This window comes from Cibotium barometz, chromosome 56 (assembly GCF_041138505.1).
Source record: "Cibotium barometz isolate CiBa-2024 chromosome 56, ASM4113850v1, whole genome shotgun sequence".
Lineage (NCBI taxonomy): Eukaryota > Viridiplantae > Streptophyta > Polypodiopsida > Cyatheales > Cibotiaceae > Cibotium > Cibotium barometz.
The window spans coordinates 36698946-36843124 of NC_141101.1; the positions used below are offsets into that span (position 1 = coordinate 36698946).

The window sequence follows — 144179 nt, forward strand, 5'->3', positions numbered from 1 at the left end:
CATGAACAACAAAAAATAGATTCCAAAGGTGAGAGGTACTCCTCTCCACTAGATTATTCAACTATGCACAAGCATATGCTCTAGAACCTCGTTGGGTTTTCAATTTGATAGCCATCAATCTACAAATGGTTGACCTCACTCTTACTTAGAGTGAGATTTAACCTTTGAAGATTTTCCTTCAAAGATGATGATCAAACTTTCTATCTCTACCCAACACTATATCTGCAAAGCAGGCAGGTCATATAGTTTGTAGAGATGCTTGATAAAGAGCCTTTCAAACTTAGATGTTTTCACATCCTATTAGCTGGTCAAATTTGACCTATTTACACCTCCCTTCAAAAGACTTTTCATCCACAAAAATAATTTTAAAAACCATATACCAGTGTTTATATGCAGAATATATGATCCTCTATGCGTATACCTTCCCTAAGTAGTACGATTAGAGGAATAGAACACATGACACATGCTCTCCTTAGGTACTACCAGCAAGGAGACATACAAAAGTAGTGCTATATTAGAAGCACTAAAGCATTAGAACAATGAAATTTATATCAATAAAATACATTCACAATCAAGGCCTCGAATGATAGATTTCCCTTAACGTGTCCCAAGTTTTAAAATCATTAACAACCTTTCAAGTTTTTAGTAAATTGTAATATACTATATATAGTCTAAGGAAAGGTACACTTCTCAAGATTTTTATTCTAAGAACTATTATGCGCTCTTGTGTTCTTCCAAGAATTACTCACACATCTTACAAAGATGATGACCACATAGCCATTGTCTATGATATATATAGTGTCTATGCACTAATAGAAAAGTCAAGAGTATCGTGAAGTAATGAGAATACAAATCCCAAGCCCGCAAGCCATGTACATGCTTATCCACACGTCTACTATGGCAATCACTTTGAGCTTGTTAGCAATACATATGTATATATCTACCATTCTAGCTTCTTGGCAATACATATGCATGTGTCTATGGCCAACCATATAAGGGCTATGTATGCTCACATATAAATATTAGGAGCACCGTCCATACACAACTCTACGAGTGTGGCCTCCCTAGACACCTCTAATGAGTCCAACAATAGACAAACCAATCGTAAATGACTCTCAACTATAGACACTAAGGTATAAATCATTTTTAAACATGAAGAATGGTTTTTTACAAAGTAATAAACAAGAAGATATTTCTCGTTTAACCAAGTTAATTAACATACGCTATGATATACGGTTCAGGTATGCCTCCAACACACCTAACATTGATAGATATATGGTTCAAGTATGCCTCCAACACACCTAACATTGATAGATGAATAACCAAATCTTTGTACCTCAAGATTGCTATGTCAAAAACACCACTCATCCAATTTGTGTTTAGCACCAATATGAAGTATAGCATACAACATTTCCTCGTTGTCTACTCGTTACAATGGCAATGCACTACATACTCGTAGGTGGCAATATACTACCAAAATGTAATCGATGTGGCAAACAAGGAGTAATGGGTCCTCGTATAGACTTGATAAACTTACTACCAACACAAATTTGTACAAGTGAATCCTCTTATGACTTTTGGTAAAGTTGGACTTCACTGCTTATCTTATCTATCCTAAATAATAAATTCTTTCTCAATTTGGCTGAGTAACTCCGTACTCTTTACAAGCAACTCCGTACTCATGGATACACCCTTCTCGAGTTGGAATATCCCACAAAGCCATCTTTAACAAGACACTCGAGCCACTTATTGGAAAGTGCTCATCTAGATTGACTCGAAACCTTTGGCCCTACACCACAAACTATGGGGCATTCTAACACCCAATTGTTGTTGATTCAAAGACATTCACTCAACAACTATGTCAATCTCTAAACTCTACGGTTAGCATCTAACCATGAGTCTTACTAGGCCATGATAGTAGCCTTAAACTTTAACTTTCAGTGTGAATATAAACATCAAAGTCCCTAAAGAAGTTGCTCAAAACTTTGTGGTACCACCTCATGGCCATCTACCATGCCTAAGCATAGCGTGAAAACAATTTCACGTAGACTCAACTACACACTGAACACTCTTGCCAATTTGATTTAGCACTAAATTGAAAAGGTTAGGGCTTTATCTAGAATAACAAGCACCTAAGGTTTGTGACTTTCTATAAAATTTTGTTTAGCACTAAATTGAAAAGGTTAGGGCTTTATCTAGAATAACAAGCACCTAAGGTTTGTGACTTTTTATAAAATTTGAGCTCTACCTATATCGGTTAAATGAATCTATCATTTTCTTTCGATAAATTTATCACCCCCATTTGACACAAGGTCAAGTAGGCATGAAGGATCCACCCTTGAGTGCTCCATCCCAATACATAACCCAAGATATTTATCTAATCGCTCCATATCAGTGCTCATTCTTCTTCTCGTAGAAACCTTGACTAATCACTCCAGTTTAGAACACCTTTCTAATAAGGAAGGTGATGATTGCTGGAAAGTGTGCGCACATATAACAATACCATGCCAAAGTATAAAAAATGATCAAGATAACTGCTGGGCATTTCATACTAGCATCAAGATCAAGATTTGTGCTCACTCCGGATTAATGCTAAATCTAGTGCGGTTTGCCTCTAATATCTCCGAATTAGCTTCAAACCTTAAGTTTACTTCTGAACCACTGTGTTTAATCCTAAACTCACCAAACATGTTAGAATACTTTTCTAAGCCTTCTAGCTTAGAATTATTTCTAACAAACACAATCATGGTTTATAAAACTATGTTAGATCCAATGATAATAAATAACCATGCTCGTCTAGAGTGAAGTACTTCTCAACCAGGTAGTAACCCCATTACATACTAGTAATGATCCACTTATTTCAACTGGTAGGTTCTACAAGGACATGAACTTTGCAAAACTAAATAGCCCAAGAAAACTAAGAATTTAATTTTGAACAAGACCTCTTAGGAATACTCTCATTTAAAACAAAAGGAGCAATGGCATGCTCCCTAGGTAGGTAAAGTAGCTGCGTACTTTTTATAAGTCACGTGAACCACAATTCAAGTCATCAACACCTAGGTTTCTCTATGTTCAGTAAACTCCGAACTCAAGGATCACTATGGACCTACCTCTAAGATTACTACGAATCTTAGAACAATTGATCTCTATGGACCATACACAAGTGCTTGCATCTATAAGGACCAAGCTAGCAATACTCTAGTTGTTAAATAGCACAATACTAAGATTACTACGAATCTTAGAAATAACACAATTCTAAGATTACTATACGAATCTTAAAACAATTGATCTCTATGGACATACACAAGTGCTTGCATCTGTAAGGACCAAGCTAGCAATACTCTAGTTGTTAAATAACACAATACTACGGTTGTTAAACAGTCGGCTCAGTTTGGTCTCATTCTCATCTCTAAGGACCAAGATAGCAATACTTTAGTTGTTAAATATCACAATACTACGGTTGTCAAACAGTCGACTCAATTTGGTCTCATTCACACTATAGTGAAAATTAGAATCAAATGGGGCATTTCCTCGGTCCATTAAATAAAACCGGCAGAAAAGAGACCAAACTCCAAAAGGGTTGATATCCACTAACCCAACAACGGAAACTAACGTCCCTGTGTACCACATATAAAGTTGGTGGAGTTCTCCAAACCCCTGCAACTTATAAAAATATAGATTTATGTATTAGTGAGACGAGCAACGTTAATTCCAAAACCACAATGTCCATCAAAGGTGTCTAGCATTATGGTGGATGTTTCAGGACCAAGGAAACATTTTAACGGTGGCACAGCTCATCGACTATTTCGATCACACCTTGAAATCCATCAAAGATCTCCAAATCATGCATACTCATTGCCAATGGACACCAAACCAAGTATACATTTGTGAACTATGCACGTGCATAGGTACTTTAAATTTTCTTGTACCCTTGTTGTGATGCTAGCTATAAATTATGTGTATGTCCACACCTCTATACCAAGGTACCGAATGTCCACACCTCTATACCAAGGTACCGAATGCTATTAAGTCCAAAATATATATAAAGACATCACAAGATGTTTGTTGAACAAGTTTCCCTTTGTATGAAGGATCATAAATCTAGATCTCATGCCTCGCTACGCATGCATTAATTGTGGCCCACATGTTGATGCATGTCTATGCATGCACAAATTGTGACCAAAACTTGCGAGAACGGCCTTTTTTGGCTTTAAAGTTATAGTTTTGAAAACCTTTTCTTTGTAATCTAGATGCACTTGTTGTGGCAACCTGCACAACTGGAGGATTAGAACACCACTCTCATAAATTCCATGCAAATTTGGAATTATACCAAAACAAGGAGAATATTACCACAAAAGTTTGCCCACATGTGGCTACGCACACTTGGGAAACTTGCATCATGTATTTGCGGCTACACACTCCCCATTGCACAGCATAAAAGTTACATGGTCAATCATGCGTGTGACGATGCTCAAAAGAATGGTCGTGCTAGCTCATCTCCACACCATCCGTACCAACCAACACACACACACACACACACACACACACACACACACACACACGGACCAAAAATTCTGCTACCCTTAGCCTCTCCAAAAGAAAAATGCCATGTTTTTTCCAATAGCTATACACCTTTAGACAAAAAATATATTATTCCATCCTCACAATACAGCTAACTAGAGAGAGAGAGAGAGAGAGAGAGAGAGAGAGAGCTCCATTGCTCCCTCTTAAAAAGCTTTTCTCTGCACACTCACATAGCAATTCTTGCCTTTCTGTGCACACTCACATAGCAATTCTTGCCTTTTGTCCTTAATTGAAATACGTCCTCTATTTCTCAAGTGTTGAAGCATACACACCTTGAATGGTTGTGTGCTGTAACACACACTTGCACACTCTAAATAGCACACATTGAATTAATGCAAACTGCTCTCTCTCTCTCTCTCTCTCTCTCTCTCTCTCTCTCTCTCACACACACACACACACACACACACACACACACACACACACACAAAAGAAATCACATGTGCTTCCCATACTTTTAATTAAAACTTGCAAAACAAAATAGCGTTGATTTTCCACCTTACACACATAAGCAGTGATGCAAACTCTATTCTTTTTTGGTTGTTCTTTAAACCAAAAAGAACTCTTCTTCTTCTTCTTCAATATCACGCACAAAGAGAGATTATCCTTCACATTCATGTAGAATGCAAAAAATCAAGAGAGATTAAACCTTTCAAGAAAGGATAAGGCAACATAAGGCTTATCTCTTTCAAAGCTCGTTCACGTGCGAGGAATTGTGAGAGAAGCGAATGAGAGATAGGATCGATTCTCTGCTCTAATACCAATGTTATGTCGCTTCGTACGCTGCCATAGCCAAGGAGGGCTCGAAGCTTGTGGTCACCACCCAACCATAGAGGAATGTGGATAAGTGTCCACATTGTCAAGCTTATATAGTGGTATGCCTGCCCACATTAGCCCGATCTCCCATGGTCCTCCGACCTGAGTGCCTCACCCGTGAACCCTAGACACACTCGCGCCACACGTGCTTTGGCGGTGGACTGTGTGTCCGATCAAGCTCTACCGCCATACGGGCGACTCATGCATGCCATTACAGGCTACGTGACATCTCTCTACTAAAGAAGATACATTGTCTTTGAAGAGATTGATCCAATTTATCCATACTTATACAATGTAGCTTTTTAGGTTAAGTCTAGGGGCTTGGCCTAACCTTGGGCTTAATCTTGCCCATCATATTAAACTCTCTCTCTTTCTCTCTCTCTCTCTCTCTCTCTCTCTCTCTCTCTCTCTCTCTCTCTCTCTCTCTCTCTCTCTCGCATCCTTGGCTATCCTTACACCAATAATTTTCCCAAAAAGAAGTTCTAATTTGAAGCTTAATAATTCGTAATTTTCTTCCATTAAACTAGGGTAATATCTCATCTTGCTACTGTCTTTCTCTCTCTACATCTTTGACCCTAAGTTCTCTCTCTAGGCATGGGGATATCCTTAAATTCATAATTTGAGTCTTATTTCCTAACTACACCTTCATCCATAAACTAATACAAAGAACTTGCCTAAACTTGGATTCACCTCAATTAAGGCATCTAATTTGTCTTCTCTCTCTAAAATTTTATTTAACCTAAAACTTAGTCATAACTATTAAATGTTCAATTTTTTATAGGTTTACGAGTAAACTATCTCAATCCTTAATTTTCCTATAACTCTAAGCATATGGCTCTAAACAACAAGAAGGTTCCCTTAGTTTAGTAAGGCTTCTACAAAGGTTATGTATTAAATTGAGGATAACGGGTCAAAATTGGACCTTAGAGATCCCTAGTTTTAAGCAATGTATACACATTGGAAAATTATTATTCTAATTTGATTTAAACTAAAATTACCATGGAATAGACAAATAAATTATAAAATAAGAGGAGAAATGAAATTTTTGAGCAAAGGGTTTAATTGTACCTTTGAAAATTGACTTAAAGGGAGCTTGTTGTACCTCATGCATAAGAAAATGAGCTTCCCACCTCTTCAATAATCCATGAGTTGTATGTGGATCTCTAGGTGCTTGTATGAGTCCAATGATCACTCTCTTGCATTCAAATGATTGTTTATAGCCTAGGTAAAGCTAACATATAACCAAGGGACATGTGCAACATTGAAAAACAATGTAGAAAGTACTCTGTTCTCAAGGAAAAAATTCATGGATTTCTCATGATAAGGGGGATCTTTTTATAGGTGAAAATGGTGGGTGCACACTCTACATGCACCATTAATTCACTCAAGGTCGGTAGCCCAAAATATCTCCCTTAGACTTCATGCATCCATGCACTCAACCACGTCTACATGCATCCACATATACATCTAGTTATCTCTCACATTTATGCATAGCTAGAGTTATCTATTATATAGTTATCTCTCATAGTTATGCATAGCTAAAGTTATCTAGTAGTTCACCATACTTATCTCACATTAATAATTATTTTTCTTTCCAAAAATTGCCCCTAAGGTCTTTGCACTCCACCTTCCAACCTTTGACTTTAGTCTACTCTTTGTAATTTTTGACAAGGCTAATGCACACATATTAATTATTAGCATTCAATTTTTTTAAGAAATAATTGATTTATTTCTTTTTAGAAAATTTATGATATTATTATATTATTTTTTTTCTCTTTCTAACGCCAATGTGGAGGGGGATGCTCATGTGCACATGGGTATATGGGAAACCCCTAATTAATTTATGCAACTTGGCTATTAGTCTTAAATTTTATTTTCCAATTTCTCAATTACTCAGCATTCTAGTTTTCTCATTAGAATGCACATCTTATTAAAATTTCACATTCTCTCACTAGAATATACATCTTGAAAGTAATATCTCGACTACATTAGGATAAGGGAAGAGGGGTCTTCTTACATTCTCCCTCACTTGAAGACCTAAGATGTCCTTAGCTTTGCAAACTAGGGATAATCTTTCCTCAACTCTTCCTCTTTCTCCCAAAAAGTAGCATCCTTAGTCGCGAAGAATTTTCACTTAATTAAATATTCTTTTAAGATCATATTCTTAAGGGGCTTATCTTTGACATCTAAAACTGCTTCAAGTTCCAATTTCATTTGACCTTGGGCAAGAAAGGTAACCTACTCATCATCCAATTTATGAATTAGATCTGGGATATATTTCTTCAATAAACTCACATGAAAGACTATGTATTTTCAAGTGCTCAGGAAGTAAAAGTTCATAAGCTTGATCTTTGACTCTCCACATAATTATGTACAGTCCATAATATCTAGGTGAGAGTTTCTTGTACCTTCCCAAGGACAGTGAGCTTCTCTTGTATTATACATGAAGAAAAACCATATCACCTTCATCAAACTCTCTAGTAGTCTGCTTTAGATCAACATATTGCTTTGTCTATCTTGGACATCTTTGATGTCCTTCTTTATAGTGCGCATTTGATGATCCATTTCATCTAGCATTTGCTTCAACACTTCCACTCTAATCAATGGATTGGTCTAATTTAATGGTGTAATAAAATCTTGTCCATAAAGTGTCTTAAATGGACTCATCCCTATGCTTTTATGATAAGATACATTTTAAGAAAAGTTTACCAAATGTAGATAATTCATCCATCTCTTGGGTTCTTGTCCATAGAACACTTGAAGAATATATTCGATCACCTGGTTTACTCTCTCTATCTAGCCACATCGATCTCTCGTTGCTTGGCAGTAGAGGTACCCACACAGCTTTAAAGAAAGTGGTCTAAAAGAGGGATGTGAATTTAGCATCTCGATCACTAACTATCCTTCTGTGCAATCCATGGAGTCTGAATATTTCCTTCAAAAGACTTTAGCAGCATCAAGAGGAGTATAAGTATTTTTTTACTGGAATCAAATGAGCGACTTTTGTCAAATGATTTACCACAACAAGGATGGAATCATATCCTACATTAACTAAAGGTAACCCACCCAATAATGAAATCCATGCTTATACACTTCCATTTCATATGTATGATGTCTAAAGGATGCAACTTTTTTGGCATTTTAATTCTTTTAGCCTTGATCTTTTTGCAGACTAAGCACTCAACATGGTGTAGTAAAAAAGAGTTGATAAGATTATTCTCACTACTATAAATGATGGGACAATCACTCTCTCAAAAGTCTTGTTTATGATAGGCATTAAAAAGAACTTGTTGTCAGTCTCTGCCATTGCTAGGGCAAGCCTAATGGTTAGATTTGTGGATGACAAGTGTACAGTTCATGACTAACGTGATGGAGACATCATTGTGGTATCCAATACTTTAAACCATGGGCTTTATAGCCTGGACATGTATAAGAGATTGGCACATAATGCTTATTTAGTTACTATCACACACATGCTATGAGTGATGAAGGAGCTATGGCATGCCCACTTCGACATTATTAAGTTGTTCCATTTACATTTCTCAAACACACCAAATATTATGTTGCTAGATTGAAATTTAGTAAAGCAATACACGTATAGATATGCTAACACAGTGATTTAATAAAATCTTGGTGATTGTGTTTGTGAATGCAAGGTCTATATAGCTAATCATTTTAACGTGAAACTTGAGACTAGATCTCAAAATACTTTATATTGTATCATTTTATTCACTCTTTATTATAAAAACTTTATATTGTATCATTTTATTCACTCTTTATTATAAAAACTTTATATTCTAGATTTTAATTTACTCTTTACCATAAAACATAATGAATGTGTTTATATTTGATAGGTATGCTATGTTTTTGCTGATAGGTATGTTATGTATTAGATAGTATGCTAAGAGTATCATGTGGTTTGTTATGTGTTTGTTGATAGGTATTTTCTATATTGTATACATATGCTAAGAGTATTATGTATGCTTGCTTGGTATTTGATAGGTATGCTAAGAGTAACATGTATGCTTGCTACCAAAATAGCCTAAATTAGGTGTAAAGACACCATGTTAAAAATAGATAAGTGACTTCTTGAAATTTGAGATAGAAAAGAAATTTGATATCAAAAAATTAATCCTTCTCAAAATCCATGTCAAAAGCGTAGAACTATACTTCAAGTTTCCTAAACTATTAAAGCAACTAATTTTAGAAAGTGATTTGGAATATTGTGTGCAATGAGTACCTCATATGTTATGATTTTATAAAGTCTAATTTTCATAGTGCCTAGCTTTTTCACAATGTTATTATTTTATAAAGTGAGTACTTTGTATGTAATGATGGAGTATCATAGCGAGATTGCATGCTATTGTTTTATTATACAGAGATATATTAACATACGCCCTCTATGGCTAATTGGAGATGTCTAAGAAACCATTGTGTCACACTAACTTATTGGTATCATGAGTGATTTCACCAATAAAATACTGATATGTTAGTGTTATTGACATATGTGTAGCAAGGCCATGCTAGTGATTATGTATTATGGGTGCTATTTTTCATGTTAATACTATGATAGTGAATTTTGGTGTATTTTGATTGTGCCTTATCACGTGACATGATTTGATTGTTATTATGGATTTAGGTAATATGTGCCAAGATACCAACAGGGGTATTACACATGTGCGAGGTTACACCGACTAAGGTGTTGGATGGGTTATGAGTAGTTCGAGGGTCACCGAATCGAGGTGTCGCACTGTAAGAGGGTCACCAATTGAAGTGTCATATGGATTTTGTTGGTGTAAGTATTTTTTTCCTGTGAACATTATTATTTTTGGTTCGCCTTGAGCCACCTGATTGTACATATTATTTATCTACACTTGTGCACAAGTTTGCTATTTTTAGTGCATGTAATAGTGGATTTTTAATTTTGTACTTTGTGTGTGAGTAAGCTCTTAGTGCTTGTTATTTTTGTTAAAGTGGAAAACCAAACCCTAATTTTCGATGAATTATCTATTATTAGCTCTAGGGCTAATTTTTGGAATACAATATTAAAATACTCATGTCATAAAGGGAGCTACACTTATGAGGGGGAAGATTTTACCCAATTAGTGTCGAAAGTGATGTTTATCTATTATTAGCTCCAGGGCTAATTTTTGGAATATAATATTAAAATACTCATGTCATAAAGGGAGCTACACTTATGAGGAGGAAGATTTTACCCAATTAGTGTCGAAAGTGATGTTTATCTTTTCTTCTTGCAATTTGTTTATGCTATGCTTGCCTTGTTAATTTGTGGAAAGTTTAAGCTTCTATTCAACTAATATAGGTGAGCAAATTAATTTATTCTCTTGAGTGTACAAGAGGTCATGACATTGGTATCAGAGCAAGGGTACATGTATTTGGAGAAAGGGGAAAGCTCACTAATACCCGAAGGTTAAAGAAGTCAAAGAGATGAAAACCTTGAGACAAAGGGCTTTGGTGAATTTTTTGCACCATTGAATCAAGGAAAATCTTATTTGTGCTTGGATTATGTGGAGAATCTGATTGCAGTCTCGGTAGCAAACACAGCATAGATCAATGCTTGGAAAGTTTGATGCTTTACACATTAAATTATTGACTATGATATATTAAGGCTAAGCTTCATTCAACTAATGTAACAACTTCAATCCTTAAGAGCTTCACCGTCCCGACGTCGAATTCGAGTAGTGTTGATTTCCTTCTATTTCTAGTCGGTGACCAAAAATTCCAGGCATCATCAGTTGTCTATTTTAAGTTTAAAGTTTAAAGCTTTATAAGCTAAAATGTTTTTAAAAACAAGACCAAAAAAAAAGATTACAAGGTCTATGAAGACTTTTTAACCCTTAAAATTTTATACATTTGTACTCGGGCCAACAAGTATTTATCACAAAGAGTGGTTCTATATCCTTCAACTTCAGTGATATGAGGTACCCAAACTTTTGATACTACTTAATGAATTCTTGATGCTTGGGGATTATTTATACTACTACACAATTCTTGATGCTTGGGGATTATTTATACTACTCAATTAAATAAATTTCTGACTTTCTACAAATTGCGAGTGAAGCGATAAGTATTATTATTTTCGTCAACATTTTCTTTCTATTTATCTGTAAATAAAATTTATTATCTTTATTCATTTACATATCCTTCTTCACCATGAGTCTTCAACCCCAGAGCAAATTTAGGTTCTTCAATAGATCTTGGTTGAAAAGGCATTGAGAAGGAGTTAGAAGATATACTATCCCGCAAGAAGAGGCGTAGAGAAGAGCCAATAGCAAAGAGAGCTCAAATTTCGAAGGTGGCCATATTTAAAAAACCGTGGAAGCTACCCTAAGAGCAAAAGAGTCTAAAAAAGAGAAGAAGATTAGTCAAAAAGCAATCTGGTTTCAAAATTATGATGTCAAAAAGATGCTAAGGTGGTATTCTCATGGTGGTTAAGTCAGCTTGATGATCACTTTTCGGGGGAAAAAATCTCCAAAAGGGATAAAATCAACTGCTCTGCAGACTATCTAATTGATAGTGCTACGTTATGGTGGAACACTACTAGGACGGGACATCACAAACCCCGTACTTGGAAAGAGTTCCAAAAGGCAATAAAGATTTTTTTTTTTTGCCACTGCAATATAAAGCTAGAAGTTGATAACAATGGGATATCATTCGACAGCTAGAGAAGGAGATTGTAAACTGCATGTAGACAAGTTTTAACAAACCATAGAGAAAGTTCATGAGAAATCTCAAAAAAGGAATTTATAGTTGGATTAAGACCGCATAATAGAGCCGAAGTACAGATGTTTCATCCTCATTCTTTGAGCTTTCTACTATTTCCCTAGCCCTTAATTGTGTCCCTTAATTGTGAAAGGAAGAATGGTGTCCCTTAATTGTGAAAGGAAGAATGGTGTACCAGAGGAAGCTAGGACTACCCAAGATCCTTGATCCTCTAAATTTCAAAAGTATGTTCCTACTTCTAAATCTTTTGACAAGTTTCAAGGTTCAAAACATACTTTCAAATGGTTCAATAATAAGAAGAGCAGTGATCCAAATACCAAGACTGAAGATAATACTTCCAAGGTGAACAAAGACAACAAAAAGTCGCGAATTAAATTTAAGTGCAACAAGGAAGTGTTATGGGCTACCGCACCTCCCAAGGGATAACTCTACCCATTCACAATCGGAATAAGCAATAGACAACAACTATCATTGGGTACTTACCAATGCTTTGAGCTCACGTCCCTTGAGGCTCTCCAAGCTCCCTTTGGGAAGCTCCACTCCTCCAATCTCCACCTCCACATTGTCACTATGGAGTCGCTCGCACCACAATGCAAGACAATCTACCTCTCACTCTCCCATACACATGCATAGAAGAGGAACAAGCACTAGAGGACTCTCTCTCTCTCTCTCTCTCTCACACACACACACACAAGACAAGGCAAGAGCTCTCATAACACAAAGGGAGAAATTGCCTTTTATACATATGGCTTTTATTCACACTAGTGTTTGACCCAAAATTGACACTTTAATGGGTTTAAGGATATACTATATAATCGACATCTCTCAAACACCTTCCTTAAACAACCAAGTGGTTGATCTAGCGTGAGTGTGCACATAGATTGTTAATGAATACCTCCAACCACTTTTGTAAGTAGTTCTTTTGAAGTCCATGCACATCAATCGTTCGAAAGTTGATGGGGCATTGGTAAGGCCAAAAGGCATAAACTTGTAAGCATAGGTCCCCCACATTGTGTTGAAGGTCGTCTTGTGTTGGTCTTCTAGTGTTATGGACACCTAATTGTAGTGTGAAAACCCATCTAAGAAGCTGTAGGCTTTCTAGTGTTGTGAAGGTCGTCTTGTGTTGGTCTTCTAGTGTTATGGACACCTAATTGTAGTGTGAAAACCCATCTAAGAAGCTGTAGGCTTTCTTGCTTGCTACCCGTTCTAATACATGTTCCATATATGGGAGTGGATAGTGGTCTTTCCTGGTGGCTACATTGACCTTTTTGAGATCAACACAGACTCTTAGCTTTCCATTCTTCTTTAGCACAATCACGACTGGTGAAAGCCAATTTGTGTGCTCAATCTCATAGATGAAATCTACAACGAGTTTATCAATTTCCTCTTTTATAATCGCCGCATATTTCCGATTCATCTAATACGGTTTTTGCTTGGATGGTTTCGATCCTTCCATGATCGGAATGGTGTGTTGAACTACCTTGCCCTTCATTTCTGTGTATTTCGAAGCAAAAAAATCCTTGAACTCTTTGAGGAGAGCAATGAGTTCTTCTTCTTCAGCAGTATTTAAGTCTTTAGCAATGTACACAAGTTTGGTATCGTCCCCTAGCTCTGTAATGTCTACCTCCTTAACTTCCACTGGTCCATCCTAAGACATGGATTGGCCATTTTCCTTCACTCTTTTGGCCTTTAATTAGACCACTTTTCGTTCATCAATGGTGTAGGTTTTGAAATGGTGTAGGTTTTGAAATGGTCTGGCACTAAGAGCAGGCCTGGCTTGTCGTCCTCATCATCTTCTATCCTAGCCATCGCCTTCTTTGCCTCTTGCTTGGCTTTAGCCAGAGCCTTATTTCATTTTCTTCTTCATGACTTGGTGAGTTTAGGCATATCAGACTCTTGAGGCGTGGCTTTCTCCTCTTGTTTTTCAGCCAAGGTTATCTTACTTAATTCCTCACCCTAGTTCTTAGAAAACTCCTCGTGCACCTTAGTGACTTCGAGATATCTTAGCCACTGGGCGTCCGTGGGTTTACTACGTAACATGCATTTTGTTAAGTGATATACCTCTTTTGTTTTTGCCACTTCCTAAGGCGTTGGGTGCTCTGCGACCTTGCGAGTCCTGACCCTTATGTGCTAGAGGCTTCATCCTTTGTTTCCTCTTCTCTTGGTTGCACATCTACCATGCACACTGAGGTGCTGGGAATGATTCCCAATTCAACATATTTGGTTCCTCTAGGGGGAAACACATCTATAGTGGTGAGCACATGCATCTAGTTTTCACTAAAGTCCAGAGGTGAGAGCGACGCATACATTTCGGCCTCTTCCTCTTCCCATGAATTCTCTCTAACTGGTCGGCAGACTTGTAAGGATGTGGTCGTTCTGTGGTGACCAAATCATCTCCAAACAATTTCCCTTCCATGGGGTGTGCCTTCCACGTAGTATGGAGATCGATTTTTAGAATTTGTGAATTCCTTCAAATATACACTTGGTCTAATGCCCAATCGTACACCACCTTGGTTTCCCTCATGAAGGCTCTACCTAAGATAATATCGTAAGAATCTAGCTGGCACAGAAATTCCATCACAATAAACGTATGATGGTAAACGAAACAAAAAGACCTTAAGCCAAACATTTTTCAATAGCCCCCTAGGTCTTGAGGATGTTCCATCTGCCATCTTGACAATTAGATCCGCCCTTTCTAATTCCGCTTTTCCCCAGTTTTCCCAACATCTCTTGGCGATGATGCTCACACTCGCACCTCCATCCAGGATAGCAAGTGTTTGGTACTCGTTATGGTGGATTGGAATTGTGGTATTGGTTTCATCACTCTCATAATACCGGCCCAATCGGTTAACAAGTATTTTGATGTATATGGGTGCTTCCCCTTCCTCAGGTGCTAGGTTTTTCTTTGCTAGAGGTGATTAATTCTCCTCTATATTGGACATTGGGTTCATTCTTCCTTCTACCCATAGTCCTTGACATCTGCTACAATGCCGACGTGTTGCGTAGAAATGGTCCAAGTGGCATTTTGACAGTTGTGGATAGTATTGTTGTGAGATTGCATATGTCTCTAGGTTCTCTGGCAAGTGAGGGCTCCTTCCACATGTTTGTCGTATATTCAACCCCAGGGAATGAATGGATCAACAAATCTTGATCTGCCTCCTCAAGCATTCTTGCCCATGAGGTTACTATGAGTACCTTCTCGAACTCTTCTGGAATTGGAGTAGGCACATCCAACTTCCTTTCTTTAAACATCTCATTTCATGGATACACTATATTCTTAGCCTTGTTAGTCCTTAATTTGGCTTCATGGCTGCATTGACATTCCTCAACAAGGGCCTTAGCTTTATCAAGCTTCCTTATTTCTTCTTCAACATTAGGATATTCTCCAAGGTCATCCTTATAAACATGGTTTATCTCTATCAATGATGCCCCTATGTGACCTACATCCCATGACAAATCTATCTCTAGCAATAATATAGGATCTAAGGAGATGTCTAAATCAAAGGCATATCTCTCAGAATCTATGTCATATGATCTACTATGGATATGATCAATATACATAATAATTCTACTATGATGTCTCACCTCAATAAAAGCATTACTACTCTCGTGCACTATCCCTGACTACTCAAATACATGGACTCTATCCGAACTCTACCAAGAATGCTATGAATACTAGAAGTAGTGGTCATATCAACGATATCTCCACAAACAGAAAACCTAGAAGAATAGCCTGATGCATCTAATACTAGGAACTTAGGTCTATGCTCATAGCTGTCTCTATCACTCGTATACGGAGTATCACTAACCTCAGGTGTGCTAATGGATGTATCACTAATTAAATGCACACTATCCTCTAGAATGTCACTATGATCAACTAGAATATCCACATGATCCATAGGAAAGAAGATAGACATAGAAGTGTCGATGCAGCTTGGTGTGCTTGCTGCCATCTCTGCCCTCGAGATCATGCCCGCATGATCTGACTTATACATCACTATCACATACATCATCATCATTTGCATATGTGTCAGTGGCATCATATGCACGTATATCACTGTGATCATGTGCATGTGTGCGCGATACATAAATGGCATCATGTGTATGTGTGTACTATCATCATCATAAGTATCCATGTTGTTAGGAGGCTTTTAAAGAAGAAGTTTAAGATGAAGGATTTGGGTGAGCTACAATATTTCTCGAGTATAGAGGTGTTGTTACAAAGGCAATATGGCTTGGACATGTTGTCTAAAGATGTATGACAAGTTGTAAGCCTATTTTAGTGTCATTAGAGTGGAACACAAAGTTTTTTGCAGATACAAGTGAGCTTTTGGAGGACTCCATTATATACAGGTGCATAGTGAATAGCTTTATTTATATGACCACCATTACTAGGCCAAACTTGAGCTATGATGTTTGACTTGTGAGTCAATTTATGCAAGCCCCTAGGAAGCCACACTTGGATGTGGCTAGATGGATTCTCAGGTATATAAAGTCTATAGTTAATTATGGACTTTTCTACGAGGCTGGCTGTTGGCAACCGGATAGCAACAACCGGATCAACGTCGCTGGATTTTAGAGCCGATGGAACGACACACTTTATTATAGAGTCAGTGTGCTAGAGTTAGGTGTGCCCACCTACCTTATGTGGTTGGGCATTGGGATCATTCACGAGAGGTTGTGTGTGTATTGATGTATGAGCATTGACGACTATGGATGGGAAAGACAAGAAGGCCACTAACACTTTGGGGACCACAATATAAGAGTCCTTGACTCTCTTACCCACACCTTTCTGAATGATGGACGTCTCGCAATGTCTTTTTGGTGCTGCTGGCGTCTCCTCACAGAACCTTCTAGGGCGTTGATATCAACCGTAGCTTTATCAATCTCGCAATGATCTAATCTAGCTCAAAAGCACCCTTGTTTCGACCGTTTTTGGGAGCTCGGGGGGCTTTGACTTTCTGCGCCTTTATCTTAATCTTCTTCGTGGGGGGAAGGAGGGCTTCAAAGAAGGGAAGTCCCCATGGAAGCTTGGAACCTCAGGAACCCTAGCACGCTTAGCGACAATCTTTGCCTTCCACGCTTAGGTAGCCAAACTCCGGCACATAAAAAGTTCACCTGAGTGACTACTGTGAAGCGCTCGACCACATGCCGTTTTGGGTTACACCGCATCATCCGCCACACAAGAGGCAGAGGAGAGCTGCATCTGCAGCGGGAAGCGGGCCACCCGACTATTGCAATCCGGGACAAGCCGCACTCCGGATCCCGCCAGCCAATGTCCACATTCGCAGCGGTTGATAATTTCGCCGACCCGGATTCCAAGTCCGCATGGCTTCCGGATTCCAAACTTCTCTGCCACCTAGCTGACATTCCGCACGCAGCCACCCGACGTTCAGACTCCGGATGACCCAGATACTGATTCCGGGGATTTTGGACTGCGCACTCCCCTGCAAAATCCAGAAAGCGGATAATTATTCCGCTTGATGACCTGGACGGCACTTAGGTCTTCCCCTTGGAGACTTCGGAAGGCAAATCCGGGAAGACTGCTGTTGAAGCTGCATTCCGACTTTTCATTCCGGACATCTGTTTCCGACATCCCCGAGCAAGCCTCGAGTATGGTGACACAAGTAATAGCGTAGGATATACAGAATCATCCTACTGAATTCTCTCGTAATGGGAGAGGACATGGCCGAGTTCACCGTGTATAACAACCTAATTGTAAAACAGCTATTGTTGTGGGTTAGTGCTTCATGTGCTTTGTTCTTAAAGGGTTTATGTAGAAGATCATGTGCCTTTCGAATTGTTTGTAGCACTCAGACGACAGCAGAGATTCACTCTATTTCTCTTCACAAATGAGAGGCAATGGGGCACTCACTTACCTTGCTCTTACCTTCGGAGGGATCATTCCATCGCCGGTCTGTACGTGCTCTCGCTTGTCTCACCGCTACTTGAGCTGGCTTTGCTGATGGATTATCCGGGAGCCATCATGTCCAGTACTGAGAATGCATAACTCACACCGAAGTATCCCTAGGGGCTAAACTAGCAACCAAGGTGGACAACTCGATTCCACCGGATCCAAATGCAAGAATGATGTCGAGTTTCTGCCCGAGTTGTCGAATAATGGTGATTTGTTCAGAGTCTACTTCGGCATCCAACCCACATTTTGTGAATTCAGCATGTGCTACAATCAGTATGCTAGAGCCGGGTAGACTTGGCTGATGGGTCAGAGGGTATGCAAGCATTGCGGCAGCTGGCAACATCTGTCTAATGACTGTGTAACCTGCAAGTAGTTTGGCCAACATGACCATGGAACCAATGATTGCTTATACCATGTATGTGGCCAATGTGAAGTCCAACGTCACAGCCTCGGGTGTGCCGCAATACATTGTTAAAGAAGTTTGAGACTGTGCAGCAGCATCGATGGCTCAAGTCGCAGAATGCATGTGATACTGCCCACCTTCTGAAGAGTAAAATTTCTCAAAGATGTTTCCTCAGCCATGGAATGGCATTCCCAACACCCTCGAAGAGGAGACTCCTTGTTGCAAGATATGGCGTGGACGATAATTGCAACCGAAAACCTCTTGTCTTATGTCAAGCATGCAATTGCAAAGCTCGAGGATGAAGACAGTAGTTCGGACAACAGTCCGGAGAGTGACTCTGAAGCTTCTAATGCTGATCTAGAAGCTGACTATGGTTGCCATGATAATGCAGCAGATATGGCTACGATTGACCATCCAAATGTGGATCATTTAGCTGCCCAGAATGTCCTTAAAGAGCATGGTGGTGATCAACAACAGCACATTGATTATATCCCCCATGTTAGTGATGGTGCATGGCATAAGCTGAATGAGCAGCCTGCCTCTCTTCCCGATGAGGATGATGCCGTATCACTTTCGGAACAAGCCCATACCAATGATGAAGCAGATGCATGACACATGTTCTCGCCAAGCATGGCAATAGAGTTCATGAACACTCATGCTAAAATGTTTCCAAATTCTGGTTTTGTACCTCCTACATACCGAGATGGATCCAGATTGGGTTTTGGCCAAGTGTGGACGGATGGGAAATGTTCCAATGTGTCGGAGGACAATCATGTATATGAGGATGCCCATCCTATGCCCGACAATCCGGAGAAGCAAGATTTTGATGAGTCTCCATCATATGTACAATTGATGGTGGAATTCTTGGATGATCCGGAAGAGAAGGCTTTTCTTGCAGATGATGTATGTGGGAAAGACTTGACATGGGACCTTTTGTCTTTGGTTGATAATAACCCAAATGCATAGGCAGCCCACACGGAGATGCCCTAGTGGCATGCAACAGTGGTAGATGCCCATGATATGGTTCATGGTGATTCCGCTGACCTGGTGGTCCATCCGGAAGATGTGGTGACCAGACAAAACAAAGCGAAATTAGTACAAGAGCCGAACCAAATCTGAATATACAGTAAAAGTTGCTTAGAATCCTGGTGGATGTGGTAGGGATCTTGCCTATATCGTTGCCAAGCGGAAAACTCTATGTGATATGCATTCCATAAGAGTCATGGTCATTAGATACATGGAAGGGGGAGAAGGACAGAGATGTCCATACCACTTTCTTGAATTTGCATTGCTTTGAACCCCCATATTCTCATGTTCAGGCTGCTATGGATGAGGATGATCTAGTTTCCAGTGATGAGAAGGTTCTCATTATTTCTTGCTGAAGCACAAGAGGTGTTTGATACACTGTTAGTCCGAGAGGCATTCTCACGGAATGCTTTAATCTCTGAATATGTTGATAAAGGGCTCAATAAGCAAGCATTGGATTGCTTCGAACAAGAGCAATGTGCCATGATGGCGGAAGGAGGAGCAAAAGACAAAGACAACCTACAGGGAAATTTCCCAGATGCTTTGGCTGCCTTGGAGCAGCATAATAGGGCTGAATTATCTGTATGCAATCTTAAACTTGTTGAGAAGCAGCAAGTTCTTTTTGAGATCGAAGATGATGCCGATCTAGATGAACAAAGGTGGCTGGACAGCTCCATGACACCTAAGATGAAACTCGAGGAGCAGCATGTTTGCCTCATGGATGCTCAAACGAAGGAGCAGGATACATATATGGTGGCTGCTCACATGAATGAGCAAGATGGATGCCTTGTGGATACTCAGATGGATGAGCAGAACGGGTTGCAGTATGAACCCATGGATGAGTTAAAGCACAAGGCAATGGAGGAGCTGTGTGGCCGAGAGAGCCCGGGAATTCCCTCACATGACGAGACCCCTTAGACGGATATGCCGGTGAGCATGGAGGACGATCTCCAGGACGCTTCGATGTATCAGAACAAGGGTAAGACTGGGGAGGAGTAGAGTGGCTGCGAGAGCCCAGAGAATGTCACAGAGAGGATCCAAATGGTATTTCTAGTCCTAATGATGGGATGGTAATGTTGAAGGTTGAGAGAGCCCGGAAGGAGCATGAAGGCCAGAAGAGCCAAGTGATGCGCTTGGATGTCTCTAACCTTGCATCAGGTTTTCCTCATGGTGTAGATAGTCTGGAAAATCCTGTTTCCAATTTTGGTCAAGATGATGACATAGACTGGTTTGACATGTTTATCAATGACGGTGTGCCTGTCCATGGTGATAGCCTTACAGAGGTTGATGCAGCTTGGTTTGACACCTTGTTGTAAGAGGATGTAGATCATGTAGATTATGCTTGTATACTGGATGCAGTGGAGCATGGATTAAGTGCTCTTGTTGAGCCTACACAACATCATGAAGATGTGGATAGAGTGCTTAATTGGCTACTTATGCACACACTCTTGTGCTACTTAGTAGATTTCTTCGGAGATAATGTGCCATGTTTATCGAGTCGAGCTTGTGGTGTTGTGCCATTTGGGGTACGTCGGCATGTAGCAGATGCTGGAGCTTCATCGACATATCTTTTTGATGGGCAGCATTATGCCTACCTCGTGTCTACTCCATGCCAGTGGAGTATGCACATACTTGTGATGACCTGGTTTTATGTTTTCATTTTGTACGATCATGGCTGGATGGCCTTGTATCTGATCGGTTCCTAGCCCTGGCATGTTGCCATGAAATGGTTGCACTGTACTTGCACTAGCTACATATCACGTGCACGATGCTGGCATGATCCTACGATGGTGGGTTTGAGTCATGAGATTGGGAATTCGACCCATCGGGTGTGCCAAGTGTTGGTGGCCGGACAGCCACAGCCGGATCAGCGCCACTGGATGTTAGAGCCGACAAAATGACACATTTTATTATAGAGCCGGTGTGCCAGAGTTAGGTGTGCCCACATACCTTATGTGGTTGGGCATTGGAATCATTCACGATGAGAGGTTGTGTGTGTGTGGTTGTATGAGCATTCACGACTATGGATGGGAGAGCTGCAATGGATATTTTCTTTATTTTTCTCTGTGTTCTCTTTTCTTTGTTTTCTCTATTAGGGCAAGAAGGTCCTAACACTGGCACAGAGACACTACATGGGTACACATATGCTGATTGGGCTGGTAGTGTGACAGACAGAAGATCTACAAGTGGCTTTATGTTTTCCTTTGGGGGTGTTGTGAGTTAGAGCAGCAAGAAACAGTTGACACACGCCTTGTTGAGTACAAAGGCAAAGTACATGGGCACTGCAATGGGACAACTTGTGATGTAGCTTGGTTTTAGAAGCTACTTGGTGATATGGGTGAGCTTATGGATAGAGAAAATTTCATTTATTATGACAACATGAATAGCATTCAATAACCCAATCTATCATGCTAGGAGGAAGCACATTGAGGTGCATTATCACTTTATGAAAGAGAAGGTTCTATAGCAGGTGACGGAGATTTAGTATATATCAGTATATGACATCTTTACGAAGGCACTTAGTACCAGAAGCTCCATAGGTTTGGGAGCTTACTTGGAGTGCAATGTGTGCAGTTGAGCTCGAGGGGGAGTTGTTGAAATATTAAGCTCAACTAGTGCTGCAGACATTGACGACCCACCTGGGTGGGTCGTCAATTGGCATGGTTAGTGAGATTATGATGGATATGCCGCCAATGGATGATGTGATAACCATATTTGGATTACTAAAGTATGGCATAGTTATAGCGCTAGCTCATATAGTCGAGTTCACACTATGGACCGACCATTGTATGCTATAGTAGGGGAGTAATTTCCCTTATAGTATGTACTCTTATATCTTTAGTTAATGGTTGTAGAGAAGAGAAGAAGATATAAGAAAAATTAGCCATCCACATCTCTCTCTTGTGTCTTGCTCTCTCTTGTGTGTGTGTGTGTTTATGTGTTAGCTTGCAAGGAACTCAAGCTCTCTCTCTCCCTCGCATTCTCTATAGCCTAGTCGATGGGTATGTTTCATATAATATTAACCAAGTATGTGGAAGTCAACATAGACACACCCACTAAATAATGCATGTCAACTCACTATACTCTAGGAGGGCATAGAGGACATGTTGCACAATCAATCACTTTTACATTATTTAGTAAACATGGTTGTGTTTGGTCTTAAATATAAACCTCTCTCTCTCTCTCAAACATGCCTTCCCCTTAGCTTTTGATTCTTATTAAGATTTTGTGATTCTTGAATACATTTTCCCTCTCCTTTCTTTGTATGATTATAGTGTTCTTTCTTACGTCAAGATATGCATGTAGTGCATTAGCATAGCATGGGGTATTGATTAGCCCATTGTGTCATCTCTCCATGGATTCGCAAAGTTGTTATGTGGCTTTTTTTAGTTTAATATTTCTCAATCAATCCCTCTATTTGTTGGATGTGGCCATAATATCAACAACAATGATCATTTAGATGAAAAGACATAACTAGGAATAACAATTCACATCAGCAACATACGTGCAAGTAATGTGGAAAAAATCTTATTGTTGTTTCTCTATCATTTTCTAAGATTAAAGTAATTCCTCCATCGTTGTGTCATGGCATTGCATTCTAAGTAATGTAACAAAAAGCTATCCAATTTGGGCATGCTTCCTTGTCTCTCTTGTTGCTTTCATATTTGCTTTACCTTCATGTCTATGGTCTGATAGAAAGACAGAATGAGAAGCACTTTTCTTCTCCATCTTCACATGGGCTAGTGTTGTCATAGAATGAATTTGCCCAAAATTTTAGATACATAATGATAGGTTTTTTAGTTTAAAAAGCATCAAGTCAATGGCCTTCATAAAGGTCTTTACAAGTTCTGAAGATGGTATCGAAAGGAGAAGCAGCCAGTGTATACATTTTTGGATTTGATTGAGAATCCTCTTGGCATAAGACCAAATGTGAAAATTTGGACTAAGGAAGACTTTATGCACCACTGACTCTTTGCTTGTGGCATGTATGCAATTGGGCTATCATGTATCTGGGGAACATTTATCTTTTGTTTGGGAGGAGGTGAGATGGGATCAAATACGTAATCTTCTTAATAGAGAGTGGGGGTAGGGTGGCTGATGTAAAAAGAGATACTTTGTAAATGCCTGCTCTTATCTTATAAATATAACTATCTTTTGTTCCCAAAAAAAGAAAAAAGAAAAAGGTCTATACAAATTCTGGTTCTCCACTTCTTTGTGATGTTAGTAAGACTAATCCCTAAATTACGATGGACTAAAGGAAACATCAAATCAAAATATTCTTATTTACCATAAGAGCTATCATTGAGATTCAATCAAGAAAGCAACAATTTAGAAGTAATGCTTTTGAAAAATTAAGGATATATCGAGAGCAAGGTGCAAGATATTGATGTGTTTGATAAGTAATGAGATGACTTAAATAAGACTTAATGACAACACATGGGAGTACATGCGTTTGTACGCAGGTGGGTGGCCGTCGTATCTCTTGCACATGCAAGTGGGGGGTGGCGACACTTGAAAGATGGCAGGCGCTTGGGAACAAATCGATGAGACTAGCGATGGAGATTGGGGGGATTGGGAGCCAGACGAAGAGATGAAGAGGAATCGTGAGGGAGAAGGAGGGGAGAGAGAAGCAAAGAAGCTTCATCCTGACTGCGAGACTGAATGCATAGGCTCAGAAAAGGATCATTGGCGAAGGAAAGGTATGTACAACTATCTCCTCTAAGTTGGTGAGGAGACTGATTGGATTATTCTCTAAGTGCATCGTCATTTTGTTCTATCCAGGGAGACTGTTGAGTAAGGCAAAATTAGGAAAATGGTTGCAAGATGATGTTTTTCGTGAGAAGGTGGTCTCACACATCTTTTATCTTGGGAAAGGCTTCTTTAATGTTTTGTTCACAAAAGGGCAAACCGTGTTTGATTTATTCGCGAGGGATCTGCTCTTCATGGGAAAAATGCTGGTGCATACACTGCCCTTCGACTCGATCTTTGATGTAAATAGAAGCCTCGAAGAGGCTTGCCCGATATGGGTGGAGATTATGGGACTTCCACTGTGGTTAAGACCAATGTTGGGGGATCTCGCTGAAGGCTAGGCCCTGTTCTATTTATCGTAAGCGAAGAAGACAGTGATCGACAAATCGTACAAAGTCTGTATTACATGGAATACCCTGGTGGAGACACCTAAAACTCTGGAAGTGGACTTGTGCGAGTTAGGGAAGATGGAACTTAAACTCAAGCTCAGTGTCTTTCCTGGGGCATGTTTCAGGTGTGGCGGTTTTGGTCACATAGCTAGACACTGTGGAGCAATGAAGCACATTGAGTCGGGTGGTGATGTGAGGAAGGAAGACGAATCAAGTGGGGGGATTAAAGCAGGTTTCAGGGAGAAGCCTGATGGAAATAAGGGGAAAGATGAAAGAGAAGGAGATTCTCGTACCATAGGGAAGGGGGGGTATGCGAAAATGGGCTAGACCAAAGTTAGTGATAGAGCTAAGGGGAGGCTAGCCTTAGGCAAGTCAAGGAGGAAGCTAAAAGAAATCAAAACAAACCTTCACAGAAAGAAGTAGGGGGTAGCAAATCCCTGAATAGTCCGGGCCCATTTCTGTATTCTAATCCTTTCAATCCATTAGGAGGAGACGACAACGATACATCCTCTATATGGGAAGATTTAATTGGCAAATGGAGACAGCGTGGAGGGACATCCAATGTGGGAATGGGGGCATGAGGATGCTCTGGTGGTTGAGGACACATATGTGGATAGGTGTGGAGGGATAAATATTTTTATGGGGCAAGAGAAAAGGAAGTGGGAAAATCTCAAAGGCAAGTTGCCTTGGATGATGGGTGGAGTTTGAGGGCTTTGGGTTCTGAACCTGGTCATGCCTATTTTAGCCTCCAGTATTTTGGGTCTTCCTCAAGAATTGATAGGGTCTTCTTTAGTCAATAGGCCACATGGATTCCTCATACCCTGAATGTTAAACTTGATCCTTGTTCAGCTCTATCTGATCATATGCCATTGAAATGGGGATGACATGTTGATTGGGGGGAAGATAAACTTAGACATGTGATAAATACTCCCACCATGTACAATGCTTTTATAGTGCTTTTATAGGCACACCAAGGCCTTATATTTTGACCTAATCTTTAATGAGGGGCATTCACACCTAAGAGGGATTGACATCGGTAGGGACGAGAAAAAGGAGTCATATGGAAATCCAGTAACATCAAGAGAAAACCTGGCAGATATCTTTTTGGCTTAGCTAAAGAGAAAAGGAATATGGAAGTCATTGGACATGTTAGAGATGAGAATGGCTAGGAACTGGGTGGTATTGACCAAGTTGCCATAAAATGGGTAGAATTCCTCGGCATTGAGAATGGCTAGGAATTGGGTGGTATTGACCAAGTTGCCATAAAATGGGTAGAATTCCTCGGCATTGAGTCTGAAGGAGGATTGCTCTCAAAGGAGATTTCAAGCAGAGAACATGCTTTTAGGTATGGTTAGTAAGAGGGTGGAGGTTGACAGGGCTAACTGGTTGGAAAGAGAAATGGAAATGGATGAATATTGGCCGGCCTTATGGAAGCTTGGGAAGGAGAAATCTCCTGGACGGGACGGGTTATCTTTGAGAGTTCTTCATTGCCTTTTGGCCCTCCATCAAAGATGTAGTATGGAACATATGTAAGGTTAGTTTTGACACATGAAGCTTGGATAAGGATTTGAAGGAAGGTGTTGTGAAGTTAATTCCCAAATAGGCTGCCTGTCATAGATTTAGCCATTGGAGAACAATTACTTTAGTCACTGTGGTATACAAGGTATTAACTAAGGTCATTGCTTTGAGGATCACTCCAATTCTACAGGAGGTGATAGAAAACAGTATGGGTGTTATGCTGGGTAGAGAAGTGGCTTTAAAAACCAGATCAAAAGTGTATTATGCTTCAGCTTAATCTAGAGAAAGCCTATGTGACACAGTCCATTGGTCCTTTGTGGCTAGGGTGATGGAAAGGCTAGGACTTGGTAATAGGATGGCTACTTGTATATATACTCTTAGCTGGTGGACAGTCCAGGCTGTTATTAAATGGAAGATTAGTTGGGGGGTTTGAGATTAGAAGGTATGTGAGGCAAGGATGCTCCCCTGGCTCCTCTATTATTCGCTATTACTTCCCATCCTTTGATTGTGGCTTTAGAAGATGCATGTGATAAGGGGGTGATAACTGGGTTAAAATTGAGGGGTGGGATCACCTAGTGATACAATGCCTTGCAGATGATTCACTACTATTTTTGAAGGCTGATAATGATAATTTGAGACTTGCCTTACTGATAGTGCAAGAGTTTGGAGAGGCCTTAGGCTCTAGGTGCAACATTCATAAATTTAGGATCATTAGTTTGACAGAGGAAGATGACTTTAACTTGGAGAGACGGGGATGTGATGTAATAAGGAAGGGGTAGATTGTTAGACACATGGGTGTTCCTTTTAAAGTGGGGGTGTCAAATAAATAGCTGACTAATTGGGCAATTGAAAGATTTTTAAATAAGTTGAAGAAATGGGAGGGTATTAGGGTCCCATTTCATGATAGGGTGGCCATCTTTAATGTGGTGTTAAATGATTACAGTAAACTTCTCTGTCTTGTGTTGGATTTTAGAAAATGCCACTGGAAGAGGATTGCAGCCCCAATTAGGAATTTCTTATTGGAAAATGGTGAAAATGACAGAAAAGCCTCAACATGGTTAGCTTGGGAGAAAATGAGCTTGCCTAAAAAGGTGGGAGGCATAGGGATCTTGCATCTACCCACCTATGCTAAAGGAAGGGTAGTTACAAGTCTACCTAAATTTCTTCAGCAAATAAATTTGGACTGGGTTGGTAAAAGAGGTTGTTGAAGATTCCAATGGTCAATACAAAGGCAATTGAATGGGACTGGACTGGAAAGAGAAGCTTCTATCTTATGCCCCCTTGAAAATTACAAAGGCAATTGAATGGGACTGGACTGGAAAGAGAAGCTTCTATCTTATGCCCCCTTGGAAATTACACTTTTGCAAGTTCTTATGTGCTAACTAGAAGGAAGTGTTGGGGTTTGGTGAAATGGGAGGATGGTTGTATTAGAGCCACATGAAACTCTTTCTTTAGTCTTGGATTATGGTGGACCCACAAATTTACTCCTCCTTTGGCGCATCTGGATGTCAGGATAGCCAGGAAATTGAATAATAGAGGATTGAGAAGGTTGGCTGATTGTTGGAACTAGATTTAGGTTGGGTAGAAGGAGATGGGATAGTTAAAGGAAGAGTTTAGGCTTTAACAAATTGAGCTACAACTGGTAAATCATGTTCCGGTGGAAGTAGAGAAGGGTTGGGTATCTATTGCATTTGATGAAACCTGTTGGCTAAAAGATTAGCCATGGTTTAATGGAGTTAAACCAAATAAGGTGGTTACCATGGTCTTGTATAAAGAGTTGTGCAGGAGTGAGGTGAATGTGCTATACTGCCATAAAATCTGGAAGGTCAGATGGAACTCTAGCACTTGGATGAAGAGATGGAAGCTTCTATGGGAAGTAGATATTCCTGTGAAGGCCCCATTTTTCTTGTGAAGGGTCTGTACGTGGGCTTTGCCTATTGGGTACAAACTGTTATAGAGAGGAACTTCACTTCAGGGTTAGGCCCTAGATGCAAATCAGTATTGGAGGATGGAAGACATGCCTTTTGGGATTGTCCTGCCCATTAGAGGGGCCTGGGGGCAGGATTGGTAAATGGGTCTCAAGTTGTAGGATTGGTAAATGGGTCTCAAGTTGTATAGGGTTACAAGGGTAGTGAGGGGATTGGTTGTTGGAAAGATTGTCTTAAACTAATGGGGTTGCTAATTTGGTCTTCTGCCTTATTAGATACTATTGTTTGGGGAGATATGGAACTTTAAGAATAGTAAAATATTTCAGAATGGACCAAGCCAGGGGATACAGTTGATGCATAGATACGCGTATAAATGTTGGTTTGTATATGTTAATAAAATGAGTGATTGTATTTTGTTCAGCTGGTTTAGGCCCTTTAGATAGGGATTAAATGAGCTGCTCTTTCGCAGAGGAGACACTTATACATACTAGGGTGTCCTAACAAATCTTGTTGTGTGGCAGGGTTATACAGGGAAGGATTTGAAGGCAAGACCTCCCAAGTTTGAGCCAAAAATCAAGAGATGGTATTTGAAGGAAAAGCAACTGGTATACACCTTTGTAGCCTTCATTGAGAATCCCTTGGGCAGGAGACCCGTGGTGAAGGTATGGACTAAAGAAGATTGTATGGAGGAACAAATTTCAAAAGGTTGTACTTCTGAGTCTATGCTTTCAGCGTGTATACAATTTGGCTACCATGTCTCTTGTGAGCACTCTTCTTTTATTTGAGAGATAAAGCTTGTTGAATAGTGAAAAGGTGGAATGAGATTCATGGAAGTCACTCTTGTATATAGCTGCTCTTCAGTTTTTTATATAAATATTTTATGTTCCCAAAAAAGGAGTAATGCTTTTGAAAAGCACCTTTAATTAAGGTACATATATGGCGGATGATAATAAAATTTTTTTAAAAATGATTGCACTAGTGTTTTTTTTCGTAAGAAAATTAGGAACGACCACCAAACGGCGGTCGGCATGCATTGACCAACCAAAATGGGGCAAGCACTCCTTTCAACATATCAAGCAAAATCTAGACGGTGCCCTTTTGAAGATTCATCGAAATTCTGCCGTGGGTGTGATGGATCAGGCGGGACTCTGAGCTACTTTTGAGCGCAGGAAGGCGTGCGTATATTGGAGCAGGCAGCCCATCCAGAGTGTTCCAAAACAGCACACAGAGAAAGCTGCAGGAAATGCGGAAATGGGTTCTTGCGCAGAAGGAGGCGATAGATAAGAGGGCTATGGCAATGGAGAGGATGCGTAGCTGACGTCCGCTCTAATCGCTTTTTCTTTGGACCCCCCAACCCCGGTTTTGCCACACACCGCCCTGGTAGAGGCCGATCCACGCATGCTGATCTCCGAAAATGTCAGATGTTGCCTCCCTCATCCCCGCCGCCGTCTTTAGGAACCTCTCCGATAAGCTGTACGAGAAGCGGAAGAATGCGGCATTAGAGGTAGACTCTGAGAGAGAGAGAGAGAGAGAGAGAGAGCGAGGTGGTCTCATAAAGAAGTCTTCTTTTACTGTTCTCATAACGAGTTCCCGCTCTACTGTTGCTGTTGAATTGGGTGGGTCTTTTCTTAAAAAGACTGCCATGTAGTCAGTTTAGAAAACACGAACATGAAAAAGTCCATCCACTGCCGACATAATTGTAAAATTCCATGCCGTAATCAACCATGCGCCCTTGAAAAATCATGAATAAATCTACACATGTATTAAAATGTATCATAATCTATTGAGGAACCATAGAGTTAACGTCTGTACATATGTTGATGCGGACAACAAGAACTGAATCTAGGCTAAAGTCATGGAAGAACTTTTTGCACTCTTTTTGTGCTTCCTACATGGTTAGTTTGTTAATAAATAAAGCTTTTAAACGATGCTTTTTTCCCTGATTGCTCGTTTAGAAAAAGGTGCATCACCTTGTGTGTGGCATCCAGCTTATTGAGGCCTGGCCATTTATCTTCACTTGGACTGCTGGTTATGGAGATAACATTTCTTGGTTTAATGCCCGAGTACGCTTGAATCAACGCCATGCATGCATCCCACATTTTTATATGAGCTATACACATTCCATAAAGCTGCGGGTATTAGTATAACAGCCACATAAGATAAGGACAACTACTATATCACGACAATGCAACCACGACAAGTGTGCTCTTGTCCTCCAGGAGTGTCCACAAGCCTTAGGATCCTCGTCCTAGAAGAGCAAACCCAAGCGCTTTGAAGAGATCCCTCTTGTACACACCAACTGCCCTGCAGTAGATTGGTATCTCTCGAAGGAAGTGTTACCCACTGCACAGACCAACCCTAGATCTCCAAATTCCCGCAATAGAAATCTCACACATGTAGAAGACCTGCACAGCTAGAAGCCTAGCGGGGTGTGCCATGATAGATTCCACTAGGTATCCAAGAGATAGAAAAAAATAAAATAAAAATAAAATATATATATATATATATATATATATATATATATATAGAGAGAGAGAGAGAGAGAGAGAGAGAGAGAGAGAGAGAAGGGTTAGGGAACTTTGCAGAGTACACACACTAAGCGGGAACAGGTCCTGTCCCCTTTCAGGAATTTATTCAGGAACAATCCATGGGCTCGCAAGCTAGGATCAATATAACAATGAATACAGAAGCAAACAAATATGCCGATGTAGAATATCCAAGTCGAAGTCGATGTCGAGACACGAGATCTTGGTGTCGAGGACACCATGGGGATGACCCACAAGAATCTCTCACTGGGCTAGTACCGGTTCCAAATCTTGTTAAGATTTTACAAGAAGCTATTTAGTGTAATGACACATGATTAACTTAAACCTACGGTGGATGATGCCTAAGCATGATCATGATGAGAGTATGTGAAACAAAGTGATGATCACAAGCTAATTAGGTTGCACGATAGATTAACTTGCACTCATAGAGAAGCTTGAGATGTGCTTGTACTTTCTTTGCTTGAAAATGACCTCTTTTATATAGGTAGAGTACATCTTTGCTTGGTCCATGCATGTGGGATAATCCACTTTTCCATATGGCTTCATTCTCACCACCCACTCTTGCTTCTATAGGTACTCTAGAGTCTATGGCACTACACTTCTCAACCATAGTCACATGGGTCGGGGGACGGGAACGGGGACGGGGAAGGGTTTGGGGATGGGGAACGCCTGGAGGCAGAGAACGGGGACGAGGGGTGGGACGGTACACAAAAAATGCATCAATATATCCATAAAATGTTAAGTATTTATATTACATTTGAGTACTTTGAAAGAAAGCACACAAAATGACACAATTCATGATTCATATTACAAAAATAGTGTATTGCTAACTGTGTACACAAAACACAACACAACTATCGAGACTCACGGCGAAAGCATAGTGTCATAGTCTACTGTCTCTAGAATGCAGATACTAGAAAATAAACCATGTCTACATAAATATAGCTTGGGTAGACGGCCCTAAAGGCTGAGCTGCACATGTGACATCCAAGGTTGAAGGCTGAAGCCTATGGTGTTGCGCTAATCAATCAGAATCCCTACTGAAGGAAACACTGGCCTCATTGTCATGAGCATCAGTCTCTGTGACCTCAACCTGCTCATTCTCCTTCTCTTGTTGTTGCTCCCACTCCACAAAAGGATCAGCTTTTGCAATCACCCCCTTGCCCAACATACACAAGTTGGCACTTACAAAAACCAAATCACTGGCTTTTTCTACGCCAAGGCAGTTTCTCTTCTTTGATGCAATGTGACTATAGGAGCTCTAGAGTTGCTCCAAACAAGAGGAGGTCACAGCCTGGCTGAGAATGCGAATAGCCAATTGTTGCAACTCTGGTCCATCTAATCCAAAATTCTCCCACCACAAAGCTGCCCCAACCCGAGTCTGATCCTCCTGTGCATCAGGGCAGCCATACATGCCACGAAAAGATCTATACTCTGCCAGTGACTCATGAGTCTCTTATTTTGCGCCTTGCACTAGGCTCTGGCACCAATCTCTCTTAAGATAATCCGCCAACCACTATTCACCTCTTGATCATTTTCTTGACCCTTGCCTTGAAACTCGGGGTCCAAAATGTATGCTGTTGCATGCAAAGGAGAATGATATGCATTCCATCTTTTGACACAAAGATCCTGAACCATCTCATACTCGCTCTCAAGAGTGTCCTCCTCATCCTCGTCATCATGATCAAATTGCCGTTGCTCTTTAATGAGCTCTTTTAATTTCTCAATCATCCTATCCATGGCCTCATACAATTTCCCAATGCATGGCTTCATGCCATCCACAAGCCTCAACAAATGCATTATGGGCTGCACCATTGCATCAATGCGACGCACATGCTCCCAAAACTCAAGATCTTCAGCATCATCTTTGCATTTCCACCCTCCAGTAGTAGAGGCTAACGGAGATGTAGTGAACTCATCACTAATGAAAACCTGCCTCGATGCGGCACTACATGTACTCAGCCGGCCCAACATTAGAAAGTTATACGCAAACCGTGTCTCCGAGTACTTCAAGAGCTGCTTGCTTGATTTCTTATGAAACTCATGTAGTAAGAATTGATGATTCAACACAAAAGTGACCATGTGACTTGCCCTCTCAATGATGGGGGGAATCCAAGGCAACTTCCCTATATCCTTCAGCAAATTATTGAGGCAATGTGCCATGCAAAATGACACGGTCACATGTGGATACATCCCTTCAACAATGGCACCTGCTTCCCTGTGGCGGCCTCGCCATCCACAACAAATCCCATAACAAGGTCACTACCATAGTCAATGTCTTCTGGATGTCCAGAAAAAAAAAGGACAAAATGAACATGAAATAAAGTATGAAAGTAGTGAGCTAGTGGGGGGGTGTGATGGATGGAGCACTACTGCTAGAGGCTCAATATGCAACCTATATGCGTAGGCCCTAGGGTATACAAGAATGCAATGCAGATCTGTCTAGCTCCAACCAGTACCATAATGGGGGTGTAATATGTGATACATAGGCGATGGTGAGGCAAAAATACCTCGGAGCATGATCTCCGGGTGCGAGTGTAAGTGAGCTAGCCGCTCCTGGATATGGTGTTGATGTCGAGCCCGTATCTCTATGATCTCCCTCTGATGTAGTCTGGGAGTCTGGTAGCTTGGTGCTCTCGGTCTCCGTCTGGCTCGGAGGTCCGCAACGTGCTGAAGTGTAACCCCCTCCTATGTCAGGGTAGGCACTGGGATAGATCTCTGGAAGAAATCAGTGAGCTGGAGCTGTCGCCCACCTCTCCCTGTGGTATGAGTCCGTATCAGTGTCTCTCTGTGGCGCTGTGTCTCTAACAAGAGCACTCCAAATCTGCGCTAGTCTGCGGACTCCATGATCTGGCGGAGTGAGGGATGTCCACTGAAGATGGTGGTGTATCTCTCTCTAATGACACTATATGCTTTGCATCTGCATACATAATGTTCCTCACTCTCAACCTCCTCCTGGCATAGTCTGCATATCCTCTCTGCTGTGGGGATCTGTGCTGCCCTACCTGCATCAATCTCAAGCTGGTGTGATGACACTTTGAGCTGGCCAATCGCCACTCAGGCACCGTGAGGCATGTACACATCCATGTATCTAGGTCTCTGTATGAATCCATCCGCTGAGATATGAATAAACTGATCTCTGTAGTATAGCATCTTCGGCGGTAGAGGCTGGCTGGGTGTAATCCAAGTCTCTTGAGTGTATCGCTGCCATAAATCTTGCCGAAGGACTCTGTTCCTCTCACTGTGAGAGAGCTGGATGTGTGGTGCATGTATATCATACTGGAAAGGTGGCAGGTGATCTATGTCGAGACCATGCTGAGTGAGCCACTGTATCATTTGTGAATACCATGATCTCCTATCTCCACTCTCTACGAGCTGTCTGGACGCCTCAAAAGCTCTAGCATGAGAATCTGAGGCCTCTCTATCTGAGATCATGTGGAGGTGGCGAGCCGAGGTGCCCATACTGTTGCAGCATACATCAAAGCAGGGGTGACTAGTGTGTCAAACAACCACCCCTTCGTGTGGGGCTCCTGGAAGTGTGCCTGGTGACACTGTCTCTCTAGCATGGCTAGAGCTGCATACCCTTGTGTGAGTCTATCCCTGGCTGCCTGTGCCATAGTAAATCTTCCTGGCGGAGTCGTAAATGTAATCCCCAAGTACACATATGAGTCTACCACCTCTACCTGTCCTCCTGCTAGTGTGAAGATGGCCTGTCGTCGAACTGGCCCTGAGGTGTGAGAGAGAGAGAGTTGCATGACTGAATGATAATTAGATTGATTGATGTGTTAAAGCTTCACCAACTACAATATTTTTATAGCCTTAGAGACTCATTTGAATGACATCACTGCTTTGCTTATGTCAAACAAGCATCCTATCGACATATTCATTCTTACCACTCTAAGAGTGGGTTCACACATAATCACCCACCTACACACATAAGTGAGTGTTCACACACCGATACACAAACAGGGATTCGCACACACATGAGACTCCGAATCCCAATAAAGTACTGACTACTAGCCACCATGGCAAGGGGTATGACTCGTGAGTCTTTGGTCTAAAACTATGGAGTTCCCCGTGTGGACCTGCTACCATTATTGACTGAAATGCACATCGGTCTGAACCAAGCTCTTAGTCGCACGGCTAGCTAGCGTGCTGGTTCTCCACAAGCAGGCACTAATGGCCACCCCCGAGCACAGTCCTAGGCAACAAAACGGAGTAGTTAAATTTTATGGAGTGCTTTAGCAGTAGTAGGTTCTTTACAAGCGCTCATAGACACATATAGGCACCAAAGACTCAACTCCAAACTAGAATTTGCAGCATTACAGGCAAAAGACCAACCCCTGGGACACTTTTAGTGCTATCCAAAGAGTCATACAGTGGGCAGCTGATGATGTGGCAACCAAATTAGGGTTTCAGTAGAACATCAAGAAAAGCAGGAATTGATAGCGTGAATAGGACTTTTCATTGCTTTATTAATTTGGATGTGAGATACAACTGGGATGGAATACCCCTCATGGCCAGCATCTATGACATGCATACCTCTATGCATAAATGTAATCTTGTTTGTCTTGTACTCTTTGCCTTTGCATGGCTCTAAGCGGTGATGCCACGGTTTCCTAAGTAATACATCACATCCGTTCAAAGGTGCAACTATGAAGTTCTCATATCCAAATAACCTTGGATATGCACACAAACTTTCCAATTATCGGGGTTACTTGCACCTCTTTGCATAATCGTCAAACATAAAGAGAGCGGACTGATCCCCGAGCTTTACATACCACTCTCTCTTTGTTGTTATGCTCCATATTCCCTTGCACATCGGGAATGTCATGCACATTGACCTTTGGTTGCTTTTCATTGTCCTTTTTCTTGCATTTTAGCATTCTCTAAACATGTGTTCTTGGCTTTCACAAGAAAAGCACTTTCCTTCCTTGAGAGAATAGTTGAAGGCAGTAAGCGGAAGTAGAGGAGAGACTTGGAGCAATGAGCAATGATCCAACACTTGAGCAAAAATGATGAATGAATTATATAGCACAAAGCTTGTTCTTATATACATCATGAAGGGGCTGGTTGGCCAGCATAAACACCCAGCATAAACACCCAAGATTGAGGACAAAGTCCATGACTAGGAAAAAGTGTTGGGTTTTATGCTGTGTATGCACCTAGGGGAGTGCTAGTGATCATCAGTAGGTTACTGGGGCACTTTTTACTTCAGTTAGTGGAGGTTTTTTCCCCCAGTTTAGATTAGTTTCACTTACAGTGGTTTATAAGTGATTTGGTCCACCTGGCACAGTTTATGGCCGGACCATGTGAACACACTTTAGGTCACATCTTTTATATGTGGTTATTGTACTCCTTTTTATCATTATCAATACATGAGCAAACGTGTTCCTCTCTCTCTCTCACGCTTCTTGTTGGTGTGCCTTCCAAAACCCTAACCCTAACAACTTTTTCCTACACTTTGGTATCAGAGCAAGGTTCACTTGCCGTGTCCGTACAGCTCGCCATCAGCTACCCGTACAGGCCCTCGCCATCAGTTGCAGCCACTCACCTGCCCAATCTCCAGCCCACGTACGGTCTTGCACAGACAGCCGTACAGTCTGTGTACAGGCCCGTTGTCTGTCCATACAGGCGCTGGCTGTTCTGTATAGCAGACAGCAGATGAGCAGCACCTGCTGCGTATACCCGCAGCAATACAGTCGCCGCTTCTCCTCCGTACACTGCTCCGGACAGCTGTTCCGTACAGCCTACAGCCGACCAGTACCTGCAAAATCACATGGGTAAAATTTAAAGCTTTACATGTTTTGAAATTTGGGCGTTTTTTCTGTGAAAGCTTTTCTGGCAGATACAGGGAGGTTTTCTTGCAAAGAAACCTCTACAGGCTTTTGCAAGGCTTTGGGTGTAGAAATTTTGGGCATTTTTGGGCATTTTGGCACTGTGTGAGCCACTTTTGTTGCTCTACTCAATCAGCGGTGCATTGTTTTGCACATTCAGAGGATTGAGAGTGCAAGCATATTTGGGTCAGTTGTACTCAGTGGAGTACAGTTGCTTTCAGGGTTGTTGTTTTTGGGTTTTTTGATACACAGGTACAACATTGTGCACTGGCATAATGGCAAATCGACAGCAGAGTGATGTGTTCACGTACTTGTCTAAGGAAGACAAGCTGGATGGCATGAATTACTCCTTGTGGAGTTTCATGCTGAGAAATGTGCTCGTGGCAAAAGGTATTTGGGATTTTGTTAGTGGTGATGAACCACGTCTAGGTCCATTGGCTCCAGAGACTCCTCCTCAAGGGGGTGCTCGTGGAAGAGGACAACAGGCACAGGCACCGGTTAAGCCACAGCTTGTTCAAAGAACAAATGCCCAGAAGACATGGGATGCCAAAGATGCACAAGCCTTATCACTTATTGCATTGTCAGTACAGAGGTCTATTATACCTCATATTCGTTCAGCTGGCTCTTCACGGAATGCATGGGTGACTTTGGAGCAGATGTATGCTGCTCGTAATGAGGCACGGATCTCATTTTTGAAAAGAGAGCTGGAAAACCAGAAGATGCAGAGATGATATGTCTAGCCATTTGAACAAGCTGCAGGATTTGAGAGAGCAACTCATCAATGTGGATGAGATTATTCCTGAGACACAGCTTGTATCCACCATCTTAAACTCTTTGCCAAGATCCTACTTGGCTTTTCATACCTCTTTGAACCTTAGCATGAGGAATGCTATTGAGCCCCTAAAGTATCAGGAACTTGTTGCTCTCTTGTTACAGGAAGAGCAAATCAGGAAGAACATGAACATGAACACAAGTGCTGAACAAGCATTTGTGACAGGTCAAAAAGGGAAAGGCAAGTTTCAGCCAAAGAGTTCAAATCAGAATTCAGGTGATGGTGGTTCATCTCAGGATACCAAGAAAGGTGATGGACAGCCCAAGAAGAAGGGCAAATGCCATTACTGTAAGAAGCCAGGTCACTACATCACAGAGTGTAGGAAGAGGATTGCCAAAGAGGAGGAGAAGGAGTCTAGGATGTCTATAAACGATGCCTCTAAAGCTCCTTCGGAGATTGCTTCCTTTGTTGTAGACAGGGATTACTGTTTCTACACATGCAGTTATGATGCCTCTTGGTCTTCACAGGCACTCAGTGTGACTGAGCATGCATTCACTTGGTATTTTGATAGTGGTGCTTCAAAGCATATTACATCTCGCAGGGATTTGTTTTGTAATGTATGCCCTGCCCTTGTTGGCAAGTCCGTTCAGTGTGCCAATAATGCTTCATATCCAGTTCGTGGCATTGGGGAGATTCAGCTCACAGCCATTGATGGCTCTATTCTTCGCCTTACAGATGCCTTATATGTACCAGGGATAAAGAAGAATCTGTTGTCCATTTCTTCTTTAGCACAGTGTGGTATGCAAGTCAACTTTGATGATGACAAATGCATGGTCAGAGACAAAGCTAATGCTTTGACCTTGATGCTTACTGGTACATTATGTCATGGACTCTATCAGTTGGATGCATTTCAGCCAGTGGATCAGTTTGCTTATCATGCATTCACTCTTACTCCAGCTATGGTTGATGCGGAGTTATGGCATGCTCTCATGGGGCATGTAAATTTTGGTAGTCTTATGCTTATGCAGCGACATAACATGTTGACAGACCTACTCTTATGGAGAAGCCTCCAGATCACATATGTGAAGGATGTATTTTGGGAAAAATGCATCGGTTTTCCTTTCCACATGATCAGGCTCTACGAGCAACTGCAAAGTTGCAGCTTATACACAGTGATCTTTGTGGTCCCATGCAGACGAAGTCATTAGGAGGCTGCTTCTATTTTGCTACATTTATTGATGACTTCTCTCGTATATGCTGGGTCTATCCGTTGACATGGAAATCACAGGTATATGATGCATTTTTGGCCTTTGTAGCACTTGCTGAAACAGAGTCAGGATGCAAGGTTAAGACCCTCCGTTCTGACCGAGGGGGAGAATATGTGTCACACATGTTGAATTCCTTTCTTGAGAGTCGAGGTATGCCGTATCTTAGTTGAGCAGATTCATGCACAGCCCGCGATTGTCACATTGGCAAGCTGTGAAGCGTGTATTTCGGTATTTGCAGGGTACCTTGTCTCTTGGATTGCTTTATCCTGAGGGGGGTGACATGCAGCTATATGCTTACAGCGATTCAGATTGGGCTGGTGATTTCGATACCAGACATTCCACTAGTGGAAATTGTTTCTTTCTTGGCTCTTCATGTATTTCTTGGCTAAGCAAGAAACAGATCACAGTGGCCACTTCGGCTTGTGAGGTAGAGTACAGAGCAGCCTACACTACTACCGTTGAGTGTGTATGGCTGCGTCGTCTTATGATTGATATGGATATTTCAGTGGAGGAGCCTACACCTATCTATACTGATAGTCAGAGTGCCATTGCCGTGGCCAGGAATCCTATGTTTCATGCTCGCACGAAACACATTGAGATTCACTATCACTTTGTTCGGGAGAGACTCCAGGCAGGTGATATCCGTCTGATTTACTGCCCTATAGGTCAGAATGTGGTAGACATCTTCACCAAGGCACTACCACGTCCGAAATTCGAAGCATTCCGCACTGCTTTGAATTTGTTTCCTTTTGGTGGATGATTTACAGTGATCACGTATCACTTCAGGGGGGTTTGTTGGGTTTTATGCTGTTAACGCACCCAGGGGAGTGCTAGTGATCATCAGTAGGTTACTGGGGCACTTTTTACTTCAGTTAGTGGAGGTTTTTTCCCCCAGTTTAGCTTAGTTTCACTTATAGTGGTTTATAAGTGGTTTGGTCCACCTGGCACAGTTTATGGCCGGACCATGTGAACACACTTTAGGTCACATCTTTTATATGTGGTTATTGTACTCCTTTTTATCATTATCAATACATGAGCAAACGTGTTCCTCTCTCTCTCTCTCACGCTTCCTGTTGGTGTGCCTTCCAAAACCCTAACCCTAACAACTTTTTCCTACAAAAAGCCTGATATAAGGTGGGAAAAATACCCAAAAATATCAAATAAATATGATGAATAAAAGGTGACATAAAATGGATCAAACGGGTTGGAGATATCATTCCAACTCCTCCTCTCAGCTCCAACATGGTGGTCCGACTCCCATACGGGTAAGGAGCTGATCAATAGTATCTCGAGGAAGTGGCTTGGTGAAGAGATTAGCTAGGTTGTCTTGAGAGGGACAATACTCTAGAGAAATGATGCTGTCAGCGACCAACTCACGAACAAAGTGAAAATGAACTTGGTCCTGCCATGAAAAGATGAAGTACATGCCAATGTCAAGGCACTTTGGCTGTCTATAAGAATGTGAATGGGAGAGTTCGAAAGAACATCAAGATTACTTAGCATCTGCAGCAATAGCTCGCAACAAGTATCCAAATAAGCATGGTACTCAGCCCCAATGGAAGAGGAATTGTAGTTTGCTTCTTGGATCTCCAAGAAATGAGGCCGGAACCTAAAGTGAAGTAGTAACTAGAAGTGGAACGCCTGGTTTCCTGATTAGCTGCCCAATTAGTGTGAGAGTATCCAAGAAGCTCAGTGCTTCCTCTGAAAGAGAGACCATAGTCCAAGGTACCAGATAAGTATCGAAGAGCCGCCTGCCAATGAGAATGTCCAGGAGTGGAAGAGAATTGTCTGATGATACTGACACTATAAGAAATGTCGGACCTGTGAGGATAAGTGGAGAGAGCAAGAACGGTCCGGATAGTGGTGTATCTGGTTGTAGGGGCAAAAGTTTCCTCATAGTCAATACCCTCAATTTGAGAATACCCCTTTGCAACCAATTTGGCTTTGTGTTTGTCCAGAGAACCATCGGCATGAAACTTGGTTTTAAAACCCACTTGACCCAATGACCTGCCTATTGAATGGCCAGTCCACAAGCTCCCATGTACCATTCCTTTCAATGGAATCAATTTCGGCCTCCATGGCTGCCCACCAGTCAAGAAGAGCAAGAGCCTCTTTAGTTGTAGTAGGCTCATGTGACTGCACCACTTTACTCATCAAGGCGAGAATACAAGAATGACGAAGCTGCTGTAATCTCTGTGCCCATGTCAAAGGTGCTGCCAAGGAGTCAGCAAGCTGATGAAGATCAACATCTGAGAGGTGAGAGTCATGAATAGTTTGTTCCTATGTATTCCACCTTATTAGAAATGTATGTGAGCATCATGTAGAAACACGTTTCAATGCTAGGTATCTCCCAAATCTCGGGAGCTCACTGTACATGCTTTCCACTTGACACTTGAGCTCTAGTGTCCATTTTTGTGTCTAAGAAACCATCTCGGGTGCCTAGACCAAGCTTTACGCGCTTCATCTTTTGTAACACGCTAGGCTATCAGGGTTAGGGTTTAGCAAGTGAACTGAGCCATATCTTATAAATGAACAAAAGAGACTGTTAATGTGAGGCAAGGGCCTAGAAAGGGCATCATTAGAGTGTTCATTGAAGTGTGAATGCAATCAATGCAAGAGCACTTATTAAGGCATCTAAGGCATATCAAAGCAAGTTAGCCTACATTTGGGAGCTCTATATATAGAACCTCCTTGTCATTTTATACTACTTGTGCAAGCCTTGTGAAGTAGCAAGCCAAGGGAGAAGACCAAACTTGCAATGAACGAGAGTTCGGGCTTATGAACATCCTAAGGGCCTAGAAAGGGCATCATTAGAGTGTTCATTGAAGTGTGAATGCAATCAATGCAAGAGTACTTATTAAGGCATCTAAGGCATATCAAAGCAAGTTAGCCTACATTTGGGAGCTCTATATATAGAACCTCCTTCTTGTCATTTTATACTTCTTGTGCAAGCCTTGTGAAGTAGCAAGCCAAGGGAGAAGACCAAACTTGCAATGAACGAGAGTTCGGGCTTATGAACATCCTAAAACCTCACATGAAGGAGCTGAAAATTCAGATTCTGTTATGACATGACAAGGAATATAATCTTATGAGTGAAGTGAAGAAACTGATTGTGGTACACATACTTAAGTGTAACTATTTGGCCCTCCTAGCTCTATTTCACACAATGAAATCCATCCTCGGACACCAGACAGGTGGAAGAAGACACGAGGACAGGGTACATGGTACATGGTCCATAAGGATTGATTAAGAAAAAGCACCATTCTTGGTCAAAAAGCAGGCAAAAAAAGTCAAACAGGGTTGACCATGAGCCAAGGGCACCATTGGAAAGAGGAGACTAAGCCGGTCTAAAAAGCTAAAAGCTGCTTTCTCAAAAAGCAGCTCTAGGGCCAAAAAGCAAGGCCCTGAAGTTGTAAAAGCACAAATTAGGAACTTTGGCTATTATTAATAATATTTAATAAAAAGGCAAAAGCAAAGCAAAAGCATCACTTTTGGCAAAAAGCAAGGCTTCCCAAGTATAAAAGAAGCACGAGCCTCTCTTGAGCATCAAGTTGAAGAAGAACCTCTTCATCGCGTTGCCATCTTCGTTCAAGCGCGGAGATTATCTTTATCATCATCATCTATGAACCAAATCATGGAGTTTTTCATCGTTACTTGCTGATTTCAGAGTGCCTCCAGCAACTGCAGTGCCACGTCACCATCTTTCCGTGCGACTGCTGTATAGACTGTACAGACAGAAGATTTCAGGAACCCCAAAAATTCCAAAAACCCTAAAATTGCTCAAAAAACCCTAAAAACTACTTTTTGGAGGTTTTATCGCCTGAAAACCATTAATGGTTTTATCGCCCGAAAACCATTAAAACAGGTTCTATATTAGTTTTCTTGCCATTCTCTAGGGTTTTCATCGTCAACAAGGCTATAGGAATTGTGGAGATTATTCATGGGATGAGCAAGTGGATTTAGAGCATGGACATGGAACTTGGCCATAGAGCTTGGACATGGAAGCTTGAACTTGAGCATACAGTCTGTACTGCTGTACGGACAGAAGATTTTAGGAACCCTAAAAATTCCAAAAACCCTAAAACTGCTCAAAAAATCCTAAAAACTGCTTTTTGGAGGTTTTATCGCCTGAAAACCATGAAAACAGGTTTTATCTGAGTTTTCTTGCCAGAAAGAGCTTCTCTAGGGTTTTCATCATCGACAAGGCTATAGGAATTGTGGAGATTATTCATGGGATGAGCAAGTGGATTTAGAGCTTGGACTTGGAACTTGGGCATAGAGCTTGGACATGGAGCATGAAGCTTGGACATGGAAGCTTGAACTTGAGTAGACATGAAGAACTTGGACATAGAGCTTGGGCATGAAGCCTGGACATGAACATGGAACATAGAGCTTAGACATGGAGCTTGGATTTTGGACTGGGATTTGGATTCATTGGACTTGGGATCCATTGGATTTGGATATTGGATCTGGTACTAGCCCGGTGAGAGATACTTATGGGTCATCCTCGTGGTGTGCTCAGCATCAGAGATCTTGTGCGTCAACATCGACATCGGCTTGGATATCCTACATCGGCATATTTGTTTGTTTTGTATTCATTTGTTGTATTGATCTTGCCAGCGTGCCCGTGGACATAGTTTTTTCAATACTCGTATGGAAAATAAGTTTTTTCAATACTCGTATGGAAAATATTCCATACTTCCATACTCGTATGCGTATGGTCACGTATGGAAAAACTTTTCATACTCGAGCCAAAAAAGAAAATGTTTTGCATCTTTTCTAGACATAGAGATTAATTGTCAATGTGTGAAAGTCATGACGGATGAAACATGGTCAGTTTGTGAGAACCATGATAGACCATCTATCATGGCTTTCACATATTTTAAGTCTCTCATGGTTCACTTCTTTGAAAATGGCATGTCTACCCTTTAATTTAAGAATCAAGTATGAAATCTCGCGTATGGAATTTCTCCAAGGTTTGAACCATACTTATTTCATAGTTCCAGACTCATACACGTATGTCGTATGGTTGCTGTATGAAAAAACTATGCCTACAGGTGATAGGTTTTGGCATTTGCCCACTCCACACTCCCTAGTCCTTACTTATGTAACATGTTCCATACATGTATCATACATGTATGATGTAAACAAGTTACATTAATATAAAGTACGGAGTTTGGATTATGGCTCTACATCATTTATGTTTTTTCTAATCGCAAAATCTTTGCAGTTTCAAGTTTCTTTGTTTTTTTGTGTCATATGTAGCATGTTTTTCCTTAAATTTAGGGTGCCGTATGGAATTTCTTGGGGGTGTGAACCGTACTTTTTTCGTACTTCCATACCTGTATGCGTTTGCCGTATGGAAAAACTATGCCCGTGGATTGTTCCTGAATAAATTCCTGAAAGGGGGCGGGGCCTGTTCCCCGCTCAATGTGGTGTACTGTGCAAGATCCCCATTCCCTTTTCTCTCTCCCCTCTCTCTCTTTATATTTTTATCTCTTGGACATGTGGTTTGAGTCTCTCGCTGCATGCCCCGCTGGGCTTACATAAAGTACACTTTTAATGAGAATAGGAGGTCTCAAATGTGTTTTATTACCATTAGTGGTCCCACCAAACTTTGTGACTGACCCTAAGCGTGCAGACTTGTCATGAAAGCTTATTTTGTTACTGAGTGGTGTTCTTTTTATAGAACGACTTTTTCCCCACATGTGCACCGTCCTGCTCGCATCAAAGCACATGCTCCCGAATGCATTGGGACACAATTTAATTGGCCCCAGCAACTAAGGTTAAAGAACGTTAAAAGCTACCTTTTGTCTTAGAAAGCTAGCTGCTAAGTGCACACGAATAAAGGTGCTGCAAGTCATCCCGGTCTGGTGTGCGCATGCGTAGAGTTGCTGCTATCAAGCAGATGATGGCCATGCCCTTGCGCAGGACTTGAATGCACACATTAGATACGCTTCTGCTACAAAACATAGTGAAGCTTACACAGATTTTTGTGGAGCAATTATATGCAATCACAAAGCTCCTACCTTAATGAAATTTGGAGAATAACACATTATTTCTAATTATCTGGTTTTGAACTCATATATGGATTTTGATGAGGTGTTCCTCTGCTCTTGCTGCTTCATTGGGTGCTTTTTTCCTTTATTGTGCTTCCTGTGAACATGCTGTTACTCCTTTAACATGTTAGTTTTCCTCTGGACTTGTTGAGCTTAAAGAGACCTTTTGTGCTGATGTACCAGGTTGAAGGTGTCATAAAGCAGCTTACATCCGCTGGTGATCATGAGAGAATATCAGCCATCATCAATGTGCTGACAAACGACTTTGCATTCTCTCCTCAGGCAAATCATCGGAAGGTGTTTTTTGGGAGATTAACCGTGTTCTTAAGATTATGTGCCAGCAAATTGTTAGAAACGGAAGGCTTGAATTATTGTGCTATTGGGGGAACCATGTTTGCATAGGAAATTTCAAGCCTGCCAGTGGGTTTCAGACTATGAAAGGAGAAAGCTCAGCCATGAGTTCGCTAGTTTTTTTTTTTTCTTTCTCCAAGTTACGGAACAAACAGGGTAGAGGGTAGGGTGGTCATGTTTAATCCATTTTTGTTTTACAGGGTGGGTTGATTGGTCTAGCTGCGGCCACTGTTGGTCTAGCAGGGGAAGCTGCACAGCATCTTCAAGTATGCCTCTGTTTGGAGTAAAATTTTCAGTTCTTTGTTTTTTTCTGTTCTCATGAGCTTTGGATATTCCCATGATGTTTTTTTTTTCTATGAGCTCTGGTTGACTCATCCAATATGGGGCCTCAAAGGATGTTCTCAATTGGATGGTCATCCTGTCTATTGGCAAGTGTGATGTCAAGTTTGCAATGAGCTCATAACATATGTGAATCCAAGATTTGAAGATAGAACATGCTGCACGAAGCATCTTTTTGCCCTGGTCTCGTGACCTATATCAGGGATACAAAAGCTATCCTAACACCCTATTAAGACAATGGTTTATGAGAGATCGGGTGAATCATCATAGAGGTGGTCGTAATAACTGTCATACAACCATGGATGTCCACTCATGACCTTCACCAATTCAACTGGAGCCACCTTATGGTGTGCTTTTTTAATACGTTCAAAGGCACTTTAGTAGTATGCCTTGCAACTTCTCTACTATTTTTACTTCTTGGTGTAAGCTTCATCTTGCTTAGCATTGCAGTAGGAGTAGTTAAGCACTGGATTGCTCTGTGGGTGAAGTGTCTTGCCCTTGCCAAATTGTTTTAAGTGTGACCAGATGGTGCAGAGTTATCATCAATTGCTCCATCAATCTGCTCCTTAGTAAAAAGGCTGAGACTAGCAAATTGGTCTTGAAGACTTCCAGATCCAAAATCGTCATGATCAACCAGGCAAGGTTTGTCACTCTAGGCACCCCCAGGCTCAAGTGCAAAGTAATGGGGTGGGAGGTCCTTTTGAAGTGCTGGACCACATACTGCTGGCGGACTGGGCTGGTCGAACTGCTGCAACCCACAATCAGCGCATCACCAGATGTGGGCGCGCACAGCTGCTTGTCCCGACTCCATTAAAGAAAATCAAGAAGATTAATGTGTTTGATTGGCCCTGAAATATGGCTGTTTTGATTAGTAGAAAATGCATCCGTCTAGTGAACACAGCTGCCTAGACTTCAAGTAGGGAACAAGATCATTAATTTTCTGACAGATTTTTTTCCTACAACAGCAAATTGTTCCTCCTGTGCTCGAATCCTTGGCAGATCAAGACAGCCGGGTCCGATTCTATGCATGCGAGGCACTTTACAACATTGCAAAGGTATGTTTGGTCTTGTGTGAAAGAGTGTAGGGGTTTAAAAAACTACGTTCTATTGTATGTAATGGTCTGCGAGGCGCTTTACAACATTGCAAAGGTATGTTTGGTCTTGTGTGAAAGAGTGTAGGGGTTTAAAATACTACATTCTATTGTCTGTAACTTTTTTGGCAGGTAGCTAGAGGAGAGTTTATCTTGTTCTTCAACCAAATATTTGATGCACTTTGCAAACTTTCAGCAGATTCCGCTGCTAATGTGCAAAGTGCCGCACATCTTCTTGACAAGCTTGTTAAGGTACACTTATTTGTACGCTGCAAACCTGTGGGGTCTTGTGAATGCTATGTCTCTAAAGCAGTTGTTCATGATCCGAAGACATTTGGAGGTCTCACTTTCTGATTTCTTTGTTAAACTGGCCATTGATGCTCTTGGTGTGTGCAGGACATTGTCACAGAAAGTGATCAATTCAGGTGCGCCTCTTCTAAGAATCTTACAAAACACCATCATGGCCAATGTTAGGAGATATATTTCAAGTACATGCATCTGGAATTGATATCTTTTCCAATCAATTTTATGTACACTTATTGTCAAGCTTTCCAAAATTGTGTTTCTAGAATTTTTTAATTCATAATTTAAAATGGCTTTGCTCTTCTTGAACAGCATTGAAGAATTTATACCACTGCTGAGGGAGCGAATGAATGTCCTTAATCCTTATGTGCGACAGTTTCTGGTTGGATGGATCACCGTTTTAGATAGTGTGCCAGATATTGATATGTTAGGCTTCCTGCCAGACTTCCTTGATGGTAGGTTTGATTTCCATTTGGAAGTTGTATACATTCTTGATTGGTGCTTGTACCACTGGCACTTTTTTGTTGCTTCATATGTGTTCTTGTTTGACAAAGAGCGTGGGTTTATACACAGGCTTGTTTAACATGCTGAGTGACTCAAGCCATGAGATTCGGCAACAAGCAGACTCAGCTCTTTCTGAGTTCTTGCAAGAGATCAAGAACTCTCCGGTATTGTCAATCATGAATAAAATTTTAAAGCATGCACATTTAGATTCATAATGTTATATTCACTTCAATCATTCCTGACAAGCTGGCTTGTCTTTCTCTGTGCCCTTGCAGTCAGTGGACTATGGACGAATGGCTGAAATTCTGGTGCAAAGAGCAGATTCACCAGATGAGTTTACAAGGCTAACTGCTATTACTTGGGTAGGTTTATATGTGCGTGTGCAATGCCATATGATGCCACATGCTATGAAAGTTGTACCATTGTAAAGGTTTTTGTGGAGATATGGAGATGCATTTTATTCTCAGAAACAACTTCCTTATGATAAATGTTTCAGATCAATGAGTTTGTCAAACTAGGGGGTGAGCAACTTGTTCCGTACTATGCTGATATTCTAGGATCAATATTACCATGCATATCAGACAAGGAGGAGAAAATTAGAGTGGTAAGGTTGTGTTACTTCTCTTCATCTAATATGTCCTAAATTTTGACTGGCCTTTTGGATTTTCCAGGTGCTTTTTAGTCCATTTTGATTATTAACAACTGACTCATGTTATAAACTCAGGTTGCTAGAGAAACTAATGAGGAGCTCCGGGCAATCAAGGCAGAGCCAGACAGTTTTGACATTGAAGCTGTGCTTGGAATAGCTAAAAGGCGGGTTTATTTTTTACTCATTTTCAAAGTTCAAAGGTTATGTGAGTTGGCCACAAACTTTTAGCGTACATAGCTAGTAGCATGCTCACTAGGAGCCTCTACTTCTCAAGTTGCAGAAGTCACTATTGCAAGGCACAAGCCCTTGGAACTTAATTGCAAGGATAACAGATGACCACTGAAGATTTTTCTTGATCTCTGATTACCAATGGGATTCAGAAATTGAATTGCTAGCCAATGTCTCCATTGTGTCGTAGGACACCATAGGAGTTGGTCTTTAGATTATCAACCTAACCATAGAGCTTCCCAATGCCATCAAGATGTCAATCTTTTAGCTCACCCATGAAGCCATAGAGGATATTGGCCACGGAAAAGTTCATTTCCATGATCATGTGCATCACACATGTTTCGTGCCAGCACTAAATCTTGTGCGTCCATGCCTCACAGTTCCTCCCCAGTCTTTTGGTAACTTACCTACATGAATACCTTTTCTACTGCTCCACATCTACTGAACACACTTTGAAGTCTGTGCTAGTTCTTTAACATGGTCCCCATTATTTTGGATCCACCCCATTATAGCTTGGTTCTATTAATTCACTGTTGCTGATAAAAGCCTTACCTCAGCTTTAAAGGTAAGTTACTCCTTGGTTTATCCAACACACTATAGTAAATATACAGCGTAGCAAAATACCTCTATCTTGTAGCTTCAAAAAATGGTTATGCTCTGCGGCTCCTCTCATGGCATGAAAGCCTGAGGCCTAGATTTTTTGGCCTTCACGGCGACGAATCTCACTAGCACACTGTGGGAGGGAATCCCTAGAAGGGAACTGCTAATGTCGTCCATCGAGCACTCCGGCTCCTGTGGCGGCTCTCCTGGTGCTGAAAGAGCTCTTGAGGTCGGTATTCCACTCACACTGCCACTCAGGGGTCGGCTCCTGACACGTCCTGCTCAAGATCGTCATGTTCCTGCTGCAAGTGACGGGCAATAACTGGATTCTGAGTCGGAAGCTCCTGGTGGAAATTTCCCGTAATGAGTCTTACTCTTGCAAGTGGGCTTCTATGCGAGCTTCTTTGCGATCCATCCATTGGGTCATGGCAGCTGTTTGGCCTGCTATCGTGCGGGAAATTGTAACTTCCGTTGCTTCTGTGTCCTTGATGAACTAAGAAACACGACTCTTATTTATGGCATGTTGCACGAATATGTTCACCATTCATGACTCTTTGTACTAGTGCTTTAACTTGTTTCTAGTTTATGACAACTTCTCTAGACTTTGGATCTCTAAATGTGTATAAATATCTATTTTTCAAGTGTTTTTTAAAGTGGAATGTACTTTAATCGTTTTTATTTTTCGAACATTAGAAGTTCCGTACTGGTACCGTTTTTTCGTACCTTCGTTTCATATCTGACAACTATGCGGTCAACAACGACCCAGATTGAATCATGCCCCCTACTTGTCTGGGATAAACCAACTACAAAATCCATAAAGACACTTTGCCACTTGTTCTTAGAAATTTGCAAAGGATGTAATAATCCTCTAGCTCTAAGCCTTTCAAACAAATTAAGTTGACATTGGCTACACTTCCACACATAATCCTCAACAATGGATCTCATGCATGGCCAATGGAAATGCTGGCCAGCCAAGGCCAAGGTTCTATGCATGCTTAGGTGCCCCACACTAGGTGCATCATGGCACTCATGCAATATCAAAGTTAGGACGTCCAGATCACTGGGAACACAAACCTTGCCATCGTTGAATAGTAATCCATCTCTAATGGAATACTTTTCCAGTATCTTTCTCTTAGCAACACTCATCGGAGTGCCGAAACACTTGAATCTCCTGGGCTGCAACCGACCTGGACCAATTGCCAATCACCAGATTCAACCAAAATCGAAATCATGTTGGCAACGCCCTTTGAGAGAGAGATAGAAGTCAATCGTTATCTCAGTAAAAGAGATAGCATTGACCTTGGGGATCTGCTAAGGGCATGAACAACACGATTAGTCGCTCCCTTATGGTAACGGATCTCAAAGTCGAACTCTTGCATGAGGTCAACCCATCTCACTTCCGATCCTTCAGGTCTGGTTGATTCACAAATATACTTCAACGAGTGGTGACTTGTCCACACAGCAAATCAAGACCCATATAGATAGTGTCTCCAGATTTTCATTGCGTGGATAACAACAAGAAGTTCCTTTTTCTGGGTAGGATACTTGATTGTGCATTTGAAAGCTTCTTGCTTTCAAAGGCTATGGGTCTCCCAACCTGGAACAAGGCAATACCTATTGATCACTGGCATCCATTTCAACCACAAAAGGTTTATTAGGATCCACAATTTGCAACATAGGCGCTAAGGTGACTAGCTCCTTCAGTGCTCTAAAACAACACCGATCCAGCTTGTCACTCCAAACATCCGAGGACTTATTTTGCCCTCGTTGCTTCTCACCTCCTGTAAAAGTTGAGTCAAATCGATAGCAATGCTAGCATAAGCCTCGATGAACTTCCTCAAAAAGCTAGTGAAACCAAGAAATGATTTCACTTGCCCAATTGTCTGTCGAATCGACCATTCCAAGACCTTTCTAACCTTATCTAGATCAATCCGCACACCATTAACAGAGATGATGTGACCCAGATACAAGAGTTCTTGCTTGAAGAAATCGCACTTTGACTCCGTCACATACAACTTCTCTCGTGTGAGTAACTCTAAGATGACTCTGTGATGTTGCATGTGCTCTTCCAATGACCTATTGTAAATCAGTATGTTATCCAAGAAGACAGCAATCCACTTTCCCACGTATGGATGAAACAAATCGTTCATCATCTGCTGAGAAAAGTAGCAAGAGCATTCGTCAACCCAGAAGCTAAGACCAAAAACTCACAATGGCCATAGCGCGTCTGAAACACAATCTACGGCATGTCCTTAGGTTTAATCCTTATTTGATGATAACCCGACCATAGATCAATCTTGGTGAAATACATAGCATCCTGAAGACGATCTACCAGGTCATTCATCCTTGGCAAAGGATACATGTATTGGGCACTAAGTTTATTCAAGCCTTCGTAATCTACACAGAGGCAATCCGGTTGGCTTGGGGACGTAATGTCTACGCCTGGAATGACCACATGCTACAAGCTAAATGAAAGGGAGAATGTCCAATACATTCTTATGCATGGCATACTTGCATGCCTAGAACTGTTTTCGCATGAAATGTTTTACTGCTTGCAAGATGTGTGTGTCTATTTTACAAGCAGGGGATGCCCTCTCATGAACCGTGGGCATGAATCTCTATTCTGACCTTGCTTGTGGGTTGTAGACAAGTGGTTAAGTGTGACTAAACTCTTTATTGATGCTTATTTGTGTTTTAGCTTAGCTCACTTTGTAGCTTTGCAGGTCCACACTTCATTATAGTACGGCTGGACAACTTATAAGTGAGATGAGCATCCACTCTTCATTAAAGATTGGGCAAACATGTTATAAGTGAGATTGGGCACTTATTGGATGGTGGCCGCCAAACTCTCATAAATCACGCACACTTTTAAATAAAAGAGTGTTGACAGCTTATTGGGCACCCTCTCCACTCATGGGAGAGCTGTGGCTCCTGTTGAGGTTCGTACACATACTTTTTGGCATGGTTTCTTGCTTCTCCAACGCTTGGATCAGCCGGAAAGTGAGTGCTACACTATCGTCCAGCCCTTGGGAGTCCTTTTCAACTGTTATCTCTTGGATATGTACCTGCTGAAATTGCTTTCAAGCATTTCTATTGCCGACAATTTGATCAAAAGCTGATTTCTTCTCTCAAAATAAGTAAATTCAGCAGCAGGAGCTTCTTCAAGTTCTCTTTACCTACACTACATCCATGTGCTTGTCCATTAAGGTCTTCTATGACTCGGCCTAGCACAGACATGCTTGTGTATGGATGCCAGTGGAGCATGGATACTTGTGGCAAGACACTGCGGATTGGGGAGTGAGGTTCTTCTCAACAAAAGCTGTGGAATCAGCCCCCAACTTTGACAAAACATGTTTGCAAAATCGTTTCATTGCATGGATGTTGTTGGAAATCTGGCATGTGATGCCCATGAAGCTTGTATCTTGAGGAATCCTTGATAATACAATGATACTACAAGGGGGGTCCTCCTCCCTTTCCGGCCCTATTGCAGTGTCATTTAAATTTCAGCATTGCTATCTCATTCGATTTTGTGCCATTTCATCTTGGTTAATAGTATTAGTAGTTTAAGTGTGTGTCAAGATTGTGCTCAGCCCTTTTTGAGGCAATTATAGCAACTCAGTCCCATGGAGCATCCGACTTTCATAGCCAACCAGATGTCCATGATGCCAATGATGCCACATTGGCATTGGAGCTATGTTGACTTGTCTTCTTGTGTTTGCCTGCCATGATGTGTCACTTACTGAGCAGGGACGCCTACTAGTGAACTGTGAAGCTTGCTTGTCTTCTGAGATGTTTTGTTGCATGTGAACAGGTGGTAAGTATGGTGTATTCATTTATTTTAATGCTGTTATTCTAACCTTTGAATTTATAAGGCTTGCAAGTTCACATATGATAATAAGTGAGTGGACAATTTATTAAAAGTGACCGGGGCCCAAATTATGGAGGTGCCCATGCTTGTTCCACTTACCACCTCTATCTCATGCAAATGGAATTAGAAACTTACGTGAGGCACAAGAGCCAACCGTATCAAGAAACAAACTGTATCCATATCCTGAGTGGAGTTCTCTCTCTCTCTCTCTCTCTCTCTCTCTCTCTCTCTCTCTCTCTGGTGACCCCCGTATGCAAGCGACCCCCGTATATTCATACAGGAAGAGTCGACTTGCTCTTGAGAACCCTTTGGGACAACGGACTTGCATCCTTGCAGTTTTTGAAGAGTTGGACTGGCCCATATGTTCATACAGGAAGAGTCGACTTGCTCTTGGGAACCCTTTGGGACAGCCGACTTGCATCCTTGCAGTTTTTGTAGAGTTGGAGCAGCCCATATGTTCATATAGGAAGAGTTGACTTGCTCTTGGGAACCCTTTGGGACAGCCGACTTGCATCCTTGCTGTTTTTGAAGAGTTGGACCAGCCCATATGTTCGTACAGGAAGAGTTGACTTGCTCTTGGGATCCCTTTGGGACAGCCGACTTGCATCCTTGCTGTTTTCGAATAGTTGGACCAGCTTTTATGTTCATACAGAAGAAGTCGACTAGCTTTGGGAGTTACAAAAGGGGTCGACCAGCCTGTTGAGTTCTATAGGAGAAATCAACCAGCGCTTGTGGTTATTTGGGAAGGGTGTAGGTGAGAGTTAGTACGGGAATGCTAGTTTGTGCATGGTCCCGGAACACCTGGTGACCAACTAGCTCTATCTAGGTAAGGTGAAGATTGTTCGTGATTGGATTCTTCATCGACGGATTCTCTACTTGACAAGAATATTTGTCTGGTTTGTGATTTCATTTTGTATGGATTCTGTTATGGCAAAATCTGGCTTTGTGTAAGCCCATGTACCTTGTACTTATAAATACTCCAAGAAATACAATAGTATTGAGAGGGGGGGAGGGGGCGCTTTCTGGCCCCAGTCAACGGTGGTGTCAAGAGTACGGTTTCATTTTCAGCTTTGTGGTTGCTTATGTTGTTTACTAAAATCAGGGCTAAGTGATCTAAGATTGTGCATTTGTTTTCCGATTGTGGTTGGTTTTCCGTGGGGAGTGGTTTCATTGGTATCATAGCTTTCCTCTTGTTGTGCGGCACTCACATGATATACGGGTTTGTTAGGAGGGGAACTACTTGGCACATTCAAGGGGTCACCAACTCCTCGCACTAGATGGAGTCACCAATTCCTCTCACTGGACAGAGTTACAAACTCTTCCATGAGTTCAGTATAACATAAGATAACAATAAATCACAGGCATAGAGATCCTAGCTCTCCATAAACATGTCTGCAATAGATAGTGTTATAGGCATTTCGGGCGCCAATAGAAATCTATAGAAAAATCCTGGATCCATGAGATATCCATTAAATCCACTGCAACCACAGTATACTCATAGTCCAAAATCAGCTAGTCCATGTTAATGATAAATAATTCAGAGCTTTGTAACCGCATATTTGATATATTCTAGCATCCCATACCACTAGAATACTCCCCATATGAGATCCTTGTGTAGGCGACAATTCTAGCATTCCATATTGCTAGAAGCCTCCAGTACACAAGACCGAAACCTTAAACTATTCATCAAAACCATAGAGAAGCCTTTTCCAGAATCAGAATGGTTTCCAAGGAAAACGCCTTTCAGAAAAATAGCTTTCCTGAAACACATCTCAAGATAGACATGAGAAACACTCTCCACTTGCGTCAACAAGGGAGTTCAACATGTACAAAATTCCAGATATTGGCAAAAAGCATTAACTTGGTAAAACTCAGAGTATACTTGCTTTTCTTTGCTAGGTTCGTCATGAAGCCAAAAGAAATATCGCATAAGATATGTTGAGATATAGCTCCATATAGCTTGCTTATAAGCTTGATTTATAATCCACAATAATCCATATGGTGGAGAAAGTGCTGAGCACGGGCACATAAAATGAACTCTATACTTTGAGGATAAAACCTATGAATCCATAAATCCTTAGACCAAGCTGTCTACCTGTCACAACCTTGTGTTTTTCTTTGGACAATATGCAGGTGTGCACGGGGACATGGTGGACAGTGTGAATGGCATCAGTTTGGGGCAATAACTTCATGGACAGATTGGTACAGTTTTTGGAATCAAAGGAGACTTTAGAAAATTTTTTAAGGTTTCTTTTTATTACCCCATGTGGGGGGAGGGGACAAAAGGTTTTAAAAACCTTTAGAAACATTGTAATACCTTTTATGAAAGAAATCGTGGCCCATATGCTATTATTGGGGGCCACGTGTGTGCTTTTTCTGAAGAGGGGCTGGCGGGCTGCAAAGGGGCACCTCTCTATTGGTGAAAAGGCGGAGGGCTGAACAGCAAGAAGAGGCGGGCTGGAGTTGTGGCACATGCTCTCTCTCTCTCTCTCTCTCTCTCTCTCGGCACACGGAGGGCTGGACTGTTCATACATGCTGGCTGGCTGGACTGTAGGTGCACAGGGCTGAAACTTACAGGTTGGTTTCTTTGGACGCACAGGTGGCCAGGTGTGTGCTTTTTGGAGGACGGCGTGTTTTTGCAGAAAGGAGGGGCTGGTTTCCCTAGACTCTCAGGCAGCCAGGACTGCATACACAGCTTTTTGAAGGCAAACCTGGACTGTAGCGTACAGCTCCTTTCACTCATAGGTGGCTGCTGACAGAGGTGCACAAGTGTGCTGATCCTCCTTGCAACAGGGATGTTTTGAGACTGTTTATGGGTTGTTTTGCTTGGCTGCAAGTACACTGTGTACATGGGTTATTGGCTGCAAGTACAAGGTCACCTGGTTATGTTTCTTGGCATGGGAGCGACGCAAGCTCTCATGGGTGCATACCCATGGAGCAGATTGCTTTCTTTCTGCTTGGAAGGAACAGAGGGACCTGCAGTTTTGGGCATACCTATGTAACATAGTTGTGGGGCAGAAGTACAGCTTGTCATATTCAGTAAGAGTTCTCTCTTTTGTTTGTGTGTTGTGTTGGCACTACATTTGAGTATGTGCCGAGAATGTTTTCACGTGGAAACAAGACATGGGTTTCATGCTGGGCCAGACCAGATGTTTCATGGGGAAACAGGTCACTTGATGTTTGCCTGACCAGATGTTTCATGGGGAAACAGGTCACTTGATGTTTGCTAAAACAGGCTTTTGTTTCATATGGAAACATGTTTTTGGGTCACATGCAAGCAGTGGGTACAAGAAAGAACACATATTTGGTACAGCCTTGCTGCTGATTGGACAGGGGTATGGGAATCCATGACTGAGATGGGGCCTCTCCACAAAGCGGGAGACATGCTAGACCCCAGCAACTACAGGACTATCATGATTGGTCATACATTGGCCAAACTTTATGGCGTAGTGCTCGAGGCAGAGTTGAGCTCATATGCAGAGAAGGAGGGACTGCGAGCACCAGGGCAGGCTCGATTCCGACGAGCTTTCTCCACTATTGACCATATATTCACTCTGAGATGTCTGATTGACCAGGCTAGGACGCAGGAGAAGAGATTATACTGCTGCTTTGTGGATTTCTGCAAAGCATTTGACACGGTGCCACGAGAGAGACTCTTTCAACGCCTACAGTCATTGGGGATCCCATCATAGATGGTTTGGGGCATCTATGCTTCATATGAGCAGGTCTTCGGGTGCATACGATGCCCTGGGGGGCTATCTGATGTTATTGCTAGCACCATAGGTGTGAAGCAAGGATGCCCACTCTCTGCTACACTATTTGGGCTATACATCGATGAGGTGGCTAACTTTATTGGTCACGGTGGAGGGGACGGGGTAGACATCTCAGGTACCACAGTCCACATTATGCTATATGCAGATGATATTATTTTGGTCTCTGAGTCGCGGATGGGATTACAGCACCATCTCCATGCACTCGATGACTTCTGCACACAGAGGGGGCTTACAGTGAACCTTGGGAAAACCAAGGCCATGATTTTCCACACCTCAGGGCCGGTTCGACGACAGGCCATCTTCACACTAGCAAGAGGACAGGTAGAGGTGGTAGACTCATATGTGTACTTGGGGATTACATTTACGACTCCGCCAAGAAGATTTACTATGGCACAGGCAGCCAGGGATAGACTCACACGAGGGTATGCAGCTCTGGCCATGCTAGAGAGACAGTGTCACCAGGCACACTTCCAGGAGCCCCACACGAAGGGTGGTTGTTTGACACACTAGTCACCCCTACTTTGATGTATGCTGCAGCAGTATGGGCACCTGGGCTCGCCACCTCCACATGGTCTCAGATAGAGAGGCCTCAGATTCTCATGCTCTCACAGATGATCCACAGCAAACCCTCCGTCCCACATGACATTGTCCGGACGGAGTTTGCTGCACCTCCTAAACTAGTAGAGGCCCTCTTCCAGACGATCTGCTTCATACAGAGGATCAGAGATGTGCCATCAGATTGACTCTCACATAGAGCTTTTGAGGTGTCCAGGTAGCTCGCAGAGAGTGGAGATAGGAGATCATGGTATTCACAGATGATACAGTGGCTCACTCAGCATGGTCTTGACATAGATCACCTGCCACCTTTCCAATATGATATACATGCACCACACATCCAGCTCTCTCACAGTGAGAGAAATAGAGTCCTTCGGTAGGATTTATGGTAGCGATACACTCAAGAGACTTGGATTACACCCAGTCAGCCTCTACCGCCAGGAAGATGCTATACTACAGAGATCAGTTTATGCGTATCTCAGCGGATGGATTCATACAGAGACCTGGATACATGGATGTGTACATGCCTCACAGTGCCCGAGTGGTGATTGGCCAACTCAGAGTGTCATCACACCAGCTTGAGATTGAGTCAAGTAGGGCAGCACGGATCCCCAGAGCAGAGAGGATATGCAGACTATGCCAGGAGGAGGTTGAGAGTGAGGAACATTATGTATGCAGATGCAGAGCATATAGTGTCATTAGAGAGAGATACACCACCATCTTCAGTGGACATCCATCACACTGCCAGACCATGGAGTCCGCAGACCAGCACAGATTTGGCTAGTTCTTGCTAGAGACACAGTGCCATAGAGAGACACTGCTACGGACTCATACCACAAAGAGAGGTGGGCGACAGCTCCAGCTCACTGATTTCTTCCAAAGATCTATCCTAGTGCGTATCATGACCCAGGAGGGGGTTACACTTGAGCGCGCTGCAGACCTCCGAGCCAGACGGAGACCGAGAGCACCAGGCTACCAGACTCCCAGACTACATCAGAGGGAGATCAAAGAGATACGGGCTCGACATCAGCACCATATCCAGGAACGGCTAGCTCACTTACACTCGCACCCAGAGATCATGCTCCGAGGTATTTTTGCCTGGTCATCGCCTATGTATCACATATTACACCCCCATTATGGTACTGGTTGGAGCTAGACAGATCTCCATTGCATTCTTGTATACCCTACGTATATAGGTTGCATACTGAGCCTCTAGCAGTAGTGCTCCATCCATCACACACCCCCACTAGCTCAGTACTTTCATAGTTTATTTCCTGTTCATTTTGTCCTTTTTTTTCTGGACATCTAGAAGACATTGACAGTTGTACATTGATTTGTCTCATAGGTCGAGTTCGGACTCTTCTTCTTCTCTCTCTCTCTCTCTCTCTCTCTCTCTCTCTCTCTCTCTCGGTGGCATAAGCACCTTTGCGCCCCTCACCCCTGTTTGCGCTGCGCGCAGGTGGCCGCCTTGCTCTTCACACTGCATCCTATCCCACCCACCCTGCTCAAGCCCCGGAGGCAGTAACTAGGGGCGAATAGCCAAGATGAACCTACAGGAGCTGTAGACATACATCAAGACTGTGGAGGACAACACCAAATGGGCATCGATCAAGCAGAAGGTGTTGGACAGTACCCTAAACCAACATGGAAGGCCTCCACAAGGAGATACAAGATTGAAGAAATGAAGGCAAAGCTGAACCATCAAGAGGAGGAGATTTGAATAGGGAAAGAGACCCAGCTGCAACAACAGCCAATGCCAAAGCTGCCCCAAAGATAGGGGAACTCCAGGCAGAGCAAGTAAAGGCTGCGAGTGATAAGTTGCAAGAAAAATTGCAGACCACCAAGAAAGATTGTGTGGAGGTGGTGAAGAAGCACAAACCCCCACAAAGCATCATACATGAGACTCTCAAGGAGGAGAAACGCACGAAGGATAGGGCCCTCCATGTGCGAGTGCGGGGGCTTCCCCCAAGGCAGATGCCATGAAGCTTTGCCAAATGATAGGAGTGGACGGGAGTTGTCACCATTTGCCACCCAACCGGTCCACTTGTGCTTTCTCATTATGTATATACATTGGACTGGCATCCATGGCAATTGCATAGGCTGGGGATTGATGCCACTCATGTGATACTATGGACTTGGCTTTCCGTTGGGAATTGTGCCTGTGAGTACATGCTTGGAAGATTGGTGTTCCATTGGGTCTGGTAACTCATGTACTTGCTTGGAACACGTCTATTTTGGTATAGTCTCGTGAACGGGGATTGTCCATACCAATGCTGCGTTGCATAGCATCTTTATATGCTTGCATGCAAATTCAACTTGAATGCTATTTTCATGCCTACTTGACCATGTGTGGTTCAGGGTAACGGGACGCCCGCCCGTGAACTGTGCGTGTGAAATTGTCTGTTGACATGGTTATGTGGCATGTGACAGGTGGTAAGTATTGGTCAAAACCTAGCATTAGAATCTAGCATTAATTTATGAGTGTGTACACACTTTATTAAGTTTTGGGCAACCAAAACTCACTTATAAATTATGACCAACCCTGTGTTTGCACACACCAATGTCCCGAGGTGGACAAAGCTCAATGCCCATCGCCCAAACCTTATCCCCTTTGTTCAAAGAGAGCAACTAGCCATGTGCCCATCCCAGCTTGCACCACAAGTCACTTGCCTGACACCCAGGGTGGACATCTCATCATCCTTATCTTTCTTCTCTCTAGTAGTTGGCACCCTCCTTCATGAAGCCTTTTGGCTGTGTTTTCCACACTTTATCCAAGCTTGCTAGTGTGTTTTCCAAGCTTCCAAGAGTGTTTCTACGTTGTATTCACTCCCCCAAACACTCCCAATATCTGAAATTCAGCAAAACAACTCTTATATTTGCTGTAATTTCTAGTCTTTTCGCTCAAATCCCTAATTTCAGCCTTCCTTTCTCAAGTTGAACCATAGGGGAAGCTTTCCCAAGGTTCCCTTCATCCTCTTCATGACTTCTGTCATGAAGAATCACGCAAGATTGAAGATTTCAACATTCCATACGCTTCCATCGCGAAGACTTTTGCTGTCATCAACTCTACTTACAATTGGTAAGCTTTAATGCTTAATTATGGAAGCAAGTAGAAGGAGGGAAAAGTAGGACTACATGTTCACATACCCTGTGTAGTGTTCTCTTGTGCTACGTGCTCTCTTGCAGATTGTTACTATCATGTGTTGGTGGAACAATAGAGAGCAGATGGTAGGGAACATGGGCACTCGAGAGGGTAATGTGAGTTGCAGATCTTCACCGACAACTATATTGTTTGCAATATTGTATTCATATGCATTGGTATGGAAATCTGGTCAAAAATGCCCATGACACTATGTACTTGATTCTCCCAAGATTAATATACTCTATTTGAGGGAGCGGCCGGTCGTTCCGGCTCATTGTGGATCTCTTGTCAATTCAGCAAATTACATCTTGTATTGAGCTTGTTGTCCATTAAATCTTGGTGTATTTAAGTATATTTATTAGCATCCTGTTCAACCAAACATTCCACACTGACCGGTGGAATTACAGCACCCCCCCCGCTTTACAGATACATGGAGGGCAGGGAAGGATATGACGTGGGAGCGGCCCCTCATATCAGATTCTCTGATGCCACCAGCAGACAGAGCTTCTTATATAAATGGGCTGGCCTTAAGGGCACACAAGTGTACATGGGGTATGATCTCAACTAGGCACACGTGGCACACCCACATGAGGCCCGTAGAGTGGACAAGTGGGCTGTCTATAGAGATGGTCATTATCACTAAGTGCCGTCCCAAGTAGAGACAGAGGGTTCATCGGACCAAACACCTAAAGTTAGCATTATGGAACTACAATGGCATCCAGGAGATTTGAGCAAGACTCTCACGAGGAAGGATGACATTTTCTATACAAAGACTCATCATAGCCCTGAGAGGGGTTTACCATACATAGCCACGTTTAAGTCGAAGTTAGCTTGCCGAACCGAGACCCGCACATTAGGAGTATGTGGCTTGGGAGGGGTAGCTGTCCTTTTTAGACCCCACCTCTCAACATCGTCCGAAAGGACAAGAATGCAAGCTACAACTTACCGGTGACAGATTATCAACATTGATGTGTGCTATTTTGCACCGAGCCACTCCCCTTACACCGCACAATATGGAACTACAATGACACCCTCTGGTCGAATCCAAGAGATTTGAGCAAGACTCTCACAAGGAAGGATGACATTTTCTATACAAAGACTCATCATAGCCCCGAGAGGGGTTTACCATACATAGCCACGTTTAAGTAGGAGTTAGCTTGCCGAACCGAGACACGCACATTAGGAGTAGTATGTGGCTTGGGAGGGGTAGCTATCCTTTTTAGACCCCACCTCTAATAGATTCTCAGCATCATCCAAAAGGACAAGAAAGTAAACTACAACTTACCGGTGACAGATCTATCAACATTGATGTGTGTTATTTTGCATCGAGCCACTCCCCTTATACCGCACAGTGTAACTTGGTTGAACACAATGCTAATCAATACACTAAAATACACCAAGATTTAATGGACAACATGCTCAATACAAGAAGTAATTTGCTAAATTGACAAGAGACGCACAATGAGCTGGAACGGCCGGCCTCTCCCTCAAATAAAGTATATTGATCTTAGGGAATCAAGTATATAGTGTCATGGGCATTTCTGACCAGATTTCCATACCAATGCATATGAATACAGTATTACAAACAATGTGGCTGTCGGTGTAGACTTGCAACTCACACTACCCTCTCAAATGCCCATGTTCCCTACCATCTGCCCTCTATTGTTCCACCAACACATGGTAGCAACAATCTGTAAGAGACCACGTAGGACAAGAAAACACTACGCAAGGTATGTGAACATGGAGTCCTGCGTCTCCCTCCTATTTCTTGCTTAGTATCAAAGCTTACCAATTGCAAGTAGAGTCGATGACAATGGAAGTCTTCGCGATGAAAGCGTTCAGAATGTTGAAATCTTCAATTTGTCTCTCTCTCCCTCTAGACTCTTTCTCTCTCTAGACTCTTGCTCTCTCAAGACTCTCTCTCTCAAGATCCCTCTCTCTCTCTCTCGTCTCGACTCTCTCTCTCTCTCTCTCAGCCTTCCCTCGAGTCTCCAATGGGAACAAGGACCCGGAGGAAACGAAGAGCATGAGGCTTTTTCCTTATATACCACCACAGGCGAGAAACCTACCGACGGTTCCGGGTCATGGAAATGGACCTGTAACCTTTGCGGGAAGGGTTACACAAGTAGCATCACGAGGCTCCTTGCATGTGTGTCCAAGGTTGGGGAGGGGAGTTGTGCCGTGCAAGGAGAATCCTCAAGAAATTGTGGATGGTATAGTGAAAAAATACCTGCTTATCTGCAACCAAGGCAAATGTGGATGTGGAGGAGCTTCCATGTCTCAAGCCTCCACTTCCGTGAGTGCTTCCCCCACTGCATTGGGCATTGGCTCCGCCTGAGGCGGCTCGAACTTCCAATCAAAGAGACCAAGGGAAGAGAGCTCTTCGGCAATGAGGCAAACCGCCATCGGTGCAAACATAAACAACCTCACATATGTGAAGCTGAAGCTGAAGATGAAGATGAAAGCCACGAACGAGGAGATTGCACACACGGTCATCAATTGCAATCTCTCCTTCCATGTGCTCAAGGTCCCACAATGGCACAAGATGGTGAAGGCTATTGCGGAGGTGGGGCCATCCCATGGCGATTGGCATGGTATCACATACCATGAGAAGAGGACCAACAACAAACTCACACCCGTGCACGAAGGATGGGCGACGTATGGTTGCTCTATCCTATCCGATGGATGGAGTGATCGAAAGAAGAGAGGTATCATGAATATCCTTGTGTCATGCGCTCTCGACACATACTTCTTACGCGCCGTGGATACTGAAAAGGCGGGGCAAAGAACATCGGGCGACTTTATCTATTGTCATATCCAGCAAGCCATCATAGAGGTGAAATTTGAATGATGAGTCTATGTGCATTGTGATTTAAGTGTTATTTATGTTCAAGCTTCTAAAGAATGTCATGACTCGTCGCTCATTGCATTTGCCATTGTGTTACATGTAGGTTGGGCAAGAAAACGTCATTCAAGTCATCACGAACAATATGTCCAAATGGCTTACGTACAAAAAGTGGCTTTGAGAGTCTTGTCACAGGTGAGTGATGAGTCATGACTTGTCAATTGAATATTCAAGAATCCAGAGTCAACTTTTAAGAGAGGACTTTCAACTTTAAAGTTTATACATTCTAACTCTCTAATTTTTTAGAATTCTTCTTCGGGGACATGTGAGAGGAACTAGAGTTCCTACTCACTCATTCACACAAAGATACGCAATCGTCTGAGCACCATGCACTTAGAGTGGCTTGTATATTGCCACGCTAACATGCCCATGGTGGAGAAGATGCATGACATGGAGCTCTCCAAACAGGTAGAGATCTCCAAAGCTCAAAGTTGAATTTATGATTCAAATTTCATAGCATGTCATCAGTGATGAGTCGTGAGTCGTGACTAACAATTTATAAATATTTGCCTTTGGGTGAATGTTGACAAGTTTAAGTTGACAATGGACTCTTAAGAGTGTCCTCAACGAGCGTGATGCAGAAGAGGAGGCTATATATGCAGAGCTTACATGGAGCTAGAGGAGGTGAAACCGCTCCCTACGGAAGACCAACAACAATCGAAAAACAAATGCACAATCTTAGATCACTTAACCTTGATTTTAGTGAACAACATAAGCAACCACAAAGCTAAAAATGAAATTGTACTCTTGACACCACCACTAGGGCCAGAAAGCTCCCCCCCCCCCCCCTCTCTCAATACTATTGTATTATTTCTTGGAGTATTTATAAGTACAAGGTACATGGGCTTACACCAAGCCAGATTTTGCCATAGCAGAATCGATTCAAAATGAAATCACAAACCAGACAAATATTCTTGTTAAGTAGAGAATCCGTCGATGAAGAATCCGATCACGAACAATCTTCACCTTACCTGGATAGAGCTAGGTGGTCACCTAGTGTTCCCGGACCATGCACAAACTGGCATTCCCATACTAACTCTCACCTACACCCTTCCCGGATAACCACAAGGGCTGGTTGATTTCTCCTATAGCACTCAACAGGCTGGTCGACCCCTTTTGTTACTCCCAAAGCTAGTCGACTTCTTCTGTATGAACATAAAGGCTGGTCCAACTCTTCGAAAACAACAAGGATATAAGTTAGCTGTCCCAAAGGGGTCTCAAGAGCAAGTCAACTCTTCCTGTACGAACATATGGGCTGGTCCAACTCTTCAAAAACAGCAAGGATGCAAGTCGGCTGTCCCAAAGGTTTCCCAAGAGCAAGTCGACTCTTCCTATATGAAAATATGGGCTGCTCCAACTCTTCAAAAACTGCAAGGATGCAAGTTGGCTGTCCCAAAGGGTTCCCAAGAGCAAGTCGACTCTTCCTGTATGAACATATGGGCTGGTCCAACTCTTCAAAAACTACAAGGATGCAAGTCCGTTGTCCCAAAGGGTTCCCAAGAGCAAGTCGACTCTTCCTGTATGAACATACGGGCTGGTCGCTTGCATATGGGGGTCACCAGAGAGAGAAAACTCCACGATTCATTCCAGAAACTATTTGCTTTTCTTCCCCACGTAAGTTTCTAATTCCATTATGCCTGTGTCTGGTTATTATCAGAGTTATTGACTCAAGATATGGATACAATTTCTTTCTTGATACGGTTGGCTCTTGTGCCCATATCTGACTTGGGATCGTGGATCTGGATTTATGGTTTTAATGCCGGAATTATGAAATATTATGGATTGGCAGTGCACCTACTATTCTTGAAGGATATCTCAGTGGTATCACGTTCATACAGTTGCGGACAACTGTCTTAAGACGGAGGGGATGTCACCATTTGGTTTCCTCACCCGTCTCGACCAGTGCTTTATACACTAGGTGGAACAAAGGTGTGAACGAGAATCTTTCCACAGAAGAAAGCGGGAACATTAACTGGCAAGATTTTGGGCTGAAGATGGCATCTGGGCAAAAGTACCATGGGATAGTGTTTTCACACCCGATTAACAAAGGGATGGACATATTATTACTTTTGGACAGGTCTATATGGACAAAATAGGGCACCTAGCTTCAGCTTGGGGAGCAAGTTTGGGAAAAAGCTTCAGGATATTTTAAGCAAGCAAGGCCACTTTTGGCAAAAAGGGGATATTTTAAGCAACACCAAGGCTACTTTTGGCAAAAAGGAAAAGTATGGACCATATTTATAGAGCCGGCCAACTCCATCTTAAGGGGCATGGGCTGAATCGTGAAAGAGCACGAGGAAGGGGCTGTTTTATGGGGATGCGCACAAATATACTTAAAATAAATTCCCTCGAAATAGAAGTTCAAAAAGATTTTCAAAAGGTGCATTAGAAATCAATTATAATCTGTTCAAAAGGCTTAATTATCTCTTCTCTCTCTCGACTGGCTGCCACAGACGCTAGTAGGGCAGTAGCTCGAGTTTCTCTTCCTGCAGGCTGTTATCCACACTAAAAGGGCAGCGTCTGTCTGTTTCTCTCTCTTTCTTTTGGGCTGGCCGACAGCAGAATTCTTCCTACCCACTGTTGCCAGTCGCCTACAGGCTGGCCAAGAGCTGCTAGTTCTCTCTCTTACTCCCTTCCTCGACTAGATGCTGAGTATCTTCTTTCTCTCTCTTGTTCGATTGAGTGCTACAGAGGTGCTAGTTGTTCAACAGTACCCCCTTTGCTAGGCTGGCCAAACAGCAGCAAAATCTCTGTCTTTCTCTCGATTGTGGCTGCTCAAGAGCTGGCTGAACAATAGTGACTGTCCTTTGGGTTCCCTTGCACGGGACACGCTGGGAACAGAGAACTTGTATTGGAGCAGATTTGAAGACGGTTTTGAGAGCTGTTTTTTGGACAGTCTTTGGAAGATCTTTGATGATCATGGACTTGAGTTGCCTTGCTGAAGTACTGTGGGAAAGATACAGTGTTTTTCACCCTGGGTTCTTGTAAAAAGCTTCTATCTGAATAAACAAGATTCCTACGGGGGGCAGCTGTTCCGGCTCAGTGCAGTGTTTTTGTATTGTATATGGTTTCTTCCGTTGTGGTATCGTGCTCTGTGTTTGGTATCTGAAGTGTTTGGTCTAGTATTGTTGGTTCCAGGTCCCCTCTTTGTGACATTGGTATCAGAGCAAAGGCTTTCTCAGAAGCAAGAGGCTTCCTTCCAACAATGAGAAAGAGAAAAGGTCAGGAGTGGGGACTACACTAACCAACAGTTCTGCTTATGGAAGCAGTCATGTGTTAGAAGTATGAGCGGTAGTGTAAACCCGCCTCAGTCTTCAGACGAAAAAACAAACTTGCACACAAACACTTCAACACCTTTGAGGACCTAGAAAAAGGAAAACAAACAAGGGGAGCTAAAGTGCTCTTGAAACATTACACGGACACCGATTGGCCCCAAAACGCAGTGGCGCTCCTTGTGGTATTTCTTTAATTGATTATAAGAGAGCTGCTTCTTTTTTTTTTCTTCAAAAAGAGACTTCTATCAAGTATGAGAAAAACATACAACAATCACATCTATAAGCCGGAAAAGAATAGAATCATCCCAATATGCTCTCTTGCCCTCTTTCCGGGCCTGTAGGACTCTCGGCATGCATGTTTTCTTGTGTTCTATCTGCATCCTTGTAAGAGAGAGAGAGAGAGAGAGAGAGAGAGAGAGAGAGAGAGAGAGAGTTACTGAGCCATGGAAAACTGAAAGAAAAAGTAAAATGAAAACATCTGAGAGTACATGTGATCACCAGATGATCCTATGTAGAGTGAGATATGCTGTTATCAGCTAATGACGATACGTGCCTCAGCCAGAACCGATCTGATGGTGGAGTGAATGTCAAGCCTCTGTGATGGGAGCGTGTCATGTCGGCGGAGAACCTCACGAATCTGTCTCTGTGTGGTGGAGGGACCTGATGCTCTCGGTCAGGGAGGTCTGTCTCGTAGAATGGATCGAGCTCTCGCTGAGAACTCCTTTGGGGCGTGGAGCTGGAGTGTGGGTACGGATGGTGGGCTCTGATGTCATAGTAGAGGATTCCGATGTGGATGTGTGTACCACAAAGAAATCTTTGATGGCTCATTGAGAGAGAGAGAGAGAGAGAGAGAGAGAGAGAGAGAGAGAGAAATGAAATGAAATGTTATATTAACGTCTTCAAAAGGCCATAATGACCTATGAGACCAAAAGTTACATCATGGTGGATCTGATACAATGTCTGGATTAAAAAAAAAACCAGAAAATGAAAAATAAAGATGATACTACTGGCACCTAGAAAATGAAACTGGAAATGGAAGGTAAACAGAAACCCTTATAGGGTGTGAATATAGTGAGGGGGGGGGGGGGTATGCTATGGAGGTGAGTGGAATATAGTGAGGGGATACAATATCATGTGGGACGGAGGGGTACACTATGGAGAGAGAGAGAGAGAGTAATGAAACCTAAATTTTTATATGAAATTACATCCCCTTGCAAGTTTTCTTCCTTTCAAAGAGTAAGGATATTTTTTCCCAACCTATGTAACTGGTTCATGGTGACATGTTCAGGGATCTGGGAAGTGAGTGGGAGGAAACAAGGCTTGAAGCTTTACGATGGATCTCCGTTCTATTGCAGAGGCACAGGACAGAGGTCTCTCTTTCTCTCTCTCCCATCTTGTGCATGCACCTGTGTGTGCTTGTGTGTCCATTTGCCTCTTCCTCTTCTTCCTCGTTTCACACCCTACAGCTCATAAAAATGAAAAGGAAAACAAGTTTTGCCAATGGTATGATTTGATGTGTCGAATCCAGATGAGTTACTCTACATTTGTGAGCTGTGAACAGTTTGTGCTTCTTGTGACGACTGTTTAACTGGGAGGTCTAGTGTGTGTATCATTGCTTTTGACAAGGAAAGAAAAGTTATTTGTGCCAATTTCTGCGAGCTTGTTGCTTTCTGATCCTGCTTTGCATAAAACAAGTGAATAGTTACATTGGGATACAAGACAAGTTCTGATTCATGGCATTGGGTTGTGTGTGTGAGAGAGAGAGAGAGAGAGAGAGATTTTATTAATGTCTGCTAAAGACTCAATGGGTCTTTGAGACCAAAAAGTGTTACATAAGTTCCGTCTGAAGTTCCGTCTGTAAACTGAAGATCATAAACATAGAAGATAAAAAGTGCCAAAAGAAAAACAGACCCGTGTATTGCTTGGGTCCTCAGCCTGTGTGATCCACGTCTGTGACAATATACATGGAGGCAATGTCCACTACTTGGGGCAGAGGGATATTTTTTGTTGCTTGGAACTTGCAGGATAAGGGCATCGGGCTCTCTGAAGGGATTGTTGCCTGATTCCGGGTAACTCCATGTGTGCGAGATGATTCTGGGTCTCAAGGCACTGGTTTTTTTTTGGGGGGAGGGGGCACTCTTTTTCTGGGTGTGGGTGTCATCCCCCTTGGATGTCAACTGTGCTGAGAATCTGTCACAACCAACTGGTGGTCCAAAGAAGTCGGTGATGGATAACTGAGGGTATCTTGCTGATCTTGACGTTCTATCTATCCTCAGTAAGACCTCTCCAACGGTGCAGGCCAAACATTTCTGATCTTTTTAAAGCACTACCACCGGGTGTGTCCAAAGAAGTCGTTGATGGATGACTGAGGGTATCTTGCTGATCTTGACGTTCTGTCTATCCTCAGTAATACCTGTCGAACGGTGCAGGCCAAACATTTCTGATCTCTGTAAAGCGTGGGGGGCAAAATCCCTCCTTGAAGAGACAAGAAAACCTCCCCTATATCTCATCATACACCAAGCATCTGAGCAGCTAGTGCTTCTCCATCTAGACCTCCCCTATCATGCATAATCTTTAGATCCGTTCCTCGTGGTATGACGTGTGCCCTCCTTGTCACTAGTGGAAGGTGGTGAGAAGATACTCGCGGTTGACCAATAGCAATCCTCATGGCATGGACATGTGACTAAATTTCTTGGTTTGTGTGTGTCTGTCTGTGTGTGTGTGAGAGAGAGAGGGAGGGAGAGAGAGAGAAGAAGAAGAAGAAGAAGCAGCTTTTTTAATGTCGTAGGAACAATCCCAAGAGACCAAATATGATTTATCCGACGGAGAGAGAGAGAGAGAGAGAGAGAGAGAGAGAGAGAGAGCTCAACACTTCTATTCACAACAGGTTTTGTCATACCTTGACTCCATATTCCCCCCTTTACTTCAGTCCTTGGCAGACTCTTCAGATGAGGTATGTTTCAACATGTAATGGTGGTCCAGATTCTAAAAGAACCTTGATAATTAACTCCTTGTACTGAGCACAAATGGATACCAACGGTGCAGTTTGTCGGTGAAATTTTAGGCACCCCTTTTTAGGCGTATTTAACGACTTTTTTTGTTTGTTTGAATGTAAACCAATTTTGGTTGACAGGTTGTGTTACTAGGGCTTGAGATTCATGCTTGCATTGCGAGGGACAAGCAACATTTTCGCCAATTGATGGTTTTTCTTGTTCATCGATTTCGAACTGATCATGCACTTCTTGAAAAGTAAGCCTTGTTTGAACTGAACTGGCATGGTCTTGTTGCTTGCAATATAGAATGCATTTGGTCAGTGGGAAAGGGATGGACAGAGGGCAGGGGTCTGTACATGAATGCAATATTATGTTGTGTGATGGAGGTTTTGTGGGACAAGCAAGGTGGCATGTAAGAAGCTTTGACTTTTCTCTCGTGTCATTGTTGTCAGGGTGGAAGTTTGAGGTAGTTTACAAATGTTTTTTATTTTTGAAACACATTTCTTATGCATAGAATAAAGAGGGTTTAAAATGCCCATGCTTCATTCAATACCTTGTTTCACTCTTGGCCTGCAGGCCTCTGTCTGTGTGTGTGTGTGTGTGAAAATGCCACCAGCATGTGACCAATTTAGCATGTGCAGGTCTTAGAATAACTGAATCCTGAAGATTCATGCAGTAGCCCAGTAGCCCAGTAGCCCAGTAGTCCATGAGGCTTCCAAGAATTAAACGATATATATTTTTGAGCCCTTAAGTTGGCATCAAATCACTTAAAAATTGATGTTCACTACACCGTTTACCCATCAGAAGCCCAAGTATTTCTAAGGCATCCAAATATCATGGATGTAAGTTTCTGGAGGCATAGAATGATGGTAATTGAGCCTCAACCAGCATGAGACAAGGCATGCTTGATTCAACATTCGCAACACAGTTGATTTGAGCATCGCTCCTCTCATCCAAGGGCAGTGTCACAGCTTTCATACGTTTCTTACCTCTCAGAATCGTTTCTTGAATGTTTCATACAATGAAGGGGCTATAAAATGCCTATTTGGCATGTAACATGCATAAAAATGCTTAATTTTTTAAACAGCAACACCAACATAGATTTAAAAATGGTGCAAGTACACTATTTTGAATTAGTAGAAAACATCTTGATTTTACAAATTTAATCGACCAAATCCACCGTGCACTTCTTAGGCAACATGTGAGAGTAGTGCGCAATTGTACAGGCAGATAAGGAGAGAGAGAGAAGAAAGGAAGTTATATTAACGTCTACAAAAGGCCAAAATGACCTACGAGACCAAAATGATTACATCGTGTTCATGGAATACATCATCATGGGTACTAAAATGAAATGAAAGAAATGACAAAGCTAAAATGCTAGAGCTGATCCATGTTCAAAGAGCATAGGTTCGCATATCATCCTAAGATATCCCGCATGGGGCATTGCAACATGGCACTCAGATTGGTAAAGCTGAGCCCGTGTGAGGGGTCTGTGATGGTGTAAAATGGTGGCCCTGATCCTCCTATGGTGATGCATTCCGGCTCCTACATCAGCCTGGGTCCAGGCAGGGTGGGTGGGTCTGCCCTCGAAGCTGGAGGCTGGAAAAAATCAGTGAGCTCTCTCTGCGCTGGTCCTCAGGTAGGTGCTGCTGGTCTGGGCCGCAATAGGGTCTGCAAAGCTCTAGAAGTAAGAGCCCTAGGCATCTCTGATCCGGCAAGTCCATGATCCCGGAGAGTGGTCCAAACCTGTCTCGGAAGAGGCAGTGAAGCTTCCCCCTGATCTTATAGTATACTGGACATCGGCATATGTAGTGCTCCTCCGTCTCGGCCTCTGTATGGCAAAGATGACACATCCTATCCTTTGGGGCAGCCATCCCTCGCCCACCACTCTCAAGTGGTGGGATGAGGTGCGGATTTGGCCAATCGTGCATCTCATTCCAAACGACAGATGTGTGTCCATGTAGCATGGGCATGTGATAAAGCTATCCTCCGCCAAGTGAAGAAGGTGGTCTCTGTAGAAGGCCATCTTGGTCCTTAGGGGTTGAGTGGGTGAGCACCAGGTCCTCTAAGTATCCAGTCTAACAATGTCCTTCCTAATGACCGTGTTCAGCCCTGTGCAGCTGAGATCAAAGGAAGGTGCCTCTATGCTGTACTGAAAAGGGGGGGGGGGGGGGGGGTGCTTCCATCTGCATGCCATGTAAACTGAACCAGGTGCCCACATGCGCATACCTGCACTGTGTATCTCCATCTAGTGCCAACTGTCTGGAGGCAAGCCGGGGGTATTTGTCTGGTGGGAGCTCCCATAACGTGTGCTTAGCATGTCACTATCTTGAGTAGAGCCTCTGTTACTGTCCGTGCAGCCCCCATCTCCACCCACACAATCTCGTGTGGCACTGATGGTGGGAGCTCCCATAATGTGTGCCAGGCTCCAGCATGTCACTATCTGGAGTAGAGCCTCTGGTATTGTCCGTACAGCCCATCTGTGCCCACACAATCTCGTGTGGCACTGATGGCTTACTTCTATGGGTGAGATCATCCTCACCAAGGGCCTCTCCATTGACTTCCATCCATCATATGCTTCCTCCGTATCTGTCTCAGCTGGTCCCCCCTCCGTCTCCTCCTGTGGTATAGGCTGGCCCCCAAATGGGATCCCATACAATAGTGTAGGTGTGACTAGTGTGTCAAATAGCCATAGTTTTGTGACTTGTCCTCGGCTCCTGTAACTTTATCTGTGAGCACTACCTCAGTAGTGAGCCGAGGGCTGCATAGCCATGTGCCAATCTGGCTTGAGTTGCCTTCCTCATGGAGAACTTGGGTCCAGAAAAGGTGATCCCGAGGTATACATATGATGTGATATGCTCCACGGGCTCCCCAGTGCCCACTGTAAGTAAACTACTGCGCATATCTGCCTATCCACTGTGGGGTAGTGTTAAAGATCATAACCTTGGTCTTCTCAAGGTTCATAGTTAGGTCCAAGTCCTTGCAGAAGGCTTGTACTGCATCTAGGTGCCTTTGCAACCCCTCTGGCGAGTCAGATATAAGGACAATGTCATCTGCATACAATAGGATTGGTATCAAGACTCCTGCTAGTCATGCTCTTGGTCCTCCGTGTCTATCTATGTAGGCAAATATCTCATCAAATAGAGTGGGAGACAAGGGGCAGTCCTACTTCACCCCGATAGTGCTATGTATGACCTCTAAGTCTTCCCTTGGGTCCTGTACTCTGGCAGTGATGGATTTGTAGAGTGTGAGAATCCCCTAAACCATCTTTGCTGGTACTCCCATATCCTAGTCTCCTCATCAGTCTGGCTCGTGGGACGGTATCAAAAGCCTTTCGGAAATCCACAAAGCAGTAGTATATCTGATGCCCTTGGGCTCTCCCCTCCTCAATGATGGCCCATAGTGTGAAGATGTGGTCTAGTGTGGAGTGCCGTCTCATTAAACCTGCCTGCCCTGGGGCCTTGAGTCTGCTTATATTCCAAAATTGATCCATAGATCTTGGCCAAAGTATGACCAATCATGATAGTCCTATAGTTGCTGGGGTCCAGGGGATCACTTGCTTTCAGAATGGGCACAATGGTGTTGGAGGACTAGCTGGTGGGGAAACCCCCCTATTGAACATGTGAACCATAGAATAACTGGTATCATGGTGGTTGAGGGGGGCTTTGGTATGTGGCTGTTGTGGATGTGTGGAGGGTGTTGCGAGCTGTGTGGTGAGCTCATCAAGTGGGGTGTGGGATCAAGGTTGGAGAGGGTGCGGTAAATGTGGTTGGAGTAGATGGGAGAGGTCTCTCTGGTGAAGTGGTATCTCGGGTGGCGGTGGTGCAGCAGAACCGAGGGCTGGGTGTACTCGCATGGTCGGCTGTGACTCCAATAGGGCGAGGCGAGATGGTGAAGTCCGGGAGGAGTGGTATCAAGGAGAGAGCCCATCATGGCTCCATGTGCGAAGGGGCATCATGTGAAAAAGTTGTAGCTGGGCCATCGGGCTAAGTCATTGTAGATGGCTAGTCCTCCGCCAGGGGCCAGGAAATGCTTCCCGTAGTTGCGGGTTGCTGTGTCTTGTGATGTACGCTCGAGGTCTGTGCCCTCAGTGTCGATCTCTTGGTACATGGCGCATCTGTCTTGAAGAAGGGTATCTGTGCGATGGCAGCGCGGGCGTTGAAGTCTCCAACAAGGAGGATGTCTCCCAGGTTGGAGAACTCCATAATGTCATCATAGAGTGGCAGACTCTCCACGGGTGGCATATCCGGATGTCGCCGGAGCGAATTAGCTTATTGCTAGGTAGATGTCTTGGGGCCTTTCTGTTTTGATCCTGATCCACATGAACTGTGCTCCCGCATCTTGTCTGACCACTTGTATTATATGTTGTATCTCCTCTTTGTATAGTATGGCCACTCCTCTTGAGCCTCTGGTTCCCCCTACCGTGTGTGGCGCGCCGCTGTGGGCGGTATGTGGACTCTAATCTATATCCTCTGACCTCAGGTAGCCGGCTCCCCTAGCACTTGTGTGTCTCTGTGTATAGTACTATGCCGCACCCTTTGAGTGTCTCCTGGAATAAGCCTGCATCTGTCTCTAGAGCCCCATTGCAGTTCCAAACCGCAATTCTAACTTGGTCTCATAGGGAAGAGTGTGACACCTCCATGTGGTCCTGACCCCGGGATCAAGATAGGCCGGCTTGGTGGGGCAGCCATGAGGGAGGGCTGGTTTGGGCATGCCTAGCCATACAAGGAGTGTGGACAAGTGTGGGGAAGTCGGGCTGCAGTTGGTGGGCAGCATAAACATGTGTGAACATGTAAGGGACTCCTCCCAAGGATCACCTAATACACATGCATAAACCGGATTAGAGAAACCAAATAAAAGGGGTGCAGGCAAGCTCACCACCCAATCATAGGTTCACGTCCTCAAACCTCCCTCGAGCCAAAGGCTAAGGTTCCACTCCCACGAGTCCATGTCAGTCAACCTTGGCATCCCATACCACCAGGGTTGCCTGCCCACAAGGGCCCTCGGCAAGACTACCCGTGATCCGCCATGTCCATGGCAAGAGTAAGCCTCTTGGTCTAGGTCCAAACCACAATGAATCAATAAGAACCCAAGACTCACTTATATAGTGCTTATTGCTGCTATAACTAACAATCCAGTCATAAATAGCCAATAACCTTGGATTTATTAAATTTGAACCTTAGCCACCTGAATCCACATGCTTGTCCTAATCCTAGGGCTTCCCTAACCTTGTTGGATTAGTCCCTAATCCCAAGGTTTAGCAATAGGTATGTAACATTCTTCCCCACTTAGGACATTTATGTAAATGGAGGATAATCTAGCTCTTTGCATAAACTATCTCCAAAAGCAGGTTTATACATGTGTATCAAATCCACGTAACCACATATCAAGGAACCAACCCAATTGAAGCTCATGTTCTTATATGACCATGGGAACAAGACAGAAAAAACAGAACCTTCTCAAGTCCCTAAAGAATATAAACCATCCTTCAGTCCTCCAACTCCTCATGGAATTGGAAACTTGAAATCGTCGAGATAAATATATGTTAGCTGTAACATCATACCCAAGGATCTAGTAAATCCTCGTACCTAGGGGATATCATACCTCAGACTCCTAACTATCAGGCACCACAATTATGTCTCCTTCAATTACCAAGGTCTTGGGGAATGTGGGTTTAAACCCAACTCCTACCAAACGTATAGCTATTGCGAGAATCATATGCTAGTATTATCATCTAACTTAACCATTATTAATCACAATTAAACATTAAATGAAAGGGTACTAACAGAGTGAAACACTGCATAACAAATATACATTATATTACGAGGATTGCAAAATCACCCTTCAAATAGACTGGAGCATCTTCCATTACAAAGGACAAAACATGATCCTTCCAATCTACATAGACATAGAACTCTGAATAGATATCAGTAATTGAGACAGCGTTTGTTCCAGGTCTGTCCATGTCCTGCCACCAAGTTCACACGATACACGCGATCTTTTAGTTGCATCTTCACTTCTAGCTTCTGCACAAGTTTAGCATTAATGACTTTGTGAGTGCTATCAGGGTCAAAAAGGATGTGCATAGTCTTTTGTAACACCGACCTTAACATTTGTATGAAGTCGGTAGGACTGAAGAGTGCCATTCTGAAAGCACCTTCCATGCAAGTAGTGTGACCTAAAACAATAGTATCCACAGAAGAAATTTGAGGGTTACTTGTTACTTCGGTCAATGCGCTGCCGCCTTACTCTTTGCCGTTGGACAACTCGCCCTCATATGGCCCTTCTGACCACAAGAGAAACACCTCCACTCCCTAATGTTTTGGAGAGTCTACTGATTGGCCCTTCTGATCCTTCTTTGGATTGGGTTCACCTGAAGAGTGGGTTTGGTTCTGTGGAGCCTTCTGAGACTTAAACTTTTGTTTACGCTTGGAAGCCTGCTCAATGGTTTCTCTAGTTTGAGGTTTTTGAGAGACGTTCTCCTGAATTTGGCCAGCTATTGTCTCATAAATCCTAACATATGGGATGGCATTCTCCAGTGTGATGCTATGGTTATTCTTTACCTGAAGCTTATGTTCTCATGCCAACCCACGGATTAAAAAACCCACACAATGTTGTGGCATCCATGTGTGCCGCTTGGGATTACAACTCTCTAAATCTCTGTAAGTACGTGTCAAAAGACAGGTTCTTCATGTCCGAGTCCATAAACTTGGCCACAATATCAAACTCATCCTCTATTTGGAGGAACTCATCTCGAAACATTGTCTCAAACTCCGCCCAACTACTTGGTTTATTCTTGAGTTCTCTCCACCATGTCAGATGGTTAAGCGTGGTTTTGTATGAAAAGAGCCCCCCTACAGCAAGCTTTTTCAAATAGCCACCATCCACTTCTGCTCTCTCCCTCTCTCTGGCGGCTGTCATCTGTCCACATCTGCGCCAGCCTGCCACGTGGCATGTATACGGGCTGTGCAGGCCCTGTTACAGGCTCTGTACAGCCTGCTGCAGGTTCTGTACGGCCTGTTCCAGGTGCTGGACAGCCTGCTACGTGGCCTGTACAGCTCTTATGTGAAACACCTGCTGGCTGCACACCTGTGCAACATCTGCTGTCTATTGTTGGCGCCCCAATTCGCCCTTCTCTGCATGCCTGGCTGCAAGCCCTACAGCCCATTCTAGGTGACCACATACACCATGGAAAAAAATGCAGACACTATTTGCAGCACTGACAATTCAGAGAGAACCTAGGGTGTCTTCGAAAAAACAGGGGTTTCCGAGGACAATTTCCACCTGCACACATGCATACAGATCTCCCCTCTCTCCCCCTTCTCTTAGAATCCACAAAAACCCTATCCTGTGAGCAAAACGTAAAAAAGCACCTACTTCTGACAGATTCAAAATGCCCATGATCTGCCATGTCCATGGCAGGAGTAAGCTGTCGATCTAGGTCCAGACCACAATGAATCAATAATAACCCAAGACTCACTTATATAGTGCTTATTGGTGCTATAAATAACAGTCTAGCCATAAATAGCCAATAACCTTGGATTTATTAAATCTAAACCTTAGCCACCTGACCCCCCCCCCCCCCCCAAAAAAAAAACAAAACAAAACAAAAAAAAGAAAAGAAAATAAAGTAAAATAGCGGATAGATGTTTAGTCCATCATCTTGCATTCCTTGAAGCAAAACAGTCAAAGAGTGAATCTCTAAAGATATGGCATTGGAGGTAGAGCGTGGGCTGAGCACTGGCACCTAATAGCGTCTTCTATGCTGAGCTTCAAGGATCACATCCTTGTGTTGTATTTTGTACTTGAGAAGCATTTGTAACACATTTTCTTGTACATAAATATAAAGCTTTCTATCTTTGGCGGTGAATTTTCCCCATCAACTACTTATTTGCTATACTAATTCTTTCTATTTGTACTTCCCTTAGTGCTAGGCTTCATTATGGCTGAGTCTGCCCTGCATCTCCGGAGGTTTGTGAGTACGAAGGCCTTTGTGTGAATATATGCTCTTATGTGTGTGTGTGTGTGTGTGTGTGTGTGTGTGTGGAGTGCGTGTGTGAGAGGCTAGAGCATATCTTGATACAGAGTTCTACACCCACTATTGGGCATTGATGACGTTAGTGGGGATGTCGTAGTATCTAGTCCATACTATGCATAATGGAGTTGATAGTCATATAGTCTTGTGGGTTGACTACCACGAGTATATAACATGCACGTTCCTAAAAGGTAAATTTGGGCATGTTCCTGGATTCATCTAGGTATATAAAGTAGGAGGTACCAGTGTGTGTGTGCCATCAAAGAAGAGATCTCCAAGGAGATCACAAAGGACATGGAGGGAAAACTCGAAGCCAAGCAGTCAGGATGGGTTGAGGTGGTGAAGAAGAACATCCGTAAAGAAGTGAGGGAGGAGACTCAAAGGGAAGAACACCAAATCATTCACACCACCATTGAGGAGGAGGAGATGAGGTATGCCCGCCGCCTCAACATTTGAGTCATAGGTATAGCCGAGACACCCGACTCCACTCCCGAGAAAGATGGACAACTTCTATGCATGAAGCTCGGCTATAGGGAAGAGGACCCTCTCCCCTTCACCAAAGCATGGAGAGCCGGGAAAGACTCAACACGCAAGCGAGCCCTCATCCTACACTTTGCAGGAGAGACGGAGAGGGTCATCTTCATGAGAAAGAGGGTGATTCTACGAGGATTATAGGGAGATCCCATCTATTTGGATGACGACCTTACAAGGATGCAGATAGAACACAGGAAAACATGCATGCCGAGAGTCCTACAGGCCCGGAAAGAGGGCAAGAGAGCATTCTATCGCGATGGCCGTGTCATCATCCATGGCAAGGCCATCGATTAGCGCCAAGCGGCCTATGGGACATCGGCTATGGAGGATCCAGATTCACAGATACACATAGCAGTTTGGAACTGCAATGGAGCACTTTGGACACATCCTGGGAGGAGGGAGGAGGTCATGGAGGGACGGGACATCATACTACTTACAAAGATGCCCAGAGCCCAGAGAGGGGGCTACCCAAAGTAGAGGGCTATCAGTGGGAGTTTACATACAGGGGGACCACACGGCAGAGCACATCGAGAGGATCTGGAGGTATAGCAGTACTCTTCAAGCGAGAGCTACAGGAGCCCTACAGGTGGTAGCACGTGACCAGGAGGCTAGATACATGTGGATTAGATTGCAGCTCTCAGCAGACAAGGTGTTATACATTGCTCTATGCTACTTCTCTCCTAGAGGATCCAGATATGCCATGACAGCAAAGGATGAGAGTAGAGGCGAGGAGGAGGACACAGGGCCATTGGGAGAGTCACCATATGCAGCCCTTTAAGATGAGATCATACACTACTCCAACCTGGGGGAAGTCCTCCTTATGGGGGACTTCAATGCACGGACACAGAGCCGACAGTGCGACATTTATGATTTCGAGCACCCCGAGGTGATGCACACACTAGAGGTGGAGGAAACCGGAGCTTGTAGGGTGTCAGAGGACATGGGGCCGGATAACACCAGATATGGTCATCACTTACTTGAGCTGGGAGCGCGACACCATCTCGTTATTTATAACGGGATGAGGCAGTGGTAGGATTCAGGAGCACTGACATGCTTTCCACGATAGGGGGGGATAGCACAGTGGACTACATCATGGGGTCCATGGAGACCACACAGGCAGTGACATCTTTCACCATCCTCCCCTGTCCTATTGGTGTGCGGATCACGCGTACCTCTTACTGTCACTGGCGAGCTCCACACCAACACCCACACAGCCCACACAGGCATCGCATACAACTTTCTACTTCACCCATGACTAGGCAGACATATATGAGCATCATGTATATGACGGGCTATTCCAGATGGATTCCCTATCACCTCTAGACACACTCACCACCCAGCTGTCATCTCTACTACATACGGCGCCACCGGCAAGCTTGACCTTGTTTACTCCAACCACATCTACCGCCAACTCTAGGATGTGGAACCTACTGTCCCCCTATCCACCCTCACAACACAACTCACCACCATACTCCACACATCCGCCACAGCTTCTTTCATTTGCACGCGGCAGTCTACCGCCAAGCCACCTTGCAGTTCCATGCCCCAGAATGGTTGGTATGATGACAAATGTCAGGCCACACGCTCCCGTCTTAAGCATGAGGTACGGATTGGGCATATCACGAAGTGCCAAGCGCAACGGATTTCTCAACGGCTCACCCAACACAAGAAACGGGAGTTCTACGCTCGGAAAGAGGTTGAGTTATACCGACTTTTCTTAGGGCCGAACTGCAAAGAGGCATGGAGGAAACTCCAAGAACATCACCCTCCTACACCTATCACCTACCCGGACACATGGCACTCCTATGCACGCTCCCTCTATCATATCCCCCATCAGCCACCCCTACCCCCACCACCAGATCCCCGCCCCACCACCTCCACCTTCTTCACAAAGGGCATGGTCCTCAAGGCCATTCGTAGACGACGCAATGGGCGAGCTCAAGATCATGAGGGACTCACTGCCGAGTACATCTCGCATGCCCGTGATACCCTAGCGTCCCTACTAGCTAGCCTACATGTTCAATAGAGCCCTTTGTGAAGGATTTCCACCCTCTTGGTCCACCAACACCATCCTCAGAGCCAGAGATCCACTTGATCCTAATAACTACTGGACGATCATGATTGGCCACACATTGGCCAAACTCTATGGATCAGTGCTAGAGGCGGAGCTCAGTTCATTTGCAGAGAGCTAGGGATGCAGAGCCTCAGGACAGGCTGGCTTTCGGAGGAGCTACTCTACCCTTGACCACATCTTCACCCTCCGTGCCATCATCGAGGAGGGTAGAGCACGACACCAGAGGATTTACTGCTGCTTTGTGGATTTCCGCAAAGCTTTTGATACTGTACCCCGAGCCCGCCTCTTACACCATCTACAGGAGATCGGAGTCCCATCTGACATGGTTTGGAGCATCATCGCCCTCTATGAGTCCGTCACCGGACGAGTGAGAGCCCCAGGAGGTACTTCACATGAGATTTTCAGCACTATTGGGGTGAAACAGGGCTGCCCTCTATCACCCACTCTTTTCGGCCTCTACATTGATTAGCTCGAGCTTCATTGATGGATTAGGCGGGGCTGGTCCCACACTGGCAGGCATATTGATCCCCATACTACTTTATGCAGATGACATCGTCCTCCTCTCAAACTCAGCCGAAGGGCTTTAGAGACAGTTGGATGCCTTACGTGACTTTTGCACTCAGCGGGACCTCTCTGTTAACCTTGGTAAAACCAAGGTAATGGTCTTCAATACCTCTCGCCCCGTCACATCCAGATTGAGCTTCACATATAGAGGGGATCTTGTGGAGATTGTCTCATCCTATGTCTACCTTGGTGTCACTTTCAGTGGCCCAAGCTTTACCATGCTTCCCGCAGCACATGCCGGAGTGACGTGGGGATATGCAGCCTTGAGCTTACTTGAGCGGCAATGCTTCCAGGCACATTTCCAGGAGCCCAGGATGAAGGCTTTTTTGACACCCTCATCACACCAGCCTTGATGTATGGAGTAGCTTTCTGGGAGCCAAATTTATCCGATGAGGATGGCAGCGAGTTGAGAGGCCCCAAGTCATGATGTTCTCCCGTATGATCCGTAGCAACCCATCAGTCCCACACCAGATTATCCAGGCAGAGTTTGCTGCAGCCCCGATGGTAGTGGAGGCACTCTTCTAGACAGTCACATACCTCCATCGCATCAGTCACAAGGATCCCCACAGGTACCCGAGGCTTGCCCTGGAGTCCTCCAGACAGCTAGCACTTGAGGGGCACTCTGGAGTATGGTATGCACTAGCTTCCACTTGGTTCTCAGTATATGGGCTCTGCATGGACTGCCTTACCCCCCTTCAGTACAATTTGGACTCCCCTTTTCTCCGGTTGTCTCACGAGGATACCAACCGGGTTATCCGGTCAGATCTTCTTAGCCTCCACACACATTGCACATGGATCACGAGGATACCAACCGGGTTATCCGGTCATATCTTCTTAGCCTCTACACACACTGCACATGGATCACACCCCCGGAGCTCCCCACGAAGATGCACTTTTACAGAGACCACTTCCTCACACTCACTCAGGATGGATTCATCCAGCAGCCAGGCTACTTGAGTGTTCACATGTCTCATGCCATGCGGATTGCGATTGGCCAGATACGGGTTTCTTCCCACCGCCTCAGAGTGGAGACAGGTAGAGCTGAGCGCATCTTCAAAGCCGGGAAGCTCATACGGACACCTAGAGAGGAGAGGATCTGCCGACTATATGCCACACAGAGGTTGAGACGGAGGAGCATTACATATGCCGCTGCCCAGTATACTATGAGATGCACGGGAGGTTTCACTGTCTATTTTGTGAGGGATTCGGTCCACTCTCCAGGATCATTGACTTCCGTTGCCTGGGCCTCTTCCTGCTTGAGCTCCACAGACACACGGACACCTTGAGACACAGGCCCCAGCCACCCCGCGCCCTCCCTCGGCAGCCAACCATCACCAGTTTCTTCCGGACCCAGGAGGTGGAGGACACCGACATAGTGGATCTTGTGGACCCTCCACGAGCTACTCTGGACCTACCTCGCCCGAGAGGAGTTACCTCGGACCGAGCCTTTGGAGTGGTATACCATCTACTTGGAGCTGATGTTGCTCCCATGTTTTTATGTTCTTAGTATTCCATGATGAGTTTCCATGGACAGTTTTGTATCACCCCAGTGAGATAGCTATATTTATGTTTTCTTTCTGTTTTATTTTCCATTCCATGATGAGATATGCCATGGACATTATTGTATCACTTTGGTCTCATAGGCCCATTGGGTCTTTAGTAGACGCTTAATATATCTTTCTTTCTTCCTTTCTTTCTTTCTCGCTCTTTGCAAAACCACTTGCAAATAGGCACAAATGTATCACAACACCTCTGATGGTTGTTCAAGAGCCTTTCTTAGTTCCGTTGATGAGAACAAGACCTTGTGGTACCAGCTGCTTAGCATGCTCTGACATTTCTTAACTATATTTGTGCTTATCCGCTTTGGCCTTAACAGTTCCTTTGGTGGATAAATCCTCACTCTTCTGCAGGTTGTGATAAATGCCATGTGAGTGATGATGTCTGCTCTTGTTTTTGCTGATTGTTGTCATAGCAAGTTCGAATCTTGTGGCTCCTCTGCAGACTGCAAGTCAATAGTGATGTGTGCTCTTGTGACACCGACCCAAGTTGTAGTCATCAACTCTGCGCTTGTAATTCCATTTTGGACATGAACGACTTTCATGACTGTAGTCGGAAAATCCTCACGACCACGTGCATGGTGATCATGTGAACGTCTCTCATTCTTGCTATTGTTGTGACACTGTTGTGGACCTCGGGTGTGGCTTGCCTGCGGAGTTATGAGCTTTGCCTGTTGGGTTTGTGTCCATGGCTTGGAACAGACAACAGCCAACTATGTAGAAACTCCTGCCACACTATGTAGATCATCTGCTCCGCCACGGACAACCACCAACTATGTAGGCAGGCTTCTATGCAGATCGTCTGCTCCGTCAGCATGGGGAACTAAATGGTGTGGTGTACAAATGGTGATCAATCTGCAGATCTGAGCCAAAGTTACAGAAGACTCTGGTCGGAAGTAAACGCTGGCTGCAGATCTGTTTCTTGGTGATCTTGCTTGCTGAAGGAGAAGATACATAATTTTTGATGAGAAGTGTGGAGGTAGGGGTGCCTATTTATGGGCGCCTGTGGAGCTGGTTGGCCTGATTATTGGGGCCGTCAACTAAATGGTGTCGTGTACAAATGGTGATCAATCTGCAGATCTCAGCCCGTGTTACAGAAGACTGATCGGAAGTAAACGCTGGCTGCAGATCTGTTTCTTGGTAGGAGAAGATACAGAATTTTTTATGAGAAGTGAGGAGATTGGGGTGCCTATTTATAGGCGCCTGTGGAGCTGGTCGGCCTGATAATTGGGGCCGACCATACACCCGACCTAATTTTACCTGCCCATTCACACTGGAGCATTCACACATCTGCCTGGCCTACCTGCCCATGTCCGTCGTGGCTGCCCACACCTGGGGGCCTTCTCCTGACCTGCCTAGCTGCCTACCGGCTGTTTGGCCTGTTGCCTGTTGTTGTGCGCCACTTGCAGTTGGGTCACATTCTTGCAAATCAGGTGATTAATCTCGCTTCAGGAAAATTTCTAGAGGAACGTCAGTGAGGGTGAGAACAAACATTGGACCACCTAAACTGGTTCATCCACAAGGTCAGTGTGCAAGAAGGCAAGCCTCTATTTCTTTGTACCTTTGGAATGGCTAATATACATTTTTCCTCACCAAAAGAAAGTTGGCATTGCACATCTCCCAATGCATGGTGTTCACCTTTATGAGCACATAAAAGCTTTTTGGTTTGATGTGGCCTATCGTTTTTTGCCATAATTCAGCTGATCCTTTTTATACATTGAGAATTTCCATGTTTTTTTAAAGCTTGATCAAGTTTTGAGTCATTATTAGATTACTAGGAACTGTTTCGTCATGCATGATTAAAGCTATAGTCTAAAACTGGCACGAGCTTCATCCAATCAAGGAGTTCCCCCCATGCTGTACTTGAATCTATTAGTGAGTCCTTGGTAAGATGTGCATGAGAGAGAGAGAGAGAGAGACTCTATATCTCTTTTTTCAATCCAAGTTTAGGGGTACTTGGAGTCCTTTAACCCTTTTTAAAGGCATTGTTTTTAATCTCTTACTTTACAGGGAAAGTTCCCCATTTAAGAAACTGAATAGAGAAAGTAACTCGCCGCTAGGCATTTTATTCTCACATAGACATAAAAAATTGTAAGTAGGGTAGCTTATTTTGAAATAGCCTCTTTCATACAAATCTTCTTCTTGAGCAAGTTCCTCATTGGCCATCTGTCCTAAGCTTGTTTCTTGTACTGGTTCCCTTGTCAAATCCGTAACACCATTGCTTGTAAGACAAATTACCCAAAATATGTACTACAAGAGCTGATTAAGTTTACCTTGCTTTGTCTCAGGCGGGGCACTCTTATTGTTCGCACATTATGTGTGCTCCTTGATGCTCAAAAGATATACAAGGAGCTTGCCACCATCTTGGAGGGAGAGGCAGATCTAGAATTTGCAACCACAATGGTGCAGGTATACAAGACCCTCTCTTCAGTGTGTCCTTCCTCCCGTAGTTTCTGTTTTTCACTGCTGATTGGCACTTGTAGGCGATGCCGCCGAAGAAGCATCTTGTGGGGTTTTGAACCGAGGACCTCCTGGTCCTAGGCAAACACCTTCACCACTTGGGCTATCACCTATTGGTCTCTTCGCTGTGTCTTTCAAGCACTTTGGTTTTGAAATCCTATATTTGTACGTAATATGCATGCCTGTGTGCAGGCTTTGAACTTGATTCTTCTCACTGCATCTGAGCTGGCAGACTTACGGGCTTTATTGAAACGATCTCTTTCGAACTCAGATGGTCGGAACTTCTTTTTTGAGTTGTACTCCTCATGGTGCCACTCCCCCATGGCTACAATAAGTCTCTGCCTGCTGGCCCAGGTTATGAATTGTGGTTTGTGGTATGTCTATGATGGTTTGGTCTATGAAAAAGCAATACTGGAATAGGCAAATGATTTGTTTGAAACTGCAGGCATACCAGCATGCTACTTCGGTCATTCAATCTCTTGGAGAAGAGGACATAAATGTCAAGTTTCTTGTTCAAGTGGATAAGCTCGTGCGGTTGCTAGAAACCCCAATCTTCACGTACTTGAGGCTCCAGGTTTGTTTTGTCAATCTCTGATGAGATAATAGTTGCTTTACAATCTCTGATCGAGAAGCTGGATTGCAGCTTCTCGATCCCAGTAGGTACCCAGCCCTGATCAAGGCACTGAATGGGCTTCTTATGCTACTGCCTCAGGTAGTCTCATCAAACTTCCTCTCTTTTTTTTTTTTGATTGAATTCCCATTAAAATAGCGTGGACAGAATTGGCTGCTTTGTGGCTATGATTTGGTTGCTTGTATGCAGCAAAGCATGGCGTTCAAGATTCTAAGGACAAGGTTGAAGACTGTTCCAGCATATGCTCTCATGCATGTCTCTCCTACTACCACTTCGGAGTTTGCAGGTCTCAGTGTAATACGAAGGACAGCTTCTGGCAGCCCATATGCTCAGATTCTCTCTCATTCACAAATAAATGAAGATGGAGATGCAAATTTGGACTCGAGCAATGGGGTTGGAGCTATTGATTTCCAAGCAAAGCTTCAACAATTTCGGGGTGTACAGCATCAGCACCAGGAGCATAGGCTATCTCAGTTCAAAAATCTCAAACTGAAGAAAGGATGTGTGGTGTCTACACAGGTGGTTTACTGCTTTCTCAAATAAAAGGGTTTTTTAATCATCAAATTCACAGTATAGTTGGGAAAGGCTTACCTGGTTTGTTTACTGACATTTTAGATGAGAGATAAGAAAGCGTTTTGAAGGTTACGAAGTTCAATTCAGATTTTGTGCTGGCTTCCATTCAGGGTGTTGGTCAAAGACTAGAAGAAGAAGGGAGGAAAGGTAATGCTTTTAGTGATGGAAGCACTAGACCACTTCCGAGAGTTGGCTGGCGTAGTTGAGATCACAACCCCTCCGCTCTGTAAGCAATAGCCTCCTGTCCTTTTGATTGTCTGACTGAGCCTCGTACACAGGCACTTTTTTTGACAGTCGTGTGGATTTTATGCATATATTTTGGCTGCTCCATAACCAGTTGATGCCTTTAATGCAGCAAAGGAAGCCTTTTGGATACATAAACTATGTGTATTGGGAAAGCAGGGTTTCGAACTTGTCTAGTATAGACGAAGCAGCAGAGTCATCTAATGTAACATTGTACATGCTTTGCATTTCCTTGGTCCACTATCAGACAGAATGATCGTGCTGTTGGGAGGTTACCCAATTGATATAGAAGTCATGGTTTTATGGCTTGGGCTGTTTGTATTATTGATCAACGGAACTTCAGAAGAGCTGCGTCAGATCAAAGAATTCTCGTGAAAGAAATGCCTTGGATGGTTCCTTTTTTTTTGATGACCATAAGGGCAAAATTTTATGCTCATACAAGAGAGCACGTAAAATATTGATTACAAATGTACACAACTGAACGCTACCAATCTGTACCACTTTTCAGTTGAGTGGATTCCCATTCAGTTGAGGGGTTCTTTTTAATTTAAAATTTAAATTTAGGGGGCTGCCGCTACCTCAACTATGGTATAGGGACTAAGTGGCCGATGAGCCCTTTTTTTTGTAATTTTTTTGTAAATTAAAAAACCCGGCAGTAACGGAAAAGAATTCTTATAATTTCACGACTCTCTCTCTCTCTCTCTCTCTCTCTCTCTCTCTCAAAGGCTAAATTTAAGAGAGACTCTCTCTCTTACTGAAGATCTAGAAATACTCGAAATAGAGGTTGGCAGTGAAACTACTGTAAAGATGACTAGTAGTAAGTAGCATAATATCACATCCTTCTTCCTTTTGACTCATGAAACAAGGATCGACCAACATGTGTGTATGTAGATGTATACACAAAATCGTCACAGTCTTGTTGGTGATAAAAAGAATGGCACAAAATAGAGAAGCAAGCGGGGATCAAAGTCATGTAAAGCGGCACAAATAAAAAATCTAACAAACGCATAACTTACTTGCTACCGAATAAATGTAAGCAATTTGTTAGAGAGAGAGAGAGAGAGAGAGAGAGAGAGAGAGAGAGGATTCAAAGTCCCATGGTTGGCCAAAGCGTGAACGTAGTAAAGAGCCAAATCTTGTTTCTTATAATTTAAGGGAAAAGAATTCTTATAATTTCACGATACTCTCTCTCTCTCTCTCTCTCTCAAAGGCTAAATTTAAGAGAGACTCTCTCTCTTACTGTGTGTATGTAGATGTATCGTGAAATTATAAGAATTTACAAAATTTATCTCCTTTAAATTTTTTTAAATTATATCTACTACTCACTTTCCAATGTAAGAACTTAACTTTAGAAGCTACGGAATTCTAACTTTCCATTGAGCTTACCAGCTTAGTAGCTTTACTTAACACTATTAAGTAGGCTTTCGCAAGCTCATGACGCCGTTAATCATGGAGCGACAATGCATACTGGACCCGTTAACATAAACCTTCTGAATGGGGTTTTGTGGTTTGCCTGACCTAACCTCCTTTGTGTGGGGGGGAATCCTTCTTGTTTCAAACTTTATATATATATATATATAAGGGCATAAGGGCAAAATTTATGCTCATACAAGAGAGCACGTAAAATACTGATTAGCTAGTTTCCTGCTCGCCAAATGTTATTTTAGCTAACTTTGATCCCTTTAGTAGCTGCGCCGCTGCTTATGTGAGCTGCTTGCTTGACTGGTATGTTGTATAGGTCGTATTTGGCCTATCTTCTTTGCTTTTGTAGGTAACGACTGTATGATATGCTCATACATTTTATTTGATTGTGGATATAACGGTTGTAAAATGTCCAATCACTGCCATTAATTAATTGCTTAAAAACAGCAAGTTTTGGTAGGGAGAGAGAGTATGTAGGCGGAACAATGTTCGGTTGTACGACAATGTTTTGAAGATCCTTAAAAGTAGCACATGGTCAAGCTTTGGGCACCACCACACCAAGCCCCCAAGAAGTGCAAATTTAACACAATTAAGGTATCTAGACTGTGATTTTTTTTTTTTTTTGCCGCTTATGCATGCTAGCTTTTTTCCAATTTTGCCAAGCTTTTGCCAACTCTCAAGACCATCACACCAAGTTTATAGCATCAAGATAAACACATAACCTACATTATTTGAGAGGGGTACACTATATTTGCCTATCCAATATAATTTACAGAATTTGAGGAGATACAATATATAAAGATCATAGAATGAGCATAAAAACCCAATCCATATGTCTAATATATTTCACTTCAATATCGAATTCCTTTCTACAAGTCATTTATCACAAGCTTTTTCAAGCATTGGAGGAATTTGAAACATCCATGCATCCATATACTCAATACCTCGATGCCAATTAATATTAAGAGAAAAAAGGAGACTCTTAAGGAACTTAAATATATACATTAAATTCAAAACTTTCTTGGCTGTAAAATTTGGCACTTTTGACATTAGAAATGAGCACAGAAAACCCAAAAATGGTAGACTCGATTATCAACACGCCTATGTTCTGACCATCTTTTTCTAATGTTCAAGAAAAGGGTGTGTGTTGCCTAGAGCATCGACGTTGGATGTTCCGACCATCTTTCTTCGGCTGATGTTCAGGAAAGAAACATGCTAGGTTGGTAGCACTCTCCGTTCCCAAACATCAATAGCCGGAGAAAGCTTGTCAGAACATAGACGTGTTTGTAGTTACTTCTACCATTTTTGGACCTCCTGAAATCATATATGATGTCAAAAGTACCAAATTTTACACCCAAAAAAGTTTTAAATCTAATGATGGAATTTTGGGACTCCTTGAGCCCTTCTTTTTAAAAGTGTGCTTTTAAATGTTATAGACATGGAGAGATAGTACAATGGATCTACAATTAGTCATTGGTTAGGGCCATGGAGATGTCGTTCTAAGTGTATGTTGGCTTGAAAGCAAAAAAAGCATAGGATGTTGATACTAGATGTAATGAAGCAACAACTTTAGATTAGGTTTAGGACCTTGGTCATGGGCTCAAGTATAAAAGGGGGCTCATGGACTACTATTGTACCTTTTTGACATCTTCTGATATTGGTCAACTTGAATCTTGGAGCCTTATGGCTTTAATATCTTGGCTTGTGGAAGGCTATTTTCATCCTCTTGGTAAGAGTTGTTAACTCACATAGGCATCATGGCCATTATATGAGACTATCTCTTAATCATGTATTAATCCATGATGATTGTCCATAATCTTAACTGTATGATCACTCCATCCCAATTGGTATCAGAGCTCTTAGCTTAGATCTTTGTTTAGGAGTGATTAAATGATAATCATTTTTGGATTAAAGTTAATCTAGTTTTTTAAATGCATTTTCTTGAACATGATTAGTAATAATTATTTTTAGATTATTATTAATCTAATTTGTTAGAAAGCATTTTTTGATCATGATTAGTGTTAATCATTCTCAAATTTCATAGTTTTTTAAATGCATTTTCTTGATTTTCTTACATTTCTTGAAATATTCTTGAATTTTCTAGAAATTTTGCATAAATTAGAGTCTCTTTTCGTCAAATCTTTACACAAATCCTAGTTTCTTACTATCATTTGCAAGATCCTTTGAGTTCTTTACATTATTGGGAAGATTCTTGGTTGCTGTGTAATTTTTGGTAAAAGATTCATCAAGAAAAGTGCTGATTATCAAAGAAATTAGAGATAGATTGCAAATATTGTAAATTTTGGTGCAATTTTTAACAATAATCAACAAATTGAAGATCTATTTTGCGAAGTTTTTCTAGTTTTCTTATAAATTTGAGTGCAAAATTCAAGATCAGTGCATAGTTATTGTTTAGATTACAATTATGTGCAGATTATTACAAAGCCAATGTACAAAGTTACAATTTTGTTACAGATTTGAACAAGTTATGTTGCAAAATTTTGAGGACTTCAAAGCAGAATTCAAATTGGAGCAGATATTATATACTCTTTGAATCTTTAAAGAATCTTGGTGCAAATTTATAAAGATTACAAAGGCATTGGGCAAATCATGCTTTTTGCATGGATTTGGGCTAAAGTTTTGCTACAAATCAAGTCTACAACAATTTCAACAATGGAAAGCTTGATCATATTTCAAATCTTTGCCTAAAAGAGGTATAAACATCTAATCTTTACAACCTATTACCATTTCTATTAATCTTTGTGTAAAATCTTGATAACGATCCAAGTACAAAGGGTAATACAAGCAGTTTGTTTAATGAAGAAAGTGATTACAACAGTGGTTTAGTGTTAACCCTTAAAAGATTAATGCAACACATGGTAGTATAATCAAGATTGAATTCTATAACATAATACCTGAGCCTTTTTGTCATTGAGTTTTGGTTAAGCTCTCGATGAAAAGAGGACAAACAGTAGATAGTTGGACAATGATTATAACAAGGATTAGTGTTAATTAATGTGATTAGTGAATAAGATTTCTTAGTAAAGGAATAATTGCAAAGAAGGCAAACAGTTGATCAACAATCTACATCAATTAACACACATTTAATATTATGCCGTATGGTGTAATAAGAGTTTATGTGAGGTTCTGTGCGTTACTGCCTAATGAAAGAGCAATGCTTTACCATCACACAAGTGGGTACTTGCAAACTCAAAGGTGGAACTTCTTAAGAACATATTAAATAGCCACCACAACAGCCATTTCTGCAAGATCTTGAGGAAGGAGCTCCATGATAAGGTCCGCCCGCAACAGGCTCCTACGGCCTTGTTTCACAGCTTTCCTCTTCACCTCTTGGAGCATATCTTGATAGCAGTTCTTCTCACAGTAACAAGTCAAATCTTCAGAAACCAAGAGATGTTCAGAGTCAGATCTTCTGACTAGCTAGCATCATCATCTTTTCCAAATAGCAGCAGCGTTTGAATCGCACGTAGTTTCAGGTGCAAGAAGAAAAGAGCCTGCCTCTACATGAGCGAAGATCAGCGCTTAAGAGTTGTATGGCCCCTTAAGAGATGTATGTATGGCTAGTGTGACAACAAAACACACAAGAGTTACAAATTATTCAGCGCCTTTGCTCAACACAGTTCGTGGTCTTCATCGCCTTCTTCAGGCTCAGGCGACATGTGCAGCAGAGGTGTGTGTTCATGCAGTCCTCTATTTATTTACAAAAAGAAAAGAAAAAGAAAAAAAGCCGGTATTTGCATTTCATTCAAACCACTAGCCTACGCTTCGTTCATTTGCTCAATCTCGCTCACAGTGCCTTCAAAGCAAAAAGCTCCATAATATCATGGAACGCAAGCTGCTTAGATAGAGCTTCGTTTATTTGCTTTCGCTCACACGAAAAGCTACACAATGTAAGCTTAGGCAGAGCTTTGTTCATTTGCAGCTCTCGCTCACATGAGTGCCTTCAAAGCAAAGCTGTAACATAATAAGCGTCGTTCATTTTTGTGCTCTCTCGCTCACATGAGTGCCCTCAACGCAAAGCTGCCAGGAAAGCTTAGGCAAACGCTTCGACTTTTATGGCCTTCTTGATGCGAAAGCTGTATATTGCCCACAGCGACTAAAGTACAAAATTGTTCATGACTTAAATAAAGGCAGATTCTTCATTGCCAATTCGCACTAGTAGAGGAGTTGCAGAAAAAAATAGCTCCCAACTCTAGGCGCCAATGCTTGAGAAAGAAGAAAACCTTTTGCTCAAACCAACTTGTGATGAAGTGAAGGGAGGCTTTTTTTAGGGTTCTTACCTTTTTCACACTTTCCCCCCTTTCACACCATTCCCTCTTTTTTGCTTTAATTTTTCAATTCTTTTATCCACACTTCCCATTATTTGGCCAGCCCATTTGCACTTTGTCCGTTCTCATTGTGCCCATCCATATTTTGTCCAGCCCTTACCTCTTCACACATATTTGGACCTTAGCGAAATTTACATGCTTGTGGATTTGTTTGGGCTTGTTCACATGCTGTTGCATATTGTGGGTCTCTTTCATAAGATTTATGCTTTAATGGGTTTGTTCACACGCATTGATGCACTATTTGGATTTATTCACACGCCCTAAGTTTCCTTGGTGATTTTTCACACGTGCGAGGTGTGCCACACATATTGATGCATTATTTGGTCTTGTTCATGCATGATGTGCATTTTGTGCACTATTAGCATTGTTCACGCATATTTTGGCATTGCTACTATCACTATTTGTGCTTTCATAGACTTGACCCACAGGCATTAGCACATTGTGGGCTTGTGTCACATTTTTGGGATTTTGTGAGTTTGTTTACTTACCTTTACCTTTACTAGTGGTTGTTCACACGTAACCATGGATTGTTCCTATTACTTTTATCTTTCATTTGATCGCCATGGTACAGATTCACATCATCATCGACATCATTTTAACAGCACTTTTGATTGTGATGGTAGAAGAGATGCTCATATACTATCATCTTGTCTCTATGATTGCTATCGTGATTTGCCTTCTCGTGTCATGTGTTGCATATCTTTTGGTGTATTCACACATACCTTTGGCATTTCGAGCCTTACATTAGGAGACCTTTGGACATCTTTTGGGCCTTGTAAGGACTCCTAATTTTAGGGATTAAGGTTAATTTTGTGCTTTCTTAAGGAGACAAGGTGAATCAAGAGGCCTACTTGGAGCCCATAATTTGCCCATAACTCTCCTTAAAAAATAGGGTCTAATGTTGTCATTCTCTCTCCTCTTCTCCTTCTAACAAGCTCATAGGGAGGGGGGGCAAAATAGATAATAAAAATTTTTCCATTTTACAAGTTTTATTCTTTGAAACTGACCCCATACCCATATATATGTAAAACATTCAATTTTTAACCTTGATCTCCCCCTAAAACCCCACCTTTTTCACCTTCATTTAATGCCTCCACTTCCCCACCAAATCAGTGTGGAAAGTGTCATGAGATCTCTTGTCACTTTCCACATCATCAATCTCGCAAACTAAGGGGGGGCCAAAAATAGTAAATTACTTTTTTCTCTCATTTTTGAACTATTTTGCTTTAAAAGTTATCCCAAATCGATATATATATCAAAAAATCATTTTTCAATCTCTTTTTCCTCCCAAAATTGAACCAACCTCTCTCTCTCTCTCTCTCTCTCTCTCTCTCTCTCTCTCTCTCTCTCTCTCTCTCTATACTCATCTCTCTACTGTGAGCTTGGCCTGCATAGCCTCACTCTATCCCTCTCTCTACAATCCTCTCATCTACTCTCAACTCTCCCTTTCTCTCTCTACTGTGAGCATTAATTATGGCCTGCAAACTGTGTGTGTGTGTGTGTGTGTGTGTGTGTGTGTGTGTGTGTGTGTGTGTGTGTATCCTCCCTCTCTCTAATCTCAACTCCTTGGAATATCTTTCTCCATTGTGAGCTTGGTCTACATAGCCTCACTCCATCTACTCTCAACTCTCCCTTTCTCTCTCTACTATGAGCTAATGGCCTGCAAACTCTCTCTCTCTCTCTCTCTCTCTCTCTCTCTCTCTCTCTCTCTCATGTGACTGCATCGTCCCTCTCTCTAATCTCAACTCCTTTGGAAGGTTATGGCATGCACTCACTCCCTCTAATCTCAACTCTTATCTCTCTCTCTCTCTCTCTCTCTCTCTCTCTCTCTCTCTCTCTCTACTATGAGCTTAGGGCCTCTCTCTTCTTTTCCACTATCAACTCTTTATAAGCATGGCATTGTGTGAAATCACTAACACTAATGTGCCATTGCATCGATGCAAGGTGTATTTGCATGTGTGGGTGTTGGAAGAGTATGCAACTTTGGCCAAGGTTCATCTCACAGAACATGAGAGAAATGTACGAAGACAAGGGGGTCACACTAATATGGATCTATGGGTTGATGGGCATCTATAACCAACTGACCCAAGAGCGCATTACCCACCCACTTTCAAAGACTTACCATTATTTATTCAGTATGTGGGAGATGGTGAGAATGGGATGATCGGCTACTACAAAAGAGATTAGCAACAACTGACGATGCTGGTAGAGTCTTCTACTTGTCATCACTCACAGTTGCATACGCTCTAAGTTAACCTTGCTAGTGTACACCAATGCCTACTTCAAGCTCAAGCAAAAATCAAGGAGCTTGAGGGTGTAAATCAAGAGTAGCGTGTGTGAAAAAGCTTACACATACCATCTCCCACATGAAAAACACTTGCCGTTGGGGGGGCACTCGTAAGTGGAGAATTCAAGCAGTGCGATATGGCTCCTCTTTCTTATTCTCTAGCACTTCCAATTCAAAATGCCAATGTAAATCATGTGTGTACTTGTGTAATGTCAATGTAATTTTATTGGTTTTTAGAGTATTCCTTCAAGATGCCACAGGTTCTGATCAAACCGGGGATCGTAATGAGCTCTTGTGTTCTTTCACAAAAACGAGGGAGCATGTGCTTAAAATGATTAGGGATCCCCGTTTGCAAGAAGATACGTAGGGTTGTTTCCAATGAAATCATACAAGAGGTTTCCCAAAGTATTAACAGTGTTGATGTTGTTAAGGCATGCGATGAGGTAGGCATTAGCATGAAGGGCTACAAAGCTCTTCATCAATTGCTAGGAGACACTATTATAAGAAAGGTATCACACACAACCTGGGGGCAATGTGGAGATACGAGTTAACCAAAAGACCTCTGGAGTTTCACATATGGTTGCTCAAAAGATTTCAATGAGTGGAGGCAAGGCGAGAAGGTTTCTCCAGAAACCTTTTAACAAACGGGACAAGGTTCAGAGAAATGCAGACAGGCAACATGTCGAGGAAGGTGAAAATGTTCCTGCAAAGAGAATGGGAGCTATGGAAAGACCTTTGTGCTTGTACTACTTTGGACTCCTTGGATGCAAACATTGTTGTTTTGTGTAAGCAAGTGTGGGAAAATTTCAATAAGGTAGTGCGGTTGATGAGTCAAAGCAGCACAACAGAGCAAAACCGTAAAAATTTTCAAGTAGAGTTGCAAAGCTTCATTGAAGCCGTGGTCGGCACATGGGGTGAATTGAATATTGTGCATTACATGGTAATATAATGCTTTTAAAGGTTTTGCAAAACAGATTTCTTCTTCTAATGCACTTTTCACCTACGGCTCGCCTGACATGTGGAGCACCCAAGGAATGGAGAAAAATCATGACCGTACAAGGGGAGTTTATTTCAAGAACACAACAAGACATGGAGGTGACATGACTCGATCAAACTATCTCAAAGAAATGTTAGATTGGTTCTTCCGTTATACCTTTGGAAGAAACCTCTCAAGGGAGGGCTCAAATGTCCAAATCGGCCCATAATCGCCAAAATGAAAAGTAAGGGTCAGAAAACAACAAGGTGAAGGGCAAGGATAGGACCTGCATGTCATGTAGCATGGAGGGTTACACGTAGGAGAGTTGGTAAAGTATAGGTCCCTATAGACTTGAATAAGGCCTAGGGTTGATGTGTATTATCTATCGAATGTAATCAGGTGTTATAAATGATAATGTAAATGGTTCTTTTTTGCCTAATATGGAACCATGTTATCTTCCGTGTTTAAAAACCCGTTTTTCTCGTGTGTGACATTTTCCTAGAAACTAGGGTTTAGTGTAATGATTACGTTGGCCACTATAAATGAAAACCCTCTCTCTTTTTGTCCATTTTGTATAAGCACTGCTTCCGAACTCGCACGATACTTATCCTCTATCGAGGTCCCCACGCAACCTGATGAGGATGCCCTCTCAACCTAGGAGCTAGAAGTTAGGGATTTGCACAATCTTGTCGCTCAGATTGATAATTTTTTTTTGCATGTAGTATCAACAGGGCTCAGTTTTCCATGTTGACGAGTGGGAGGCCACGTAATGACCCCTCTATACCACAAGCGGACCGCACAAGGACATTGTGGCTTGCTAGGAACGTTGAAGAGCACCAGCAGTCTATGGTGCAAATTTTGTTGGCGGTTTTTGGAGTCCCCCTTGGTTTCAAGGATCGTGAAGTCATGCATCATTACCAATTTTGTTAGATTGATATACTTCCCTTGCTAGGTTCGATTTGTAGCGAGGAAGCTTTGTAATACCTTCAAATATAGTTTTTTTGATGACTTGAATTATATCCCAAAGATTTACGATGCTTTGTAAATCGAAGAAGTCGAAAGATGTTGATTTTTTAAATATGATATGCTTTGTATTCCACATGTTTGTGTGTTTTGATGCTTTGTGATAAGTGTCCAAAAGGATGCGAAAATACACTGTGCGGGGTGGCCGGACAAGCTATTTTCACACCAAGACCATTTACACACTAGTCTGCACAGTAACCTACCCATTTCCCCCAAATCTAGTTCCACACTCTTATACAAGCTTATGTCCACATGACTTATTGATATAAAAATTTACATGTGGGATTTGGGAATAGTCTTTACAAGAGAGGTTCGTAGATAGCTACAAGGTGCTCGCCGATTAGAATAGCAATGGCAATTTCTCACAGTGAGTCATGGCCAAGCAACTTGGCGATTCTCCTAATTGGGCAAGCACCTTGCCTCTATAGCCGCTCCCAAAAGTGGTCATGACTAGGATTACAAAATTGACCGATCACCCAATAGTGGCCACGTAGAGTTTCTTTGAGAGGTCTTTATTGCTGCAAAAAGGAGGAAGTTGGCATTGGGTGTGAATTCTTTGGGAATAATCACAAAGTCATTGGGTGGGAGGTGTCCGATGTAGTGGCCACCCAAGAGCCGGATATAGTCATGTAGTAGCATGCATTCCCCCATCCTACATAGCATAACTATCTATCTCTAGCATGTTCTCTTGCTTATCATCCTCGTCTACATCAGCCTTTCGCTCCAAGTCAATGTTGGAGTTAGACTCGTCGATATTTTGTGTTGAAGTTGGTGTCCAAGCCACGATTGCACGGGAGACACTTTGTTGTGCCACTTGGAACTCCTTCTCGGTGACATTTACCTGCTCTGCATTCCTGGCTGCCTCCAGAGCAATGACCACCACCATCTCCTCCACCGAGTCTGTGAGTGGGAGGAGGTTCTCCTCCATGTTACCTGTGTTAGAGTCATCCAATGGGAACTCCGCCTTCACCTTGAGCATGCTCAAGCACTCATCCATGCGGAGGCCATGGGACTTTTCAATATCATGCAAAAAAATGAAAAGCTCCCCTCTACCCCAACCAAACATAGAGAGTCAATCTCTATCTCAGAAAGGGGGGCAGAGCCATCTTCATCTTCAATTATTGTGCCACTTCCACTGGCCTCAAAGCGGTGTGAATTTTCTGCAAGCCCTAGCGCACCTCCTGGAAATTATTGTGCAATGATCAGGCTTTCACTTACACCTATGTGTGCTGCACTCTCAGGCTCTTCCTTGTCGTGGATGAATCCTCCAAGGCACAGTTGCGGCAATTCGACCTCCTCTTCCTCCTCTCCTTCTGAAAGGAAGAAAACAAAGCACGCCAACCATGATAGGAAGCCATGGCCAATGGCACGTCTGTTGAGCTTGCGTACTTGCTTCTTGTCAAGCTCTAGGAAGTGTCTAGAGCTTATTGCCATTGCTTCAAATCTTCTGAGACACTTTTGGAAGGGCCTTTCATTGTGGTTGATGTACTCTAGGAGGTTGGAGGACACCCACAATCTATCATCGCTGGCCAGGGAGACAGAGTGCGGCTTGATGCAAATAATTCTTCATGGAGGCGGAATGTGGAGATCCAATCGATCTCGCGAGTGAACATTACATGCAAGTGTGTGGCCTCTGGAAACTTGCTCTCATCACGGAGGAAGTCCATGAAGTGTTCGTAATGTGCTATGAAGCTCGAGTGTGGAGGTGCCTTGTGCTCTTGAGAATGAGTGAAAAATGACACATCAAGCCTTCAAAGTACTATTTATACAAGATAGCGGTTATTTCACACTGGACCAAAAATATGAAAAAACGTTGATTTTTTAAAAGACAAAGCCACCTCTTCAAGAAACTAGACAACATATTTTAAACACTGAAATATCTTAGAAAATATTTTTTTATACAAAACACCAGTGGTGGAGGGATCTTACAAAATTACTCTAGTGGACACTCATAACTTAGATTCTTTGAACCAAGGTGACATCATCCGGCCCCCAGTCCGAGGACACCTTGGTGTTTGCTTTCATCCTCCTTCCAACATATCCAAACACCCAACATAATAAGTGACTCTAGAAAGGGGTGAGCAAATACAGAGGTTTAAATGTCAAACAATCCTTACCTTCCTACCTTGCACATTGAAGTAAACATTATGATTCCCTAAAATCCCAAAATGCGTAGGTGATCACGGACGTTCAAAAGGCTCTAATGCTTACTTGCTTGGACAATCTCTACCCCCACATTAGATAGGCCTATAGAGAGAGATATAGGCTCTATAACCTCCTCTTACGCTTGTAAGGGTATCCATGCACAACGAGTACATAAAGTGGTACGAGCTCGCAAAGAATCGAAAGGAGACACTGGAATGCGCTACATTGCACATGAAATTCTCTCCTTTGTGCTCCCCCCCCCCCACAATGTCCCACCCTTGGCCAAGCAAATTGACAATCTCTTCAACGTTTACCACCTTGCACATGTACATTGTTGGCATTCGTGTGCAAGTAATGGCCCGAAACATGTGGGCAAACACATGCAAAGGGCATGCCCAGCTAAGACCAACCGATCTTGAGGCCTTTGTGTACTTCAAAGAAGAATGTATATCATTAGCCATCTTTGCTTTAAGAGCAACAATAGTCCAAACATCAGGCATTAGCCATTCAGCACTAAAGGGAAGGAGAGGGGACTTCTTCAAGCTTACCAAACCTGTTGACTTGTGTCCAGACTACATAGTTGTGGGTGTAGAATAAAATCTTATCTTTCGACTAGCAAGGTTAGAAGGGGCACTATCAGAGAATACACCATCCCCAATGTGCACGTGTACGTCATAGAATGTTCCTGTTAGGCTCCTTATGGGTTGCTCCTCAATGATGTCGGAAGGGAAAATATCTGCAAATGAGAAAACTGTCAAATAAAGTTGAAAAGAACAATTCACATACCATGTACACTAACGTACTAAAGTGAAAGCATACAGTTGCAAGGGAAACGAGGACTATGACGATGTGGGCACAAAGAAATTTCTAATGCCAAGTACACATGTTGCACCAATCCATCACGCCTTGTTTCCTTGAATCCTAGTGGATGCCCCTTCCAATGGTGCTCAAATCTCGATGTCGAACTTGATGCGGTCCAGTGACACTGTGCTACAAATACACCCAATCTCCCTTTTGAAATTGTTTTTCAACCCAAGCACCATGTTCATCCCTCTCCCACGTATTGTGCATGAGTAGAGCCCCAACCTCGTCCCTTGGCCTTCTCTTGACAAAGACGCACTACCGTCCATGGTGTGTTCTGCTAGAAAGGTTTTAGGGGGGGGGGGGAGAGAGAGAGAGAGAGAGAGAGAGAGAGAGAGAGAGAGAGAGAGAGAGAGAGAAGGTTGCGCAGTACATATTTGAGGTTGTTGGGGAGAGGGAGGTAGATGTGGGTGTGAGGAGATTCGCATGTGTTCACGCGCGTGTGATAGAGATAGAGAAGGATGCAAGTCTGAGCACAATAGAGAGAAGGAAGGGGGAGAGAGAGAGAGAGAGAGAGAGAGAGAGAGAGAGAGAGAGAGGGTTGCACAGTAGAGAGATAGGTTGAAGATCTACTCACAGTATAGAGAGAGAGACAGAGAGAGAGAGAGAGAGAGAGAGAGAGTAGAGAGAGAATGAGCTATGGAGATTTGAGGTTTGTGGTGAAGAGGATGATGTTGGAGAAAAGAATAATGTGTAGGGAGAGAAATTTGAGGTGAAAAAAGATTTTTTTTTGATATAATATGGTTTGGGTTGGGTTTTGAGAGGGAAAAATGCACTTATGATTTTTTTTTTGAAAAATCCTATTTTTAAGGGTTTTTTGACCCACGAGATTGATGGGGCTGGAATTGGTGGAGCCCTCTAATTTTTAGAAGCTACCCCTTGATTTATGGCACCCTCCTACTTTTTGCATTCCACCTCCCTAATTTATGAAGGCCACCCTCCTACTTTTTGCACTCCACCTCCCTAATTTATGAAGGCCACTCCCTACTTTTTGAACCCCACAAATGTAGTAATGAGGGAGACAAGCCTAGTTGCTCCCTACTTTTGGAGGAGACCAAATGTGCACACTCCTCTTTTCCTATTGGTTCATTTCTAATGAAGGTCATTAGCAAAGGGTCCAAAAGATGTCCAAAGGTTTCCTGCAAGCACTGAGACCTCTACATCTTCACTCATCGACTTCTTGCTATCATGAGGCGGCATATTCATACTAGTGTTGGATGTTCGAGCTTCACATTTTGATGCCTAGTCATTTTTGGCATTTGTTCAATGAGAAGGAGATATGTAACAGACGGTATAGGTGGTCTACACACGATGATTTCATCACTTCGTTACTTTGCTACATCGGCATGGATGGTTCAATCTTGTTCATGTGGGATGATTCTTCTTTTGGTGACTTGATTAAATTTCCCACACTCTTGCTTCATCGTGATTATGTTTCCAATGAGTATGTGGACTACATCGACAAGAATACTTATATGGGTGATGATGATCATTCTTGGGTTATATTTGGTGAGTTATGGCATGATAGGATTGGATTCTTGGAGGAAGCGTATCGAGCATTCTTACACTTTGGCCGCTCTCGCAGTGGTGTTTGCATGGGCCTCGATAGCTTCTACGGCTCACCCATGACATTGACTAGCCATCATCTCACTGATTCTCATTTACTTAGACCGACTTATTCATTGTATTATGATGGGGATGATGTATGTTGTGTGATGTATTTACACACACATGCACATGATCATATAATGATATATGTGCACATGATGCCACTGACACATATGCACATGATGCCACTGACACATATGCACATGATGATGATATATGTGATAGTGATGTGCGTGAGTCAAATCATGTGGGCATGGTCTCGAGGGTAGAGATGGAAGTAAGCATACCGAGCATTGACGCTTCTATGCATATCATCTTTCCTACAGATCATGTGGAGGATACCACTTATCTTTCATGTGTAGATACTTTGTTAGTATTCAGTGAATGATGATTCTTATGATGATCCTATTGATCGTGTCTTTGCTTTGGGGGACCACACATATGCACATAGTTTCACACATGAGAGCATATTACATATTTTGGATTGTGCCTATACACACGTTGATGTGGATCATGCCCTAGATGATTCGAGCTATGCTATAGTGGATGATGGCATTGATTCACATGATTTCTTGCATGATGCCGACTTTGAGATGTGTTTCTAGGTGTCCATGATTGTCTACATGACCCTTGAGCTGGGACATTCATCTTCGGGTGCATCATATGCCACACTTGGGATGTATGGTAGTTAATTACATGGCAGACCATTCTGATGCACTTGTGACATCTCTTGGTCTCAATCTACATGGGCCATTTGACATTCTAGTTAGGAGTTTTGCTTCCATTTGGATACCCTAGATGTCAATTCCATGTTTTAGTCACAATGCCCTCACAATGATGGGTTTATGAGTTATTCTTCATACTTGAGTTTTCCTTTTGACCCAGGAGCTACTATCACATCAGATTTGAGGATTCATGATATATACTTCATTTATCCATTTGAACCGGGAGGATTCATACTTAGCCTCATCATCGACATTAGCTTCTTGCCCTATACTTTTGACCTTGTGGGATATTCAGCTACTTTCATCATCAACAGTGGTCTCTCACACTTTCCCTTTGATCCAGGTGGGAGATTGCGTAGCTTCATCATCGACGGGAGCCCTTCATCCTTTCCATTTAACCCTGGGGGTCGTAGTCTTCATGCTATGGTATTTGGGTCTTCTCTACTATGACAGTGCCTTGGTCATGATTTTTGGCTTTCATAGATAGCCTTTTTGCATATGTTTGATTTTTTTGCATGACCACCCTTTGATTTCAAGGACGAAATCATTATAAGAGGGGATGGTTTGTAATGAAGCAACTTTAAATTAGATTTAGGACCTTGGTCATGGGCTCAAGTATAAAAGGGGGCTGATGGACTACTATTTTACCTTTTTGATACCTTTTTTTACATCTTTTGATATAGGTCATCTTGAATCTTGGAGCCTCATGGCTTTCATACCTTGGCTTGTGGAAGGTTATTTCCATCCTCTTGGTGGGAGGTTAACTCACTTAGCCAACATGGCCATTATATGAGATTATCTCTTAATCCTATATTAATCCATGATGATTGTCCCTAATCTCAGCTTTACGATCACTCCATTCCACTAGAGTTTCTCTATACATTAGTATCATAGAGAAGGCTACCCCATATTTCTCCATGTGTAGCTTGTGCTTTCTAATGCTTTATTCAAGGGATTTATTGTAAATCTTACATGCAAAAATGTTTTTTTTAAGATGACAAGTTTTTTTTCCAATGATCTAGAGTTCAAAAAGCTCGCAAATTTTTAAAATAGCTTGCACACAGAAGCTTGCAAAAAATATGTTGTGAACATCTATATTAACCATAGAGAGGTTCCTAGCAAAACAAATGAGCAAAATGAAACTTCATGATTCAGGCTTTTGTCCATTAATTAACAGCGGGTAACTTTTAGTCATGAATGCCCATGATGGCACTAGCTGCTAGTAACAAGGTCCCTAAGCAAAGAGCTAAGAAAAAAATAGCCACTAGAAAAAAGGTGGGTAATTGTTGGATGCAATAGGCCAAAAATGTTTCAGTGTTGGATACTAAAGAAAATGGATTGTCAAGATACACCATCAAATCAATCTTTTAGTCCATAATATGGTGCTAATTGAAATTCAAAGATCTTCGCACCTTGGAGTGGGTTAATAGCTCGAAGATGGGGGCCAACAATGGTGCAATTAAAGCAAAGGGGCGTAGACCTAGGAGGCTGCACTCTTCCTAACAATGAACGTGACAATCATCATTTAATATACTTTTATTATATGTTCTTCTATTTCCTTGAGGAGAGGATGGTTGGCATATTGGAATTCCTCTCCATGGTAAAAATAGATAAGGTTAAAATGAGGAGACAAGGACAGTAACTCAATGGCAATATTATGTATATAGATTACAAATAAGGGAAGATACAAATGCATGCCTTCCATGCAATGGTTGTTGATGTTTCTAGTGGCATTGTTGGACATAAAATAGTTCCACCAAATACTATAATAGGGGGCCTCAATATATGCATCAATTGTATCAGGATTCAATGGCAATTTAGGAAGATGTGTAAACCTAACCTCTTTATTACCTTTACTTATAATCCTAAGTGGGATGAAATAAGCAATGCTTTACTACCAGGTTAGGTTGCCCAAGATCAACTTGACTTGACTACACAGGTCTTCTATAAGATCGACTTGACTTGACTACACAGGTCTTCTATGAGAAACATAAGGAGTTGGTATGTAATGAACTTCCTAATAATGCGATGTTTCCTAAGTTGCATAACATAATCAGTCATTATGTCCATGGACTATGTGGGAAACTAAATATGCGCTCTCCTTGCATGGTTAATGGGAGTTACAAACATCATTATTCTCGAAAGTTTTCTCACACCACTATCGTTTGATGACAATGGTATCTAACTTACATGGTAGCGAGACGATGGTAGTTTCATACAAGTAAAGGATCATAGGGTGGATAGTTGATGGGTTCTTCCATATAACCCTTTTCTCTCTATGAGATACAAAGCCCATATTAACATAGAAGTATGCTCTACCATTACAACTATGAAATATTTGTATAAGTATGTATACAAAGGACATGATAGAGCTACTATAGAGTTTCAAGATACAAATGGGGTTATTGATAAGGTTAGTCAATATCTAGATGCACGGTACATGTATACGTAAGAGGCATGTTGGTGCTTATACCAATATTATTTGCATGATAAAAAGCTAGATATACAAAGGTTGCATGTTTATCTCCCGATGCAAAATCATGTTATATTCAGTCACCATGATGATTTGCGTGATGTGATTAGTCGTAATAGAAACCAAAGAACTACTCTCACTATAAATTGCATGTAGATATAAATAGCTTGCTATATGTTGGTTTCCCTTACAAGTGGGTATGGAAAATAGCTTCTTGATCATGGACTAAAAGAAAAAGGAAAAATATTTTGAAGGGTTGCCTCGTCCTGATAGATCAAGTGTTGCTATAGTCAACAATGGTTTGTTAATGGAAGAGATGATGTTTGATTCTGTTCAACAGGCGGATTTGGCTTTTTCAATGAAAAGCCAAATCAAGAGTATTAGATACTATCCTTGAGGCCATTTATTTGAACAATGGTGGTGTTTTTTTCCTTGATGGAGACTAGATGGATTAGGTAAAACATATCTTTATAATGCCTTACTATCTCAATTACGTGGAGAGAATCAAGTTGCTTTGGCATGTGCATCTTCTAGAATAGCTACATTGTTACTTTCAAATGGACATACTGCGCACACTCACGTTTTAAAATCTTGTTGGTTCTACTATCTCTTTGTTCAAACAAGCAAGCTACATCTTTGTGGCATTTATTGAGAATCCAATGGGAACCAGACTAATAATTAAAATATGGTTTCAAAAAGGGGAGGTAAAGGGTGAGGTCTTGGAAAAACAGGCTCCTAGGGACTGTTTTGATAGAGGCTTGTACAAAGGAATCACGAGAGAATAATATGTTGATGCAACATTGTGTCAGTTATATATTTGGAGATATGTGAATGTTTTAAAAACTACCCAAAACATGCAAGTCATTCAGAGTGGTTATAATGGTACAAAACAAGAATTTATCAAATGGACTTTACAAATTGGAGATTGGAGAATGGGTGTACAAAGATCTTCAAAGAGTGGAGAACTATGCATGTTTCTTTAAAGATCGTGTTTTCTTGCACCACAAAATCAAGAGGTTGATGAGATCAATGAACTAGCCTTAAGTGCATTACTGGTCTTGAAAAAAAATACCTCAGTGCAGATTTGGTTGTTTCTTCTACACATGACAGAATATTGTATGCAATTGATTACTTAAATAGTTTAAACTTAGGTGGTGGTTACCCTCCTCATCGCTTGCTTCTAATACCCTCCTCATCGTTTGCTTCTAAAGATGAATACTCCTATCATTTTGCTATACAATTTGGACTCTCAGCGTGAGGACTTTGTAATTGTACCAGACTGATATACAAGTAATTTTACTCAAAAGTAATAGAAGCAGAAATTATAGGTATAAAAATTGGAGAAAGGGTCTTTATTTCTAGGATAATATTCATACCATCTATGCTTCAATCGCCTTTTGACATGAGAAGGAGACAATTTCTAGTGAGGCTAGGTTTTGGTGTATCAATGAATAAGTCCCAACAAGGATAAACATTGAGTGTGTTGGGACTTTATTTGGCCACACAAATATTCACACATGGATAATTGTATATTGCTATGTCACATGTTAGATCATCAGCAGATGCAATGAAAGTGTGTAAAAGATTCTGTGGACCATGAAAGTAGCATTGAAAGTACAAACAAAGTCTACACAGCCAATGTTGTCTACAAAGAGGTATTAAAAATGGTATCCAGATGAATGTAAATATAATCTATGCCCAAAGTGTGTGTAAAAGATATTGTGGACCATGAAAGTACCATTGAAAGTACAAACAAAGTCTACACAGCCAATGTTGTCTACAAAGAGGTATTGCAAATGGTATCCAGATGAATGTAAATATAATCTATGCCCAAAAGGTAGAGAATGAGATATTGATACAGTAGTCTACAAATGCAAGAGACTAAATTCATAGATATCTTTGTATCAATCAAGTAAGCGTTTGGAAGGAGAATGTTTGCAAAGATGTCACAGGTGCAATCTATGTAGTCTTTGAGTAAGTGTGTATGCTTTCAAGTTGATTGATGTTTCTTTTAGAATGACAATTATTTTATTGTGATGTGAAGAGATGAAGTTAAATAGGAGTTGGATGGCAAACTTCTTTCAATTTATATCCCACACCGGTGCTACCATTGCCGGTAATATTGAATTGATATATATAAATGTACTTATATTGTGCAAATAACATGGTTGACATTAAGGTAAAGCCACCATGAAGATCCACAAGTATGGAGTGTCTCGGTTGGAGTTGAATGGCAACCTTCTTTCAATTTATCTCCCACACTGGTGCTACCATGGATGGTAATATTGAATTGATATATATAAATGTACATATATTGTGCAAATAACATGCTTGACATTGAGGTAAAGCCACCATGAAGATCCACAAGTATGGAGTGTACTCAAGGGGTGGTTCAAATTCTTGAGATGGTTTAGGGGCACGGTGAGTTCTACTTTGTCTTTATAACATTTGGATAAGTAAACATTTTGCTTTTGACTTGGTTTTGTTTAGAGTGTCATTATTATTCTGTTTTTGTTTCAAAATACTTAATGTCCACACACACACAGAGGTCAAAATCTTACAAAAATTATTAGAGAAGTGTAGTACCACATTTGATATAACGGATAACATTTCTTAGGATGTATGTGGCAAGGAGATCATTTTCATTTATTTATGACGATGGATAAGATATCGAAGATATTTGTCTCAATGTTTGCTATAATATAGTCATCCTTGTTTACTATAATCTATTTAATCTTTATGTCTTAACTATAGACCCCCTATCTTGGGAAGAACAAGCAACTGCATCCCTAATGATCAAACTATTAGAGTGCACAGGTGTATTACGATATCAAAACTTGCTTTTTATGTAGTTATTGTGTTTAATTGTAAATTTAAATTTTTATTGGTATATGTTTTTTTATTTTTTTGAACCTAGATTATTGCTAGGTTTGTATGGTCTAGATACTTAGTGAGGGCTTTGGGCTCCTTGGAATTTACATTCTAAGATTACGAATGATTGCGGATCAGCTTCATGGACATGTAATGTTTGTAGACTATGAAAAGCATGATAAGTTAGATTTTCGATGTATAGGCACCGGACAATATAGAATTTTTCGATTTGCTATCTATACAAGCCTGTTCAAATGCCATTCTTGTCAAGAATTGATCCACCAAATGAGTTTTGTAAGGTTTTATCTTTGCAGCATTTACTTTCTAAAAAATTTGTTTCTAGCTGATGTTATTATCTTATAAATATTTTTAGATAGATGGAGGCGAGGAGTATAGGCTTCCAAGGAGAGATAATCCAGTTACTTGAAGATTCTTTTAATGGTTTGCCACATCAATTCTATTGTTTTTTAGCGGTGTAAAGAGAAGTAAATTGTGTGGTTCATGTTAACTTATGAGCCAATTTATGTGTAGGTCAATGATGATGGTTTTGCATGGGGCATTGATCTAGTCTTTTTTGTCACTCTTTGACATTTTTGTGTGTGGATGATAGAGGATTTTATTGGCTTTGTATTAGTTTATGGACTAGACTCTACCTTTTGTGTTATCCTATCATGTACTCATAAATGAGAGTGAGAAGGCAACTAATATGACACTATTTGTAACCTTCTTTATTGTATTCATGTTGTGGATTGGTTTTCTCAATACCACATATGTTAAGATTGCTCTTGCTAAAGTTTTGAGGAGTTTTGTCACAACTAGACTGGGTTGGAATACAAGATGTATATGTATGCCAAGTTTGGTGCTTTCTTCAAACAAAAGTAAGTGCTTCGAGAGCTCCTTTTGTAGATATGTATGGCAAGCATGGTGTGTTCATATCACCCATTTGGACTGCTCTGTGCTGCTTATGTACCGGTCTCGTTCTTCTCGTTTTCGTCGGCCATTCTTGTCAGTCGTGATTTCAGATGGGAGCTTCTACATTGTTATGTGACTGGCATCTCTGCATGTTGTGCTGAGACTGCCTTCTGTACGTGCTTGTCGAATGACCGTGCTTCTCGACTTGTTCTGGAGAATCTTCGTGCGATGTTCTTCTGCAAGTGCTTGTACTTGTGGACCCGTCCTTCTTCTTGACATTTCTCCATGCTCGTGCTTCTCGTCGCGTTGCTGTCTTTTCTTTGGTTCTTGGAGATTCGTGCCCTACCTTCACCTTCCTATCGCAGGTTCCACATCATTTTGCATGTCCTTTTTTAATTGAATTCTCTTCATCTTGTCCATATTGTTGTGTGTGTTTATTTTTGTGGACTATTTGTCGCTTATTTAACGACCCTGCGTTGCTTGTTCAGTCACTCTCGCCTGCCTCCTAGAAGGAAACCACTTCATGACATTACCAATGTCAAGAAAGTTGATTGCGAGCCTTCTTCTTCCTCTTTGCTCTATCTTGAGGGAGAACCTTCCGCATTGACCATACCGAGGGCTGTAGCTCATCGACCGTCCTCTCAAGTCGTGACACCTCTGGAAGGGCCGTCCAGTGTTCGTAACCTTCATGCGGTGAAATAGAAAGCTCACTCCTTTGGTGCGTTTCTTTTCCTAACAACGTGTTTTATTCATGCTCCTTGCTGTACGTTTTTTTGGTAAGTGTGCTCAAAAGAAGTCTGCTTTCTGGGAGTTTATAAATGTTTTCTTTTTTATGACAACTGCCGTCACATCTGCTCACATTCCTCTATAATAAAGTTCACCTCCTTTTTTTTTGCCTTGTATTTCTTAGTCGTGGACCTTTGAAATTCTTCTTGACGTCATATATTGATCGGGCAACTAATTAATGCACACCAGATAAAAGCTCTCCTTCTCAACTTGCTGCCAATATATATATATTCGATCTGTCTATTACTAAAAACAATTAATCAACGACAAAAAAAGGACACGTTTCGTGCAATCTCGATATAGCCCCTCTTGCCCTTTCCACGATGATGGTGTGTCCGGTGGTTCTATTTTCGGAAGAGGATTATGTTAGGAAGTTCCTAAATATAACGAGATGCCATCACCGGATCGGCTTCGTCTCGCCTCCTGGGGAATGCGGTTGGCTTCGTTTTCCTCTTGGTCAAGTAGCTTTGATATATTGCAAGTCGGTTGTGGCAATTGCGTGTGTTGAGAGAGAGAGAGAGAGAGAGAGAGAGAGAGAGAGACCCAGTACTGTGAAGTTCATTTTTATTTTTTTTAATGGTTGATGCTGCTTTTTAGGCTGTGATCAGCGTAGTGAAAGCTGAGAGTACCGAGCCGTGTCTACAGGGTGAACTGGAATTGGGTTGATACAGATTTTATAATATTCAGATCAAAGAAGGTAGCAGTATGAACGTGGGGGGAGGCATCCTGTTGCGAACTGTTGCCCGAGCTGCCGGATCAACTGGGGCCAATCCGGTAGTGACACCTGCAGCATCGGCCACAGTCTTCTGCTCTGCTTGCAGCACAGGCCAACTCACACGGCCGTCGACGCTGAGGACGTCCACTAATGGCCGCCACGCCTCACTCTCACAGGAGGCTAACTCAGCGCACCAGTTAGAATTTGAAGAGTGGGAGTTTGCAGAGGAGGTGATCACAGATAGCAGCCCCCAGCAGCTACCGCCAACAAATCCCGACAGTAGCTGGCTTGTGTTTGCAGGGGCCGGGTCCGCCAACCCATCAATATCCAGCTCATGTCGTGCTACTGAAGAAGACCCTGCTGCTGCTCCATCCGACCATTGCTGGCACGTCTTCGGTCTGCCGCCATCCTTCGATGAAGCCAAAGAAGCGGCTTCGGAGCTTCAAACTGCCCTTGTCTCGTAAGCTGTTTACACACATTATCTTTTCTCTTCAAATTTTCTCATCGCTGCTTAATTACATATTGTTATATGGTAAGGGAAATTCAGATCTACATTTTTTCACCCTAGTTTCGATGTTCTCTCTCCCCCCCCCCCCCTCTCTCTCTCTCTATCTCTCCACAGATCAACCAAGCCTCTCCAGAGGGATACAGGAAGCTTCACGATGCTTACTTGCTTTTACTTGCGACATGCTATATAGATGCCACTGCATCATCATTCACCTTCAAACTGTGGTCAATCCAAAGTTACCAAAGGTGGAAACGGGTTTTACCCACATGAACTGCTGCTGCCTTCATACTTCATCATATTATATAATTGAAATAAGTTGAAGGTCCTCTTGTCCGTATTTTTGTGAGACAAGCTGAGCAGCTTGAGCAAGCTAGGTGGGTGGTTTTTGTATCTATAGTAAGATTGGTAAGTAAATTTGATTTGCGGAGGTGGTAAAGAGAGTCACATGACAACGATTTGTATGCATTTTCAATGATGGGTCTTTTGCTAGGTTGCCCTAGACATTTGGTATGTTTCTACTAGGTTTTCCTGGGCATGCCCTGTATTTATGGGATTCCCTTAGGGGCAAGCTTGTGTTTAGAGGGCGCAAACCCTTAGAATTTAGCGTGGTTTGACTCTTCTTCAATTCACCTCCTAGCCTTGGCCGTTGACTTCTCCAAGCGTGTAAATAAAGCCCCTGTTAATAAGTATGTCAGTGTGCTTCTTTTCTTATGTGTGCTTACGTGTACGTAATACGAATTGCTAGTCGCCATCACTGCCTATACGGACTGGTAGAATTGTTGTACGAAAAAGTAGCATGTCACCGTCTGCTGTACAACTGGACCTGCTGCTTGCCTGGGGTACGCCATTTAATCCCCGCCACCTAGGTCTGAGGCATCTTGGCCTCCTCTTATAGTCACTTCCTTATCCTCCAAGGTACACGGGGTGACGGGTTTCCACTTTCTCATTCAATACTCCCAAGGATGTCCTCTTGTGCCTCTTCCTCCTCTTTGTGGTGTGAAGGAATTTTTTGGCTTCCAAGGAGATTGGACTACAAGGCCTCAAGCTTCCTATCAGATCTCTGGAGGAGCTCCTCAAGTCAGAGTTTGTAGATGACAATGGCCTCTTACCTCTTTGAAGATGTGGGGTATCTCTAGAGCTTTGAAGATGTTTTGGGTTAGCTCATCCCCTACCCGGGTTGGCGATGAGTTGAGTGGTTCTAGTGGATTTCGAGAGGTACCCGAGTTCGTTATCTTTTCTGTGTGCCAAGTTGGGATTCACCTCAGAGCAAGAGCTTACTCCCCTTTTGAGCATTCGAAAGAAGCTTCTTTATAGGAACACGACTAGGCTCACTCATTGGTTGAGTAATGGTGGTGGCAAACCAGGTCCTCCTCTCTACCACGTGGTACATCACCTCCTGCGGTTGATTCGCAACTTCCTTTGGGCACGCAATGACAGTTACCGACATGGGCCAAGGTGGCATGGAGAGTCATCATTCAGCCTCGGTAGCCTTCAAGACTGATTTGCGGCTAGCCTCTTTCGAGCCTGGGACCACATTCGTTCTGCTCTTCACCAATCTCCCCCGGTTCTGGGCAAGGAGAGACTTCGACATTCACTATTTGGAACCCCTTGATTACGCTTCCTAGTGGCCACATGCTTGGCTCATGTCCTCTCTCCTCATGGGCCACATTGAGCAAGGGACGGGCTTAGTTTCTTGGAGAGGTTCATTTTAAGTCTGCTCTTGCCAGAGGCTCAGGAGAGGAGTCTAGTTGGGATCCAAGGCAGAGATAGACTCGTCCTCGACTCTATCCCTCTCGAGTGGCTTGTACTGGTCCAAGATCCATCGCCTTGTGATTGGTTAGGGGTTTTTACGAGAATATATATCCAAATGACAGTCCATGTTGCAAATGGAGGCACCCTAATGCCTTTCTCTATAGGACCATAGGGCAAATTGAGATGATCTTCCCCCCCCCCGCCCTCCCTCCCCCCTTTCTGACATAGGACCTTAGTAGCTACACTGTATAGAGGATGAGAGTGATTGGCTTTCATGACCATAGATGGCACATCGCAGCCCACCTCGCGCCAAAGAGTGCGCACTGACATGATCCCTTCACCCCCAAGGATGCCCCCGACATCCCGTTCTTTGAGTACACTGTGTCCATCTGGGCCGCCGTAGGATTTAGATGCCAAAGGTTGACAATACGCCACACCTGCAGCTTCACACTAGCAAGAAACATGGCATCTGCACACGGCTTTCCCGGTGATTTTTTGAAGCGGTTATGATAATTTTTGGACACAGAGAAGATTACTCTTTTCCTGTGGAATATATCACATATGAGCTTAAGAGTGGGCATCAGGCTAGTAGTTGGAAGTCGGCCGGTTCTTTGTTCTAGATGTGGACACCACCCTTTGGAGAGACAACGGCCTTGCCTTTGGGATTGTCCCAAGGTGCAGATCCTTCACACTTTCACCATGGATGAGGCATCAGCCCACACCATCACACCTAGAAGGCAGTTGCGTAGTAGCACTGGCCCTAGCACATGAGGAGTTAAGACGGGACCTCGCCCTTCTTTCCTCTCATCACAATATCATGACAACCATGTTATCAGCTACCCCTATTGGCAGGATCCAAAGATGAGTTTGATAACATAATGTGACTGCCCAACGAGCCCCTTTTAAGAGGTGTGAGATGATTAGCAGTAAAGCAGCATGGCACATTTGGCGTGCTCCGTTGATGAGTGAGGCCATAAGAGGGCATTATCACTCCACCTTCATGGCTAGTGAGAAGCTTCAAGGCAACTTCTAGCATATGTAGAAGCATTGAGAGGCTTTTTTGTGGATTTGGAGCAGTGGTCCTTTTAAGTTCAGAGACATTGAGGTTACTTGGCATTACAGGCCACTTGTTTAATTGTTCCTCCTTCCTTCCCCATTGTATGAGATAGCCTTCCATCGAAAGGCCAGCCACCACCAATGGGGTAGAGCTCCCCTCTATCCCCATTTGTTTTCTCGAGCCCCTCTGTCCTTGGTTGTTTTCTTGTCTCATGATTTGCGACTGGGTTGTCATGTACTTAGATGATTCGGTTGCATTTTTGGTAACTAATGGAAGGATTAACAAAATAAGGCCTCCTCTTGCATATCATAGGAGGATGATTTGTTCCCAACATTTATCTCCTCTGATCTCAAAAGGGCTATAAGGTCCTGAAAGTTTGGGAAATTTTTTCGAGTTCGGATGGATGTGAGAAATAGATTGTCTTTTTCAAGCCTATTCAAAGTGACTAACGCCAAGTCGTCATCATCAAACTGGTGCTCCAATAGAAGTGAGGGCATATGCAAGCCCTTCAGAAGCGTCAAGAGGCTTTCCTTATAATAGAAGTTAGGGCATCTACAAGCCCTTTAATCTTCAATGCATAATCATTGAAACATAGCTTATTTCTTGTACATGATGCATGTAGCTCTTTGTTTCGTTGTAGCTTCCTAGCCTTGTGTGAAAACCCCAAAGGATCTCCTCGTGGAACGCTCCTGGTACGAGATGCAAAACCTACAAACAAACAAAACAAACAAGAAGGGGGTGCAGGCCTGACTCACCTGCCAACCATGACAGCTGTGGGCAAGCCCATAGTCTTGGCTATCCCCACCGAGCCACGAGTTGACCTAACTAGGTTGACGTACCGACCAATCTCCACCTCGCGACATCCCATACCACAAAAAAAAGCTACCCTCGCGGGCCTCGAGATTGCTGTCGGCCTCTGCTGCGTAAAGCATGTGCACATCTGCACTAGATCTAGGCTCCAGACCATAGAGCTCTCACAAATCACGCGAGACTCTATATGACTAATGACTAAGCTTGGCCACCCTTTTATAGGCTCTTGGCCGATCATCGGGCGTCCACACTTGGGTGCCCGCCCGTCCATACTTGGGTGCCCGCCCGTTAGTCTATCCCTAACTCAGCTCGCCAATCAGCCCTAGCTTCAAGCTTCCCCAAACCTCGAAGCTAGTCTTGTGTGCGTAGCACACGGTAGATACACACTGTGCACATGACACCTTGGTACTCAAGCTATGGCAATGTCCCCTCATGTCGTGCCTACTGCTGTCGTTGTCCTTGACTAGTAGCTACATACATAGATTTGCCTCTAAATCAAAGGGAAAGAGATGGAGTTACGCTTTGATACCATGAGAAGAGTGTGTGGGAGTGGGTGAACTTGCTCCTTGTTGTGCAAGAGCTTTCTTCTTCACACAGACACAAGAATAGACAAGCACACAACAAAGTGTTGGGAATCAATGTCTTACCCATGTGTGAAAGGCTTCTAAGTTTAGTCAAATATGTGGTGGTATGTGCGTGTGTGAACATCCCTAAAAATGGTGTGAACACTCATTTGTGTGTGTGTGAACCACCTCTTAAGAGGAGAGAACAATCTTTGTGTGTGATGACATAAGCAATGATATCAGGGAGAAGAATCTTTGTACTTAAAGGTGCATGTACTTCATTGAAAATATCAACTAATCACATCATTTGAGTCGTGTTGAATCTCTCTCTCTCTAGCTTGTCTCTTTCTATCTCTAACTCTCCCTGTCGACTCCTATGCAGTAGCCATGGCATTCACCTTCAATTTCCCATAGGTAGTTGTGTAAACCCTACCCCCCAGCCTCTATCCATGAGTTGGTATTAGAGCCATTTGTAGCCTTATACCAATGACCAACACTAGCTTTGCTCGCTATCTGCATACCCCCTAGTACCTACTAGTCGAGGTTCACCTGTGGCGCCACCTGCTATTGCTGGCAACCCTCAACACTGCTGAATCCACGTTGTCCACATGTGAAGTATCAACTTTCAACTACAAGATTGTGAGAGAAATTATTTATTGACGAGTGATTGGCATTTTGGAGTGCTTCAAACAAAGCCATTTGGGAGTTCACCATTTCAAGGAAGATTTATAGCTTTTGGTGTTCAAAGATTTATAACTTTTGGTGTTCACACACACTTATTAAAGTGTGGACGTTTTTATTAAGTGGGCATAGGACACTGAAGGCTAAGGGGCGCCCACATGAGTAGTCTTGTCTTTTGGACATACACAAAAGTGCTGCAAGTTGTCTCCTCAGAAAGGCTTTCCAAGTAGTCACCTCTAAATTGGGATAGATCTCAAGCTCTTGAGTTTGTCTTATTGACACGATGGAAAGGAGACTGGGCCTGCCGCCCGTCGTCGGCTACTTTTTGGGGCACCGGTGCGAGTTCCGGCCCCTTTTTTTTTTCCAAAAAACCATATTTGTTTTACATTATAACACATATCTTCAGCCAACTAAGCATCAACCATGGTGTAGTGTAGTAGTAGGTGCATTGGGTGGGTAGGAGGAGGTTGCAAGTTTGAATCTTGAAGAGAGAGAGAGAGAGAGAGAGAGAGAGAGAGAGAGAGAGAGAGAGAGAGAGTGTGTGTGTGTGTGATCTGTGTGTGATGTAAGAGTGTGTAGGAGAGAGTCAGTGAGAGAATTCCGGTCACTGGAAAAGTGCGAGTTGGCCATTGCATGTGTAAGTGTGTGTGTGCCAATGGGCTAGAGAGAGAGAGAGTGTGCATGTGTGTGTGATGTAAGAGTGTGTAGGAGAGAGTTAGTGAGAGAATTTCGGTCACTGGAAAAGTGTAAAGTGTGAGTTGGCCATTGGAAAAGGAGAGTTGATCGCAAAATTGCGAGTGTGTTCACCCGTGTGTGTGTGTGTGTGTGTGTGTGTGTGTGATCTGCGTGTGTGTAAGAGTGTGTATGCCAATGGGCTAGAGAGTGTGTGTATGGGCTAGAGAGAGAGAGTGTGTGTGTGATCCTAGATAGAGTGCGTGTGTGTGTGTGTGTGTGTGTGTGTGTGTGTGATCCATGTGTGATGTAAGAGTGTGTGGGGGGGAGAGTGATGTAAGAGTGTGTAGGAGAGAGAGTGAGTCTGCATATACTGGAATATTTTTGTGGCCTTATTAAACTCAGGGTTGCTAACGTTATTCATGAAGAGAAGTGTTGTTGCATACAGATCACATATTTCAGCTACAGGTGACATTGAAAGTGCCTCCTCTAGCTCCTTGACATTAGAGTATGGCAGCCTCTTTACTTCTACAGCAAATAATTATGAGGACAATGATGCGGAGCAGCAGTCGCATTGTGGATCTATTGAGTGGGTGGAACCCCAGCTCTTCATGTCTGAACGTGGGATGGCTCAAGTTGCAAGCAGCCCAGTGCATGCGGCATTTCAGCTGCTGCAGAGCGACCCTAATGTCAAGGTACTGCTTTTTTATAGTTCTGAAAGTGTCAGATGCTTATAACATACAGGGAAATAATGTATATATCCTTGGAGCCTCATAGTCCTCTTGTTGCATGCAAAGTACAGGGCGCAGTAATATCCATTGTTTCGGACCCAGATGTATGGCATGCAATGATGAAAAACGAGAGAGTGCGGGAACTGAAGCGCATATTTCAAGAATCTCAAGGTAGTCGTCTTCCCTGTGCAACAATGCTTGTACCAAGATCACTTAAGACAGCTTAATATTGAATGCAAATCAGGATTTAGAGTACAGGTATGTCACTATTAATATCTTAGGGAGGTGATGTTTAATTGTGCGGGGGTTTTTATCTAGGTTCTGGAAAAGGCGCCAGCTCAGCTGAGCAGCAGCCGTCTCATGCTAAGCATGATTGGATCAGTGGTGTCTCAGACCTGCTCCATTCTATTATTGCGAGGTCAAAGCAAGTAGTCTTCAAAGTGCAAGAGGATATATCCCGGATTATAAGGAGCATCGTTGCTCTCTTGAGCAAGGGATGCCAGTTAGAAAAAGATGATGATGATCCTTTTCACAAGACTTTGAGTTCTACCATGATGCTTGCTGTCTTAGTGCTTGCAATTGTGCTTATCAAGAGGATGCAAGCATGAGCCAGTCAACTTCACAGAGGGAGGGTGGGGGTGCAGAGTACTGCGTCCTTGTTGAGTGACTGCTATGAATAGCAAATTCGTCGAAAATAAAGTGAGTTTAGGTTAGATGATTAGTCCTTTGTATATAGATCCTGTGAAACAGCAAATTTGTCGAAAATAAAGTGTGGGTGTGGTGTTAGTGATCCACATGTAATCGGGTGAATTCTTAGGTGAGGAATATCGTTTTCAGTCTCTTTGCTCAAGTTTGTAAGGCGTGTGTACTACATGCGTGTGTGTGTGTGTGTAAGTTCGTGAAGAAGTGCGTGATTCTGACATAGTGTCGCACTTGCGGCTAGGTCTTAAGAAGAAGAACTAACTCCTACATTGCATGCGCACATTGGTTCTCTACAGTGATGCCATCTTCATTAATGTCCCACTCAGAACACCAACTTTACTTATAAATTTAATGATTATGCGTCATGTGGTTTGATCCGGAGTACCAAGATGGGCCTCTTATTCCCGAGGGTCCAGCATCAAAAGTCGAGCAAATCGATTGGCCGTGGCGTATCAATGTGACATCAGTTGATGGTGGGGGGTGTTAAAATTCCAATTTGTTCTTATGTGATGTTATGTTGTCTTTACATAAAGAAATACATGTTGGTCTTGCGTGTCTTTGTTCCACCTTGTTAATTTTATCAACAATAACAAGTCCATAGTGAAGCTTGTCTTCCAATGGGATTAAGTCCATCCTTTTGGATTGCATGGTGGCAAGTGATTGGTGATGTTGGAGTAAGAAGGATATCTAATTCCTTCATTTTTGTTATGTAAAGGCTTCAAAAATTGGTGGTTCTAGTACTATCTCTCAATATGGGATCGACACTTTTTTTTTAGTGGAACCACTTTCTCATTAGAAAAAACAAATACATTCATAGTTGACCCAATGGGAGGCGCACCGCCTAACAAGATGCACTGGCAATATGCCTTCGTTTTGCAAAAGAGATCCCACTCGGAATACCCCAACCAAACATCTCCATAGAAACAATCGGTGCTTTGATGGTCAGTCCACTCTTCCAAATTCTTTTCAATGCAGCTTTCCACCGTACAAGAGATTTTGACATATGCCAAAGGCGATTCATGATCCTCAATCCATGGAGGTGGTAGTAGCTGCCTATAAACCTTGGCCGTAAGCAATTGGGCAAAAGGCACAGAGTATATCATGGAAGCTGTATATCAAAACACTAATCTTGAAGTCCATCTCCTCACACGAATTGGGATTGGTTGAAACGGCTGCATCATTCCCAAAATGACCCTCTAGATTAGCATGTGATGCATCCCCAAATTACATTGACTCATTTTCATCCATGATATCATGTATGACAATTTGCAATGTAGACAGATTGTATGACAAAGCAAGTGGTTTGATCAAATACCCTACTCCAATGAATACTCTGCAAACAACATTGAGCTACCCCGATTCGGAGGCATACTAGACCATTGTAAATGACAATATATAGGTTGCCAATCTTGAATGAGAGTAGTCGAATATGAAGACCTGGAATACGACCAGTGAAATGCCCAAAGACTCATCATCATAATTGATAATCCAATGCTCATATGCATTTGTGTGCATGTTAGTGCACATAGCTCCCAACATGCATGTCCATGGCTTGACTTGCTCTATAAATGTAGGTGTAGAAGAGTGGCCTTCCTTGCCAGTATATGATAATGAATATTAAGGACATTGAGCCCACCATGCATTTTAGGCAAACATATGAGCTGAATATTAAGGACATTGAGCCCACCATGCATTTTAGGCAAACATATGAGCTCTTGCCTTAGCAAACGTAACCCTTTTCTATCCTCTTTGGATTTCCATAGGCATTCGATTACTTTAGACATGAAATTGTCAATCTATTTGTGCGATCAAGGTAGTAACGAAAGATAAAACTGGGAATATGCCATTATTATTGAATGCACTATGCACAATCACACATGTAGAGGCCATGTAGATAATTTCCAATATTCTATTTTAGAGTGCATCACCCATTGATTCTCATCCTTCAAAGACAAATTCCAACCAATGGGATAACCTAGATGCTTGACTATCTCATCAGGTAGCAGGATCTGACCTAGCCGCACAAAATCATAAGTTTTCAAAGGACGCAACTCTGATTTTTCAAAATCTACATGTAATCCTGCAGCCAAACAAAGAGGGATAATGCTTTCATGACAGTCCTTAGATCAGCCTCTGTATTCTTGGGGAAAAAGAAAGAGTCATTAGCATATGCTTGCGCCACAAATCACCATGGAGAGACCATGTAGCTGCCCATCTTGTGGTAGTTTGTCCATGTCAAGGAGCATCGAGTGAGTCACAATGGCATACAATAACGCACTAAGCAAACAACGCTGTGGAACAAATTTCCCAAGACGCTTAGAGGCTGAAAGTTCTCCACCTAAAATGCATTTAGTTGTTCCCTCTTGGTAAAGCCAAAAGATGAAATTTTTCATTCTAGGCCTAAAGCCCATTTTGTTCATTACGCGGGCTATAAAGTCCCAATGCACTGTATCAAAAGCCTTGGCTATGCCCAACTGCATGATGAGAACATCTTGTTGTGCGAATACTTGGCATATTCAATGCCAATACATGCATTTGCTATATTGTCAATGATTTGTCTTCTAGGGACAAATCCATATTGCACTGGATGCAAACTTGCATGTAGGACACCCTTTATTTATTCTATTAATAAGGATCTTGGTGACCAATTTATATATGATAGGCATTAAAGAGATAGGACACTAATCCGATATAGCTTCACAAAGCTAGTTTTGGGCAGTAATTTCAGCATGCCTTCTTTCTATGATCATGGCAACTGTCTAACATTCCAGGAGTGATTCACCTTAAGTAAAATTGGCGATTTCAAAATATTCCAAAACATTTGTTGAAAGAACTCCACAGTCAAGCCATCCCAGCATGGGGACTTTCGTTTGCCTAGACCTTTTATACAGTGGCATACAATTCTTCATCTGTAAAGGGCTCATCCATATTGTTAGCCTCTTAGCGTGTGATGACAGGCATAACCTATTTATAAGAACAGTTCTCGTGCATCAAGAGCCTCCCTCTAAAGTGGGAGAGGGGTAGCAAAAATGCGAGAAAAGTATTCATGGCAGGCATCCGCAAGCTGTGTTTTTGGGCATGTCCAAGTACCATATGTTCTTTTGACTCTTGCAATGCATTGTTTTTGTCTAGAAGTGTGTAAGCCTTTGTAAAAATATTTTGATGAGCCACCTTTATCAAGTATGGCTTCTGTCTCGCCCTAGTTTGCCATTTATTAAGCTTACGTTCATCATTATGGCAAAGACAATTTTCAGCTTGCGTTAACCGCTCTTGTTCATCATTATTCAGCTCTCTAAACTGGCTGATTTCAGTGTACTCTTGCACTACAATTTTTTCTTGTTTTATTTGTCTTGTATTCTCTCCCATGTACCACCTACCATAGTCCTGTATCACACCTTGCATTCACTTGCATTCACTGTACAAAGTTGAACCAATCAATATTTATATCCTCTTGCATGTGCATGAGAAGGGGATGTAAAGCTGTGCGTAGCAAATCAGTGAAATGAGCATGTGGCAAATAAATGTTATTAATCATAAGTAGCCTTTTATAAGGTAACGGACAATCATTGTCAGCCATGCCAAATTATAGACCAAGATATATCGAAGAATAATCAGAGAAGCACAATGTGTAATGAATCCACATTTCACATGTGTATGCATCATAGTGAGCATTTAGAAGATACCATATGTCCAAGCATGCCCAATAATGCAAAACAACATTATGATGAAAAGTATAACCCTTTGAATGTAGCATGAGCTATGTCCACAATGCATCCAAAGAAGCCATTGTGTGAGTCCAATCTTGCTTTTCAGAACACATCATTTGAGAGCGGTGAGAGGTGTCATCATGAAAGTTGGGCGAATCATTGAAATCCCCCGTAATAAAAGCATTTGAAATCCATGAATATGTGCGTAAGAGGTTGTATCATGAAAGTCGGGCAAATCATTGAAATCCCAATTTGAAATCCATGGATATGTAATAAAAGCATTTGAAATCCATGGATATGTGCGTAAGGAGAACCATCCTAGCTCTATATGCTAAGGTTTGCGATGCATAAACACTGACAAATTCACGAAGCTCTCTTGCAAACAATCATACATTGCACCACAAGCCAACGACTAGCCAACAACTATTTGGATCATTGTAAGCCAGTATAGGCTATAACTCATGCTTAACCATTATAAGGGTACCAAAAAAAAGCTTGGGTTCCTGCATAGAAAATATGATATCTAGAGAAGACTCCTTGTCTTTCAACAAAATTGTGCTGATTATGTTCTTGCAAACAAACCACATGGGGATGCATCACAGATGCTTTGTATATTGTAAGTAAAGCACCTGATTGCTATGAACATATTTACCATTGACAAATTCACGGAGCTCTCTTGCAAACAATCATACATTGCACCACAAGCCAACGACTAGCCAACAACTATTTGGATCATTGTAAGCCAGTATAGGCTATAACTCATGCTTAACCATTATAAGGGTACCGAAAAAAAGCTTGGGTTCCTGCATAGAAAATATGATATCTAGAGCTCCTTGTCTTTTAACAAAATTGTGCTGATTATGTTCTTGCAAACAAACCACATGGGGATGCATCACAAATGCTTTGTATATTATAAGTAAAGCACCCGATTTCTATGAACATATTTACAATTGCATGGCAGCCTGACTACTCAAGTCACCATGCAAAGAGCGTTCTACAACTTGAACATCAATTGTATTTGTATACAACGAATTTTCTGCACCATGAACAAAGAATCACCTCTCACACTACTGCTAACCTACTCTTGTAATATTGCCTGAAATGTCAGGCACTAGAGTAGCCGAACCAGATGTAGAAGCTCCCTCTGTCCAGTTACTAGAGACTAGAGGCCTTTGTCTAAGAGTTATTGTTTTTTGGGAGTCTGCCATGCATCAGAATCAAGTACGTCTTTATCTTTTGCATTTTACCACAAATGAGAGCCTGTCAAGGCAACCTTTTCTTTTCCTTTATATAGGCTTGCATGCTGTAAGTGAGTTACATTCTTCCCCTTTTGAGTTTGTACTGAAGGCGTAGGAGCAGTTTGAGGAGAGGGCATGACCACAATAAAAGCAGTGAACATTTTGATTGCATATGTCCAAACTTTTTACAAGTGAAACAAGAATCCACAAAATTTTCCCATTTAAGCTTTAAAAAACATGTTGGGATTCCTTGCATTTCAACATCCATCGCTACCCTGTCAGGGGTTTGTTTATCTGTATCCCCAAAGGATACAAAATCTGTTTACACTAACAGAGGATCTAGGAGGGCACACAACCTTACCTAGTGATTCAGCCAAAAAAGATAATGTAGGGTGCACATAGACCGGGAGATCCATACAACACCTGTTCTTGATAAAATTTTGATAATCCTTGGTGGACGACCAAGGGTAAACATGCCCCATTTACTGTCCAAAGAACAAAGACAACTTTTCTAACAGCATTTGTTTATTCTTAGATTCAATGAGAATCACCTCATAAAATCTCTTGGTGTAGCTCCTTCCACAAAGCAACTCCCAAGCATGGCTTTTATCCATTGACCAACATCTGCTATACTGCAGCAGAGCAACCAGCAGGCATTTTACCAAGGGAAAAAAGAATTACTGCTTTTTGTGGACAATCTCATTTATAGGGTTCAAAGAGAACATGACCCGAGATTTTTAAACAAAAATCAAGCACATGCACATCTCGTGCTTGTCGAAAAAACCTTCCTCGAGAGTGTCGTAGAACTCCTACAGTTCTGGATTGTCACAGCGGAGAGGCTGCAAGTCATAATGTAATTGTCTGGGTTTGGGATCAACAGACAATTCCCTTCTATGATAAGTAGCTATAGGTTGTGCCATGAAGGAAGGGAAAGGAAAACACACGCAACAGACACAAAATATACAAGACATCACACACAGACACACAAGCCTGAAAGAGAAGGTGGAGATGAAGCAAACAAGAAGAGAGAGGTGCAGCAAAGAAGAAAACATGAGCCAAAGAAGAGACAATTATAGGGAACCGGCGAAGGACAAGATCAAGAGAAAAAATTAGGACGCACAAGTGAATAGAAAGAAGATAAACATGCACACACACACACAGACAGACACAACCGTGTTAGGAAGAGAAGATTCGGCAAGAAGAGAAGGAAATAGCGAGCAAGAACAGGACACACAAGCACAAGGCCGGACTAGAGGACTGACGGGCAGGTAGACAGTGTGCTAGACCAGATGAAGGAAAGTGACTGGAGAGCACAACATTCAACGAGCTATGCAATGTTCTCTTTTAGCCTACACACACACTCACACTCACACACACACACTCTCACTCACGCACAACATTCAACGAGCTATGCAATGTTCTCTTTTAGCCTACACACACACTCACACACACACACTCTCACTCACACACACACACTCTCTCTTTTAGCCTACACACACACACTCACACTCACACACACACACACTCTCTCTCTCTCTCACTCACTCACTCTCACACACACACACGCATGCATGCATGCATGCACACATAGAAGCTCCTCAAATTGAGCTACGAATTAAAAATTTTAAGGCTTTAATATTACATAACTATTCTATATCTACAAAAATGATTGTCCTGAAGTTGCCAAACACATTGAGAAATTTAAGCTCATAACTATTTAATATCCTCAAATATTATTATCCTTGCATAGGTATCATCACAAACTTGTGTACATGTCAATTTTTTAAAGGTGGTTAATTTTGAATAATTTTATCTTTACCTCTTCACACAATTTTTGAAGTCTATCTCTCCAGTTATAGCTTTGATCAAGAAACTTCAATAAGTAAGTGTAGGGTTTTTTTTCCCTCTATGTAATTGCAAGCTTATGTGGGAGGGTAATCCTTACCGATCATGTGGAACCTCACACATCATTATATATCTTGCACTTATATACAACTTGAAAAAATTAAGCTTCTCGATCTAAGTTATGGCTTGAGAGATATGGACCTTCAAATATTAGAGTGTTAAGGAGAATTTAAAAATACAAAAAACAAGAACCTATGGTATATTTATAGTCTTCTTATCTAATTCATTTGCATCTATTTAGAGAGAAAGGGGAGAAGAAGAAGAAGAAGAAGAGAATGTGCTAGTTTGATAGATAGATAGGAAGATACACACATACACACACATAAGGCACACCACAAGATCTTAGGTGGAGAGTACTAGTTGTGGATTAGGTGTTTGCATTAGCTAGAATGGCCGAATGAGCCCTATGACCTAATTTTTAACTATGGCCGCCCAAGAGTGTAAACCCTAGAAGCCACACATAAAAGGCAAAATGTAACTCACCACACACACACACACACACATACACACATATGTATGTATGTATGTACACGCACATAACATATATATAAATATATACATATATAGATACATACATACATATATATGTATGCGTGTGTGTGTGTGTGTGTGTGTGTGTGTACATATACATATGCATATGCATATGTGTGTGTGTGTGTGTGTGTGTGTACATATACATATGCATATGTATATGTATTTTATTTTTATTTTTTTTTCAGAAAGAGACTTCTATTAAGTATGAGAAAAACTTTCAACAATCACAGCTATAAGCCGGAAGAGAATAGAATCACCCCAATATGTAAGGTGATTTCAACCACTGAGGAGCATCATGATGCCATGTAATACATGTGGTCCTAGAGGATGCCATGGTCCCATTCCCGCATAAATATACACGCTTCGCCTGCGCAGAACGAGAGGGCCCCTGAATGCGAGCCCAAGTAGCCATAAGAGTGTGGATGATATGTATTTGTATGTGTATATGTATGTATATACATATATGTATATATATGTATGTATGTATGTATATACACACATACATATACATATATGCATATACATACATATACACATATATACATATACACATACATACATACATATATACATATATACACACATACCTACGTATACACACATATATATATACATACATATACACACACATATATAGATAGATATATATATACATACATACATACACATATACATACATAAATACATACACACACATATATATGACATACATGCATGCATGCATGCATGCATGTATGTATGCATATACACATACACACACATATAGATACGTACATATATAGTTTTTTTTAGTAATGATATATTACTAGTAGGAAACCTCAGTGCGAGCTAAAAACCCACAAAGAAATATAATGCCTCAACATTTGGAAAGAGTGTAAAGGATGCTTCATCAACTCCCACCATTCCTAAATATCCAATTGTCTATGGAAGTGGTGCAAAGCAAAATTACAGATTTGGTTCTAATCCTTCAAAAATTTGGTTCTAATCCTTCAAAAATTTCAAGCGGGGATGGAAAGTCGTCCAATGGAGCTATTAAGAGAATTTTTCTGAAGTAAGACCGTATTAATGGGTTGAGGAGCAAAGGTATTTACTACAAATGTGGTGAGAAGTGGCATAGAGAGCACTTAAGTCATGTAAGGCTAAGAATGTCACTATCAACATGGTTCTCTCGGAAGTAATTGAAGAAGAACCTGAGGAAGACAATGAGGCATGCAAAGACTATGATGATGGTTTTCCTACACCTATGTGTACTAAAGAAGGATCAAGCATGAATCCCACTTTATGCACTCTCTCTCATGATTCCTATGTAAGATTAAAGGGTGCAAATGCTCTTAAGACGCAACACATTTTTGTCAATGGTAGAGTGGCTTATGCTTTGGTGGATGATTTCACTAGAGATCATACTCGTATATTACAACAAGTCCATGAATCTATAGGTAGATCCCAAACAAAATATACTAATCAAGCAAATAAGAAGTACACATAGCTTTGTCAATGCAAAGTCATTGTGCATTCTCAAATTACAACCCACATCTTTGGCAACTTTACATGAAGTACAAGTGGCAAATGGGGCATTTATGGATTGCACAATGTTGTGTCATAATGTGAACCTAGAGCTCTCACAAGATTACACATGCAAAGCTTATTTATTAGTTCTTGACATGGAGCCCATTGATATGGTTTTGGGATGTGCTTAGCTCTCAAGTCTTGGCTCTTTTACCATGAATTTGGAGCAAGGTTTCATGCGGTTTAAGCATGGGGAAAAGGGTACCACATTGGTGAATGTTAATGCATCAAATCTCACTATGATCACATCAATGCTACCCAGCTCAAGAGAGACCCCAAGGAAATAGGTTATGTGTATGTGTTACATCTTTACAAGGAAGAGAGCAGTGATGATAAACAAGGGAGATATGCTTGAGAGCATGAGGAAATTGTTGGATGCATTACCATGCCCAAGTGCTTTGCCACCAAAGAAGGAATTCCATCATGAAATAGAGCTTGAGCCTAATGCTAGCCCATCAATAAGCCACCATATCGATTGTCAAAAGTGGAGAAAGATAAAGTGGTAAGGTAAGTACAAGAGTTGATGGGGATATAGGTTGGGTGGAACCAAGTCAATCTCCATCTCTTATACTTCTTGTGAAGAAAAAAGATGGTACCTTTTGGATGTGTGTGGACTATAGCGACTTGAACAAGATCCCTATCAAAAATCAGTATCCCATACCATGGATATATGATCTTTTGGATGAATTGAAAGATGCATGTTTCTTCACAAAGATTGACTTAAGATCCAACTACGACCAACTAAGGGGATAAAGAGTGGTGATGAGTATAAAACGGCATTTAGGATCAAGATAGGTCTTGAGATATTGATGAAAAACAGGTAGAGGGAGAGGAGACACACACACAAGAGCAAACCCTAATGTATTAAGCAAACCCTAACCATAGAGGGAAGCCATCTCCCTTCTCACACAATGCATAAAACCATGATCCCTAATCTACAACACACTACATGTGTTGTGTCCACACACTGCTAACCCTAGCTAATGTCCACACACTATGACCAGCTGGATGCGGTCATTTATGTCTCACACATGTTACTACCTAACATGCCATCACATAGTGCAACCAGCACAAGCTGACATCATCAAGCTTGAATCTCATCAACCTCTCTCAAGCTCATGATGATGTACTGCCATAGATGAAGATGTAGATGAGCTTGGGCTATCAAAGCTCTCAACACTCCCCCTCAAGCTCATCCCATGTACTCCCAACATAGTACGGAAGTACTCAAACTTCTCCCTGCTAAGTGGCTTTGTAAAGATGTCGGCCACCTGCTCTTCAGTCTTCACATACTGCAAATCCACTGTACCATCCAACATTTTCTCTCTGACAAAATGATATTGGACCTTTATATGTTTGGTCCGCGTATGAAAAACTGGATTCTTGGCCAACTGTATGCTGCTCATGTTGTCACAATGAATGACAACCTTGCCATCAATAGGCTCACCTAAATTAGCCACCAAAGAGACTCTTTAACCATACTCCTTCACATGTAGCAATGGCTGCACCCCTGTATTCAGCCTTTGTACTAGATAAAGCAACAATAGGTTGCTTCTTGCTGCTCCAACTCACCACTGCACTTCCAAATGTAAAGGCATAACCACTAGTAGACCTCCTGTCATATGAGCTACCTGTCCAATCTGCGTCTGTCCAAGCCTTTACCATGCTCATAAAGAAGACCATAATGTGCAGTGGTCTTTACATAGCGCATAATGCGTCTCACTGCATCCAAATGAGGTTTTCTGGGGCTTTGCATAAATTTGCTTACTAGCCCCACATTATAACTGAGATCCGGGGGTGTGGGGGTGTGATAGTCATGTAAATAAGACTGCCAACCATCTTTCTATACATAGATGGATCATCCAACTCCACCAAAATCAGCCCACAGCTTCACATTCTGCTCCAAAGGTGTACTCATTGGCTTACACCCTATCATCCCATATTTTGCCAACATATCCAATGCATATTGGCGTTGCACTAACCATGTCCCTGCATGGTCTTTGATCACTTCAATCCCAAGAAAATATCTCAATTCACCCAAGTCTTTCATATCAAACTGCCCACTCAATGCCTTCTTGACATGCATAACATCTGTAGCATGATCTCCTGTGACAATCAAGTCATCCACATAGATGACAAGTAAGACAATCCCATGATCTGATTTCTTCACATAAAGTGAAGAATCTGCTGAAGAAACTTGAAATCCAAGGGAGATAAGATATCGGCTTATCTTATCACTCCAAGCACGAGGTGCTTGCTTCAAACCATATAATGCTTTCTTTAATCTGCATACATGAGTGGGGTACCTCGAGTGTACATATCCTTATGGCTGTGCCATATAAACTTCCTCTTGTAAATCACCATTTAGAAATGCATTTTTCACATCCATTTGATGCATTTCCCAACCATTTGCTATAGCCATAGAATGACTGCTCTCACTGTTCCCATCTTTGCAACTGGACTAAATGTTTCATCATAGTCCAAGCCTTGGGTTTGTGCATAACCCTTAGCTACCAACCGTGCATAACCCTTAGCTACCAACCGTGCCTTATGGCGCTCAATGGAACCATCTGATTTGCATTTCACCTTATAAACCCATTTGCAACCAATGACATTTTTGCCTTGTGGTAAGGCAACCAAATCCCAAGTTTCATTATGAACCAATGCGTCCATCTCAACATTCATTGCCTTCTCCCATACATGCTTCCCAATAGCTTCTGTATAGCATGTAGGTTTCGCATGCTTCACCAAAGAGGTCATATATGCGTAATGCATAGCAAAGTCATGATATGTCAACCTGTCAACTGGATACCTGACCCTTTGGGACCTCTGTAATGCATGCGGATCACTCTGAACACCTGTCACTCTAGCATGTGGAGGCACATATCTATCCTGCCTTGCACTTGTTGGTGTGCATAAAATTGGTATGCCAAGTTTCTCATCCAAACTTTCTGAACTTGACGACTCATAACCTGTAATGCCAATTCCTTCAACCTTCTTTTTTCCTTTATCCACAGCACTACTCCTAGTGCTCACACTCTCATGTCTCAAGCGTCCTGACCATGGACGTATAGTGCTACTCTCAAACTCTGCTGGCCCAGACATAGAAATAGAACTTGCTTTTGGCAAGTTCACATGCACATCAGCATCAACGGAATCAATGACACCCTCATCCTTTGCCTTGTACCAACTAGCAAGTTCATCAAACACCACATCTCGTGAGATAACCACTTGCCTAGTTTGTGGATTGTGACATCTATATGCCCTGCGATCCTGTGCATACCCAACAAAAATGCACTTTTCTACCTAGTTTGTGGATTGTGACATCTATATGCCTTGCGATCCTGTGCATACCCAACAAAAATGCACTTTTCTACCTTAGGATCCAACTTCCTCCTTCCCTCATCTGGCACATGCACATAAGCTATGCTACCAAACACTTTGAGGTGTCCAATGTCTGGCCTAAAACCTGTAAGACGCATCTCTCGCATACTTCCATGTATGGCTGTTGTGGGTGTCTTATTAAGTACATACACCGCTGTGGCACATGCTTCTGCCCAATAATAGTCTGACATGCTTTTTTCATTGAGCATTGCCCTAGCCACATCACAAATGACTTTATTTTTCCTCTCAGCAGCAACACCATTTTGCTGAGGTGTGTACTTGCAAGTTAGCTGCCTTCTTATGCCATGCTTTCTCAAGAAATTCTCAAAAGCATGTGAGGTGTATTCACCACCTCCATCTGTCCTCAAACATTTTATCCAAGAGCCATATTGCTTCTCTGCAAAAACTTTGAAGTCCATAAACTTTCCCAGCACTTCACTTTTCTCTCTGAGAAAGTAAATCCAAGTCATTCTGTTGAAATCATCAATGAATGTCACATAATACAAGCTGCCTTTAATGGATGGGTTTTGTGCAAGACCCCATCTCAAGTGGCCTGCTACTCATGTTGCCTTCTTTAGGAAATGGCAACCTTGCTTGCTTTCCAAACTGACAAGCATCATAGACATGCATATTCCCATCATACTTGAATCTAGGCAGCCCACTAACAATGCATGTTGCCTGCATGTTCTTTAACCTTTGTATGTTCACATGTCCAATTCTTTTATGCCACATGTCAATGTCCTATAACACATTTTGGCTTTTAGAGAACATGGCTGATTGCAATGCTATCGAGCTAATGTACGAGCTAGAATAAACAAAGAGAGATCCACTGCAGAATGGCTTAGTTATGTAGGAGCATATGACCCTCATTGGAAGTTAGTGGATAATTCGGGAGAATACCTCCAAAGTGTCATGTGGTGTAGTCCGCAACCTCATGACATCGCCCAATTAGAAATCGACGAGAAGCCGAAACTAAGTAGTACTGCGAGAAGGCATCAAAACCGAGAGTTAGCTCAGCAACAAAAGGAAGCGGAAATTAAAGAAAAAAGCATGGCACAACAAGAACCGGTAGACTTACACCCCGCACCCGAGCATTTCAAATCTTTTACCACGGGGAAACGTAAAGTCGTCTACACAAAAGCCCAACGAATGCCTACCAATGGGAGTAGTGGTGTCTACGATGGCCCGACGGCGGTAGTTAGGGAGATAGAACTAGCAGATCTAGGTAAGGAGTCTAAACCAGTTTTTATTGCTCAAGACCTCACCAAGACGGAAGAGGCTATACTTAAGATGCTTCTTGAAGAATTCAAGGACATATTTGCTTGGACATACCATGATATTAAGGGTGTTCCATCCTCTATGGTGCAACACACCATTCCAATGATTAGCACTGCTAAACCAGTCCAGCAACGTCCCTACCCAATGAATCGTAAGTATGCAAAGATTGTACAAGAGAAAATTGAAAAGCTTATAAAATGTGGATTCATATACCCTATTGAGCACTCAGAATGGGTTTCTCCGATAGTCATTGTACCAAAGAAAAATGGAAAACTCAGAGTGTGTGTTGATCTCAAAAAGGTTAATGCAACCACCAGAAGAGATCATTACCCCTTGCCGTATTCGGAACATGTGCTTAAAAGAGTTGCAGGCAAGGAGGCTTATAGCTTTCTAGACGGGTACTCTGGTTATAATCAGATCACAATTGCAGTAGAGAGGACCAAGCTAAAATAGCTTTTATAATGCAGTTTGGACTGTTTGCCTTTCGCGTCATGGCCTTTGGCTTAACCAATGTACCAGCAACATTCCAACGATTGATAAACACAGCTTTTAAGGAATATCTAAGGGACTTTTGTGAAGCCTTCTTAGATGATCTTTGTGTTCATTCCTCTTGGGACGAGCACTTGATGTCTTTACGAAAAGCATTTGAAAGGTGTAGATTATATCGCATCTCATTGAATCCTTTCAAATGCCAATTCTAGGTTAAACACGGAGTTATTCTAGGGCATATAGTGTCCAAAAAATGGGATTTCCATTGACAAAAGTAAAATCAAGGTCATTCTGGAATCGCCCCTATAAGGGAGTCCATCACTTTATGGGCCATGTTAGTTATTATCGAAGGTTTATTTTATTCTTCGCTGAGATAGCTCGACCATTGTACAAGCTTCTCATCGAGTTTATTTGGACCGAAGATTGTGACCATGCATACGAGTTATTAAAGAAGGCCTTGGCAAGTGCTCCAATCTTGCGAATCTGGAGAACATAAACTAGACTACCCCATTAGCTTTGCCAGTCTCGCTGCCGCCAGTTGAACAACGCTGAAATGAACTACACCACTACGGAGCGAGAAGGGTTGGCAATGATATATGCAGTAAAGAAATTTTGTTATTACCTTCTTGCCACCAAGTTTGTTTTCTATGTGGATCATCAAGCATTGTTGTATCTGGTGAACAAACCATGCTCCACAGGAAGAATCACACGATGGTTGATTCTTCTTGAGTTTGATTTCATTGTTGTTGTGAGACCTGGCAAAAAACATGCCATGGCTGATCATTTGTCTCGCATACCTAATGGTAAAGCTCCTACGGGAGTTGATGATGCTGACACTTCCTTGTTCATGGTGGAGACAATGCCTGAATGGAGTGAAAAGATTGTTAACTTACTTGACACTTCCTTGTTCATGGTAGAGAGAATGCCTGAATGGAGTGAAAAGATTGTTAACTTCTTGGTTAATGGTTTTCCACCCAAAGAGCTTCGTAAAGATCTAGCTCGAAAGCTGTGATCAAAGAATGCGAACCCTATTGCCTAATGGCCGGGACTCTTTATAAAAAAGGAAAGGATGACGTTCTTAGGCGTTGTGCCCGAGAGGATGAGTATCTATATATTTTGCAGGAGGCACATATGGGCGTAGCCGGTGGTCACTTTTCAGGAGACTTAACTGCACGAAAGATATTGCAATCTCAGGGTATTGGTGGCCCACTATGTTCCAAGATGCATCACTTTTTGTGAAGGGTTGTGATGAATGCCAACGCTACTACAAGAAACCCCAGCAGAAAGATCAGATGCCCCTACATTCAATTAAAGTAAACCAACCGTTTGAAAAGTGGGGTTTAGACTTTGTAGGTCCAATTAGCCCAGCAGCCCGTAACACACAATCTCGCTATATTACTGACTATGTGACCAAATGGGATGAAGCGAAAGCGACACATAAGGCAGATGCGAGGACAACAGCCAAGTTCCTGTTTGAAAATATAATCACATGCTTCAGTTGTCCTTTTGAACTTGTGAGCGACAATGGTACGCATTTTATAAATGAAGTGATTAAGGAGCTCACAACAAATTTCATGATATCCCATTATAAATCTACTCCTTATTATCCGCAAGCGAATGGCCAAGCCGAGAGTACCAAGACCTTAATCTCTATTCTGACAAAGACAGTTGAGGCTCATCGCATGAATTGGGATCTAAAACTTACGTCAACTTTATCGTACTGCGTACAAAGTGGTTACACCATTCAAGATGGTATATGGCCAAGAAGCAATCATGTTGTGGGAATTTGTCATTCCTAGTCTTCGTGTTGCTACTCAAGAGGGTTGGGATGGTAATCCCTTAGTAGAGCGTTTGTATATCCTTGAGCGGTTAGACGAAGAAAGACAATTGGCGGTGTATAATGCCCTTGTAGAGAAGGATAGAAGGAAGAAATGGTTTGATCACCACTTGAAAGACAAGGACATCAAAGTTGGGGATAAAGTCCTGATGTATGGAGTGCGTAAAGAAAAGAAGAAGCTAAAATATGCTGGTAAGGGACCATACAAAGTATGTGAAATTACCCCGCAAGGTACCATCCGAGTGGAGACTCTCGACGGAGTTGAAACCGTTGGATTCCTCAATGGGAGTAAATTCAAAAGGTACTATGACCCCCTAAGCCAAGAGGAATTACATGCAATCCATCAAAAGAAGGCAGCTAAATTAAGAAGATACAAGCGAGAGTTGAAGCTAAAGAACGCCAGCAGCGTATTAAGCACCAACGAGAGGCCAACTTGGGGATCACGCAAGCCTTTTTCGAGGAGGCAGAGGAGGATTCACTAGAATCTGACCCGCCTCCAATTGAGCTACAGAGTCCTTACGGGGAGGTGCTATATAATGCATTATTGGATACGGGAGCTCAACACAATTTGTTGTCATATGGAGTGTGGTGTCAACTTGGAAAACCACCCTTATCCAAGAGTACCATCCAAGTTAAGGGTATCAATAAGAAGAAAACCACTGTCTCGGGAATTCTGTACACTCCTGTTGCCTATGACAAGGGGACTGTGGTTCAAAGCTTTTTGGTTATGCCTGCTCTGCTGCTGGTACCATAGAGGGAACTGTAAACTTAGGGCGCAAATGGATGTTAGCCACCAAGTGCAATATTGATTGGGCAACCAGGCGAGTTACAACGCAAGAACCAGCTCTCAGCCTGACCACTCAGGGTCCCGCATCTAAGCCATCAAATTTGGACAAAATAGATAAGGAAAAGTCACAAAGTCAAGTGGCTACACCATCTTTGATTGTTTGCCACCCCTCTAACGCTTCAACGCCAAGAGTGGAGACAGGCAGTGTGGTCCCCAAGGCTCCGCTTACTTTACCGAAGAGTACATACAAATGGGTTCCAAAAGCTTCGCTAACAGCTACCTCTACTGCTCAATCTCGTTTCAGACAAGAAGCCTCGTAGTAGGAAAGCAGCTACCCGCCCTAGAAAAGACAAGGTAACATCACGTTGGATTCCTAAAATATTATTAGTAGCCCAAGGGTACTACGAAGGGAATGACCAGATTTGGGTCCCTAAACATAAGCTGAATTCCTCTGCATTGCCTGTAAAATCTTGTAAGCAAATGTTGCCACAATTCAAGACTGTGGTAAGGGAAAGGTAACGGAGTACTCCACACCACTTCTTCCAGAGCTAGTTTGGATTCCCAAACGATATCGATCGATACCATCTAGCTCAGGAATGGGGGAGTCACAAGAAGCTTCAAGTCCCTCATGTCATTCACACATTGATATAGAAGTTTCTGCAGGCTCTACACCTACCCTTGTCAATACCCACCAAGAAACCAATGAGTCTACGTCTCCCCTTGTAAATGTATCGTCGAAAGCCATATCCTCCGTTCGTTCATGGGAGCGTACACTACCATCTCTGCAATTTGACGTGGCCACAAGGGTCATAAAAAGCTATCTGCCTACATCACCACCTATAACCCACTGGACAAATTGGTTCCAAGGGGCTACAACATCATTGCAAAAAATATGATCTACCCAAGGAAGGGGGGACTCATGTTCGACATTCTATTACTTCCTCCCTAACCTTCTCCCCTGACCATGTAACTTCCAAATTCGAGGGAATGTATATATATAGCTTCATACAAAACAAAAGAAAAGAAAAGAAAAGAATATATATATATATATATATATATATATATAGATAGATAGTAAAAAGAGCAAGAGCACATTAAGAGGAGAGTTATCCGCACACAATTAGAAACAAGAATTGACCTGTCTTCATGAACCTACTGATGCTATATCTGTGTTTGCAGATATGGTAGATGCACGAGCATCACACACTTCATCCACTCCCACCTTTGGTGAGAGGTATCATCTGTACCTTTCTCAAATATTTCACATGTGCTATCCTATAATTAAAACCGAATTGGCTCATATAGATGTACTAGCCAAAGCGAGGGAAATGTTGAGGAATTAGAATGGCTAATTTGCCTATTGACCACGACTGACCCCTACTTCATAGAGGACGTATCCCCGATAGCCCAAGTCTTTACTTTTCCATAGGATGACTATCCTCGCATAGTTACATTCTTGACGAGTCTATGTGGATGGGAGGACGAAGAAGATATATGTGATGATGAATGGACGGATGAGACTCATGGCACTACCGAGGCTGATTTTATTTATTTAGATGATGTGGATAGAGGCTTAGCCTTAGGGCTACAGCCAGGAATCTACAACATCCTCTTACCTTGATCCTCAGTATTAGTGTGGTGACTGGTAGGTAGGTTAGTGTCTTCAAGTTGTTTCTAGTTTTGTGTCCTTGAACGAGTCCTTATTTTTTCCCACTGATGTGCCTCTTGAGGTATAGTGCTTGTTAGTTAATTGTACAGGTTGAAAAGTTTGAGGTGGGTTCACTTTCATAGTCCTGAGACTGTCGCAATGTTCATACATGGATATCTACATCAAATTGCGGGCATTTCTCATCGAATCAAGGAGATCTCCAAAATAGAGGTGTAATTCTTCCATGCCCACTCTCTTTCATTTTTACTGTTCAATTAATTGCATGAACTATAATGCATGACCACATGGAATCTGTCAAAGCACTACTTAGTTTTTGAAGTTGCCTAAGGTGTTAGTGTAAATCCTTAATGAGTTTAACCTTATTTTAGAAATTCTTGGGAATGCAAATGTCTTTAGTTAACCTTGGAATATGGTTATCTTAGGTCTAGGGTTAAAACCATCTTAATGCTTGAATAAACCGGGCCGTGTGTGTTGACCTCTAAGACATAGCTTCTACCCCTTTGTCAAAAGAATGTAAGAACGTATGATAATTTGGGAGCAAAAATCCAAAGAGAAATATAAAAAATAAAAAGAAAGGCCTACAAAAATGGCAATGTAAGTCTGTTATATATGCTTTCATGTCACCCTATCGCCCTATTAACACTTGGTAGGTGAGGAGTATTCCACTCCAGACCGATGCCCTGGGTTGGTAGGGGGTAGCCTTGCCTAAGGTGAGCTAGTAGATTCTTGGAGAAGGCCTTGTGGTAAACATGGCACCAGGATCGATGCTAGTTTTGCTTTAGGGAGGTCGCCCATTGTTTGTAAAAATTGTCACGTGCATAAAAGAAATAAAGGCAAGACTCCTATAACTCTGATGTCTCTTGTGTCCTTAGGCTCTTGGGATTAGCTTGTTCTGAGAATAGACACATTGTGGTCATATGTTTATTTATTAAGCTTGGTAATTTTCTTTAACTTAGGCCAATTGTAGACCTTGATTAACCTTCGACTAACTCTTGATGAATTACTTTCAATAATTTTAAACTCCTGTTACTTTGCTACGCTAGCTCCTCAATGTGACCTCTTAAACTAGGTTCTCATGGCATACTTCCATTGTGGTCTAACATGCTTAATTTTATTTTTGATACACTCTATATCTTTTGAAGACCAAGCATGCTTTCACTCTACTTCCCTGTTTTGCAGATACAATCTACCTCAACAAACCCTGTTGAGCTTACCATACCATAGCTTCCGAGAGGACGGAATCTACATCAGGAAGGGGGGCATGTTAACCTATGGTGGACATTGAGACATATTACTTTTTACATCATATAATTATTTTACGTATTCTGAGTCATGGGCCGAGCTTGTCGGCACCACATGTAAAGGGTAAGGGGATTGGGTGATCGCCGATGAGAGGCGCACCTCTAATTTCATCAGGATAAGGGTTAGGATCGGCCGGCCATGTGTGGGCGCCCATGTGTGAATGGCCAGGTCACATATAAAAGTCAAATGTAACCTAAAACCTCTCATTCTCTAAGTGTTGAATACAAGGAGTGCTCTTGCTTCATCTTCTCCATCTCCTTCTCCCGTGGGTGTGTGTGTGTGTGTGAGAGAGGGAGAGAGTGTGTAGCGGTAGAGCATTGCATGGCGGCACGCCGACGACGACGAGGCGGTAGAGCGGTGGTGGTGGCTCCTTCTTCATCGCGGTGCAAGAATCCATGGCGGTCTGAGTGGTGAGTGACACACCATTGCTCCCTGTTTTGAGCTTGCTGGTTTCCTGGTTGTGTGCTTGTTGCAACCATTCGTGGCTCGCACACGGTGCTTGGCAAGTCCCTAGCTCCGACATGTGCGGTAAAAGCGCACAACGTACAAGGTAAACCTTGTCCTTATGGTATAAAAGAACATTTTGAGCTCATAATGTGGCAAATCTTCATGGGTACCTTGCTATAATTCTTGCACCATTTGAGACACCTCCTCATCCAAGAGACACTCCTCTTAAATGTCCATGACCCAATACTTATGCAATTTTGAAATTGCATACAATGAACAAGCCCACATCTGTGAAAGAGGTAGCCACCCACTTGCTTTGTTTTGGAGATAGATTGGGATGAGATAAGAAGTATCTAAGCACCCTATGATTGCTTCTCACATATAAACAACTCCCATGAAGATAATGGTGTGCCCAAAGCAAAGAAAATTTCTGTTTTGCAAGCTCTCCATTGAAGCTTGAGTGTGGTGAATGTATGAGGCAAATAGTTGCAAATCTAACAAAGAATCATGTATCTGGTAAATGGGAATGTATTGGCAACTCATGTGCAAGCCCTACATTGAATTTGGAGCAAAGTTGATGCATATTAGTGAGTGGAAATTCACTGTTTTGAAGCCCTCACAAAAACAGAGAAGAGATGTCCATTGTGGATGAAATTGGAGCTGGTTTTTTTGTAAAAATCACTACATTGATTGATTGGGTACATGCCTAGGAGTGTTGGGCATCTACTTATGCTTTCAATTGCCATTATAAACTTGTCAAATCACCCCTATAGCAGCAGGCGGCACAGACAGAAGTGAAGAAACATAGCATAATTTTCAATACCATGCAAGGTGGAGGCCAAATTCTACTTTTGTGATTGATTAAACCCAAAATTTGCTTAGAAATTTTGTGATGCACATACTTGAGAAGGTTGCTATGTGGTTGGTTGGAACAATTATGCATTATGGAGCTGATTATGAGCTGATTAAACAGACTGTCTATAGTGATTAGTGAAACAAAGGGTTATTAATCGGCTAATTACTCTCTCAACTTAAACAATTGGTCTCATTACTTTTACATGGAGTTAGTAGACATCATTTCTAAGCTAATGAATGCCTGGTCTCTCAATTTGGACAATAATCAAAGGAATTAGAGCACTTTTACTATTGGTTTTTCTCAAAACAGAGAAGGGGATTTGATAATTTTGGTATGTATGCACCTTGGTTGGTGTTGATATGAAACATTGAGCTTGTTTAGGTGTCAATGCAAGTTATCCACACTTGATTGAACCACTACATTGCAATTTGAAGCCTTGGAAAGTACGCCAGAACAGGGTACTTTGGACTACGTAAATGGATGTAGAGTCATTGCCAAAGGCAAGAAAGAAGGCAGGTTATTTAAGTTGGATGCTGGGATTCCTAGTCCTAAGCAAACCGAACACCATTGTTGCTCTCTTCTTGGGTACATATGGCTATTTTGTGGAGCTCGATTACCCCTAAAGTATTCTTGGAGAGCCTTAGTAAGGTCAGCTATAGACATTTTGGATATCTTGGGCTCCTTGGCAATAGGTTTTACAGTCATTGACTCGTGCCCAGATATTTGCGAACTAACATACTTTGTCTCCGAAGACACCTTTTTACCTGCAATCATCAAGTTGTCTTCTAACTGGATTGCATTGGCAGTGACTGCTTCCCACGTCGTAAGACCTCTAATGACTAGGCCATTGTATATGTCCTCGTGGCACAATCCTCAAATGAATCTATCAAGAAGTTGGTTGTTATTGAAGCGCTCATTGGGAATACAGCGAAAATTTAGATGCTTTAGTCAACTAACTCATTGACTCTTCCTCCTCGCGTTCATCTTTTTGGAGTTGAGATGCTACACCCCAAAGCACACCCTCACGTATGTATTCTTTCAAGAACAATCTCTTGAGAGTGGGATAGTGAGTATGCTCTTCAACCCTTAAAGTTCGATACCAATCTCTGGCTTTTTCACTCAAGGTTCTAAGGCTTTACACTTATGTAGCTCATTGTGCTCTTCCAAGGAATCACACACGTGTTAAAAAACTTCAATGTTCTTCCTAACATCTTTGTTACCACTGAAGTTCTGAGTGAGCTTGGCAACTTGTACCGCCTTGCTTCTAGGCTCTCTCTCAGGTATGCCACGCATGTTTTCCGTAATAGATCATCCGATCGTTTGAGCAAACGCTGCTAGATCACCTAAGTGGGCAAGCAAAGCTGGTGGAGGCACTTCTAGGATGGCCTGGTTGACAGGAGTTGGCATTGGTCTTGGTATATATGTAGCTGACGCAGGATATGATATGTGACTAGGCATAGCTCCTCTGGGATAAGGGTTCTAATAAGGCATTCGTGGAGCATACGCCATTGGCATAACAGGAGGCGTAGGAGCTACATGAGCATGAGTAGCGATAGGTACATATGGTCGTTATGTACTGGTACGCACTGTTGTAGGTATTGTACCACTAGGTAGCGGTGTTGTACTAACTACAATGGTAGCGGGTGCACTTTCCGTCATGTTCATCATCGGAGTAGGCATTGTGGATTCCCTAATGGAAAGTTGAGCCAAAGTTGGAAAGCTAAAGTTATTGCTCGTAGGCTCAACCTGCATTGAGACTCCAGGCGAAACAACATACGAAGGATCTACGAGACTCACCAAGGGAGTCTCCAATTGCGACAAGGTTGGTTGTTTAGCCTTGCCCACATCCAAAAATCTCATAGGGCCAGTTCAAACTAGGTTCACTCCCCTATTCTGCCTCTCGAAGAATTGGATAATTCTATGGATAACTTCACATATCATTTGTTGTTGTTCATCTAGATTGGTGGCACTAGATGTAGATTGTATGACTTCTAACCAACCCACATGGCATGTGTAACCCGTGTATAGGTCAATCAGAGTCTCCGTGTGTAGGTCATATTCCCAATTTTCATTGAGAAATATCCCATCTAAACTTGGCATGCCAAAAGGTTCTCTCGAAGTGGACGCAATGTCACTTCTTGTGGTTTGACTTCTAGGGCCTCTACTTTAGGAAAAGTGTCAAAAGGTGGTAGCTCAGTAGGGCCTTCATTAAATGAAGTGGGTAGAATATCCACATGGACACTCTTTGGGAGGACAGTGTCTACATGAGATGTGAATGGCGAATCTACTTCCCCACCTCATTCGTTTACTTCACTTGTCTTGCAGGTTCAGAGCGCGTAGCTCTACTAAAAGTCTCTATTAGACGACTAAACATGCTAGATCCGGGTTGTGGGGCCCAAACTGGCATGTTTTGGCCTGCTTCCTCAGAGTTATGGGTAGGATTCCCTTCCATGACTTCAAAGTCAAAGGACGAGTCACTAGCTGCTATTCGTGGATCTTGGGCTGCACTTCCTTGGGTTCCAACTGAAGGCCAAGATGCTAATGTGGAGGGATCTGAAACGCCTTCTAGTTGCTTAGACTCTAGCACCCGACGAGAGCGTAGATGCATGTGACGTGGGTATCCTATATGGGTGTTGGTAACTACGAGGTAACTACCCTTGAAGCCCACACAAGTGGTTTCTCAAGTGTTTCGCACCTCGTTTTTACATGTTTTTGTTTTGTTTTCAACCCGTTTTTACTCCCTTACTTATGGTCAAAACTGGACTAAGGCGTGTGATAGCTCAAGACGAGCGTATCGTTCAAGGGATCCTAGCGTGCTTTACAACACAGTGTTCGCCTATCCGGAGCTCCCGTGGTCCTCAGAACACTCCATTTGCCTATGGGGGGAAAGTCGAAGGCTTTGTCCCACATGCCCACTCCACTCCTTGGGGGGTAGACTATATAGAGAGCTTCACTCCCCTTAAGCTCTCACTTAAGAGAAAGCTATGGAGGCTCACTCTCCTATATTATATATCAAAAGATCGAGGTCGGGGTCGGGGTCAATTGGGGGTTTTTTCTTTTTCGAATTTTTTTTCCAATAAAAATTTTATTTCCACGCGGTTGGGTTGATTTTTTTTTTATGTTTTTTATTTTTGGTTGTTTTTTTATTAGTTTTTTTTAATACTTAAAAAATATTTTTAGAAAAAAATCTTGAGGATAATGTTTTGACATGGCCGCTTACCGCCACCGCGGCGTAGCTCTTTTGCCCTCTGATTGAACGCGCACACGCACACACTAACAGCTAAACGCCTAGTGGAATGTGTAGAAAATGAAGATAACAGCACTGAAAAATGACTGAAAAACAGCAGACACACAAACACGCCTCTCTTTGCCTTTCCTATAGGATAAAATAGCCTTCAAACAGCAGGCCGAGCTGCATCTGGAGCTTGGTGCAGGGTAGTTCCCCGACAGCAGCGCCAAAAATGTGCGCTTTTATCGCACACGTCGGAGCTAGGGACTTGCCAAGCACCATGTCTGAACCACGAATGGCTGCAAGCACACAACCAGGAAACCAACAAGCTCAAAACAGGGAGCAATGGTGTGTCACTCACCACTCAAACCGCCGTCGTGAAGGATTCTCGCGCCGCAATGAAGAAGGAGCTGCCGCCACCGCTCTACCGCCTTGTCGTTGCCGTGCCACCATGCAATGCCTCTACCGCTACACACTCTCTCCCTCTCTCTCACACACACACACCTGTGGGAGAAGATGAAGCAAGAGCACTCCTTGTATTCAACACTTAGAGAATGAGAGGTTTTAGGTTACATTTGACTTTTATATGTGACCTGGCCGTTCACACATGGCCGGCCAATCCTAACCCTTATCCTGATGAAATTCGAGGCGCGTCTCTCATCAGCGATCACCCAATCCCCTTACCCTTTACATGTGGTGCCGACAAGCCCGGCCCATGACTCAGAATACGTAAAATAATTATATGATGTAAAAAGTAATACGTCTCAATGTCCGCCATAGGTTAACATACGTACTTCATCATACAAGGTGATGGAAGAGATGCATGCAACACCTATAGCAAGGCATTTGGGTACAAAACCTTTGACAAGATAAGAAAGAGTCTCTTTTGGAAGGGTATATGGAGAGATGTGCATGCATATGTGACAAGATGTTTGCCATGTCAAAACTAAATAAGGATCCAACACATAAACCACGATGTTTACTTCAACCCTTGACTATTCTCGAAGGTAAATGGATGCACATATCCATGGATTTTATCACGCGACTTTCTCAATACAAGGAAGGGTTGGGATAGTATGTTTGTAGTGGTGGAACATTTAGCTCCTTCCAAGTGCACATACACAACATCTATGGCTGGAAGGAAATTTGTAGAGTATGTGTTCAAAACACATGGAATGCCTCAACAAATTGTGAGTGATAGAAATGCCAAATTTATGCGTTCATTTTGGAGGACACTATTTGAACTTATGGGAACCAAATTGACTCTTAGCACCCACCCAGAAATGGATGCGTAAATGGAGAGAGTCAATAAGTGGGTGGAGAAGTTATGGTCATGATATCCAATATGCATGGGGCGATTGGTTGCCTTTGGCAAAATTTCCTTACAATAGTACAAATCACGTTAGCATTGGAATGTCGCATTTTGAGGCCATCTAACTATGGATACAAGGTGAATACACCAATGGTGATTACTAGACAAGAGGTTGCGAATCCAAATGCAAAGGATGAGGTTGAAAAGATGCAAACTCTTCTACAACAATGCAAGGACAACTTAAAGCTTTCTCAAAGGAGTATGAAGCAATTATGCACAAGCCCATAGGAGATTTGTGGAGTTTAAAGAAGGGAATGGGGTGCTTTTGCACATTCCCAAATAAAGATATGTATCTCTCAAGGGAAGTACCAACACTAAATTGGCTCATAGATATTATGGTCCATAGAAAGTGGAGAGAAGAGTGGGACATGTGGCTTACAAGTTGATGTTATCGGTAACTAGACATATACATGATATGTTCATGTCTCTCAATCAAAAGCATTTGTTGGGCCAATAGTAGAAATACAAGATGACTTGCCTCCCATGAATGACAAAAGCATGGAGTATTGGTTACTAGAGAAAGGGTGGAATCCCTCATTAAAATGTTCTTCAGTGGAATCCCTCATTAAAATGGAAGGGTTTACCTACTGAAGAAAGACATGGCTACATTCACATTACATCTTCTCACCTCACATCTCATCACCTCTATTAACATCACATCCATCCATTCAAATCTATCTGGTTCACATCACATCTCATCAAATCTATTCACCTCACATCTCATCACCTCTATTAACATCACATCCATCCATTCAAATCTATCTGATTCACATCACATCTCATCAAATCTATTCACCTCACATCTCATCACCTCTATTCGCATCACGTCTCATCACATCTATTCACCCCACATCTCATCACCTCTATTCACATCATATCTGATCACATCTATTCACCTCATATCTCATCACCTGTATTCACATCACATCCATCCATCCATTCACATCTATCTGATTCACATCACATCTATTCACCTCACATCTCATCACCTCTATTCACATCACATCCATCCATCCATCCATTCACATCTATCTGATTCACATCACATCTCATCACATCTATTCACCTCACATCTCATCACCTCTATTCACATCACATCCATCCATCCATTCACATCTATCTTATTCACATCACATCTCATCACATCTATTCACCTCACATCTCATCAACTCTATTCACATCACATCCATCCATCCATCACATCTATCTGATTCACATCACATTTCATCACATCTATTCACCTCACATCTCATCACCTCTATTCACATCACAACCACCCATCCATTCATTCACACTTATCTGATTCTCATCACATCTCGTCACATCTATTCACCTCACATCTCATCACCTCTATTCACATCACATCCATCCATCCATTCACATCTATTCATAGAATGTAAGAGAGTTCTAATTTTTGATATAAAGATTCTTTACGTATCTATTTATGCATAAAAATCAACTTCAGTGGGAATAACACTTTTATAAAAATCCTTTTATAAAAATCCTTTTATGCATCTATTTATGCATAAATTCAATTTTAAGAAAAATAACACTTTTGAAATAAAAATAAATCCTTTATGCATCTTTCTAGGCATAAAATCAATTTTAATGAGAATAACACTTTTGAAATAAAAATAAATCCTTTATGCATCTTTCTATGCATAAAATCAATTTTAATGAGAATAACACTTTTGAAAGAAAAATAAATCCTTTATGCATCTTTCTATGCATAAAATCAATTTTAATGAGAATAACACTTTTGCAATAAAAATAAATCCTTTTATGCATCTTTCTATGCATAAAATCAATTTTAATGAGAATAACACTTTTGAAAGAAAACTAAATCCTTTATGCATCTTTCTATGCATAAAATCAATTTTGATTAGAATAACACTTTTGAAATAAAAATAAATCTTTTATGCATCTTTCTATGCATAAAATCAATTTTAATGAAAGCAATACTTTTATAATTAAAATTTCCATTATGCATCTTTCTATGTATAGAAATTAAATTCAATGAAAACAACACTTTTTTAATAAAAATTTTCATTATGCATCTTTCTATGCATAGAAATTAAATTCAATGAAAACAACACTTTTATAATAAAAATTTTCATTATGCATCTTTCTATGCATAGAAATTAAATTCAA

General features: G+C 42.2%; 3 protein-coding genes across 6 annotated transcripts; all 3 read left to right on the plus strand.

Moving 5' to 3' along the window:
* The first annotated feature begins 29035 nt into the window (after positions 1–29035).
* Positions 29036–86368, plus strand: LOC147607174 (protein VAC14 homolog). 4 transcript variants are annotated; one of them, XR_015264894.1, is made up of 21 exons: positions 29036–29575; positions 44737–44850; positions 45105–45170; positions 46209–46298; positions 46467–46586; positions 46731–46759; positions 46950–47092; positions 47211–47305; positions 47417–47503; positions 47638–47745; positions 47866–47954; positions 67425–67506; positions 69024–69089; positions 69270–69385; positions 84181–84301; positions 84545–84706; positions 84798–84926; positions 84996–85064; positions 85173–85502; positions 85599–85782; positions 85912–86368. XR_015264894.1 is itself a non-coding variant. In XM_086791423.1 (21 exons), the coding sequence occupies exons 1-20, from the start codon at positions 29486–29488 to the stop codon at positions 85760–85762; spliced, it is 2202 nt and encodes a 733-aa protein (XP_086647549.1). In that variant the 5' UTR covers positions 29036–29485; the 3' UTR covers positions 85763–85782; positions 85912–86368. The 4 variants fall into 4 exon arrangements, 3 of the variants coding, with proteins under 3 accessions (XP_086647549.1, XP_086647551.1, XP_086647550.1); XM_086791423.1 differs by having other exon boundaries at positions 85667–85782; XM_086791425.1 differs by having other exon boundaries at positions 84798–84881; positions 85667–85782.
* Positions 47961–63156, plus strand: LOC147607175 (uncharacterized). Its single transcript, XM_086791427.1, has 3 exons — positions 47961–62792; positions 62908–62996; positions 63108–63156. Exons 1-2 carry the CDS (start codon positions 62346–62348, stop codon positions 62980–62982), a joined length of 522 nt encoding a protein of 173 aa, XP_086647553.1. The 5' UTR covers positions 47961–62345; the 3' UTR covers positions 62983–62996; positions 63108–63156.
* Positions 86369–108833: 22465 nt separating the features above from the next.
* LOC147607176 (uncharacterized) lies at positions 108834–116576 on the plus strand. Its single transcript, XM_086791177.1, has 4 exons — positions 108834–109412; positions 115444–115690; positions 115798–115897; positions 116045–116576. The coding sequence occupies exons 1-4, from the start codon at positions 108943–108945 to the stop codon at positions 116332–116334; spliced, it is 1107 nt and encodes a 368-aa protein (XP_086647303.1). The 5' UTR covers positions 108834–108942; the 3' UTR covers positions 116335–116576.
* The last annotated feature ends 27603 nt before the right edge of the window (positions 116577–144179 follow it).

Coding starts and splice junctions, on each gene's coding strand:
- LOC147607174 (XM_086791423.1), top strand. CDS start 29,486: ATGTCAGATGTTGCCTCCCTCATCCCCGCCGCCGTCTTTAGGAACCTC. Junction 46,587..46,730: donor TTCTTGACAAGCTTGTTAAG/GTACACTTATTT, acceptor TGGTGTGTGCAG/GACATTGTCACAGAAAGTGA. Junction 85,065..85,172: donor TTCTTATGCTACTGCCTCAG/GTAGTCTCATCA, acceptor GCTTGTATGCAG/CAAAGCATGGCGTTCAAGAT.
- LOC147607176 (XM_086791177.1), top strand. CDS start 108,943: ATGAACGTGGGGGGAGGCATCCTGTTGCGAACTGTTGCCCGAGCTGCC. Junction 115,691..115,797: donor AGAGCGACCCTAATGTCAAG/GTACTGCTTTTT, acceptor TGCAAAGTACAG/GGCGCAGTAATATCCATTGT. Junction 115,898..116,044: donor CATATTTCAAGAATCTCAAG/GTAGTCGTCTTC, acceptor GTTTTTATCTAG/GTTCTGGAAAAGGCGCCAGC.
- LOC147607175 (XM_086791427.1), top strand. CDS start 62,346: ATGAGGCAAACCGCCATCGGTGCAAACATAAACAACCTCACATATGTG. Junction 62,793..62,907: donor TCCAGCAAGCCATCATAGAG/GTGAAATTTGAA, acceptor TGTTACATGTAG/GTTGGGCAAGAAAACGTCAT.